A 143,749-nucleotide genomic window follows, 5' to 3' on the forward strand; every position below is an offset into this window, starting at 1 on the left:
ACTGACGGGTGACTCGGCTGGCACGATCATCGAACAAATGTAGCTGATCCAGTGTGCATAGGGGAACTGTCTCACGACCCCCAACCCGTCAGTGATCACATCCTCGATCTCAGCCAGTATAAAGTCAACAATATCGAATGGCTCGTGAGTGAGGATGTGAAGAAGTAACAGCTGCTGCAAACCAGTAAACCCCTCTAGGTAGCCACTCCTCGGTAGCAAGGTCCTCCGGAGGGCCATGTGAATTGCGTACGCCTCCGGGGTCAGCAAGCTGGGCACTCTGGCATACGACGCTGGAAACGGCTGGCGGAAGCACTGAGAGATCGCCTCGTGAGAAGGTGCAATCCCGCCAATCATAGCTCTGTGCGGTGGATCTGCATCTCCGTAAACCATCTCGTGCAGGGAGACGTCAACTAAGTCAACTCCGAGAATCCCTGCTATAGTCGCCCTGGACAGACCAAAGACCTGGCCTCCAAACACGAAGTGTACTGCTCTGCGCTCGGGAGCGATCCAGGCTGTGGCGTAGAACACTCTGACCATGTATCTGTTCTGCTCTATTTGGAGTAACCTGGGCAGGCCCCTGAAGTGAGCGAAGTGCTCTCTGACGTCTGCTCCCCCTGCGTCTGTCCTCAGTGACACCCAGTCAAGCACTCTGTGCGGGAAGATCTTGTGGCCCCGCCTCTGGTAGGTCTCGTAGAAACTGGCCTGAAGAAGCGTCCAGAACCTACGGTCGACCCTGCTGTCACGGGTAACGGGGAACCAGTCCTCCTCCTGGACACTCCACCTGAGCCTCTTGACCTTCGCCGCATTGGCCTTGGTCAAGTTCTGGAGCAGCACACCTGGCTCCAGACGCACAACAGTGTCCATACGGAACACTGCGCGCTCGGCCTCTAGGGCCCCGGCTCTACGAGCTGCTGCTGCTGCTACTGCTGCGGACCTGCGAGGCTCCTGTAGCTGGTGACCTCCTCGCATCCTCGGTCCAGTGCGACGCTCGGTCGCTGGCGAAGTCTCTGCTGCTGGGGACGTCTGCCGAGTGCGGCCAGACCGTCGTAGAGTCGGTGACTCATGTGTGCTCTGCCCCTGAGACTGCTCAGACTGCTCTACCTCTGAATCTGAATCTACAGCTGTATCTGTCTGATTTGACTCTGCTGCTGCCTCAGTCGTGGCTCTGGTAGCCCTGGCACCTCTAATTCGGCCCATACCTCGGCCTCTGCCCCTGCCCCTGGCTGGCGGATCCCTGATCGCGAACGGGCGAGCACGGCCTGACGCCTGCTCCTCGGCGGCCTTGGCCACCATCTCGGCCCTCTCGGCCTCTCTCTCTGCACGAGTCCGCTTGCGAGCGGGCTTCTCAACCACAACCTCCTTCCCCTTCCTCTTCTCACGACCCATCTCGACAACAGGGAGCAACAAGGACGCGGCGCTGCGAGCTAGGGCGAGCGCGATGGTTCGGGCAAAACACCGAGCACTTGGCGTGCGAGGCGTGGATGCGCGAGTAGGGTTTTGCGTGTGGCGAACTTGCGCTGTGTGGGCGATGTGGCTTGGTTTGCTTGGCTTGGGTGCGGAGAGGTGGAGCTGCGCGCTGGTGGCGGCAATGGCGGTGCGCAGGCGGCGGCGACGCGGTGGCGGTTGTGCGCGCTGAGGCGGCGCAGAAGGCGCGCGGGCGGCACAAAGGCGGCGGCGCGGGCGTGTGAGGACGGCGTACTGCGGTGGCGAGGGCCTGTAGTGGCGGCGTACGGCGGCAGCGAGGTGGAACGGCGGCGGCGCGAGCGAGTCGGGTGCGGGAGCGGAGCGGCGGCGGCGAGAAGAATAAACTGAGAAAACAAACAGAGGCCGCGGGCAAGGGATATATGACAGGTGGGCCCCGCATTTTTCCTTAACGCCGGTTAAACTGATGCCTAGGTCTTGAGCGCCGGTCGATTGCATCGGTGCAGTTCACCCGTGACTCCAGCAAAATATCATCTGAGCACCGGTTGATCCATCGTAATTCTTTTTGAACTCGCCGGTTGATTGCTGCTAACACCGGTTGATTGACAGGTCAAAACTGTGTTACGTTCACCGGTTGATCCGATGATGTCACTTTTGTATACGCCGGTTGAATGCCTGAAACTGACTGAGCTGAGACACAACTTAGTAACGCCGGTTAAACCGATGAGTTAAAACCTTTTAAGCGTCGGTTTAACCGGTGAACCCAGAAACCTTCTCTCAGCTCACACTTCTATGCTAAGTCCAATAAACTTATAAAATTCAACTAAACTCAAGTTAATGGACTTGCATAGGCGACTTTACCCCTCAAAATACTTAGGATAGCACACTAGCTTAAATAGTTTTCTTTCTGAATACAAGGAAAAGCCGCAAAGCGAGACAAAGCGCCAAATAAAATGTATGAGCTATGTCATAGGAATATTGAAGATAGAAAGCTTCAAACTCATCATAACATTGCTCACTAGGCAATAACGCACCTAACACTTTGCTCTTTTCACTTTTCATGAATTAAGATCTTGTATATGAAACAAGTCTTATTTTCATCAAGTGATTCTCCTTTGTGACCCTTACGCATGCAATGATAATGCAAACTACAACCACATGCGAAAGTAAAGTAAACATGAAGTGCACATCTATATGACAAGAAATGCATAACAAGAAATTAAGGTCTACTTGTCAAGTTTGAACCCACGGGAAGCTTCCTCATGATGAGCCTTTCTACAAGCCTAGAGGAAAACAAGTGGACCACCACCTCTAGCTAAACCCTTGCTCATCACTATCTTACCATGGTTAGACAAGTGTCCTATATGTATGTATTTTTCTATATGACATGGCAACTTACATGACGTTTGCCGCACCTAAAACATTTAGCTCATTCCTTAGCCTTACAAAAGTACTCTCGTCTAAAGGTTTTGTGAATATATCCACCAATTGCTCCTCGGATCTCACACCTTGAAGAGATATGTCTCCTTTGGCTTCGTGATCACGCAAGAAGTGATGGCGAATATCAATGTGCTTTGTGCGAGAGTGTTGAACTGGATTCTTGGCAATTTTTACGGCACTTTCATTGTCACAAAGGAGTGGTATCCTATCTAGTTTCACACCAAAGTCCAAAAGGGTTTGCTTCATATATAGGATTTGGGCACAACATGCACCGGCCGCTATATATTCCGCTTCCGCGGTGGACAAAGCCACGGAATTTTGCTTCTTACTCGACCAAGAAACTAGAGAACGCCCAAGCAAGTGGCAACCCCCGGAGGTACTCTTGCGATCCACACGGCTTCCGGCAAAATCCGAATCCGAGTATCCCAAGAGATCTAAGCTAGCGCCTTTGGGGTACCACAAGCCTATGCTAGGGGTGTGCTTGAGATACCGAAGAATCCTATTCACAGCCGAGAGGTGTGACTCCTTTGGGTTAGCTTGAAAGCGGGCACACAAGCACACACTAAACATTATATCGGGCATAGATGCGGTAAGGTAAAGCAAAGACCCTATCATAGAACGATAGAGGGATTGATCAACCGATTTACCGTCCACATCCAAGTCGAGATGCCCATTGGTTGCCATGAGTGTCTTGATCGGCTTGCATTCATCCATCTTGAACTTCTTCAAGATATCCTTAGTATATTTTTCTTGATGAATGAATGTCCCTTCCTTCAATTGCTTGACTTGAAAACCAAGGAAGAATGTCAAATCGCCAATCATGGACATCTCGAATTCCCTAGACATCATGGTAGCAAACTCATGGCTTAGTAAATCATTAGTTGAGCCAAAGATAATATCGTCAACATAAATTTGACAAATGAAAAGATCCCCGTTGACGTCTTTTGTGAACAACGTGGTGTCCACCCTCCCGATCTTGAAGCCTTGCATGATTAGGAAGTCACGAAGCCTCTCATACCAAGCCCTTGGAGCTTGTTTGAGTCCATAGAGTGCCTTGTGCAACCTATAAACATGATTAGGATTCCTCGGATCTTCAAACCCGGGAGGTTGCTCAACATAAACAAGTTCGTTAATTACGCCATTTAAGAATGCACTTTTCACATCCATTTGATATAACTTAATATTATGATATGAAGAGTAAGCAAGAAGGATGCGGATAGCTTCAAGTCTTGCGACCGGAGCAAAAGTTTCACCAAAATTCAAACCTTCAACTTGAGAAAACCATTTTGCCACAAGTCTTGCTTTGTTGCGTATCACCACCCCATGTTCATCTTGCTTGTTTCGAAAGACCCACTTGGTGCCGATTATGTTCTTGTCTTTCGGGGGAGCTTCGAGGACCCAAACTTCATTGCGGGTGAAGTTGTTCAATTCTTCTTGCATGGCCATCACCCAATCCGAGTCCTCAAGCGCTTCCTCTATGCTAGTGGGTTCAATACAAGAAACAAACGAGTAATATTCGCAAAATGAAGCATGCTTGGAGCGAGTTCTTACTCCCTTGGAAGGACTACCAATGATTTGACCAATTGGATGATCCTTGGAGATGCGACCATGCTTCACTAGCGGTGCTTGCGTGGATGCTAGTTGGGGTGGATCATGGGTGACTTGTGCTTGTGGTGGAACACTTTGCTCTTCTTGTTCTTGGACTTGGGGTGTTGGCGTTGGCACATCTTCTTGAGGTTGTGTATCATCTTTGTCTTGATCTTCATCCACTTGGGGTGCCATGGAGGTGCTTGATGTAGATGAGGAAGGTCCTCCCCCTTATCATTGCCTTCATGCACCTCTTCCGGTTTGATATCCCCAATGGACATTTTCTTCAAAGCTTCGTCAATCTCCTCATTACCTACATTTTCATAGCCAACAACCTCCTCTTGGGAGCCATTAGATTCATCTAACTCCACATCACATGTTTCTTCAACTAACCCGGAGGTTTGGTTGAATACTCTATATGCTTTGGAGTTTGATGCATAACCAAGAAAGAAACCCACATTACATCTACTTTCAGACTTACCGAGCCTTTTCTTCTTATAGATGAAGCATTTGCAACCAAAGACTCGAAAGTAGGATATATTTGGTTTCTTCCCGGTGATGAGCTCATATGGAGTTTTCTTGAGGAGTCGGTGGGGATACACTCGGTTGGATGCATGACACGCCGTATTGATTGCTTCCGCCTAAAACTTCTCGGACGTGCCATAATCATCCAACATTGCTCTTGCTAGAGTGATGAGTGTCTTGTTCTTTCTTTCCACCACTCCATTTTGTTGAGGCGTGTAGGTGGCGGAGAACTCATGCTTGATGCCCTCTTCATCGCACCATTCTTCAATCTTCATATTCTTGAATTCGGTGCCGTTGTCACTCCGGATTTTCACTATTGGGGAGTTGTACTCCCTTTGAGCTCTTCTTGCAAATGTCTTGAAGATTTCCGGAGTTTCACCCTTATCGCCTAGAAACATGACCCAAGTGAAACGTGAAAAATCATCAACGATTACTAGGCAATAGAGGTTACCACCAATGCTCTTGTATGTAGTTTGACCAAAGAGATCCATGTGAAGTAGCTAGAGCGGCTTGGAGGTAGACAACATCATTTTGATGGGATAATGTGTTGCAACTTGCTTCCCGGTTTGACATGCTTTGCATAATTTGTTCTTGTCAAAGGTAACGTCCTTCAAGCCAGTGATCATCCCTCTCTTGTGGGCTTTCTTGAGGTTGCTCATGCCGATATGAGCAATTTTTCTATGCCAAAGCCACCCAAGAGACGACTTGGTGAAGAGACATGTCATGGTGCTTGTTTGCTTTGAAGAGAAATCCACCAAGTAAATGTTACCATGCCTAAACCCCGTGAATACCAAAGACTTGTCTTTTTCATGAGTTACTACAACACCATTCTTGTCAAAGGCACACGTTAGTCCAAGATCACACAATTGAGCAATAGAAATGAGATTAAAACTAAGTGCTTCTACAAATAAAACATTAGAAATAGATAAATCTTTAGAAATTGCTATTCTATCCAAACCTAAAACTTTTCCCCTTGAATTATCACCATAGGTGACATGTTCATGATCTCCGGGGTCTTCAAGAGTGGTGAACATGCTATCATTGCCGGTCATGTGTTGAGAGCAACCGCTATCAAGTACCCAATGTTTTCCACCGGCTTTGTAGTTCACCTACACACATGAGAATTCATTTTTGAGTTTTTGGAACCCAAACAAGCTTTGGGCCTTGCACATGTGTGACAAGAGCTTTTGGGACCCAAAGTTGCTTGGGGAGCTTCTTCTTTGACTCCTTAGCAATTTTGCCAATGAACTTGGCATTCACCTTGCCCTTCACTTTACTCAAGAGAAAATGGTTATTTTGAAACATTGATGAGTAATTCTTGGGTAAATTAGGAAGAGGACGTGATGGTAAAGTGCACTCCCTAGTGTGGTGCCTGGTGACTTGGCAATGTTGGCAATATGAACCAACTTCCTTGATGAAGCTAATCTTGATCTCCGGAGAAGGAGTAGTAGCTATGTTTGGCTCCGAAAATGAACCAAGACCTCTCTTGCCATAGTCACGGGCATTGTTGAAGAGAATTTCCTTTTGGATGTATTCTCCTCTTGAGAGCTTCTCCACACTACTCTTGAGACTTGCCACTTGATCCATCAATTCTTTTTCCCTAGAAGGTGCAAGCTTGGGCAAAGCATTAGTAGCATTATCATTGATGAGTAGGTCATCACATGAAGTAGAAGCATTGACCTTCTCAATAGTTTTATGAGCAAAGTTCTCAAGACTTGGGTCAATTGCTTCATAGGCAAATTCAAGTTCTTGATACTTGTGAGCCAACTCCCTATGATTTTGTTTAAGCTTTTTGTGGCTCTCTTCAACTTGCTTAGCGAGTACAAGTGACTCATTGTGCTCTTTGAGCAAGTCATTGTACTTGCCAAGCAAGTCGGAGTGGGCAAGCTCTAACTTGGCATGAGTGCTCTCAAGAATCTTGACTTTGCCCTTTTCCCTCTTGATGACGGATGTATACTCATTAATGAGGTTAGTGAATTCATAAGGGTCAAGCTCTTCATCACTATCATCTTCACTATCCACCTCACATACCTTGGTGTTACCATTTGCCATGAGGCACATAGGAGGCGGAGGTAGTGGTGGTTCTTCATTTGTGAGGGCGATGGTGACGATATCTTCTTCCTCATCACTTGACTCTTCACTTGATGAGACATCGGTCACCCACTCTTGTTTTTCCACCAAGAAACTTCTCTTGGTGTGCCCTTTCTTCTTTGGGAAGAGCTTGGTCTTCTTGTCATGGCTCTTCTTCTTCCCAAGTCTCTTGTTTTTGTTCTTCCTTTCTTCTTCTTCATCATCGCTTGAATCATGGCGATGTTTGCTCTTGTTATCCTTGTTTCTTTTGTCCGGCTTGGGGCAATTTGGACGGATGTGACCTTTTTCTCCACAATTGTAGCAAATTTTGTTCTTGACATCCATTGGCCGGAACATTCCCTTTTTAGAGTCAAAGTTGAAACCCTTCTTATTGATTTTGTCATTCAAGCGTGTGAACTTTCTCATCATGAGAGCAAGTTCTCCATCATCTTCAACATCGGATGAGCTTTCATGATGATCATCTTCTTCATTGCTTGAGCTTGAATCTTGCTTGATCATCTTGAGCTTGCGGGATTTGTTTGCCTTGGTCTTTAGAGCAATTGATTTGCTTGAAGTTGGCTCTTCGGACATACCAAGGATACTCATTTCATGAGCGCGAATTTCGCCCACAAGTTCTCCCACTTCCATTGTGTCAAGATTCTCCTTTTGAAGTATAGCATTGATGATGTTATACTTGGGCTTTGGGAGGAGCATGAGAATCTTGCGATTGATGGAGGCACTGTCAATTTTGGATATTTCAAGTGCATTAATGTCCTTGACAATGACATTTAAGCGAGAATACATATCATTGCAATTTTCATGAGCTAACATTTTAAAGGAATCATACTTAGCTCTAAACAAGTGATATTTTTGCTCACGAACTTTAGTGGAGCCTTCATGAATTTCAATGAGCTCCTTCCAACGGGCGACAGGGGTCTGTCGCCCACCCCAGGGGCGACAGGGTCACTCCCCCCTATATAAGCCCTGGCCGTCATTCCCTTTGTCATTTGAGCCTAAAAATTCAGGAAAAAAGAGAGGGGTGAGGAGAAGAAAAGCGGCGAAGCTCTGCCGAATTGCGTACTTGTGATCTACCGGTAACTTCCGTATGAATCCATTGATATTGTATAACAATTTAATTTAATTAGCGGATCAGCTGAATTAGATTTGGTGCTTTAGAACACTCGTTTAGTATTACAATTTCAGTACTATTAGAGACTTGTTTTTAAATTAATTATGAATTAGAATAGAATTATGAAAGTACCTTATTGATATTGCAGCATAAGGCAATGGCTGCCTCCAATTGTGGAGTATTTTCATGGACCGAAGAAAAATCTAGTATAATACTTGATATCATGACCCATCTTGTTATCAGTAAGAAGTTGGATCCGTTAGCGGATGGTACGATAGAGATGGTGTTGTCCAAAGTAGTAGAGTTTAAAGATTTCACATTATTTCGAGGTATTACGATGCAAGATGTAAAGGGACACCTGCTAGAACGTCGGAAGATATACATGAGAGTATGTGAATTAGCGAATCATCCTAATATCATTGGATTCTTACAAAGTTCTTGTAAGATATGGATGCGGCCAGAGGTGTATGAGATGCACATTAAGGTAACTCTCATTCAGTTGTAATCCCGTCCGTCATTTCGAATCCATATTTATGAAACAGTAACATTGTTTTTTAATTATATGCTAGGATTACCTCGAGGACACGGAGTTGATTAACAAAACGATACCAAATTTCCGTAAATTGATATGTATCTTCGGTGGACTTATGCCGCAAACTAGACGAAGGAGGTGGATAAGATCTTCGGGTGATAGTACTTGGCCTGCGCAAGAACAGATGCCCGGAGGTTCGTCGAGTCATGCTTCAGCACCTCAATCACCAACTTGTGTTAACTGGGATGACGACATGGATGACTTCATGCCCCCCAAACCATGGCCTCCAACACATGATGTTCTTCCCCCTTTACATGAACCTAGAATCAGAAAAAGACAAAGAGAAAGGCAAGAGGTTCGTCAAGTCATGTTGCACCACCTGCAGCACAAACTTGTGTTAACTGGGATGACGACATGGATGACTTCATGCCCCCAAACCATGTGAAAGGATCAATGGACCAAGACGGTGGGTGAATTGGGCCTTTTTCAAATTCTAAAACACAATTAAGCAACCTTAACCTATGCAATGCTAGTAAGGCACCAATTAACCAACCGGATAACTAAGCTACCTACACAAGCTATGAGAGATAAAACGAGAAGTAAAACCTAGCAAGGTAGAGCTAAGTTATGATCTCTAAGTCAAGCACATGAATAAATTGCATGAAAGAAAATGCTTGAATAAAGAGAGTGGACAAGAGACGACTGGATTTTTTCCCGTGGTATCGATGTGTTGGCACACACCCCTAATCCACTTTGTGACATTCACAAAGAGTCTTGTCACCTCCCAAGTCACCGAGACGAGGGCGCTCACTAAGAGTCTCCGTTCACCATCCCGGCGTGGTGGAGATCAAGCCACGTACAATCTTCTTCTCCGGGCTCCCACAATCCTTGGCAAGCTCCGCGAGAAACACCTCGATCACCAAGATCGCCTAGGTGATGCCAATCACCAAGAGTAACAAGCTAAGGCCTTCACTTGAGTAAGAACCGATCACCAAGAACGGATGCACACAACCTTCTCTCTACTCAAGTCCTTAATCTTGCTTCTTGATTGATTGAATGAACAAGTATGTGAAAGATGAAGCTCAAGGTGGCTCTTGACTATAGTATGGTTTGGATGTTGCCTGGTGTCAAGAGTGGCAAAATGACCCATTGGAGGGGTATATATAGGCAGCTCACACGGATAGAGCCGTTGGAGAAAAAGCTGCCAGAAAACTGCGTAGCGCCGGTTAATCCGACGTACCTCCAATAGTCATCGTCGGTTTAACCGATGAATGTAAACTGCCCCTTCTGAAAACTAGCCGTTACAACTTGGGCAGATTAACCGACGTATCATCGGTTTAACCGGTGAGTGTAGTTGTCCACTGATCAACTGAAAAACCAAGTCTCTGGACAACTGCACTGACGTTAACTCAAAACCATCGTCGGTTTAACCGGTGAGTACAACTTTAGAAATCCATGGAAAAACCATCTCACTGGTCAATTGCACCGACGTCTCATTTCAAACAGCGTCGGTTTAACCGGTGTATAGAACTTGAATTACCCTGGAAAAACCAACTCTGGACTAATGCACCGACGTTAAATTCAAACACGTCGGTTTAACCGGTGTATTGACTTGTCCAGACTCTGCCGACTTCGTTTAACCGACGTATAGAAAAATGTGAGCGTCGGTTAAACCGGTGTTAATGACTTTTTCTGATTTTGCCTTTTCTGATTTGAGTCTTGAATGAAATCCAAATATTCTTGACATATAAGTTGAGAACCACTTATTTGAACTTCTAGGAACCCGAGTGACTATAGTGTGCATCCATTTTTGATTGACCATGTCCATGCTCAAGTTACTTGGCCTTAACCCCTCTTAATAGTGCGATCACTACAAAACTATAAATCCTATACTAACCTAAGTGTCCTTCTCAACCTTATGACACTTAGGACTAGAAAGATCCTTAGTCTTGTCATAAATATGAGTTGAATACCGAGATCGCCTTTTTGGATAATGAAATTGAGGGCCTTCTTTTGACATATGACCAAATGAGCGATAATGATCTATTAAGCTGCACAAACCCATTAGTCACAATAATGGTTGTCATTAATCACCGAAACATACCTTGAGGGCCTAGATGCTTACAATCTCCCCCTTTTTGGTGATTGATGACAACACAAACATAAATAACGAGAGAGCGAGAAAGATAAAACAAGAATAAACTCAACCAAACTTGAAAAAAGACCAAAGAGCTCAACGGCTCAAACGAAATCCATAGATATGTCTCAAACCACAGCATACTCAAGCGACAAATGTACATATCCATGAACTAACACCAAATGTGATACAAAGCATCAAGGTCCTGATAACTACGAGCTCTCTCTAACTCTACCCTCCCCCTGACTCTCTCCCCCTTTGGCATCAAAGTACCAAAAAGGCGAGCTACTGATCCGGCTGTCGTGGCACGGCAAGGAAGCGGTCCGGGTCGTCATCGTCGTCGTCGTCAGACGGTGAACCCTCGGTGACAGACGGGAGCTGCCGGTCAGTACTGCCTGCTGGATCTGAACTGACTGGGGGTGTAGCTGTGGTAGAGGCTCTCGTGCTAGCACTGCCTGGAAGAGGGTCCGTAGACGTGGTAACCGGCTCAGCAGAAGAAGTGTCAACATCTGACGTAGTGAGTGCTGAAGCTGCCGGCTGTGTCGACTGCTGAAGTAAGGACCCTTCTCCTCCTCCCCCTGAAAGTAGTGTCTGAGGAACGACGGGGAGAGCGACTGTCGATGGTGAGTCCTGGAAGAGTGTGGTCGCTGGCAGTGGCGAGAAAAGCGGACGACCAGCAGACCCAAGAAGTGCTGACATCGAGAACGTGGTCTCCGGTGTCGTCGAGAGAGCAGGAGCTGCAGTAGTAACCGGAGGAGGAGCTGGTGTGACCGCAAGCTGAGATGCTGCAACACCCTGAAGTCCTGGCTGCTGCGAGGCGAGTCCGGTGTGAGAGTAAAGCTGTGAGATCATCCCGAACATCGCCATCATGCCCTGCTGCATCTGCTGGAACTGAGCGTCTGTCCTCTAAGAGACTCTGTCAATAAGCCCGACAAAACGCTCCTCGGTCGCAGCCCGCTCTCGGGCGGCCTCCCTCTGTATAGCAGTAAGCTGAGCCTCATGGGCTCTCCTGGCCTCCTCCTGTGCAAGTCGGTCCTCTCTCTGCTGAGTCACGAGCTGCTGTTGAAGTGCGGTGAGCTCGGACGGCTGAGACACCTGGGACTCAGAGACTGTAGTAGCAGCGGCTGATTCTGGGGCTGGCTCTCTGGACCCCCCTGCCTCGTGGTCGTGACTAGCTGGGGCCGCTGCAGGGAAGTACTCGACGTCCTCGGAGGAGTCTGACTCAAGCTCAGACCAGTGTATCTCATCATCTCCTCCGGGAAGCTGGGCCTCGGCAGCTAGTAGTGCCTCATCCTCCTGTGCCACTCGGGCATGTGCCTCTGGGGACAACTGTGCCATGGCAGCTCTCTCGGCCTGTCTGCCTCTCCTCCGGTCCTGTGGTGCCGTGGGACGGTAAACTGGGAACCGGGGAGCCTTGTCCTGACGGTAGACTGCACTGACGGGTGACTCGGCTGGCACGATCATCGAACAAATGTAGCTGATCCAGTGTGCATAGGGGAACTGTCTCACGACCCCCATCCCGTCAGTGATCACATCCTCGATCTCAGCCAGTATAAAGTCAACAATATCGAATGGCTCGTGAGTGAGGATGTGAAGAAGTAACAGCTGCTGCAAACTAGTAAACCCCTCTGGGTAGCCACTCCTCGGTAGCAAGGTCCTCCGGAGGGCCATGTGAACATTTCCAGTTCGACTTCCATTTTCCCTTGAATGCATGTACTCGTCATGGACATCCATCATTCACACACTTCACCTCATATTCTTTACTGCCAGACTTTACGACTCTGAATTCTCGTTTCAATGATATTGCCCATAGTCTCACAGCATCTTTTATGGCTTCAATGTTTGGATATGTTGCACCTTGCACTACCTCATTCCATCTGTACTCTCACTCTGATTTCGTACGTCTTCTGCGACATGACTGGCAAAACCAAGCTCCTTCCACTCTTTTGGCAATGAGTACTGCTCGTCATCAGATGAGCCCTCAAATTCTTCCATCTCTATTGCGGTTTGGTCTTCTGTCTCCATCTCGTCCACAATGCTATGTATCCTCTCTCCCTCATCAGCAAGGCCATGTGGTCCCATGTTTTGGTTCTCTGTCTCTTCTGACTCATCTTGCTCAACATAATTGGTCTCTCTTCGAATACTCGGAGTTCCTTGATCTGCACAATGTTGGATTTCATTTTGTGTCTTCTCCCGGATTTGAATAAGAATGGCCAGAGGCCACCCACGCTCTAGAGCTGCTTGCATGTACTTCTGCCAGTCATCAGTGCTGTGTATCATCATCAATTCCCATAAATCACTTTCTACCTCCCAATTAACAAGAGACTGGACGGTGATCACATGTGTCAACGGATCAACACGGAACCCACGCTGCAGCCACTTACATATGGAACCAAAACTCCTTTCCAGAGATTTATCTATGGCGCTAGATGTGCACTTAAAGGCAGAAAGATCTACTCCATTTGGCCCATACAAAATATTGTAGTCACCATACAATACTTGAAACTGCATCTTGCTCGACATATCTGTATATCACATAATACTTATCGAGTTATACTCTTTACTTCACTACCTTATTCAATAATCCGTAAAAACTAAGTATGAAATTCAACTACAACGTATAAGTATTCATAACTATGTGATGACACTCAAATTCTATACTGCATATGCAAAATTCTATTCTAAATCATAATTAATTTATAAACACATCTCTAATAGTACTGCAATTGTAATAATAAATGCGTAGTACTAATTTTCTAAACTAATTTACTACTACGTAACTACAAACTAAAGTATCATTAAACTCCTACTTAAATGGTTCTACTATAGCACTAATTAAATTAAATTACTCACCCCTACTTAAATTACTTCAACTTAAATGTGTAGTACTTAAATGAAAAAATATATAAACTAAATGTACTAACCTGCAGATCACAAGTGCTGAATCCAGCAGGGCTTCGCCGCTTCCCTTCTCCTCACCCTCTCTTTTTTTCTGGATTTTTGGTGGAATTTTCGGGCTCAAATGATGAGGGAAGAGGGTTGGATGCTTATATAAGGGGGTTACCCCGGTCGCCCGAGGGGGGGCGACAGCCCCCCTGCCGCGCCCGTGGGCGGGACCCAGTGGTTGCCCGAGGGGGGGCGACAGGCCCCCTGTCGCCCGTTGGGGGGGCGACAGGCCCCCCTTTTTTTTACCAGGGACCTCGTTGCAAATTTGAAGAAAAAAATTACACTTAGGGTCTGTCGCCCTATGGGGGCGACCGGGGGTATTTTTGAAATATTTCAAAACGGATATATATGTTTGAAATTTTGATTTTTTAAAAATATAAAAAAGAAAAAAGCGCGACCGTAAGCTTGAGCCGAGATGTTCTTTTCGAAAGAACAATTGGGCCGACATGCAACACCCGTGTCATTTCAGAGGGACGCATATGCACAGCAGGTCAGCAGGATACTCGCTCCGGTCCCTCTCTTTCCTTTTCCCGTTTCAGGAAAAGGGCTGAGCCGGTGACCTCACTTGCGATCTGTCACGAGGGAAATGATGCGTTTTATATTCTCCAAAGTTCCACTTTCACGTACAGTACTAGCTAGTGGTTTCTCACTGTTACCACAATACTAGCGTGGCACCGGGGTTACTTACCCAGCCCATCCACAAGCGACGGAGAAAGCGAGCGCGCTTTCGGTGCGACCCGTCGTCGCGCAGATCTGCTTTCCAACAAGTTCCCACCAGCACCCCTTGTCCTCACCTCGGTAACTTACCCTGGTTCATTCGACCGTTCCATCTCATCCCGTCCTAACCGGGTTCTGCATACGTATCAGAAAGAGTGTCGAGCTAGTAGGTTTGTCTGAAGGGACGTTCATTACACCTCGCTCTACCCTGTCCAGCTCAGCCAGGACGCGAAGATTCTTCGGGAAAAGCGTTGCCACCGGCGGATGGAAAGGTTGGACAGGGGAACGTGAAAAGAGAAAGGGATAGGTGGGCTACGATCGCCGGCCGTGTCGTGCTGTACCGACCGGTGGTGCTGCGTGTGGCGATGGTCGTGCGGTTGAACGACCTGGTGGTCGGTCAACACTCTCAAGCGGTTCTTAAATGTTCAGAGAACGGTTTGCAGGTTTAAGGCTTTAAGCTGAACAAGTGGACAGCACAGCCTGAAACGACCGAGCAGGTCAACACTCCTGCAGCGCACATGCGCTTAGTTGGAACCGCAGTTGACAGAGCAAGTATGTGAGAGTGAGATTGCAGAGAAGAAATTTTAGGCTAGTGGGTAGTTGCCTGCCCCCCAATTGTCGTAATGCCACCCAAAGTTTCTGAAACTTTCTACGGCAGAATCGGCCAAAAAAGCAGTGGCGTGAGTGGTGGCTGCCTCAAGTTGTAGTTCCGTGACGGGCGCAGCCAACCAAAACCAAAGCAGGAACAGTGGTCGCGGTAGCACGACCTCGTCATGGAACGTCACCCGGAGGCCGCCGCTCCGAGGGGCGTTACCCGGTCTGCCCAGTGCCCAACCACACGTTGCTCAAAAAAAAAAAAGTGCCCACCCACACGTGGCGCCGCGACGACGAAGTTACAGGGCTGCCTACACGCGCGCGGATGGGTGGTCGACTAGTCGAGCGATGTCTGCGGGCGGCGGCGACCGACCGAGATCCACGACCGTCACGGCGGCACGGGCAGCGAGCGAACGAGCGAGGTCAAGGAGGAACCGCCCGCGGCGAACCAGCCAAGCAGCTGGCAGACGAAGCGATCCAACCACGCACGCCGCGGCGCTCGTGGCCAGGTCAAGCATGGCAGCGACGCCACATCTGCGCTCGTACGTACACGGCTCCGGCACACTTCCGCGTAGCGTAGATTGCCGACGAGGCGACGAACTCAACTCGGGTCCCTCTCAGAAAAAAAAAACTCGGGTCGGGCCTCAGGCGAACTAGCGGCGCAATGTGCCAATGTACAGTCCTATCGGCTTCGTACATCGCAATGTGCCAATGTACAGGCGAAACTAGAACATGAAATTATTCGTACGTATTCCATTACTAATGGATATGTACGTGCCTACGTGCCCCTGTGGCACGTGTTTAAAGTCAAATAATTTAAAAATAATTGGATTACATCGAATTACTATTAAAAAATATCATTTGTTGTGTGATAGAATAACACAACAAAAAGAAACAGAGGAGTTTCATGACTTAGCTTACCAAAGGTCCATCAACCTCCTCCATCTTCTCTTTGCCATATAGACGCTCCACCAAAGTGAGAGCAAACTCAATTGCTGTTTCTGGACCCCGGCTGGTCACGGAATTCCGATTCACCACCACCCTTAAGTTCATAGGCATCACATCTGCGGTGAACTTCTCCACGAATGATGGATAACAGTTTGGGCACATATAATTACACATCTAATTTCACCAAAAAAATTATACCCTAGGGATTGGTGCTAAAAAGCTTGTCGATATGTGCTCTAAAAATTCATCGCCTGACGCATGCAAGCAAATTAAAAAACAAATATTGTTAAATAAAGTCCCTAGACGATCGATGTTGCTTGATGTCCTACGCCATGGAGAAAAAAAAACTTGATACAACATGCAACTTGGGGGTCAGGATCTGATGAGAAATAAAGAACAAATATGGATGTCAGCGATCTCGACGGCAGTTAGCAAAACAAAAAACAAACATTGCTAGACAAATTCCTGAACGCCATGGAGAAAACATGCACCATGGCCAAGGTGCAACGGGGGGTTGGCATCCTCATCGCTGATTTAATGAATCCAAGAGCAAAGATGAAGGTCGGCACTTGCCTGGGACAGTCGGCCATCGCGACAACAGCATCTTGCAGTGGGCACTCGTGAAGGCGGCCCGGGGATAGTGTGACGACTACCTGCGAGCCAATCTCGGTCGAGCGTGGGAGCGGCGCACCTGATGGAGCACAAAAGCCCTCGATCAACCAGCACACAACACAAATGGAAGGTTTGGCACTCAATCAAACAACACACAATACAAAAGGAAGATATACAAAAGAGGGTTAATCAGCTCGCAACAATAAGGAAATAAAAGGAGAGATTTTAGGATGTCTTACCAAAATTATGGTTGCCTCATCTCTATATAATGGAAAGTAACAAGTGGGTACAAAGGTGAGTAGGTAAAAATATTTGGTGTAAAAAGTATTAGAATTTTAATGGAAATATTTTTCTTCTATTAATTTCGTGGGTCCACACCCTCTTTCGTCAAACCTTTGGGCTGACAAGTGGAACCTCAGTGAAGGGTACGGTGGGACTAATCTTAGTGAGAAAAGGTTTCAATTGTTTCAATTTTTATAGTAAGATATAGACTTAATAAAAAAGTAAAATCCCACGAAATGTCTCAAGTTCTCAACGCTCGGCCAGTTGGCAGCTCCACGTCAGCTGCCGAAACTTGTTAGAACCTGCGTGTCGCCGCGGTATTGGCCAGACGCCGGATACCATGCGCCGCTGCTGGACCGAGATTTCACGCTTCACAGAATCTCTCTTCTCTGGACCACTGTTCAGGAACGTGCAGTGCAGGCACAAGATATACAGCAAGGCAAACAAGAACGCGTAGGGCCGCACCAGTGGAGAAGAGGGGGATTCAGATTCTCTGCCTTAACGAAGGAAAGGCACGCGTGCCTTTACACCTGCGGTCCGCCCGATGCCCTCCATTCACCTAGCGTAATCAGGCTCCCGCATTTTGTGTGGTCCGGCTCCCATTATCAGCCCAAGTAAGGCCCAATCTGAGAAAAGTGAAAGCTGCCTCCTTGTGCTATCTGGCCGCCGGCCGCCGACGCTGCCTATTTGCAATTTTCAGTATAGAAACACCAAATATAACTAAACAATGTTTTCTTTTAAGTGCACAAATGGTCAACAATTCATCCAAGAATAACCATTTATCCATTCTCCAAATATACATCTAGCAATACAGTTGGCATGGCTTCTAGAGCTCAAAATACACTAGCTTGAAATGTTCCACCAAAAGCTGCTACTACTGCAATGAATTTCTACAGTTAGCCATATATTTTGCATGCCTCCAGGAGCTCCACCTATTATCCTGAAATAACAAAATATCATCATAAAAGAACAAAATATCCTTGCACATGACATGAGCTACTAAATGATGCTGTAACCCCTAAAGAAGATCTTGAATAGGCATATCATCAATTTCGCTAGGACCCTGCAAAACACAAATAAAAAATTAAAACAAGTCAATAATTGAAAATAGTTTAGAGAAATGAGAGAGCAATATGGAAAACTACCGTAAGCAAATCTCTAAAGCTAGTGAAGGCATTGCAATCCACATGAGAATTGTCAGGTGGTACTTGACTTTCTACATTACAACCACCCTCTTCATGCTGCATAAAGCATAAACCTTGCTGTTTAGAAAGTAGCAGTAAATAAAAACACTATATTGAAAGGGTTTTCAGCAGCATACAGTAGTTTTATTTGGCGCTTTCTTTTTATACTTCCGTGTCTTGTCAAGCCAGCTTCTATGTCTCTTCGAACTTCTTGGTTGAACCTCTTTTTTCTTTAGGCGTGCAGCACTAAGCAAAGCCTCATCTTGGTGAACATCAGGTTGGGGTGCTGATTCACTCAATATATTTGTAGAGGTGCAGATTTTGTCCTTTAGCTGCTTACCAAAAAGTTCAAGTGCATGGTCCATCAACAAGGAATATTCTGTAGACCTTGCAGCTTCATATGCCAAATTCAAAGATTTTTGAGACAAAAACCTATAGCGGATCATAGCGTCCAGTTTTGGATTTTCAATGATCCTTCTTCCTTTGCTGTCATGTATGTTTCCCTCCCTTGCTTCCCTTGTCCAATGCTTCAGAACATAATGGGCTGGTAATAACTTAATATTCATCAAGTCAAGAACTTTCAAAGCATGGGAACACAATACCCTGGTCCTTGTAAATTGGTAACAACTACATGATGATGCTTGCTCTAAAGGATCGCCTACCACTATGCGCTCTTGTTCAGAACTTAAGTCACCATTAGCCCTCACTATTGCTACTGCATATGTGTCATTTCCACTCAAAGGTCTAGCACATGCAGCCATGCTTCTTTCATATTCGGTCTGGAATGCTTCAAATATGGGGTGTGTGTATATTTTGCTGGCTTGCACTAACATAGGTGTATTCATTCTTATTCTAGGTAGCTTTTTTCTAGTTTCAAATTCTTCGTCTAGCTCTTTGTTTCTTTTTGTTTGCACAGCCCTTTCAAAATGCTTCAAGAATCGAATGATGTCTAGATCTGATTTCAAATGTCTTTTAGGTCACTATTGAAACTCTCACTTAATTGTGTGCTTCTCATCCCCAATGTCAAAACATCCCTCATGTAACATTCAGCCCATTGTTCTTCGAACTTGTAGATGTTTTGCAGCCATGATGCCTTCTTCTTGTCCACCTTATTTATCATGATGTCAAATGCTTCATCAAAGGCTATTTTGTCCTCAATGTCATACATGCAAGCACTAAACTCTGTGAGAATGTGAGGCTTTTTCTTGTCCTTGTCATCATCCTTTTTACTGTCGCTTAAGTGCTTGGCAGCATTTTGCATTATGTGAAAGGTGCACAGTTCATGCCAAGATTCTATAAATACCTCCCGAACAGCCTTTCCCATTGCAGAGTCTTGATCTGTAAATATAGTTCTAGGATGTTTGCCATTGTGTGCAGCTAGAAAAGCCTTAAAAAGCCATGTGAAAGAATCACATGTTTCATCAAACATAAGAGCAGCTCCAAAAATAACTTTCTCTCTAAATTGATTGAACCCAACAAAGACACCAAAAGGCCTATATTCTTTGTTTGTGCCAAAAGTAGTGTCAAAGGTGACAACATCCCCAAAGTGAGCATAATCAATTATCATTTTAGCATTAGCCCAAAATATATTGCTTATATGTTCTTCACAATCCAACTGAAGCGCATAGTGAAAAGATGGGTTCTCAGATATCTTGTCTTGAAAATACTTCAACATGCTTCCTGTTTGACCATATGCCAACTCCCTTTGGCGTCTACCTTGTAAGTAATTTTTTTGATCACGACAAGTGTAGCTAAAATTCATTGCTCCTCCAACCATCCGACTAGCCAACTCATGTGCTGCTTTTGGCCTAATTCCTGAATCATCCGCGGCCTCAATTTCAAAAGCTTGCACTTCTGAAATCCTTCTCTGTGATAGCAGCAGATGAAAGGTTTGTGGCATGTGAAAACATGATTGTGTGCAAGCACTAGATCTAACACTTCATATGTTCCTTCCACTCGATCTAATGTAAGACCGATTCGAACTGGACAACCTGTCCTTGTTTCAGCTCGAGGATTCTTTGTGTTATGATCTCTCTTGTCTCGTGCTCGATAGCCCTCTTTTGCACACACAAATCGACATGAAGTTATCTTCCCATCATATTTGCTTTCATTTGCGTACCTTTTTCTGACCTCAAAACCTGCATGACCTCCATAATCTACCCAAAATGTCCAAGCATCATCTAAATTTCTAAATTTCTGACCAATTTGAGGTACCCAAATAGGATTAACATTCTCCCTGTGTGGAATAAAATGCATCCGTATTGCTTACAAATCAGGATGTAAACAACAATCAAAGAAAAATAATACGAAAAACCTAGCTTACTTGTTGGGTTCTTCAACTGAATCTTCATTGGTCGTCGGCTGCAGCACAGCCTCCAGCAAGCTTGAACCTTGTGCCTCCCCATCTTGGCCAGGTGTTGTGGTTGTAGATTGATGTCCTGAAAGCACAGCCATCGCAGAGGTCGGCCCTTCGTTGTCCAGCACAGCACACGAGCAAGATCCGCGCAGCACAGGCTGGCCGTCCTTTGCAAGCAAAGGAGGCGCAACGCGCCCCCGTAGAAGCTGAGACAGCGAGCAGCACGTCAACACCGTCGTGGACGGCCGAGACAAGGGCCAGGACGGAGAGAAACTACGATTCGGAGAAACTGGGAAGCCGCGCGGCGAGGTCCGCCCGCGCGTCCGCGCGCGCTAATTTTTCCCAACGCCGGCGGGTTCCGCGCCAAAGCGTGCGGTGGCGGCCGGATTGCGGCACGAGGAAGCGCTGCCTTTTTCCCCTCTCCGATTGGGTCTTACTGGGCTGAGAAAACTAGGCTGACTTGATACACCGTAAAAAGATTGAATTCTCATCAGCCATTGGATGGAGAATGGAGGGTATCCACAAGGGGTAAAGGCATGCGTACCTTTGCTTCAGTAAGGCAGACAATCTGAATCGGATGTGGACGCCCGACAGGAACAGCCTGTTTTTTTTTAATAACAGAGGAACAGCCTGTTCTCCCACCAGCTCGACCCCGTCCAGGCAAAGACATAAGCCCCGGCCTGCCCTCTCACACAAGTTGCTCAACAAACGAGCAAATCATTTGCATACGCAAAAAGAAAACAAAAACACCCACTCCAAAGCTCAGGATGGGTAACCCAATTTCAACCTGCCAAACGGCCTTTGGATTTGACACTGTGCAGATCTTACCAACCTGGAACAACCTTCGAAAGGAACCCCGACCCTTTTTGTTTGGAAATCCACCAGCCTGCCTTTTGTGTTGGACCAAAGTTTGAATTTCAAGGTGTCAGAATCAATTCCATCATGACAAGAGAATGCAGGTACACATGAGCAAACAACTCAGCTCGACCGTCAGTAATCAGAAGTGAGAGCCACTGTCAGTAATCTGGTAAGTAAAGATGATGTACAGCACGAAGTGAAAGAGGAAAAAAAAAGAAACTGAAATATCGCTCGGTATAAAATCTACAATAGCTTGAGTTCATATATCAATCATGGAAGCAATGAATAAAAACTCAGGTGGTATAAATAAGCACACACACTGCTGAGCTCCTCCGCAAAACAAGAACGCAGCAATGCTGCAGTCAGGGCCTTCCAAGGTTTGAATTACACGGTACAGAATCTCATATGAACTCAACCAGCAGCCAAGCGATCACTCAACTAAGTCAGCCAATCGTATCAAATACAACCCCGCCAAGGCAGGGGTGTTCCTCCAGGGGGACATCGGCCGGCGACATCCATGCTCGTCAGGTCATGATGCAGACCATAGTAGCTGCCTAGCCACTCTCTCTCATGCACTGGCCTGGAAGAAGATATCTGTACCGATCAGTTTGCTCCAGCAAATAGGCGGGGAGATGAACAGCAGAGTATGTACTTGGAATAGGCCCCATCTTGGCAATGATCTCTTGGAATGTGTATTCTTCAGGAAGCATGTCGAAAAGATCGGACCCTTCGCAAATCACATGCTGAATCCTCTTTGGGTTCAGGAAGTACTTGAATCTGATCCGATCCACATGGCTGTAGGCTTTCATCTTGAAGATGAAATCGTTTATGTAGCGAAAGCAAAAGCTGCAGTGCCACCCTGAATCAGCCAGAAGGTCATCTGTTTGCCGGAAATGCGCATACCTCGTCTTTCCAGCTCTGTATCTGTGTACTGAAGCCCTCCAGCTCTTGTCATCAAGTAAGAACTGGAATGAGTAGAGGTAGTTCCTGAGCTGGAGATGAAGAATCTCAGGAATGTCATCACACCATCTCAAGAGGTTGATCGTATGCCCACTTGGGATCTCATCAACATCAGACATGATCAACATGTCATCATCTGTGATGCCTGCAATCTTAATAAGCTGGTCGAGAGCAACCCTTTGATATGACTCCTCAACAAACGGGTTTTCTCCCTTCACAAACCTTCCTCCTATCATACCGTAGGTCAACCGTGACTCAGCAAACTCAAACCGTTGGCGGTTTTCCTTGAAGTGAAGATCCTTCTTTATGCCAGTGAAGGTTGAATTGGACTCAAGCAGCACAAATTCATCTACATACGGACTCAGCTCATGCCAACGGATGTCAAGAATGTCCAGTTCGTTGCTGAAGAGCACAGCATCAAAGACACGGCGAGGAGTCTCCCTGACTTTCCATCCATGCAACTTGCAGAGGTTATCCATAGAGACATTCTCATGATAGTAGTGAGGAAGTATTTTGAAGGGCTTTGGGGGCTTTTCCCAGATCGGGCGGAGGAAGTAAGTGACCTTCTGTCCATGCACGTATATGAGGAAGATCAGAATAGGAACACCAATCAGTATGATCAAGAGAGCCCTCAAATCAAATCCCCGCAGTGCGCACTTCAGCCTTGACATGCTCAGAACTGACTTCGAACCATACTGCAGACAAAATTCAAGAAGCATATAAGAAATCTGACAGGCAGCAATGAATATCAGGATAAGGCATAAATTGAATTAAATCAAAAACTAAAAGGCAATCTACAGCGTGACTAATGAACTGTATTCTGTAACAGTGCTGATCAATCAAAACTCCAGAGTCAGGACACACATGACTTTTTTCTGCATCAATTCAACTAGCAGAGCAGAAAAAGGGGAGGAAACCTCAAAATGCATTGCAGCCAGAAGCATTGGGCAACAAATAAAAAATTACGGCTCTAGAAAAAAGCAAGGATAATTTAATTCACTAAGCATGAGAATGGTAAATAAAGAAGGCTATACAAGCTCATGAGCATTTGAATTATTCGAACACAAAAGCTGTCACGGAAGGAAAAAAAATTGATACCCTACTGACATAGCACCATGAAGACAACCGTTGAACATAGGGAACATCACAGCCATCACAAATTCCTAGGTTGAGAGCACGGGCTTCTAAAATATCCGCTGTGAATGTGCAGCGGCCAAAATAATGCATGTGCCGTAGATTAAAGAAGCAACCGGTGGACAGGTGGAATATGCGCATTTTCTGTGTTAAAAACAATATCTTTATCAGTGATGGGCTGGTGCAGATCCACCAACAGGAAAGCAATCAACCAGTTTTGATTTATTTAGTAAAGAAAACAGCCTGTAAATTTACTTTTGCGGCATGAACCCTCGCCATCTGCACGGGAACCAATCGGGAATTGCTCAAAAAAGTTGGAAACTTTATGGCGAAAGAAAAGATAGATTCCAGGCGGATTGAGCCAGGTCGAGAGATTCTAGCTCAGCCAGAAGCATCCAGGCGCCCGGATTTCTACCGAACCACCTAATCCCCCAGCAAGCATCCGCGGCAGACGAAAGATGCTGCGGAAGCAATTCGGCGAGCACCCGCGATCCCCCGGGCCGGCAAACCTCGCCTGCGCCCAATCCAGAACCCGAACTCTACCGAGATTTGTAAAACAGCAGGCAGGATCAACACGAGCGGTTGGAAGCGATCAAAGCTTGAGGCAATCAGGGTTTGGGGACGAGGAAAACGCGTTCAAACAGCACGACCACGACCGGGGCAACCCCCCAGCGGACCGGGCGGTCCGCCTGGGAGCCCGCGCGCGCGGGAGGGAAAGCGACAGATCTGGCCGGAGCGGGGGCTCACCTCGGTGTCGCAGACGCCCTCGCAGATGTCCGTCTTCTTGCGGTTGCAGTAGCCGGCCTCCATCGTGCCGAGGACGGCGAGTAGGACGGCGGAGAAATCCGCAGGCGCCCCCGAAGCGCGGGGAGGGGCCACGCGCCGCACGAACCGCGCGCGCCGGTCGCGGAGCGGGGGTCAACACGGCGCCGCGTGCCCCCAATGGCGCGCACGATCGGCTCCTCCGCCCTCGCCCAGGACGCCGCCGCCGCCGCCGCCGCCGGGAGCAGAGCCCTCGCCTCGCCGCTGGCCTGCCGCCGCCGCGCGTGGCTGTGTGCGCTCTACCTTTTCGCGTCCTGGCCCCTCGAGGGTTCCGCGTGCTACGCCGTCTCGGTCCGGGTCTCCTCGACTCCTCCTCTCCTCCTGGCGCCGCGCGTTCGGGGATTTCGTGGGGGCGCCGGGGGGCGGAAGCGGAAAAGGTCCGGGCGCGTTCGGAGAAGTGTTTGCGATGCGAGACGGGGAGGGGTTCCGGGAACCGCTTAATAATAGCCGTTTGGGCTGGCCTGCGCGTGGTGGGGTGGCGTGGCGTGGCTGGCCGAGGCGGAGAGCTGGTCTTTGTTTGTCGTCGTGCTGGGGGCATCCCACCATCTGCTTATTTCTAATGCGCCGATGAGGCCTAAGCACAAGACCCTGTCCAGCCTGATTCTTTAATCAGATGAAGAAAAGAAGGAAGATTTTTGTGAATTCTAAATGTATCTACTTGGGGGTTTCAAAAACTTTTAAAACCTCTTCTATCTTTTGTTTATCCTTTGGCTTGGCTGTTTCGGTTAGGAGAGGTTGGTATGAATGCGATTCGAGGTCGGGGCATGTCTAGGGGCTGGCCGTTTGGGCATCAGGCCAGGCTCCAGCTCACGCTGGGCAGCCTTTGCTGTGCTGTGCAGGTTGGATTATGAGTTTTTTTTTGTTTCGAGGAAACAGTCGGACTACGAGGTTGTGTTTAGTTTCAAAAAAGTTTGCACAGTATTTGTCACATCGAATTTTCAGACACATGCATGGAATATTAAATATAGTTGAAAAAAATAATTAATTATATAGTCTAATCGATTCCTACGAGACGAATCTAATGATACTAATTAATCTATGGTTAGACATTAATTATCAAATAACAATGAAATGTGCTACAGCAGTCAAACCCAAACTTTTTCATCAACTAAACACCCCTTGAGTTGAGATGATGGTGAGGATCCCTCTGACATGTAATGACAAGGAGGGGCATCTCTCTCGCCGCGCCAAGATGCTTATGCTGCAGCCTGCTGCTGATGTGCTTGGGCCGTGCTGTTTTTTTTTCCCTTCTTCGCCTTCTTCTTTTCCTTTTCTTGCTTGCTTCTCTTTTGATAAGAGGTCGTGTGATCAAATGATGACGGATCATGTGAAGTACAGCGTGGTCTTTTTCTCCGCGTCTGATGTCTTTGTCCGGTGACTTTTGATTCAAATAGTTCTTTATATACTAGTGGAATATGATCAAAATATTTGAGTAGCAATGTGAATTTGTCCGCACAATACAAAAGTTCTCTATTGCAGCCAAGAACTAAAAAAATAATTACCGAATGGTTTTAGCTAAAATCAAGAAAAGCCTCAAGGAACAAGTCTTGGAAAAACTCAGTCAATAGAACAATTAGCCCGCCCTCTCTTTTCAGTGGAGTCTTAGCTTTGCGTTTCCGAAAGACGAACATGTCAACACTGCTTTCCCGTTCGAGCGCAAGAACAGCAAGGGATGGACGCCAAATACACCTCAAAAGCCAGCCAACTAGCCAATTACTAGCTTGCTCGTACCGTCTACCGTGGGCAGGCCTGTATTATTATGCTATGCCGACTCTTTTGAACTATAATGTACAAAAGAAAAACAAACAAACAAACTTTATCTCCAAAAACAAGACCGTAATACGAAAGGGACGTTCTGATATAGCAAAACTAAATTGTCGGAACACTCTGCCGTAACCGCGAGTCCTCTAGGCTGCAGTGTTCTTTCCTTCTTACTAAAGAGAAAAAAAAATATTTATTCATAGGCCCTGTTTGGATACACTAACACTGTTAGATATTAGTGTTAGTTTCTAACACAGAACTAACACTAACACTTGAGGTGTTTGGATGCTAGTGTTAGTTTGACAATAAAATCAATTTTCCAATCATTTGACTCATTTAACACTCTTTGCAGACGCACCACCCCGACGCCGCTCCGCTGCCCCGCCGAGCCTCCGCCCCGCCGCGCAGAGCACCCCCGCCACCCGCCGTGGCCGCTCCACCCTGCGCGCCGCCCTCGTGCACATCGCCATGGGGAGCCCTCACGCCGCGCCTCGCCGCCAAGCAGGGAGGTCGCCGTGCGCGTGGAGTTCGCGTGCTCGCGGAGCTTGCGGCCCGGCCTACGTCGGGGCCGGGGCAGCACCGCCGCCCTCACGCGCCCCGGGAGGAGGAAGGGGGCCGCCTCGCCGGCCTTACGCGCGCTGCTCCGCCGGCGGCTCGCACGTGCAGCTCGGGAGGAGGGGGCCAGGGCTTTGCCACTCGCAGATCCGCTCGAGGCCGGGCGAGCTCTGCGCCGACGAGCTCAAGGCCGACCGACACGGCGGAGGGAGGAGCCGAGCGGCGGCGGCGAGCCATGGGCAGCCGCGAGTGCCCCCGCCCGACCCCACCTGCGCGGCGGCCGCGAGCTCCTAGGGCCCGCCTCGGCCACCAAGGGAGGGAGCATGGAGGCCCGCCGCGCGCCGCTCATCACCCCGACCGCAGCCACGCGAGGGAGGAGATCTGGCGCAGCGAGTAGAGCCTCCACGGCGAGAAGGGAGGAGCGCCGCCACGAGGTTCCGGCTCCGGCGCGGCGAGGAGTGCCGCCACGTCGAGGAGGGAGGAGCGCTGCCGCGAGGATCCGGCTCCGGCGCGAGGAGGGCCGCCATGGCGAGGAGGGAGATGGCGGAGAGGGCAGGGGACCGGCGGCTCGGGTGGGGGGGGGGTTGGAGATGGGAGAGAGAAGAGGGAGGAAAGAGAGAGCGGGACTTCCCCTTTTCCTGTGGACCCATCAAAACTAACACAAAAAACACCTCTTAGAGGTGCTAGTTTTTTGGGGGGTGTTAGTTGCATCTAACACAAACTAACACACCTGTTTGGGTATTTAGGTGTTAGTTTGCTCTGATCTAACACTAACTAACACTAACATAGGGTATCCAATCAGGGCCATAATTGATTTTTAATACGTTTTCCTTTTTCCCGCTCGCAACTGGAACTTCAGAATCATTCGTGTAAGCTACTACCTTCTGTTGTGCAACAGTGCTCCAGTGCTACCAGACTACCGGATCATATGTAACATCCAAAATGAACATACCGTACAGGTACAACAATTCACGTTGAGATATAATAATGTGGTTGCAGCTCTCACTTTCTTCTTTGGAATTTGTGGGTAGAAGTGAAGTCATGCTTGCATTGTACTATTTGTATGTGCATTGAAGTATTGATATGAAGTTTTTAATAAATCTCTATGTGAAGTTATATATTGTCTCTTTAAGATACTTCTTTTATATCAAATTACTAGTCCAATGTTTAATTACATTATGATTTAAATGGCTAGGTTAAACAGCCTATTCGGCTGGGTTTAATTGGTTGGGCTGGGCTCGACGTGGCGGATTGGCTGCGCGGGCTCGGCGGGTGCCAGAGCGCCAGAGCCTCATCTGCTGCTGAAAGAAATGTCTTGCGCTGAACGACTGGGCCCAACTAGACCAGCCAACTGAATTTCTAGAAAATAGTTTGCTTGCTGAAGTTTTTTCATAAATCTCACGTTGATTTTCCCTTCACAGGCGCTTGAGTTTGGAAGTTGCATGCTCAGGATGGGAGTAGTGGCACGTGTGTACATCACTTATGAGATCATACATTTTTTTTGGGGACACATGTGCTGTAATAAAAATTTTGTTGATGATTCTTTAGTTGAATCGATCATTTTTATATTTTTAATCTAGTAAGCTGTAAATTTTTTATATTGTTAATCTGTACCTTTGGAGAATATTTGTACTACAATGTGGTAATTCTCCAGAGGATTGTCCTGTTCTATTCGAGGGTGTTACCGTATCTGCAGGCCGTAGCGAATCAATTACACAACCAACACCTTACTTGAGATTTGTGGGTAGAAGTGAAGTCATGCTTGCATTGCATTATTGATATGAAGTTTTTTTTATATATATCTACTTGAAGTTATATATTGTCTCTATAAGATACTTCTTTTATATTAAATTATTAATCCAATGTTTAATTAAATTGTTATTTAAATGATTTGGTTGAAACAGTTTGATTGCTGAGGTTTTTCCATAAACCTCACATGTTGATTTTCCCCTCACATGTGTTTGAGCTTGGAAGTTGCATGTTCGGGATGGGAGTAATGGCACATGTGTACATTACTTATGAGATCATACATTTTTTTGGGACACATGTGCTGTAATAAAAATTTTGTTGACCTTTAGTTGAATCGATCATTTTTGTCTTTTTATATTGGAGCATGATTTAGCTGGTGAGGGACCGAAAGGGCGACCAGAGGGGGTGAATGGGAGCCGATTCAAAATTCTTGCAAACTGAAACTTCGGCTTAGTCCCAACGTGCACATCCAACTCTAGAGTCCTAGGCACAGTGTAGAGTAGCTATGGAGGAGCTATACCAACACAAGAAAGCCCTAGGAACACACACGAACCAACGTGAAAGCAAACAGCGAAAAGAAGCAGCTGAAAATACGCAAGGTATACTCACCGGTTAAACCGACGTACACAAAGGCACCTCGTCGGTTTAACCGACGCGCAGAGCCTGCAGCAGTGAAAAGCCCACACCGGTTGAACCGACGCAACGGTTTAAACTGCGTCGGTTTAACCGGTGATAGAGAACCGGATGATCCGACAAAATCGATCACGAGCGCCGGTGTGGTTGTCCAGAGGGACACCAAAACTCGATGCTGAGCACCGGTTAAACGATGCTAGCAAAACCGAAACACCGGTGTAGTTGTCCAGAGAGTTTGCAAAGCCAAAAACACAAAGCACCGGTTAAACCGACGTCTAGAAAAGTCTATACGCCGGTTAAACGAGAAGAACAGTAGCAAAACGACACTCGCCGGTTGGACCGATGCACTTGGGAGAGAAAGCACCGGTGCAACCAGACGACAAGCAGAAAACCCTAATGCATGAATAAACCACTCACCGGTTGAACCGACGCCAATGAGAACAAGCGTCGGTTTAACCGGTGCTCGGAAGAACTCTATCCAGAAACGTTTTTCAGCCCGCGTTCTTCCAAGAACTCGATGATCGAGTGGGCAAATCAAGTCCAAATCTCACCAAATTTTGCAGGCATGATCACAAGGGACTTGTGAACACGTCCACGGAAGGAATCGACAAATTACTCCATGGTTTGGGAGAAATCGACAAAATCCTAAGCAAGATTGGGGTTTTCTCAAGAACGCCAAAACTTCAATTCGAAGAAGCTCATGAATCCGAGGGTTTTAGGGCTAGGCAAGATGGATTAGGAACACCCCCAAGGAGTCACAAAATCGTCAAGAAGCAACCCGTCATCTTGAGTACGAGAATCGACAAAGAAAAATCGAAATCATTCAAAGCAAAGCACAAAACATACGAGATTGAATTGAATTTAAAACCCCGGAGGGCACAAGGAGGATTGGGCCTCCTTTCCCACACAATCTCAGTACAAAGTCTTCAAGAATCCATCCCTAAAATCCTAAGCCTAGAGAGGAAGGAGGGAGGAGGAAGAGAGGCGCCAGGGAGGAGGGTGGTGTGCTGTTCAGGTGCTGGAAAAGAGAGAGAGGAAGGGGGTGAGGGGGGTTTTTTTAACCCCAACAACTCTCACCCAAAAAGACTACACTACCCCTAGACTCAATTAAACACTAGAAAGCCCGTAGGGGCAAAACCGGAAAAAGATACAAGGACTCATCCGACGGTCGAGGTTCTTTCTTCAAGTCGAAGTCTTCTCCGCGATGCCGCCGTGTGGATGAAGATCCGGTTCGCGGTTTTGGGGGGTCCACAAAACCCGGGTAGGTGGCCGGTTTTGAGAAAACCGTCGAAACTCCACGCGCGGGAAGATTCCCGCCTCCACGCCGTGGCCCTAGACGCCGTTCCCGCCTCGGCCTTCTGACGGCCCTAGACGCCACCCGACGCCCGTCACCTCCTCGCCCGCAGCGAGGCCCTAGACGCCGTCGACGCCCGTGCCTCCACGACTTGGCGTCTTCAACCGCCGTCCGCCTCCTTGGTTTTGTGGCGCAAACCAAGAAATCCGCCTTCCGTCGCCGCTTGCGTCCTCGATACAGGAGTGGACGCCACAGCTGCCGCCCGGCCCGAGCTCCTCCACGTCAACTCTCCGTCGACACTCGACGCCCGTGTACCTGCAATCCAAAGACCAAGCGCACGATCACACCGCATGGTTGACAATTCACTCATCACAGCCAGGAGTGAGTACTGCTCATTCCTCAGTTGGTTTGAGATATATTAGCCAAGTAAGCTGTAAAATATTTTATATTGTTAATCTGTATCTTAGTTATTTTCGTATACTCTATTATATAGTTATGCTGTAGTGTGGTAATTCTTTAGATGGTTGTTCTGTTTTCTTTGAGTGTGTTACAATATCTGCAGGCCGTAGCAAATCAATTACACAACCAACACCTTATCTCCATGATCATAAACAATATGGATAGAGTGTGGTTATTGAGCTGTGCATTAATGAGCTTGGCGCCACCCTTATCATTTATCATACCCGCAGTACCTGTAGTGTGTATCTAGCACAACGGTCTCCATAATGCACGATCTCCCTGCGCCTTTCGATCCACAACAACATTAAAAAGGGTCCACAAAAGCCGTGCACAAAAACTGCAAAAAAACCGAACTTTTCCGCAACATGCTAGGAAAGTAGGAAGAGCCCAAATGGCGCAAGCTCGGCCGGCCGGGGGCGAGGATCCGGCGGCAACGGCCAGGCCTCCCGGCGTAGGCCGGCATCGGCACGCGTCTGTCTCCGGCCGGGCCGAACCAGCGCGCCGGTTGTTGTCGGCCTGTCGGGGACAGGATTTCAAGCGAGTGGCCGGAGCAGCACGTTGTGCCGCGCCGGGCGTTTCGGGAGGGGAACAGGGACGGGCGCTTTTGCCCCTGATCCATTTGGTTTTGCCTCGGTGCCGAAGCGGCTGCAGCGTGCCACTGCACTATCCGCAGGCTCAAATCGTGGCTGACATGCTTCAGCTCCAAAGTGCTTCCGTTTAGGCTAGTACTAAGAGTATGGTTAATAGTAAATCTAAGTGTTTGGCTATAAATCAAGTGATAAGAGCTAAGTCATATAATAGTTGTCTCATATTTGTCTCTAAGAACTTTTTTTATTATTATGTGATGTCATATTTTACTTTCACTTTCATACTCTTCCTCACATACATTTTTATTTGGACCCACAAATGCCTATACTTCCGTGCCAAATTTAGTGCTAGAACAAGAGCCAAATCCTCTTCTCTCTTCCACATCAGCAAAAATGTTGACTAATTTGGTTTTAAGCCAATTGTTGTACCTGCTCTGGCACCCCAAGCTAAGCTTTTGACTCGCACGAGTTGGTCGGTTTGGCTGTCTAACGCGACCGGCGATTGCTGTCCCAGGCCCACATGGCAGCGACCGTTGGAACGCCGGTGAATGAGTGAGGTTGCCCGTTGGAACGCCGGTGAATGAGCGAAGTTGCCCGTTGGAAACAGTCAGGCAAGGACGCGGCCGTGGTGGCCTGGTGGGGCCATCCACCAGCCCAACGCGTCTTCCCAATCGCTCGGATTAAGCTAAGCGTTAAGCGTAACACACCTCTGTCAGTTTTGAAACCCGCGAAAGGGAGCGGCGCCCTTCTGTGCGAGGACACGTCCCCGGTTCGGATTTTCCGCGACGGGGGGGGGGGGGGGGGGGGGACCGCATCACATCTGCCGCCATTTTCTTCGGGGTGAAGGAACGCTCGGGCGGCAGCGTACCAATCACTGCCGCGCGCCGCTGGGTGCCGTGGCGATCACTCCGTGGGCTGACTAGCCTGACCACCCAGGCTTCGTTTGGTTTCACTTGCGCTACAAAAGAATCTAACATATATGGAGTATTAAATAAAGTTTATTTGAAAAAAAAAATTTATAGATGGGTGTAATTTTTCGCGACGAATCTAATAATAATAATTAATTGATGATTGACTACAGTAATACTGCAGTAACCAACCTCTAATCGTGCGGTCAAAGTCCTCATTAAATCGTCTCGCGAAGTAGCGGAGGAATTGTGAAGTTAATTTTATAAACTGTCTTTATTTAGTATCACTAATTATTGGTCAAAATTTATACTATTTGTGCTACTGCACAAACCAAACAGAACCCAAAGCGACATGTTCGAACACCATGACAGTCTGACAGAGGTTCGCTGGGCCCACGCGTCATTGCGTAACCGTGGCCGGCGCAAGGCGACGGCCGAATGCCGTATGGCACGCACGCAGGAATATACCGTTGCTAGCCCAACACCTGTCTGCACAGCGGCTGAGGCAGACGCCCAGCGTCGGATGTAGGATGCTCTTTCTTTTTTGTGGTAGTGTAGGATGCTCTGAGATGGGCCTAATGGAACGGCGATTTGAAATTTTTGAAGTGGGAGATGGTGGCCGCCGCCGCCGCCGCCGCCGAGAGCTGAGGCAAGCAGAGCGGCGGCAGCAGCTGCCTCTCTCGCCGTCTCGCGTCACATGGGCCACATGGAGGCAGCGCGGCGCCCGCGGCTGGGTCCGGCGGAGGGCTCCCACGGTCCCACCCCACCCACACGCGGGAACCCGAGGCACATGGCAACCGTCACTCCAACCGAATGCCTGCCCCTTGTTTAGGGGCCCCTTGTTATGTTTTTAAAATTCCAAAATTTTATAAAATTTTGTATCACATTAAATTTTTAAACGCATTCATGAAATATTAAATGTAGCTAAATAAAATAAGTAATTATATAATTTGTCTATAATTTGCGCGACGAATCTTTTGAGTCTAGTTAATTCATGACGAAATAATAATTACTAAATACAAATAAAATGCTACAGTATTTTACATCCAAAAGCATCTAAATAAAAATAAGGCTCTGATCGCATTTTCCCATTCCGGTAGGAATATCCCGATGCCACGCCCTGACGCCGGGCCGCCGTACGTCTCTCCGGTTTCGGGTAGCACACTGGGGAGGAGAAACAAGCAGCTGCTGTCTGCTGAAGTGCTGATCGAGTCGAGCTGGAAGACCAGCTGACCTGGGCGCTGCAAAATGGAACCAAAAGGTGAGGAGACCCGCAGCTTGATCTCATCCCCTCGACGGTGGCTCGACCAACGACTTCATCCGCGGCGACCTGCGTTGTCCGGCCGGCCGCGTGTTGGAGGCGCGGCGGGTCAGCGACCGGGTCGAGGGCGGGCGGGCGCAGAGAAGTTGGGTCGTCGAAGAGCGCCGCATGGACGTGGACGGGTGTATCCTTGCGCTGCGCTCCGCTGCTAGACTTGGTCAGTCGTGGCTTGGTTTACGGTTTTACTCGCCCAGTTGTGGCGGCAACTTGGCGACTGACACCAACTGATGCGGTATTGCGGTTGCTGGCTGGGAACTGTCGTGATAAACCACCGGCCGGTGTCGATGCGTTTGCATTGGGAACATTGTTAAAGCGGTGTGGTATACTTTTTGAGGGAAGAGGAATTAATTTTTTAGGGTCTTCTCATAAAACAATTTTTTTGGAGGGGATATACAAGTATACTGAAAGGGAGATAAAAAGGATTCGGGTCCACAGTATCAAGAGGCAAGAAGACGCCCTCCAAAGTTTATTAGCAAGGATTGTAAAAAAAAGTTTATGAGCAAGATGCAGGAAGAAAAATCCCAATCAGGTAGCAGGATCTCTGCATGACTTCGTGAAAGAGGGCCAGCCTATTGCTCTACGCGGTGCAGTACTCCAGTTGCTGACCGCAATGTATAGTTGGAGTACCGGAGATGGATCGCCCGCCACAATTTTGCTCTGCCTCCATGGCATTCCAAAAGCGGGGCCATCTACTACCTGGAAAGCACCGCACACGCCTCAACAAAAAGCACAAGGGGCAACTTGGCCGCATCAAACAGAACCATTCAAAGTGGCATATCCGAAACTATTCTTTCGGGCCGGCCTTTGATGTCCTTCATTTCATACCTTTTTCATTTCTGGTATGCTCTAGCAGTAGCACTTACTACGTCGATTTGAGGAGGACCATGGACTACACACACCTGTGACATTTGGCACGCACGCAGCTGCTGCACATGTCAGAAGCACTCTAGCTAGCTAGCGCGGGTCAAATTTGCAAGGATTGGATGCTGGTGAGGTTAGGACTCATGAAGGTGCAGTCCCAAGACTAACCTAGAGCAGAGGCATCGTATCATATGTCTACTTTAGGATCTGTATTCTATACCTAGATCAACGGAGCAGTTTAAAGAGAAGGCATTGGTGTTAGCTGTTAAGTTGTACCTCCCAAGGATGGTTTAAGACGATAAGGTTTAGCCTCACTCTTCAGTTCTCGAGTATCCTTGCTTTTTCGAAAATTTTGCAGAACTTGCCATGTATATATGAGAACGAAAGAAGAGGTCCAAACCGCTACATGTGTATACATCCTTTGGTAGATGGTAACCAGTAGATATCCTTCAAATTTTGGCAATCTTTCCGTTGGCAACAACGTGCTGTTATTCTCTGGTATCCCCTCAAAAGTCAAAACACACAGGAGCCATGTGCAGGAACTGACTAGGCATACATTCTTGTCATAAAAAAAATCCCAGATACTCCGGCGAAGAGGCAGCAACCAGCAATCCTGGGAACGGTACGTGGCCGTCTCCAGGTAACCGGATGCAAAAACATTCCCTGATTCTGCAAGAACATAGGGCCGTGTTAGTTTCTTTAGGCCAAAATTTTTGGACATAAAATCTTACTAATTTGAAGTATTAAATTAAGTCTATTTACTAAATTTTTTGCACAGATGAGTTGTAAATCGCGAGACGAAACTAATGATGATAATTAATCCATGGTTAGCGAATAGTTACTGTAGCATCACTGTTGCAAATCATTGATTAAGTAGGCTCATTAGATTCGTCTCGCAATTTACAACTCATCCGTATAAAATTTTTTGTAAATAGACTTCATTTAGCACCCCATGCATGTGTCCAAACATTCGATGTGATATTTTTTGGTGTAAAAACTAATGATTTAGTTTTCGCCACTATTATTGTTTTCTGATCTGTGTTGCCGCCGTAAGGATGCATGTACTGCACAATTTTGTTTCTGTTTTTGGGTCATTCCCTGACCAATCGACCGGAGTCCAACGAGTTTGAAAAGTCGATAGACCTTTCAGCTAGGAGAGTATCTCCCTCCACCCATCCAGGTTTGGCACTTGCCACAGCCATAGTTGAACAGTAACTTGTCTAGAGCTCCTCGGTCAAATTACAAACAGAGAAAGGGAAAGGAACTTGTCAAATTTGAGTTTTGATTGTAAATGTCACTGATGTGTGCTGCAATGGTCAGACAGCCAAAACTATTTCAACTCGATCAGTCAGGTTCAGCACTTACATATGTCTAGTTTTTTCTTTTCTTTTTGCGATGATTAATACCCCCTCCCCTCCAAATTGTATGTCGTTTAGATGAATCTAGATATATACCTTTACAAAACATCTATAATCCAAAAAAATTAACTTATTAAGTTTCTGTTTGGCGATGATACAATAATCTACTGCAGTTGTTGTATACCTATGGTTTGCAAATTAGCAGACCTACATCACTTATATCAGTTGATTTAGCTCGTAGAATCTTTCAAAGACCTAAAAGGGGGGTGTTTTTCGGCTCCTGATTGAGCCACATCTACAGTAAATGAACACCGTCCGAATTCCATCCTACGGTCCCTCCGCCTTCCCCGTTGATCACCGACCTTTCTCTCTCCCTCCCTCTCTCGCTCTCCCTCTCCCCCGGCAGATCGAGCGGCGGCCTCCCCTCCGCGGCGCCTCACCTCCGCGGCGCTACTCCTTCCCTGGCGGCCTTGCGCGGCGGCGGCGCCCCTCCGAGGCGGAGGAGGAGCGGTTCTCGCGGGGTCGGTGCGGGCGTTGCGTGGACGCGAGGCGGAGGAGGACCGGGTCTCGCGGTGGAGCGGAAGGCCCGCACGCGCCTCCTCCTCCCGGCGGCCATGGGCACCGCGGCCCTCCCCTTCTCCCTCGAATCCCCGCGCGGTGGCCATGGAGGCGGCGGAGCGCTGCTCCGGGTGCGTAGACCGGCGCGGGCGGCGCGGTGCGGAGGAGCGAGCGCGGCCTTGAGCTCCGCCCCTCCGTGCTCCCTCTCCCTCTCCTCTCTGCTCCCCAGGCGGTGCGCGGCAGCGGTAGCGGCGCGAGCCAGCAGCCGCAGCGCTCGGCAGCAGCCCTCCGGCGCCGCATGGGGGAGGGGTCGCGCGCTGCCGGCGGCCGGGTAGGGCTCCATCCAGAAGAGCGCCAGCGAGCATAGGTGGAGGGGCTGCAGTCGCCTCCGGCCGGCCCCCGGTTGACGGCCGCAACCCCCGCCCCTGCTCACCACCTCCAGCCACGGTCGGGCTGGCTCCCGTCGAGTAGAGCGCCCCACACCGCCGGCCCCCACACCGCCGGCACTCCTTCTCCTTGAATCGGGCCGAAGGCTCATCGAGGGCGAGGTCCAGCCTTAGCGCAAGGTCGTCGGGGGCGACCTGCAAGTCTCGCGGCGTCGCCCTGGCTCGGGTGAGCTCCAAACCCGGCCACTGTGGGTGTCTGATGCCATCTCCCAGCTCGTCTCTCAGCTCCTATCTCTCTCTGATATGCATCAAACAGCGGCACCGGCCAGCGGCTCAAGATTCCCTCTGCTTTCTCTGCACTTTCTTTCCCCACGAGCGAAACACAACAGGCAGCCAGCTCTTCATCCACACCAAGCAAACAGAGCATATTCAATCTTCCTTCCTTGAGATCTCTGATTTCCCACCAAAGTACAGTTTTTAGTTTTCACCATAGGCATCTGCCCTATTTGAGTTTTTGGCCTTGTTTACTAAGAAGCAGATATATATAGTTGCATTTTGTAATTCTAGGTATCAATAGTTGACTTTTGATTTTAGTTCCTTCAAATTGCTCTTTTTCTGATGCAGCTACTTCCCCATCTTGAATCTGATGTCTTGCCTCAACTTTGTCATCTACAGTGGAAGATGAAATCTGTAAATTGCGCCAAAAAAAATTATCGACCTTAACTTGTTTTCTATGCAGATTGAGACTGAAAAACTTCTTCCCAGTTAGTTGAGACAGAGATGAACATTCCCTTGGTATGCTTTTCTCAGACTTCTTTGCAACTTCCAGTTTAATTGAGAGGCCTACGCATATTTGCATGTCTGCTTCTGGAGAAAGCAAATAGGTTGTATCAGTTATTCAGTTCATAACCCTTGGCCACCTACGTGGAACGAAGGCATCTACAAAGCAAAGAAACTCAACGCAGTTTGTCACTTGTTTGGCTACCAAGCTAGGGGTGCACTGTCACCTGCGCACCTGTGCTCCTTCAAGGAGCAAGCAAGCAGCAAGCAGAAGTAGATGACCTCCTTGTCAGGTACACAGATGTATTGTGTCTGTGATTTGTACAGGTACAAATTGCTTGGAGCTGGATTTATTCCACTTCAAACTTGCAAAGGGTGAGTGAAATTCAGATGCTACTGAGTAAACAAAATATAATGGCATTTTCTTTTAAGACTTATAGAGTGAAGCGCCCCGACCCAAAGATCAAGGCTAAACCATGTATTAATTACCGAATAAAGTCTCCAGCATAATACATGTTACATCAAGTGGAGTCCAGAGTCATACAGAGCTTTATTCAACATGTACACGAGGGATAAAGCGACAACATAGAGCTACACAGATCAACCATAGGATAACGACTAGCATGACGGCATGGAGGACTAGCTCTTCATCCATCACGGCTCCACTCGATCAGTTTGGGTGCGGATACGATCTACTCGTAGTCTTTCGGCACAAAGTCAGGATCCTCTGGAGAAAATCAACAGGGGTGAGTACAAAAGTACTCAGCAAGCTCCACCTCGCCCTACGGGAGGGGAATGACATGCATAATACACATTAAGCACAATCTAATAGCAATGCAACTAATGGTATGCAACTCTTCCCGACACAACCCATAGTAGGTAGCTCACTAGTTGTCATGACCACACCATAGCCTGTCCATACCGTGGACATGGACCATTCGAATGGATTATACACTCTGCAGAGGTCGTACACTGTACCCACACGCTCGATTGCCCGAACGGACGACCGACATAGCCGACACCCAGCCGTGGTCTCGCCCCAGCCCGGCCGCACAAACCCTCGGGCCCTGACCCCAATGGTCTATACCCGTAAACCATCCCTGCGACCGTCAGACTAACCAGTGGGATTAGACTAAGTCTGGCCCATACCGGAATCTGTGATCGTACTAAAGTAAACTAGATGAGATGTCAAAATAACTCAGTCCTTATGGTTCACCAGGGCAGCAACCATCCTTCAACATGTCAACTCGAGCCTACCACCATGGTAGCACTCACCTGCCAGTCTACCACCACGGTAGCGCCGGGTCCAGCATACTCAGCTGCCCTAGTCTCAGCCAAAACCCTTCATATCCTAGTCTCAACTCTGGATATACATAACTACCCATATGCATGTATGAGCACACTCAATCACTCAAGTACCGGTATATGTAATCGATCCTAAACCAAGGCTACAACTAGACGTCCTCACATGGATGCAACCGCTCACGTAGGGGTCGATGAAACTTGCCTTCGCTTACGTACACGTCGGTGGCGGTGGCTTCCTGCTCGCGGTACAGGTCTTCTGGCTCCGGCTCGCGGTACTGGCCTTCGTACTCCTTGGCAGGCTCCTCCTCGGTCACTCCGTGATCTACGAGTGAAAACGGCACAACCGGCAAACAAACACAAGCAAGCAATAAGCTCAAATAGAGATGAAAATGTGAGGAATAGATAGTATATGATTTGAGGAGAGTTTAGAAAAAAGAGTTATGTGAAAAGGAGTTGATATGAAGGAGATATTGAGTTTATAGTATTGGTCGGTATTTAATTCCGATAATAGAATGATTTGGATTAAGTGCTCACGGCCTGGTGGATGTTTTGGGCCTTTATTAGTGTTGGGAGTTAATGGTCGGGGAGCTACCTGCCATCTCACCTTGGCGCGGAGCAGCTCGAGGAAGAGGGTCAACTGTTGGAGCTTCGTCTCGTGAGTGAGCTGGGCTCGTGAGGAGTGGTTCAGCTAGCGGAACGAAGCGGCTCGGTGTGCTTGGGCTGGTGACGGGGCTCGTCACGGCCTCGCTCCTTTTATAGGCGAGGAGAGCAGCAGCGGCGTCGCGCAGGGACGGGCGACGGCGTGGGCTGCGGCAGCTCGTCGTCAATGCGAACAGTGGCAGCGCTGAAGGCGCGAGCGTCGAGGCGGCAAAGCCGGTGAGGACGCTGCAGTGGCGTGGGCGAGGTGGGGACGCGGAGGTGGGCGGCACGGTGTGGTGCCGACGGCAGTGCGCGGTCCCGTCGTGGGGCCGGCGTGTCGCGCGTGCGCGAGTGTGAGCGAGCGCGGGTGGGGACGGCAGGGAGGGGGCGTCGGCTTCTTTTATAGACGAGGTGAGGCGGTTCGCGCGGCGGAGAAAAATCTCGGCCGGCACTGTGTGCGACGACCCCAATTTATGGCGAGGTGGGTGCCGCCATATTTGCATGACGGGTTATTTAGTATTGTGAGCACTCTTGCCGGCTTCCAGGAAATGGAGTGAGTCATGACGGGTCATTTCAAGGTCAATGGTGTGGGTACTCTGTGGCTTCCAGGGGATGATGAAGTTATGTCGAAGGAGGTAGGCGCTGTCATGATTGTCTAGGAATTATGGCGTGGTACGGTGACTCGAGAGGCTTCTATGGAAAGAGGCGAGATGATTTTTGTATGCTGGTTACTGAAGGGAACGAATGTACTAACGCAAGGCAAGAGTATAAAATAGTTTGCCTAGTAGTTATGTAATACTTCATATGACGTTAGTATTATTTTACGTTATTAGTTTAATTGCAACATAAGTTTTATTTTAGTGATTGTTGGAAATTGAGGTGGCCCTACTAAGTTGAGGATCTACACCAACTCACTTCAGAGTCGGTCAGCTTCTAGTTACTCAGTGTACCGGGTCCTTTTTGACGACAGAGCCGCCTTTTGCTTCCGGGAGGCAGAGCCTACCAACAGATGAAACTGGCTTCCGGGTGGCAGAGCCAACCTTCGATGAAGCCCAAACCCTTTTGTGATCCCGGATGACAGAACCAACCTTCGATGGATCACAACTTATACACTAAGTACTAAGCTTAACCGGAAGACTAACACTTATAAAGACATTTATCTTATTGGAGCAACAAAGTTAACACACCTTGTGGTGGCTAACCTAGCACACTCTACCTATGCTCACTTCTACCATGCCCTTGGATGTGTGTGGGATGGAGTGGAGTAGTATGGCATGGCAAGGGGTGGCACCCTCCTTATATAGACACCCATACCCTCTTGGATGAGTGACACATGTCACACTCTAGGAAATTCCCTACAAATATCTATTTCTAGAAAATTCTAAGTTTTACCATGACAAGAAAATATCCAAGCTTCATGTCTTCTTATGATTCTTGTGGAGCATTCTAGAACCTTGTCATGGTGAACAAATTATGCCATGGTTTATACTTATTTTTATAGAACCTTCTAGATGTTTGCATTGTACTCCCTCCGTTCGGAAATGATCTACATATTTTGACTAGAGAAAGTCATTCGAAGTAAAGTTTGACTTATTAATCACTCTTAGAATATAATGTCAATTACGAATAACTCAATGTCATCTCAAAACCTCTTTGAATACATATGTATTGACATAAATTTTATAAACTAATTATACATATAATTTAACTAATTATTAGTCAAAGTTTATAAAGTTTGACTTTTCCTAGTCAAAATACGTAGATCATTTCCGGACGGAGGGAGTATATTTCAACACTCCCCCCCTTAATTGTGATGAAAACTGGGATGTTACATAGAGTGATCCTTCGAATTGGCATGGGGGATTTAAATCGTGATCTTCTCTATAGCTTGTGATATAAAATGCATCAAGGGGTTATGTAACTATAAAATGCTTGCAATATAAACTCAAATCTTTGCTATAGTTTTTTTTCTTACTACTTTAAACATGCTCTGCAGCACTTCTCTCTATCTTAGGAAAATTCGTTTTTGCTAGCATGTGTTAGGCAGTCAGGCTGTTTATTCCACTGTAGCTGTAGCTACTATATTAGTTGTTACTAATTGAGTTTGCATTTGTGAATGCCCAAAAGTCAAGTGGTTAGAAATCTATCTGCATTCTTTACTTCAATTTATGGCATATAGGCAATGAGACCCATTTTATTCTAAATAGTATTTATGGTTACAAGATTTGGATATTTAATCTAGGATCTATTGCATCATGGCTTTGCTAAAAAAAATGGTTTACAAATGAGATCTATTATTGATCACCCGTAGCACTGCTACCTATAAACAGGTAATATGGAACCAATGAGTTGCCACATAAATTATTTAAAAATGTTCAATCAAAATTGGTTAAATACAAGAAAGCATTACAACAACCACATGTGCAACGCAACAATCTCTCAGCTTACTATCTGCTTGGCATTCGCACAAACACCAACTAATATTGATTACAAAGCTCACTTGACAATTTAACTCTTTTCAATATTTAGATGGACAAGAAATCAGTTCGCGGCCTCGAGCTCCGCCGCGCCGAGCTCAAGTGGATCTGGGCGGTGCCCGCGCTCCTCCCTCCTCGCCGGTGACCAGGAGCACGCCGTCTCACGCCACCACCTCCTCGCCGGTCCGCCGTGCCTCCTTCCCTTCCTCCCTCTCTCTCTCTCCCCATGGAGGCCTGCCTCCCTCTCCCCCGGCAAGCAACCTCGCGCCGCCGTGCTGCCTCTGGCCCCCCGGGGACGGTTGGCCTACGCGCGACTGGCGGTGAGCCCTGCGCCACGTCCGCCGTACCGAGCGTCCGCTGCCCCCAGTCCAAAATTTCGTATAAACATTTTCACCCTTTCTAATGATCATTGGTCCACAGGTCACGGCGCGGCAACGCCGCGCCAGCCTTTCTAGTGGTTCTACTAAATTGTGTATTCCTTGGTTCTTATGTATGAAGTGTCAGTTGGTGTCAACTATTAATTATTGCATCTATCTCAAACTGGATGTTTCATGAATCGTTGCAGATATGTTAGAAGAAGGACGACTTACTTTATCAGGCATTAGGCTTCAGATTATTCATGTACCCTATCCAACCAAGCATGCCCTTGTCTGTATTACATTTCCATGTCTGTGTTGTGTAAAATTGTGTCTCGATCAAATTGTAAACAAACAAAATGTGCTTAAATTCAAGGCCCAAGTTTGTCCTTTCTCACTGCATTCCAACACTTAGAACATTTCACTTCATCTCGAAATCGGCAACTTTCAGCCAATTTTGGCTAGCCAAAAGAAATTCGAATCTTCAAAATTATCATCGAAACTTTCTTCCATAATGAACTGTGTAGCTCATACTACAAGTACTGTGTTTGGCCAAAACTTAATGTTTAGCTAAAAATTTTAAAGCAGAAGCACCGATTTTATATTTTGACTTAGAAATTTTAATGCTTCATTGCTACTCGACCAAAAACAAACACTTGGAAATTTCATCGAAGTGTTTTAAATTTTGATTTGTTTTTGAATTCAATGCACCAATTTGACTTTTTTCTATCTCTGCCACTCTTTTGCACAAAATTCACCTCATTTCTCAATTCAAACTTTTAAATTCTCTATTTGGCCAAATTTGGTCCAATTCAAACTCAAATTTGACACAAATTTAACCCTTGTGAACCATGTGCATTTTTTGCCCAAATCATCACCATTTGGACCATGATCACCATTAGATCTTGCATATGGATATTAACCACCTAGAATATCACATTAATATAGTAGTTTTACTAGATTCTTTATAAAAACATATGTATGTCGCATGTGCACTCTGCTAGTATTTATTAAAAACAAAAAGAGTAATCAAGATCTACCCTCCCAAAAATGACTGCGAAACTAGTCAACGAGGTTTTCTCTTCCTGGAAGAAAACTACGGCGCGTCTTTCAACAAGAAGCACAAGGAACAACTTGGCCACATCAAACAGAACGTACTGCCCTGTTTGGTTTGAGTGCTAGCGTAAGTAGTACAAATTTTGACTAATAATTAGGAGTACTAAATAAAATCAGTTTACAAAACTAACTTCACAACTCATGTGCTACTTCGCGAGACGAATCTAATGAGGCATTTGACCGCACAATTAGAGGATGGTTATTGTAGTATTACTGTAGTCAATCATTAATTAATTATCATTATTAAATTCATCGCGAAAAGTTACGTCTATTTGTGAAAATATTTTGTAAATAAACTTTATTTAGTACTACCTCCGTACCTTAATATTTGACGTTTCAGACAAAATTTTACACTACAAATAAGCTAAAAGTTGATGTCCTAACGTCATTTAAAAAAAATCGGAGGGAGTACTTCATGTATGTAAAAAAATTCGTGTTACGAAATAGCACAGACGAACCAAACGGAGCCACAAAACATGATTTTCGAGACGATCCTTCATGACTAGTAGTACTACAAGGACCATACGCGATACGCCACACGCAACCGTGGCATTTGACACGTCGCATACACTGCCCAGGTCTGCAGCAGACCAGCAGTCCCTACGTGTCAAAATTGGAAGGATTGGGTGGTGCTGATGAGGTCTGGACCTTATCATGGTGTCCCAATCTGTCTACGTGGAACATGTACTGTTCCTAGATCGAGGATGATGCATTGGCATCAGATATTCAGATGGTACCTCTCAAAGGTAGGAAAAGAAAACTCACCTTCCTACGTTAAATGTAGAGGAAAGATGTATCTTGGGCGGCAGAAGTTCTCCAAAATTTGGCAATTTTTGCTGGCTGCCACGTCCTTTTATTCCTCCCGAACCACACGGAGCCATGTGCAGGAACTGACCGGGCAAATATTCCCGTGATCAGAATACTCCTAGGATGCCCTGATACTCCAGAGAAATCCGGCACTTGGTACGTGGCCGTCGCCAGATGATAACATTGCTGAAACTTCCCTGCCTATCGATCAGTAAGCGAGGCAGAAACTCCACAGAGTTTCGGCACTCTTTCCTACTTCCTTCTTCAGAAAACGAACGAAGCACCAAGGGAATCAGCTTTTGCTGTGTGGTGCTCGTGTTTGCAAGGCAAAGTCAGATGACGCCTCAGGCGGTAGGACAAGGATTCCTCCGGGCTCTGGAGGAGCAGATGGACGGCAGCGCAGTGGTCGCCGTCATGTGCTCATCCCGCACTGGTCACCGAGTCACACGTCCACGGGCACGGAGCTTACCCATCTCTCTGTGACCAGGACAAATGCAGGATATCCGTTTCTGTCGATCGATCGCCGTAGAGCCGATGGCAATGGTGACGCGACGGCAATCTTTTCACGCAGATCGTTTCTGAACCTGAAACTACTAGTGAGGATTCACCAACATACTACTACTACAAGCTAAACAGCGAGGATTTAAGCCTCGGCTGACTAGCTAGCAGATCATAGTACCCTTAAGCGTATCCTAGTAATTGTAACTTAGCAGGCATATAAATCACAACAAATACTAAAACAAGAAAACAGAACTATGGCAGATTCGCTTGGAATCTGCCACTACAAGTTTAGTGCTGGTGGGTGGGGATTTGAAGTGTTCGTCGATGTCGCCAGTGTCAGTGGAAATAATAGTCTCTCTTCATCAACCATTCTCACTGCCTTTTTTTTTACAGGAACCATTTTTAGTGCCATTATTGTGTTCCCTCCATCCTCCAATGGATGCAGAAGATTTAGAGGTCCACCCGGCAATGATTGTAAGCTTGGAAGTTGGAACCGTGAACTTTGAGTGCTCCGTCGAGATCCGCGCATATATGATCGAACATCGAAGTGGTTCTTTTTCTTTCTTTTTTTTGTGTGCTTAGACTGGATGCATGTGGATGCTCACTAAACGCACTTTTTTCTGGCGACTGATTGTTCGGTCAAAATCCAAAAGGGCTGCAACATCGTGTAGCACTCCAAGGAGATATGATTCAGATAAGTGGCAGCCCTTGTCATGTTAGATGATCCTGAAAATACAAGTTCAGTGGAACCTTTTTTTGAAATATTCCAGTGGAACTTCCAAAAGGTGAAAAGGGGGTTCACTGAACGGCAACCCATGAATTTATTCAAATTCTAAAGAAATCAGATTGTTTCCTATGAAGTTGTTTGTTTCAACAAGCTCGAAGAGAATCGAACATCTTTCCTGTGAAAGTTCTTGCATTTTAAGCATCCCAAAATCAGTTTTTTTTTCTTCCTTCTACGTCTTTTGTTTTTCATCTCCTCTTCCATGCATCCATTTGCTCTAGTCGAGTCAACTCCTTGGGTAGTCCTACACTCCTACTCCTACACGGACGGCTACAATCTCCATGGCCGCACACATGTCAAGCAAGAGGATAACGAGGCATGGCAGACACCCGATACTGATTCTTCCTAGACACAGCCACACATGTCTCCACCACACCAACGCATCTCTTTCACTTGCTAGCCTCCAAACGTAATGCACCTGCGCGTCGAGCTTGGAAAGATGCTCCTATCTATCGAACCTGGTAGCGGCCGACCCAACCACATTGATTTGTCAGGAATAGTATGCATCTGTTCTGGACTTCATCCAGGTCAATTGTAAACAAGATTCATGGTGAATTGATCGGTGCATGAAACCACAAGGCCAAGGCGTGCTGTGCTCTCTCTTTTTTTTTCTTTCGAGGAATTGATTGTTTGCACATACCAAAGTGGCCGTGCGTCCGCACTGCGGGAGCCCAGGCGGGCAAGAAACCAGATGTTGGCCGCGTGTGGACAATGCTGAGCAGCAGAAGCAAGTGATCTTGCGATTTGGACTGGCCACAGAAGGGGCAGTTAACAGGTTGCATCCGGGGCGATGTGGCGGTGGTGGAAAAGCGCTCTGCTGGGCAGCCGGTGACGATCGATGAAGAAGCCGAGCAAGTGTTTTCGCTTGGACTTGGTTGGTGCCATGGATTTACAAATCCGTATATAGCAGTTTCGTCTTGGGATGGCAGCATCCGCAGCAGTGAAAGGGGTCCGCAGAGCCCCGATTCCCCTTGCATCCGGACCTGCTGCATGTAGTAGCTGAACTTGTTGCAGAGCCTGTTGGAGTATCTTCAACTCATTGGCTGACACGCTTGATAGTCTGAAAGCCCATGGAAGATCAAACAGACAGATCCAGCCACAGATGAAAGTTTGCAGGATTTTCACTCTGACACTCTGACGTGACGTTGATCTTGGCTCATGTGCTCGAGACGTGACGCTGACATGCGGACAAGCCAGAGGCTACCGTTACCCGCCAAACCAACGGCTGAAGCTCAATCGGATCTCGTATTCTCGTCTGCCGCCCAGCCGAACGCCGCACGGACGCGGCCCACGGCGGCAGCGCGGCATGAAGAGCTCGGCGGAGCCGCGCGCGGCGGGCGACGTCGACGTGGAGCTGCTCAAGGCGGTGGCGCAGGCGTGGCACGCGCACTCGGGCAACCCGCGGCCGTCGCGGGCGTCGGAGACCGGCGGCGACGACAGCGACGCGGCCGGCGCCGGCGCGCGCCCCCGCGCGGGCGCGTCGCGGCACCGACCGTCCCGGTTCAAGCTGGAGGCCATGGCCGCGGCGGCAGCTCCGCCCCGCGAGGCGGCGCGGGACTTCGCGCGGTCGTTGTGGGACACGTACGAGCTCGTCAGCGTGGCGTGGAAGCTCGAGTCCGGCCTCGTCATCGCCGACCACGCGGCGGCGGCGCCGACCGTGCCGCGGGGCGGAGACGCGCGGGGAGCAGGGAAGCGGGCCAAGGAGAGCGGGCGCAGCCTGAGGAGCCTGTTCCTGCGCTCCACGTCCAGGAGGTTCGGGGAACCAAACAGCTAAGAATGCACATTTGAGGTCTGTTGCATCGCAGTTGTGAAGTTTGCTCAAAATTCAGAAAGGGCAAGAAAGAAAACAGAACGATCCGTCACAGGGACACATCAGCACCCCAAATTCCCATGTCTTCCATAGTTTTCGGCATCTGAACGAGCTCAGTATGAATTCCAGCGCTGCTGCACTTGTCGATTTGGGTAAATCATTTCGAGGTTCAATTAACATTCACCTGTTTGCAGTTTTGTGCGGTGCAGGGGCTTATGCCACGCCATTGTCTCAAAACCTCATGATGTTGAGCATCTCCAAAAATGCCCAAAATATCTTTCTCTATCTCTAATACTAAATCTCTACTACTAAAAAATTGTTATTTGGCTAGGTTACTTTGGAGGATAATTTTCATCACCCCCGGTATTACAAAACCTAATAATATTGTGCATTTATTCGGGTCATGGCTGCAGGGTTTTATATGGGAAAAGAAAAAAGTTATGTTCACGGGCTTATGTGCGCTTCTCTGGTCAATCTGGTTATCCAGAAATGATATAGTTTTTCATAATACTCAAAAACAAACTGTTCTCCAGATCCTTTTCAGGGCCACTTATTTTACCAGGACATGAGCGATTTTGCAAAAGGTGGAGGACAGAGGCTTGATTGCAGATGCATGTCGCGCCTTGGAAGTGACGGCGATGGACATCTTTGCACGGAACGGGTGGCAGTTTAGTAATAGACTTTGTGGCTTGTAATTTGCTTCTTGTTTAGCTTTCAAAATTTGTAATAAGGGCTGGATATAACTCTTTGATATAGAGGCCGGGATATTGTTCAATATTCCTTTATCTAAAAAAAGGGAGACAAAAATTTGCTTGGTCATCCGCCTCATGTGACCTTCGTCTCATCCCACAGCGGGAGTCGGTGCACCGTACAATGTGCGGTAGGAACGCCGCCCGTGCGATATGTCCATTGTCTCCTCCACCCCCCCACCTGCTGCCGGCAATGCCCCCCGTCCCCTCGCCCCGCACTCGCGCCGTCGCCCTGCACTCGCCTTCGCCTCGCCCCCCTCCCTCTTGCACCGTTTCGGGTGCTCTCGCCTCCCCCCGTCGTCCCACTGCCCGCATCCTAAGGTCGTCCAATGCAGTGCTTATTACAACAATTGCACCCATAACAATTGCATCTCACCTTCCACCTCCGAGAATCATCATTCGAAACCAGCCCTCTCCAACAGGTGCCGCACGGATCGAAGGAAGCCCCACCGCGTGCTACAGCCGCCGCCCTCCCCCTCCTCTCCGTCTCCTGTTTCGCTCGCCGGCTTTGTGCGAACAAGGCTAGCAACGGCAGCACCACGTGCTCAACTCCGCCTCGCGCTCAACCCCGCTTCGTCACCCCGCGCACACCGGCTCAACAACCGCGGGTGGATTGAGCCAGCGGAGTCCATTTGTGCCACCTACCACCAGCAGAATCCATCTGCACCGGAGCGTGCCACCCCCCTCATGAGTTCATGATCGCCCACCCCCAGCAAGTATAATGGGAACTGAGGCCCGATCTTTTGGTAGGTAGATGATAAGTAGAATTGTGGAGATCACGACGTAGATGATCCAAGGGCTCCGACCAAGTAGATCGTCTCCCTTGCAATCACAACACCACTGCTCCAATGGTTATCAACCGAGCACAAAACCCGGCTGACCTCGCCAAGAAGGCTAATCCCTGCAAGCGGTTCAAGAACACGAGCAGAACTAGTAAAGGGAATCTGAAATTGCAAGTTGGGATTTCACATACCAAAGTAGCAGCCTAGTCGGTCCGGTACAGAGGCGAAATCTCACATAGTGTGCAGAATCAATCTAAGCAAAACCCAAGTTTTGGAGCAGTTCATAAGTGATATTTATAAAAAGAAACAACTCTCCTAGAAGGCTATGGTCGCAGGCCACTTCTTGGGGAGGTGGAAGGCCAACTGGCTTAGCATTCATGGAGTCCCTTGAAGTTCTCGCGCGTCTTCTCAGCTTCTGTGCAGCCTTCAGTAAATCAACCATAACTCTTTATTGGGAAGTCCAAATGGTGCTCCGTTTGTTGGGTTGGAAAGTAGACTTGATAATCTTTCCAACCATGTATGATATGGACCCTAAGACGACACATGTTGGTACAGAATTCCATGTGAAGTAGAGGTACTTGTCATGTAGACTCAGTCTTGCGCATGTAGTTGTTGTCGCTTTTGTACAGAGCTTGAAGCTGGTGTATTTGTTGATCCCATGTTCCTAAACAATAAGACATCAAAACAATTTAGTAGCACCCCGTCCTCATGAATATTAGGCTGTAACATAAGAAATGAATGCACCTCAAAATTCAAACGATGTGCACGAGATCTTGTCATTGGACCTCCTAATGAACTTGGTGTAGAATTCGTGACGGGGAGTGTATCCGATGCGGTGATGTCCTCATCAAAGTACTAGCAGCATGTAAGTTTATTCCACTCAATCCGTCTTCTTCTTGATTGATTTGTCGTTTCCCCTCTTGGAACTAGCTATTTAGTCATATAGTCATAAAAAACCATAGTTTTTTACGGTCTAGTTATGTCGTGGTGTGGCAAACCACAGCCGGGTGGCGGAATGCACCCGCCTCAGCCCAGAGGGTGAGTACTCGGGGGTTAGCTAGGATTAGCCCAATCTCAGAGGAAGAACACGATGAACACAGCAGTTTAGAGTGGTTCGGGCCGCCGAAGCGTAATACCCTACGTCCACTGTGTGCTGTATTGCTTGGGTCTGGGTGAGCTTGTGTGTATCCTCAGCTGAGTCTCGAGAGAGTCTCCGAGATCTGAGAGATCTGTGTTCTAGCGGGCGTGCTCTCCCTTTTATATGTCCAAGGGGAGACGTACACTGAGCGGGGCCCCGACATGTGGACCCGGCAATGTATTATAAACTACACTTTGGCCATCAATGCCTCAGATCCGGAGATCTTGTCGTCGGCTTCCGTGCGTAGCTTTTGTCCAGGGATGGTCTTGAGCTGTCCTGTCAGAGTAGAGTCTAGCCTCTGCAGCCGCGCGTCGAGGTCATGATGAAGCACCGAACTACTGACTCAGTCCACTGTAGCAGTGTGCACTGTTGCACCAGTCAGTAGCTGGTCATCATGACTCGTCGCCCATGCACACGACGCTGAGTCTTTAATGCTTGTCTTGGTAACTGACGAGCCGCCTCGGTAACTGGCGATCCACAGTGTGGACTGACAAAAGCTGCCCCGTGCCCAGAGGTAGCAGAGCCTGCCTCAACCACTCGCACTTAATGCGGGTAGGTGAGGGAGCTTCTAGCGAAAGGCTTGCGCCCGCACCCGCGCCCGCGTCTGCGTGACACGTGATGGCTCCGGACCCCTCCCGAGCAGCTAGCTGAGTCGAGAGCTCACGGGGGTCCGGATAGGCACGTGGAGGTCCCGGACCATCTGCGGGAGTCCGGATGGCACGTGGAGGCCCCGGACCCACCTGCGGGGGTCCGGGTCCTCGGCCACAGGTACTGAGCATTTCCACCTCTTGGACACGTGGTGACACCGGACCCGTCCCCGAGCGGGAAGCAGGTCCAGAACCGTTGGTCCGGTGAGATGGAGTCGGACCCCAGGGGTCCGGCTGCTCAGCTCCTTAGGGCGTAGTTACGGATAACTACGCGAGTCTTGGCACAGTATGAGTGGGTACCCCAGTTGTAGGGTACCGACAAGTTACAATAACTGCTTCCTCATTTACGCATGATACAACGAACACCTTGCAAAATGTCAAGGTAACTTATCCTAATTCAGTGTCATCTATAAAATGTTCTATTTCCCAATTTTTTTACAACCTGTTTCAGTCTCATGCTACTAGACTGACCCATTTCAGAGCCAATTGTTTTGGGATTCCACTTATCCAACATAATGGAAAGGAGCCCCACACAAGTATCCATGCCTGGCCTCTGCTCTGATTCTTGTGCCGTGCAATGATAAGAAAGCTCAGCTACTTTCAGGAGTGAGTTCCAGTTTTTACCATTTAGCTCCAATGTGGGGTCTACAATATTCTTAAATTTCTCTTTGTCAAGGAAATAGGTTTTGAAGATCGGTAGAAGTAATATGTCTTTCTGAGCCAAAGAATTATCAATGACCTTTCTTCCCGTAATAATCTCCATAAGAACAATACCATAAGAATCCACATCAACCTTGGTGCTGAGCTCTCGCATATCTGTAAGCATATAAATGGCTTTACATCACTTCTAGTGCATGAAAAGTTTAAAATTCTAGAATGCAGAAACATAAGAAATCAATCTAACTTCTACAAGAAGTTTGTTCTGTTCTAGGCAAGTATTGATTAATTCTAACCACAAAAGAAGAGGCGCTAAACTAATCCAGAAGCTTTGAGAATTCAGGTATGCAAATATCTAGAGTAGTGAGGATTATACATACTTGCATATTCCGGTGGAGATGTCCAAATGTACCAGCAGGCTTTAAAGTGGATGACTTATCTTCAATAGTCCTGACCAAACCAAAATATGAAATCTTAGCTCTCAAGTCTTGGTCTAGCAAGATATTGGAAGGATTTAGGTCTCTATGTACGAACTTTTGCTGGTTCAATCCATATAGATACTCGATCCTGTTGGCAACATCTAGAGATATATTCATCCGTTGTGCCCATGTGAGGGGAGCATGATCACTCGGCTGCAGGTGCTCGCACAATGTACCGGCTGACATGTACTCATAGACCAAGTACCTCTCATTGTTGTGTATGCAATAGCCAATTAGTTCAACCAAATTGCGGTGACTCAATTTCCCAATAACATCTATTTCGAATAAGAACTCCTTCACTTGTTCAGTGCCTATGGTGGCACTATTAAACTTCTTGATAGCAACTAGTTCCCCATTTAGAATACCTTTGAAGACGACCACAAACTCCCTTTTACCTAGGATCATATTGTCATTGAAGTTGTTTGTGGCATAAATTATGACATTTATCAGTATTTTCTCCAAATGTGACACCGAGTGGCTTGAATTCGTACTTTCAAAGGTCATAGAGTGACGAGCAGAATCTACATTAGTGATGACGTGGGTGCTCAGCTAAGTTGGGAGTGCGGGCTCACTGACATTTTTCTTTCTCATTAAGCCACTCTGTGTCACATTTGGAGAAAATACCAATAAATGTCCTGATAGATGCCACAAACAACTTCAATAACAATATGATCCTAGGTAAAGGGGGGTTTGCGGTCGTCTTCAAATGTTATCTAAATGGGGAGCTAGTTGCCGTCAAGAAGTTTAATAGTGCCACCATGGGTACTGAACAGGTGAAGGAGTTCTCATTTGAAATAGATGTTATTGGGAAATTGAGTCACCACAATTTGGTTAAACTACTTGGCTACTGCATACACAACACTAAGAGGTACTTGGTCTATGAGTACATATCAGCTGGTACATTGCGCAAGCACCTACAGCCAAGTGGTCATACTTCCCTCACATGGGCACAACGGATAAAGATATCTCTAGATGTTGCCCATGGGATCAACTATCTACATGGATTGACCCAGCAAAAGTTCATGCACAGAGACCTAAATCCTTCCAATATCTTGCAAGACCAAGACTTGAGAGCTAAGGTTTCAGATTTTGGTTTGGTCAGGACTATTGAAGATAAGTCATCCACTTCAAAGCCTACCGGTATATTTGGATATCTCGCACCGGAATATGTAAGTATGTACAATCCTCACTGCTCTAGATATTTGCATACCTAAATTCTCGAAGCTTCTGGATTAGTTTAGCGCCTCTTCTTGTGCAGTTAGAATTAATCAATACTTCTCTTGAACAGAAAAAACTTTTGTAAAAGTTAGATTGATTTCTTTTGTTTCTGACTTCTACAATTTTTAAAATTTTCATGCACTAGATTCGATATAAAGTCATTTATATGCTTACAAATATAGGAGAACTCAGGACCAAGGTTGATGTGTATTCTTATGGTGTTGTTTTTATGGAGATCATCACGAGAAGAAAGTTCGTTGATAATTCTTTGCCGCAGAATGCTATATTACTTGTACCAACCTTCATAACCAATTTCCTTGATGAAGAGAAATTTAGGAATATTGTAGACCCCACACTGGAGCTGAATGATGTAGACTGGAACTCACTCCTTGAAGTAGCTAAGCTTGCTTATCATTGCACGGAAGAAGAACCAGAGTCGAGGCCAGACATGAATAATTGTGTGGTGGTCCTTTCCAAGATGGTGCATAAGTGGAATCCTAAAGCAATTGGCTCTGACAATGGTGAGTCAAGTAGCATGGGGCTGAAACAGCTTGTAGAAAAATAGAAAATAGAAGATCTCACAGTTGACACTGAATTAGGATAAGTTATCTTGACATTTTGCAAGGTGTTCGTTGTATCATGTGTAAATGAGAAAGCAATTATTGTGACTAGGCCGTTAAAAACTATGCTTTTTTATGATTATATAACTAAATAGCTAGTTCCAAGAGGGGAAACGACAATCAATCAAGAAGAAGACGGATTGAGTGGAATAAACTTACAGGCCGCTAGTACTTGCTGGGGGTGGGCGATCATGAACTCATGAGGGGGGTGGCACGCTCCGGTGCAGATGGATTTTGTTGGTGATAGGCGGCGTGAATGGACTCCGCCGGCTTGATCCACCTGCAGTTGTCAATATTTTCCTTGAGCAAAATAAATTTCTTGTAGAAGTTACATTGGTTCCTTATGTTTTTGCATTCTGTAAATTTCATAATTTTCAAGCATGTGAAGCGATGTGAAGCCATTTATCTAGTTATAGATATGGGAGAACTCAGCATCAAGGTTGATATGTGTTCTTATGTTGTTGTTCTTATGGAGATCATTATGGGAAGAAAGGTCATCCTAATTGATAGATTTTTTTTTTGTGTAACAGGATGCCCATGCATTGTTAGGTAGACTGGAGAGAAAATTTTGATGCTTTACCCTCGGAGTTCTTAGAATACTTCATTTTCTTTGAGAAGTAGAACAAAGTAACAATTCTTTGCCTTAGAATGATATATTTCGTGTACCAATTTTTAGTACCAATGTCCTTGACAAAGAGAAATTTAAGGATATTGTGGACCCCACTACACTAGCGTTAAATGGCGACGACTGATACTGGTACCTAGCTAAAAGTAGCTTACCTTGGTCATCACTGTATGGCACAAGAACCAGGCAGAGGGCAGACATACATATTTGTGTAGGGATCCTTACCAACATTGTGGATCAATGGATGCCTATAGCATTTAATTTGCTGCTTAATCAAGTAGCATGTGATTGAAATAACTTGTAGAAAATTCGAAAAATGATGATCTCAGTACTGTCACTAAATTAGGATAAGTTACCACTACACTAGGCTGGTCTACTCTCACCGCATCTCGGCAGCCCGAGGCCATGGTGTTGGGTTCTACGAGTACAGGGGCAGGAGGCTCCATGCTAAACGGAGGTGTGCAGTGTGCACAGTACAATCAAGAGAGATAAATGGGCGAGGCAACAGCACAAAATGTCATCGTGGACACACGGAAGGGCATGCCGCACCGGTAGCTCAACCACAATTCCACAAATAAGTAACCTCTCTTAGTCTCTTAAGCCCCTAAGAAATCCGAGGACGGGAGTGCATCTACCGTTTTAACCCAATGAGCACCTGACGTGTTGCTACTGTGCGTCGGTTCATGCTTTTCACGGCCTGGGGGCGCTCGTCCCTCACGACGCGTTCTCCTAACCGTCAGTCACTTGGTCAGTCTCCTAACCCAATGAGCTCCTTGCTTCTTACAATCTTTCTTATGTGATCTTGCTCCAAATTGAACTCAGATCGAATGCATTTTTTCAGTCATGGAGTCACATGATTTGAGTTTTTAATTGCCAAATGTGCGTCCTTTAGGTTGAATTGGTGCAGTGTGAGCAAATGGGTAGTTTCCCATCTTTCCTGGCCACTCCCACGCCTGGGTGTTCTCTAATTTTGCCCTTAGTTAACCTGGATGCAATCGTTACTTGATTTGTCTTTCCGAGCCTTAGACTTGGATTCTTCAGAACAGTAGTCTGCACTTTACTGGTGACTATGAGCTAAAGTAATCAGTAGTTTCCACACACACACACACACACACACGCGTATATAGCCCAAACTGTTCGATGAAGTGCAATCAAACATTGTGAATTTATGTAATTGATATTGCCTTTTGTACCCAGTTTTGTAAATGCCAGATAAATTTTACTACTTTATGTGTGTTCAATTTTTTATTTTGAAAAGATAAGTGTGTTCAATTATTTGACTGACATTGACAAGCAGACAATAAAAAATTTACTCATCCTTTTCACTGAAAGAGCAGTAATAATGCTAAAAATGCTTTTTTTTCCTTCTATCTGACGCTCTTGGAATAATCAGTGTGCAAGGGTCACATAGACGTGATAACCGATAAGTGTTCGCACTCCAATGTTTTTATTTACTCTTTTTGTTCAGTAACCATGCTATGTTGCGTGGCTATGTAAAGATGGATCAGCCATTCCTAATTGTGTTATAAAACACGAATGTTTTAATACTATCACATCTTTAGTCATCTGCCCACTTAATGAGTCCTGCACCTTATACAGGCTGAACAATATAGTACTGCTTATCGTCTCCGATCGCACCCTACGTCCCTAGCACGATGCAGGGCAGCGTAAAGCCAGAACGGGCGCGGCAAAGCACGCTACCCTCCTAGTGCATGGAGCAAAAGAGCCTTATTCCATGAGCCCACTGCCCACCAAATGGATGCGCCCTGTCCCTGCTGTGCTCTGTGCAAAGACAGGCACGCCGGGCGGCGCACGCCGCACGCAGTGGTGATCTTGAGGGCGTGCGCGCACTCGAAGCCAGTGGCCTCTTGCCGCCGGCGTGCGCGCAGCCAAAACAGTAGAGCTCTAAACCTCAAGCTATGTTCGTCCAAACTCTACAAAGTTGGTCCGCCACTGTGCGAGTCCAAGCTCGGTTCAACGGCCGGATCACGGTCACAAGTCACGGCAAGGCAGAGGTCGCATCGGCGACATGGCCGGGCAGCAAGGCAGCGGGGGCGGTGGAGAGGTCGTGCTGCTCACCGTGGGGTTCGAGGACGGTTCGTTGGGCGGTGCAAGACGACGTTGCGGCCGTGGCGAGGAGCTCGCGGTTCAGCGGGTCGGCGCGGCCTTCGTCGTCGCCGTGCGCGCGGTTCGTCTTGGATGCTCGTGGTTCGGTCTTGGCCTCGTCGTCCACTCTTCTCGCTTGCGTCGGCGGCAGCAACGAAGGTGGCGTCGAGGTCACACTCCAGCGGCTCGGCAGCGACGGCTTGTCATCTGCTTCCCCTCGTGGACGTCGTCGTCGAACTCGTGCTCGCTTGCTCGGCGTCGAGGTACCCGGCAACGAGGACATAGCGCGGCGCGGCTCGAGGGCGAACGGCTGCGTTGGGCGGCGTCGCAGCAGCCGTGCGGCCGGCGCGGCTCCGGGTCGTCGTCCCTGTTGGGCTTCCTCCTTCGGCTCTCCTTGCTCCTCTCGAATTTATTCTCCTCCCTGATCTCGCTCTCTGGTTCCCTCTCCTTCCTTCTCTCCTGGTGTCGCGGCGCGGATGGGGGAAGAAACTCCATCAAGAGCGGCTCTGGAATGGAATCTTAGGCCCTGTTTAGTTTACACCATGTAAACGCAAAAATACAAAATTTAGTGAAAGAATCTTGCTAATTTGAAATACTAAATGAAATGAAGTCTATTTATAAAATTTTTTACATGGATGAACTGTAAATCGCGAGACGAATCTAATGAGCATACTTAATCCATGATTGCAACAGTGATACTACAGTAACCATCGCTAATTATTAATTAATCATGGATTAATTAGTATCATTAAACTCGTCTCGTGATTTACAACCTATCTGTGCAAAAAGTTGTGTAAATAAATTTTATTTAGTAATTCAAATTAGTAAGATTCTGTCGAAAAAAATTTGCGTTTACACAGTAGGGTGGGTTATTTTTGTACCCGGTGGCTAGGGGTTTAGCGTGGGCACGGCTGGCCGGCTATCCTCGGGGGGGGGGGGGGGGGGGGGGGGGGGGGCCCACACTGCACTCGGCATCCACCCAGCGGGTTAGGTTGAGCGTGGGCACGACGTGACTCTCCGTAGCTGTAAAGCAGGGGCGGGCGAGAAGCTTTGCGCGGCCGGGCATCCGAGGGAGGCGGGCAGCGGCCGCCGGCCGTTGCGCTGCTTCGTTGGAGAGAGAGCTGCGTCCGTGAAAGGAGAGGGGGGCCAGCTGCTAGAGAGAGAGAGAGAGCTGCGTCTTTAGTGAAGAGAGAGAGCTGCGGCTGTGTTTAGTTCCCAAAAAAAATTACGCAGTACCCGTCACATTGAATTTTCAAACACATACATGGAGCATTAAATACAATTAAAAAATAACTAATTACATAGTCTAACTGATTCCTACGAGATGAATCTAATGATGCTAATTAATTCATGATTGGATATTAATTATCAAATAACAACAAAATATACTACAGTAGCTAAATCCAAAATTTTTCACCAACTAAACACCCCCGCGTCGAAACAACGCTGCCTGCACTCTGCAGGCAGGGGGTCAGGTGCTCCAGCATTATTATTTCGATCAAAGGTGCATGAGCGGTGGCTTTCGACCAAAGGCTCAAGCATCCTGGAAAGACGGCAACACAAGAGGGCCTACTCTTCACTAAAGTTACTAGAACATTTTACCATCAGCAAAACTAAGAGCTATAAAACATCGATATACAAAATATTTGAAAGGTAAAAACAGATGCACTGCAATACCTTTATAGAAGTCTGTTTCACAAGCCGAATAAGTTTAGTCCCTTTTGCATGGGCATTGACTGTGTTGCCTCCGCAGCCTGTTAGGTTGTGTCTAATCATATATTACAGCTACCAAATATTCCAGCTGGTAGTTTGGAATATTGATCCAAATAAGCATGCAAAGTACTAAACTATGTAATAGTTCAGAAATCCAAAACGAAGATTACACGGTTTGCAGTCATGAAATTTTTAAAAATACATCTAGCTGAACGGGTCAAGTAGAAAGCAGGTGGTTCCATCTGATAAACAAAAGGAGTATATCCTCTTCTTGTGGTAACCATCCTTGTTTACCTGTTTGTACTGCATGGGCAATATTCATTATGTATATAATAATACTACCATGGTTAGAGTAAGGGATAGAACTCCCGAATACTTTTCTACCAGACAGAAAGCTGATGCAAACAAAATTGGACAAATCTAGTGAAATAACTACAAACATGATGCTACTTCAATCAAACATGGTGTATCCTATTTGTAAGAAGGGATGAAATTCGCGAATACTTGCCTATCAGATGCAAACAAAATTATTGGACAAATCTAGTGAAACATATTCAAACATGATGCTATTGCAATCAAACATGGTTTATCTTATTCGCAAGAAGTGGAAATGGAAAGCCTGGAATACTAAAGCTAAGCTTCTTCTCTTTTCTAAATGCATGGAGTCATGGAGAACATTTGAACCTGCTGTGCTGTGGCTAACAAAGCTAACCCAGTGAATATGAAAATGCGTAGAAGGTTGTACCATGTAGGGAGATTGAATTCACCTTCGCAAGTCTTAGCAAACACACAAGAGGAAGGGCCAACAAAATCAAGCTTCAGCCAGCCGCAAACAGCAAAGATGAATCCTTCTTACTGTAGCCGGAAATGATCTCAAACCCATCAACCTCACTTATTAAATATATACAGAGGCATACAATAAAATCAGGGAAAAAGCAGCAGAAGGGTGTGCCGAGTTGCTAACTGAACTCATCTTTGTAATGCTTTGCACATACACAAGGCAAGACAACAACTAAATCAAGATTCATGGAGCTGCAGCAGACATAGTCTCTCCTCTTTGCAGCAGGAATAAAGAGAAAACTAGCGGGTACCCCCGTGCTTCGCACGTGGCAGGAAGTCCGAAAGATAGCATGAAACAATTGAACCTAAGAACCAAAAGGTTTGCAGAAATATGGAGATCTGAGTCGCTGAGGTAGGTCTCATAGAAGTTGCAATGAATCACAGTTCATGAGAAACTTTGTGCAGGCCTCTAATCAGGACATGCACATAGAAATATAGACCATTAGAGCTGCTGTTTCTTCCCCTATTCACCCAATGAAATAAGCAACCTAATATGAAATGTTTTAAGATCTAAGAAACTGGATATGTGTCGAAAGCTAATTTACAAATATATGATGATGCCAAACATTCCAAGCAACAAAGGTAGATGAAGAAACATTTGGATCTCTCCTCTCAATATTAGTAGGAACGTATACACCAAAGGTCCATGTTTCTGAACAAAGGAGCAATGACGGTGAGCGATGTCTGTGAATATTAAAGAGAAAGTACAACTTGGCTTGATTCATGGAGATGCAGTTTACCTCTAATTCCTAAGAAGGTTGTCAGTCCAACCACAGTGGGGGAGAGCAAGATGATTTAGCCAAGGAAGTGCTTATCGAATCTCAACAGGAGGAAACAACACAAAGGGCACCAATAAAATACATGCATTTGCAACAACACATCCACAATCCAACCATTCGAAAAGAATAGAGAAGAATACAGCTGATGTAATCAACAGATCCACCATATTGATCTCAACTGCAGTGCCTCTCCTGGAACCAAAAACAAAATAAGCCCAAGCGGATATATACCCTAGTGTGTTGCAGGCAAAGAACAGAGACTTGTCAGTAAGATGTCAAACATAGTTTGGGCAGGTATAGGTGGATGAATTTTACTGATCATAGAGAAAGCATCCTACCAATTATAGGAAGAATATTTTAGTGGTCGTAGAAAAAGCAGGTGTTCCATATCTGGATATAGAGACCTGAAGAATTGGGTAAAGCAGTGGCAATGTAACAGCTGGGGCAAGAAGCAGAAATTTTTTTTATGCATGTGTTGCTCCATTTTTTGCATTTGTAGGGAACTATCATTAGCAGGCTGGGCTGCCGCTGTCCACACATCTGATCTATGTGGTACCTTTTTAAAGGTGCATTGTTATAGTAATACAGAATGTAAATGCAAGCATACGAAATCTCTTGGGTACTGCTGTCCTTTTGAAGCAAACCAATAAACTAAACATATGACATACCATTATGGCTTATGAAGCACAGGGACTTATAGCAATAACATACCATGTAACTATATGGTGAAGGAAGGTGATAAAAGGGTAGTGCAAATTATGATTTGTAAGAAGAAAATAAAGAAGTGCTTTTACTGAATGATGGAGTGAAAATGGGTGTGCTGTACCTGGTACTATGTGGTGTTCAGGCATAATGTTTTGCTCCAAGGTTGATAGTCTGCTACATGGAGTGCCACCCAATTGTGGCAATGATCTCAACATGGGCTTCAGTTTTCAATTCTCTTCTGGTCCTATGCTGCCTGCATTGATTAAAATGTCAATGTCGTTACTGAAGCTACATGTCGTTACTAAAGCTACATATTTATTTCCTCATAGTGCCTTTGTTTTTTTAGGACATTGGAACTGAAATGTGTTATATGCCATAACAACCTAACATTATTTGCTCCAAATAAATTGAGGGGAGATAATCCCATTTGACTGATACTTTGATTCATGGCACATCATCTGCCTGGTTGTCTTCCTATCGAATGATTTTATTTAAATACAAAGAATTTGTTTGTACTTCTGCTAATATATTTCAAATAGGGGAATGTCTCTTGCAAAAATAAATAGAGGGGAGATGATCCCATTTGACTGATATTTTGATTCATGGCACTTCAATTGCTTGATTGTCTTCATATCGAATGATTTTATTTAAATATCAAGAATTTGTTTGTACTTCTGCTAATATATTTCAGATAGGGGAATGCCTCTTTGAATGGATACTCACCTCTCTGTTTTTTTCTATGCTACCTGACCTGCGAAGTGCAGTTCGTGGGTGATTGGAACACAGATTCTGCCAAAAAAAAAACACCATGAAAGTGATAGTACTCCATGTCTTATGGAATGGAAGGCAAAGAAGATGTGGACAGCAATCAAGAAAGGAGAGAAGACTCTTGAAGCCTTAACTCTATTTAGCCGTGTGATGAAAAATATTAGTCCTGATCAAAGAATCCATGGTGGAGGTGGAACTGCTAGACCTCCCTCGGCACCGCTAAGCCTAGCTTGCTGCAAAACAAAAGGCCAAATTAGTTCATGGAATACACTGGATAACTTACACGATGCACAGGAAAATATATGAAGATTTGAAGGCCACAGAACAGGAAGCGAGGAGGGAACAGCACCTGGGGCCATACCATTCGTAGGGGGATTGAAAACGCAAAGCACGGGGGTTGGCGGAGGTGAAGAGGAAGACCAACAGCGAAAACGGCAGCCACGAAGGCGGTGGATGCGACCGGCGTGTAGAGGGGAGGTAGCACATGCTGCCGCAGCGGCCACTCACCTGCACGAAGGCGAACGCGGAGGGATGGAGGACCTAGGGGAGCAGCTATGGAATAGAGGAGGAGAAGAAGAGGGTGATGTCTCACCAGATCCGGTCGCTGAGGTGACGCGCCTTGGCAAAGGCCACCTGCCGAGCGGAGCAGTAGCCGGGGAAGAGGAAGACACGACCAGGCAGGGCCGGTCGTTGAGGCCGACGCGCAGGGGGGGCGCTCGTGCTACGGCCACTGGCTTGGCCCGTGCCGGAGCGGTGGCGCCGTCGGGTGGCCTGGCGGCGCCCTTGCAAGGGCTCCCACAGGGCCCACGGGGCTGCTCGTGCTAGCGCGGCCGCACCGCCGGGGCGGCCGGCATCGGCCGTACTGGGGCGGTGGTGCCGCCGTGGTACCCGGTGCCGCCCGTGCTGGGGAGGCCATGGCGCCCGGGACCGCGCATCGCTGGTGCAGGGCGACGCGAAGGGGGCGGCGGGTTTGGGCGGAGCCCCCACTGGAGGTAGGGGAAAGAAAGGGAGGCGGAGGGATCGGCCGGAGTCGTGCACAGAGGGGGAGAGGAAAGAAGCTGGGAAGATATTTCAGTGTACGACTGAGGAGCAGAAGCAGAGGAAGGCAAAAAAAAAAAGTCCGCAAGAAGCCGTCGCGACGGATTCGGAGCGAGAAGTCGCTGCTGACGGAATCCGTTGGAAGCGATATGAGACATCGGATGGCAGATCGGACGGACGATATTAAAGGATGACGTGGCCGGTTGAGGAGCAAGAAGTGGTATACAGAAATAGAGAATATGGTAGATGTAAGTTCTGTTCAGCCACAGCAAAAAAAGCTTGTCAAGTAAAGCAAAGGAGCTTGTTTCAAACATGCCAAACTCTAGGAACACATGTTTCCGACAGCTTAACTTGAAGCAAAATTCCTTTTCATGTGAAACCAAACAATAGCAAGCTATCTTTCATAAAATCAGAGCGTAAACACTCTGCTGCAATTATACAACTGTTGTTTTGTTTAGAGGAAAAATGCTATAGCAGCGTAGATAAATTTAGCGACAAATTTCCTGTTGTGCTCAATCAATAGCTGAGGTACCTGTTGTTTTATTGGCAAATATGTGAACTCTTTCACGATGGATTGAAAAATGAAGTATCAAACCCTGCTTCTTGCTGCTTTCCATTTAAGACCAGTCACTGCCTGAGTGTTTACCAGTTTAATGTAAAGAATTTCTAAGATCAATTTATATCTAAAAGATATAGAAAGTGGCAATAGCATGGTCTAGACAGCAGAATCAGTCGTCCAAATGTTCTATAGGCATTCCGCTATTTGACTATTTCATCGGGAAAACAAATGAATCCACACAACCATAAATCATTTGCGATAGAAACCATAACTTACATGAGATGTATGCATGAGATCAGGCTGCACTCGGCCACATATTTACTACCTTAATTGCCTATGCAGTATCAGACCGTAAATCACCGACATGACCTATCGTTCTCCTCTACCTGTGGAGCATCTTCCAGTTCACCGATTATCAGGAATATGAGCTTTTTTCATCCAGTTCCAGACCTTCTTCAGTTCCTTGTACATATTAACCACTTAAACTTATCAGCAACAATGTTTTATGGAAAAGAGTTCACCACTCAAAAATATTACTAAAAGAATGTATGTAACAGTTAGGTCTATGATTAAAGCTTCAAAACATAATTATTTGTGCAAATGCTGATGTAACAGGCCAGAGATAATGTAGTTGGAACAAACGGGGACCTAGCTTTCTGATTTCCCAATGGTTGATACATGTCATACCACTACATCTTGCACTGGTATTCTAGATTAAGCCATAGGAGTAGGACAAGGAACAATAACACTCGACTATAAGACGGAGATACATTAGCCAGTTAACAAATATAACCAGTAAAAAAAAAGTATGGAGTAGTAAAATGGAACTGAGCTTCAGAACTTACGAACTTATGCAGCCTGTGCATAACTTATCTTCACACTAAATTTGTTGTGCAGGGAAATATGAAATATACACTGAAAGACAAGTTAAGGCGCACAATAAACAACCAAGCGCAGGTACAGCTCCCTGGTGGTCATCAGATTTCACTTACGTCAAAACCTACATGCATTCCTAAAGTGCTAGGTTGCGCATATATATAAGAATCAAATAAGAATTCAATAAGCAAATATAATAACACGTGTGAATCCTTTCTCAACTTTCAATCAATAAAGGCATCATTCTCACCGGCAGGAAAGGTATCTTGGAATGAAAATATGTAGGACTGAGATAAGGCATCATCAAGCCATAATTTTAGATTATATGTTTATACTTTTACCATTCTCACCTACAGGCTACAAGAGATGGCTTGCAACAATGTGAATCTATCAGTCATATAGGACGATGAAGAAGCCAATCACAATATGATATGCCGTGATTAAAATGCACCACTTTCATATTCAGTGCAACAGGTATTGAATGAATAAAAATACCAATTATATTGTATCCAGGATGTATTGATCAACACTATTAGTTTGATATAGTGGAAAGTCATTTGGGTAACAATAAAGGATTGTAAAGATTTTGTCTTGTCAATTGGCTAGCATCTGCAGTTACGAAATGCGAATGAATTGCTGTTCAATGACAAAGATAATGAAGATAAAAGTGAGAGGTCCCTTCATAAATTCGACCTTTGAATGAACAAGGCAGATCATTGTCAAGCAAAAAGCATTTCTCTACCAGCTTAGTTTAAAGGTTCATCCTGAGACTGTACACAACAGTCATCTACCAAGGAACATCCAAAACTATCCAGTAATTATTGGCCTGCTGCATTTTTATAGTTCTGTATAATTGAATCACATCAACAGAACTTGTGTATATCTTTGGAACGATACTTCACTGGTTGATTTCGATCATTAATAAGAACTAAAGGATAAAATACTTTCTTTCAGTCATAGACTATTGTGAGCATCAGTTGTGACTGAGCATAATCAAAGTTTACTCTCCTCAAAAATTGCATAAGCCCTAGTCAAATATTTCTAATTTGTACAGCACAAGCGCGAGTTTGAAGCATTGCATACCTTGCGTTGGGCAATGTACCTGGTGTTGGATCCGCCGCCCGCTGGCGTGGAGTGCATGGACAAGGCAACGTCAAGGCAGGAAGGCGGAGAAGAGTCCAGGTCGTCAAATCGAGGGACGGAAATGAGGGCGCCCGAGGTAGGAGGAGGCAGTCTGGATCCGGTTCGCACCTGTACAGGGAAGAGGCCATCGGCCGCCGCTCGGGGGAGGCCCTCATCTGTCTGTCACTCGCCCAGGCGAGCGTGCTGGTCAGCACCACGGCCGCGGCGTTGGCCGGCTCCGAGGACAGCAGCTTACTTCCCCCACCGGATCTCTGACTCCGCGCAGGAGGGACGGACCTTTCCGCACCTTGTCCCCCTCCGCCGGGGGCCCGCCGTCCCCGCTGGAGGCTGCGCGGGCTTTCGTTGCAGCGAGCAACAGCAAGCATCGTCAGGGGCGGGCCCAAGAATTTGGAGATGGGTATTCAAAATTTCAAGTAGTGCAAAAAAATAAATTTTAACAGCCCAAAGTACATATTAGTAGCACATAATTGAGTATCGATAACCTAGATTGTTCATCATATAAATAATTTATGTACTAAATGATCAATATATCAAAGTGAGAATATCTGAAATAAATAGAGGATAAAATTTTAAAACAACAAATGGCATTGATAAGGATGCTTACAAATTCGTATTGTGCTTGTCCCACTAGTACTCTGTCCTTGGATTACCACTATCTGCAGCTGACTTTCATTAGTAGATGCTTAGTTGCTTACATTGCTGCTAATTTTTCAAAATGCATAAGTAATCACAAATTGCAATGATACATTTCACGAAACATGAATAAATTCTTCAATCCCTTGCTCAGTTGCTCACCTTGGTTCAGTGGCTTCCTTGCTCAGTTACTCACCTTGGCTTGCTCTTGCTCTTTCGCGCCTGGCTCGCACGAGTGCGCTCGCCCCTGCCGCCCGGCGCAGCGGTACAGCGCCCCGACGGCCTGCGCGGCGTGGGCACGGCCGGTGGCTAGCGCTGTGGAGCAAGGCCCCCTGTGCAGCTGTGCACGCGACGCATCGGCGCGGCGGCACGGCGCCCCTGCCTCCTGTGGCCGGCTCGGCATGGGCGCGTTGCAAGTCCGCCGGTGGCCGGCGCGGCGGAGCCGGGCTCCCTGTGCGTGGGGCGCGGCGGCCCGTGCGCGCGTGGCCACGTGGGCCCCGGGCCCCGGGGGCGACTAGCGCGGGCGGCCGGGCGCTGGCCGCTGGGGGCGAGACGGCCGGGAGGCCAAGGCGGCGGGGGAGACGGACGGCCGGGCTAGGGCGGCATACGGCGTGGGGCGAAATCAGCATGATGGAGGTGGAATCGGGTGCTTGCCTGGCTGGGAGCCTAGGAGGGGGAAGCCGATCTGAGGAATTTTGGGTCGTATGGGCGGATGGGCCTAAATCGATCAACGGTGGGGGTGGGAGCCTGGTGGGTTGTTGAGATTGTTTGGGCCAAAAGAGAAATTGGTGTTATTTTTATTTTTTTTGAATCATATGCATAAGATACACTATATATGAAAACTTTTTGTTCAAAAATAATGGGTATTCAGTTGAATACCCTTGAATTCAATGGGGCCCGCCCCTGAGCATTGTGCAGATGTCCGGGAGGCGCGCGGGCGTGGAGGGAGGGGCGGAAGCAGGAAGGAGAGGAAAGGAGAGAGAAGGTGGGGAGGGACTGCAGGTTGATTCTAATAAAAATAGAGGATATTTTTGCAAAAATGCTGAAGAACACGTGGCAACGTGCGGGAGCAAGCGGAGCCGAAAACGCGGACGTGCGGGAGCAAGCGGAGCCGAAAACACGGACGTGCGAGCAGAACCAAATGGGACGAGCAAAGTGGCGGAGCCAAGGTGGGGCTGGCAAGGGCCATGCGTCCCCCCCTAATCATTCTTACACATAATATCTAATTTACTTAATCACTAGTTATTTAAATTACTCAATGATCATTTAGGTTTTATTTTTCTACTAATTAGAACTTCTCATCATTTATATCGAGCTTGATTGATTTAAAAGTCATATTGACTGCCCACTTATGTTCTTATTTCTACAGATAAGCTATTCTCTTCATTCTAATTTATAGGTTGTTTGGCTTTCCTAGATATGTAGTTTTTGCTAGGTACTAGATATAGTGTACATCTAGGTACATAGCAAATCTTATGTATTTATAAGCTAAAATGATCAATAATTTTGAATAAGGGAAAAACATTATGCCAAAACAGCAAAAATACTCAATTCATTTTTTTTGATTGACCATATGTTGACATCGGTGAAATATAGTTATTCATAATATATTAAAATATAGATAGGTATTATCGTTCTAAATATACTTCTACTGTGGAATCATGTCACGAGGCATCGCTTTCTGCATGAGCGTGTATATGGAAGCGCTATATTGCTCCTCACGTCTGGAGCATGCATCTTAATCACTATCTAGTACAGAAAAGTGGGTCATAATTTGTTTTTTATGGATGCCAATGTCATAACTTTATCTATTAGTTTGACTTGATTTGGCCGTTTAAATCCTGGCTCCGCCCAAAGTATGTGACACCTTTTGGACGGAAGGTGCAGCGGAGAAAACCTAAGAATCCCAATTGATCACATTATGAGGACTAGTCGGCACCGTAGTTTGATGCATAAGGTTTATTTTTAGTACAAAATCTGCTTATAATGTCTGCAGTGGCGAGGAGAGATGCTTTGGCTGATTGGGATTCATCTTTTTTTTTAAAATGTAATTCAGGAAATGGAAGTGGAGATGAGGGGTGAGTTCAAGGAGAAATTTGGATTTTTGACAGTGTTAGTTGGGCTTCGCGAGTTCGACACTTTCAACGTTGACTTCGCAAAATTGACACTCTCTTTATGGACGCTTTGATTTCCTTGACATTTTCATTGTTTCAATGATTTCGCCTTCCTTTCACCATTAAAAGCCTAAATGAAGTGACTAATTTGCCACTAGGATATACTGATTAACTTGATTAGGCAAATAAATAGCAGATTGAATCGGGTGCCACAACAGTTCCACGCGCCTTCGATTGCCCAGGCATCGTCACAGCAGCTCGTCGTGCCCCGGCGATCCCGTCTGGCAGCCCGCCATCAGCACGTCGATCCCTCCGGTAGCCCGCCGACTACGTTGTTGATCCTGTCCGGCAGGTGCCTTCTGCAATGCTGCCGTCCACTGCCTCCACCGCCGCCGCCCGGCAACGACATAGCCGTCATCAGAGACATCCTCGGTGCGTACATACCTGAACTGAACACATATGCTTGCATATTTTTGCTATGTCTACATACTTCTTCTCAGTACTAGTCTCGCACTCGCATTTCAAGCTGCTCCTATGGTGTATCGTAGAGTAATGTTCTGACTTATCATTGAACCAGAACTCATACTCACGAGTAGTGGCGACGGGTCAAGATCGATCGAAGCAGGTATGGACGGCGCCTGCCGAACGGATCGACAACACAGTCGGGGGTCCGCCGGAGGGATCGACGTGCTGATGGTGGGCTGCCTGATGGGATCGCCGGCGCAGACCATGATGATGCGTGGAACCGCTGCCGATTCAATCAAGGCAATATATCCTAGAGGCAAATTAGTCACTTCATTAGGTTTTAGATGGGAAAAGGAATGCAAAATCAATAAAACAATAAAAATGTCAAGGAAATCAAGGTGTCCATAAAGAGAGTGTCAATTTTGCGAAGTCAACATTGAAAGTGTCAAACTTGCGAAGCCCAACGAACACAGTGTCAAAAATCCAAATTTCTCTGAGTTCAAGTGGTACAAAATCTGGCAACTCAATGTTCCCGATAAAATTAAAAAAAAAGTTTATGTGGTTTTTTGCTCACAACAGTTTGCCAATGAGAAGAAATCTGACCAGGTGTGGTGTTGATCTGGAATCTATATACCAGATACCCAGTGCGTACAACACTTGTTGAGGATAGCAGGCATCTCTTTTCAAATGCAAATATGCAAAAAAATGTATTGGTGCCTGATGGATATGGAAGACACCAAGAATGAATGGTGAAATGTCAATCGGAGCTAGAAACTTGTAGCAAGATTTGGAAGCTAGAAAAGAATACTCAAATTTTTGGTGAAAGAAAAAGGAATACTCAGTTAAGGGTCATAGTTTTTCTTTGGAGGTGGTGGTCCGCAAGAAATAGAGCATGATGGTGGTAGGATGTTGAGCGCAAAACTCGAAATGAAGCTTATGGTTCAATATGTTACTTCCTAATGGAATCTCTCTTGGACTAAATCCCAGCTAAGCTCGGGCACCTGATAGCCGCCACATCACCCGTTAGTCCATGAGCCCTTGGATCCAGCAAAAAGAGCTATGAACCGTCGGATGCTGTCCTGAATTAACCTTACCTGGATCGCCCCGCACCCCGCACCTCAAAACTCGTGAATATTCTGCAGCGTCGGCCGTTAAGCTTGCCCGGGTCAAAAAGTGTACCGGGGGGGGGGGGGGGGGGGGGGGGGGGCAACACGCGGTGGGCTTGCGAGGCGGCATAGCACGACCACGGCTGCTCCAGCTAGCAGCCGGCCTGGTCGAGCCACCAAGGCCCCTGCTCCTCTCTGTTGCCATCGCCTCCGCGATCTCATCCGTCCTCCACCGTCTGCATAAATCTCAGCACTGGCGACCGCTCCTGAACCTACTACCGCCGGGTGCCGCATAAAGGCCCTCCACAATGTGGAGTGGAGCTAGAAAAAAAAAATTTGGGACCTACATGTGAAAACTGGCGCCACTCTTGATATGTTGTAGTGTGAGCACCGGTACTAGATAAACAAAAGCAACTAAACTAAAAGTTGTCACTGATCAGCCCGTTCGGATGCACTAAAACTTGTTGGCTGGGCTGGTTGGATGAACAGTGTCAGCTGGAATTTACTGTTTTGGCTGAAATTTATTGTTTTGGTAGCGCTCGATTAAGACCATTCAGCTGGTGCTGCCGAACGCCTGGGGGCGGCTGGGCTGATCAGCGCAGCCGAATATGCTCATCCGAACGGGGCAGATGTCAGGAGTATGCACATCTCAACATCTCACACTTGCATTGCATCGTCTCTCTTATCCCTCTTTTTTTTATTCAATGAGGTATCGGTGAATGTTGTTGCACCGCTCCTAATTTTCAGGTGCTAACATCCTGTGTTGTAGTGGTGGGAGTGATGAATAAATATTCTCTCTCAATTCCAAGCATCACTCAGCATACGCTGTGGAAGGCCTAACTCCTGCGTCCCCGGGCGAGACAAGGAGATCCACGGATGAGTGAGCTAGACCTCGGATGCACGACCTCGTACACCCGGCACTGTCCCCTGTAGCCTGAACCTTAACGAGGTGGCCTCACGCCAGCGAGCGGCAGAGGCGTCAGCGGCACAGCTCTGCAACCTGTGTGGGAACGCGGTCGGCGAGAATCTCAGGCGCGCGTCCCGCCCCTGCTGAGGCGCTCAATGGGAACGTCTGCGTCGGCGTGGGCTGCCGGGCGTTCGCAGCGCCGCGCCTGCTCCTGCGCTGCAGCTTGAGCTCGCCACCGTTGCCACTGACGAGAACGCGCGCTCCACATCGATAAGCCCGATGTGATATAAATTCGTGATATGCAGCTTTTCTAATCTTAAAAAATGTTAAAAAATGTCACTGACATCAATTAGAGCAAAACATACGGTCAAAACATAACTTTTGGATAACTTAGTTCTTTCATACCGTACGATCAGATGGGTCTAAAGCATGCACCATATCCATTCAGTAGGTCTGTCACATTTCGAATATTATTCAAGACCCCCTAAACTCTAAAAAAGGCACTGTTAAACATTAAAATGAGTCCAATACGTCAAGGAAAGGGGTATAACCTCATAATCTCAAAAAGAGAGGGGGCTCCAGCCGGAGGGAAAAAGAAGATGAGGATATGGGCAGGGGGCTAGCTAGTTTACGGGCGACGGTGAGTTTTGGTCCGTACAGTCGATTTTTTTACCATTTTTTAGTAATTTTTTGTTGTTTTGTGATAATTTTTTTTTAAAATTTTTTTAGAAATTTTTTTGTTGTTTTGAGTCGAGTTGAGTTTGGTGTGTGTTGAGGCCCCAATCCAACCCGCCGGTGTTGTTACCGTGACTTTTTTTTTCTGATTATGGCCTCTCAGGGACATAATCTTGTATTTTTTTCTGCTATATCAATAGAAACGTACTCGCCGAGTGTTGTTCGTTCAAAAAAAATTGAAAAACTTTTCAAGGGAAAAAATGAGGAAGCGGAAAAAACTGACGAGAAATTTGGAAGAAAAATTTTTCAAGAAACAAACTAAAAAAATTAGCGAGAAAACTTATACACTCAAAACAAAAAAAAAGTTTGAATAAATTTTTTTGCATCCAAAATGAAAAGAAAAGCTCGGGTAAAAACTTTTTGCATCCAAAACAAAGAGAAAATCATATGAAAAAATTTGTGAATTTTTTTTGAAAAAAAAACCCACTTACCTGGACAGTGCGCCGCCGCACCGGGCCTCCCCCGCCACAGGCCCGTGCCGCGGAGCATCTCCGCCGGCGGCGCACCTCCCCACCGCGCCGCTCCTCTGTGGGCACGGAGCCCGCCGCCGCGCCTTCCCGCTGCACCGCTCCCCTCCGTCTGCTCCACCGCTCTGCTCGTGGAGCTCGTCGCCGCGCCGCTCGCCCCTCCCTACCGTCCACTCCACCGCCGCTGCTCGCGAAGTCCACCGCCGCTGCTCGCGAAGTCCACCGCCGCTGCTCGCGAAGTCCACCGCCGCGCCGCTTGGCCGCCGCCGCTCACCTTGGAAAAGTCGGATCCCAGGAGTCGCGAGAATAGCGCAGAGAGAATAAAAGAAAGAGAAGGGGCGTGATGAAGTGGGTGGCGCCACCAGCGTGGGTGGGATTGACCGTAACTTTTTGAAGTCACGGATGATTAGAAATTCAGCATTGGGTATGAGCCGTCCAAAGCGAGCTGGGTCGACAACACTCCGTTCGGCAGCCAGCTCCAGCTCCAGCCCAACAGTATTTTCTTCTCACACCACTCCAGCCACAAGCTCCAGCTCCAAACAGCCCAACAATATTTTTCTTTCACACCATTCCGGCTCCAGCTCCAGCCTACCGAACGCAGTGAAAGAAACATCTAACTATCGGTGCGACTGATCAAAATGACAGGCAGAAAAGCAACATCCGATTGAGAATAGAATCTGCAAGCTGTAGCGCACTGATAAAAAAAAGTTGAAAAATATCACACGAACCTTCGCGCTCCTGCCTCTCTTTTTTTCTCTGCGGGCCCCTACTGTTCCCGACAGCTTTCCGTTGCCTCTCATATCCTCCCTACTGGCGTACAGAGAGCCCAAAGCAGCTTTAGTAACATTGATAAATCTCAGCACCTTGGCGTCCCTCCAGGAAAGCAGATTGTCTGTTGATTTGTGGGAGGAGCGCAGCAATCCGATTGCAGTGCCGGTTAAGGATGGATCTAGATGGCTGAATATCCGAATTATTCGTATTCGTATCCGCTTAAAATGCTAATATGGATATCCGTATCCGTATTTGATTTTAATATGTATGTCATATGGATGTATCCGAATCCGATTTTAAGAATTTTTCTCTATCCGATTTCATATTCGTATTCGAGAAATATCCGATCACATCCGTATCCGCAAAGAAAAAGTGACTAGTGAGACAATCTTAAACTTATCTCTATACCTAATTACTTAATGATGTAAACTATTTAAATTGTTTAGAAAGCTAAATAACTAATAATATATTTATTTAAATTAGTAATGATATAAAAATTAACTTTAACTATTTAATATATTTATTTCTTGATAAAATTAATTTATATGAGTCAAATTAATTAATTATTTAATGATGAAATATTTTTTATATATCTTTATTTTTAAGTATTTAAATATTTATTTATTTTACATTTAAAATTAGTTTTATATATTTAATATAAAAACTATACGTAGATAATTATATTTTTTAATTAGCTATCTTCTAATCCTTTACTCCCTACTTGTATAATGATTTTGATCTACTATAAAATTGTTGACAAAATAAACTGATACTCGTGATAGTTCTATGTTTCAAATCGAGAAGGTATCCGGATTCGAATTCGGATTCGAGCTATCCGTTTTGTATTCGTATCCGGTAAGATCCGCATTCGCATTCGTATCCGAATTAAAATGTGGTAAAAGGTGACATTCGGATCCGATTTCATCCGTATCCGATCCGAATCCATCCTTAGTGCCGGTGGTTCAGCAGCACCGCACTCTAGATCGCAAGTCTAAACAAAAAAGTGAAAAATCGTGGATGTAGACGCCAAACCTAGAGAGCCGATTATCCTAGCACTGTTCCATACTTCCATTCGTACCCTATCAGGATCCACGAAACAAATCCTTATAATTTCTCGTCGCAGAACGCCGAACCATGGCGAGATCATGCAAGAACGAAGCATTAAGCAAACAATTAGGGTGTGTTTGGTTCGCTGCATTTGGCCCAACCAGGCCCACGGGGTGCAGCACTTGGACGTTTGGTTGCCTGCACCGCGTCCAGGGCCTGGCCCCCCTCATGCATTTTTGCCCCCACCGCCTGCATCTGGAGAAACGCCCGTGGACTTCGTTTCTTGGGAGCCAGGCGCGTGAGGTGCAAGCGCGGGCGATGGCGGCCAGAAATTTTGGCTCCGCGCGTGCAGGCGGGAGATGGGGAGGCGCGCGTGGGAATCCTAGGGTAACCGCCCTCCCTTTCCCGCCATCGCTCCTCGTTATATGCTCACCGTCGCCGTCCCTCTCCTCCATTCTTTCGCTCGCGCTCGCCCTCTTCCTCTCCGCCTTCTCTGCTATTTCCTGCTGTCTGGTCGCCGAGATCCTCATCGTAGTAGTAGGTAAATCAAACCTTCCTCCCTCTCGATATGGATCCATGGTGTTCGGTTGCTTATCTTTGTGTTCCCCCTCTCGATTCGGATCCATGGTCTTCGGTTGCTGATTTTGGTGTTCCCCCTCTCACCCGCCTCAGATCTTGTCAGGTAAACTCAAATCCGCCTCAGATCAGGTGATTTCCTCCCTGTCCCTCTCCGTTATATGTTGATTTACTTATGTATTTTATGCCTCCCTGCGCCTATTTCATTTGTTTTTGGTTTTATGTTAGGGTTTGGTACTGATGACAATGTTACTGTGTAGATCCTACTTCACCTTGGCTCGCATCGTGTGATTCAGGCTTTCCTGTGACGGTTGTGTGCTTGGATTACGCGGTAAAAAAAGTTTTACCCAGCTCTTGTTTTTGGCCTATGATGTTTATGATACTGTGATTTGAAGCACATGTTCTTAGCGGATGATGCTTGTTTATTTACTGTCATTTGTATTCTGAAAGTGAGCACAAGTTCTTGGCCTATGATAGTACCTTGTAAATATTAATCTGAGCACATGTTCTTAGTATATGATGTTGATTTTTAATGTGAATGGAAGTAGTTTTGAGTACTTGTGCAGTAGGCGATGATGCAAATCCTTTTATGAGCACCTTATGATAGTTGCAAATTTATTGTTGCACTACTGGTACTTGTTACTGAGTCATGTTTTTGCAATTTGTACTGGTATAGATGAATCCTTTTGAGGAGGGACGCATGCTTGTGATAAAGTAATTGAAGCCACATGGGTACCAAATCCTAGTAATGAACCCTGATGAAGTAATTGATAATGCAGCATGGGGTCTTTGAAGGGATGAAATAGCTGATGCCATGTGGAACAATAGGGGCCACTACCATGTGTAGGTCTTGCTATGTTGGTTGCTCTGTTGAATTTTTATTTCCAGTTTGCTGAGTCTATGTACTTGTGCAATGATGTAATAATTCTGTACCTAAGGCTAAGGACATGTGCAATGATGTTTCAATATTGTAGTACTCTACTCAATTTAGCTGAGGCCAAGAACTTTGTGCAATGATAATTCAATCCTCTGTGCCTTGCTATTTTAATTATCTGAGGTTATGCACATGTGCTATGATGATTCAATATTGTGACTGAGGCTATGAATTTTTTTCTCTGTTCTTTACTCTGTGCTATGATGATAACCATGCATCTTTACTGATAAAGGCAATTAGTTGTGCTATGATAATTTTGTTTTCTTGCTGAGCCTATGCATTTGTTTTCTGTCCTTTACTCTGTGCTATGATGATAACCATGCATCTTAATCCTACTGTTTACTTTACTGCTGACTGAGGCAATGTATGGCTGGCACAATTAGGGAATGGCTCAGGAAGTGAATAGGGTTGACCTGGACGAGGTTCCTGAGGTTGTCACCCAGGTTGGTGGGGCTCAGCAAGTTGAAGAGAGTGCTGAGCAGCGCACTAGGGGTGCTATGCGCTGGACTAGTGCCATGTCTAAGTTTGTGCTAAAGCGTACGTGCCAGCTAATTGAGACTGGGGTTAGAACTGACAAGGGATTCAAAGAAGTCCATTTGAACCAAGTTGCCAAGTACTTGCAGGAGTTTACTGGCAATGAGCTTTCTGGGACTCAAGTCTATAACCATTTGAGGAAGTGGAGACAGAGGTGGGTGAGGGTGTCCAAGCTTAGGGAACTCAGTGGTGCCCTATGGGTTGATGATGTGTGCATGATTAGCTTGGAGGAGGAGCACTACCTGGGACACATCAAGGTCTGTGTGGGCTGCCTGGATCACTCTTTTCTTTCTCTTCTATTTAGAAAAGCACACATCTTTATTTATGTTCCTAACTTATTCTACACAATAAAATTAGGCTCACTCCAAGGATGCCGAATTTCTCAACAAGCACATAGAAAACTACAAGAAGATGGAGACCATTTTTGGGAATGGTTTGGCCACTGGCAAGTATGCCATGGGTTCCAATGTGGCTTTAGGTAGCCCTTCTGACTTTGCTAATGGCTTTGTGAAGACTGAACCATGTGATGAGGATAAGTCAGCAAAAGTTATGGAGGATGCTGCTTCCTCCTCCTTTTGTGCAGTTCCTTCTTTTGTACAGGACAGAGCTAACTGGAGCTTGCAACACTTTGCTCCTATTCTTTTGGTTTGAGATAGGATACCTATCTCAGTGTTCTGAGATAGGATACCTATCTCTTTAGGTAGTTACCTCATGGTTGGGTTATGTGGTTTAGATGTAGGTCTCGCTGCTAGTAGCTGAAGGTGCCAGTTGATGATGCAGTAGCTCAGTGAAGATGTATTTGATCAGTCAGTTACATTGCTTGTGATGTCATGAACACTTGATGCTTACCTTCTATATTCGTGCATGATCTGAGCACAACTCATTTGCCTGTTATGAAGATTTGAATGATGCATGCATGATCTGAGCACAATTCTGTTGTTTTTATTATCTTGACTCACATAAGTTCACTGTCTTCTATTGTTTTCTGTCCTTACTTGGATATGATTTCTTACTTGTACAGAATTTAGTACAACTACATTGCCTTGATGATTACCTTAATCATTTGTGCATGATCTGAGCACAATTCTGTTGTTTTTATTTTCTTTACTCACATGAGTTCACTGTCTTCTATTGTTTTCTGTTCTTACTGTGGCCATTGTATTTTTAATTACAAAATTGATATAATATTACTTTCAAACTAGATATGAGAACTTATATACTGGTTGATGGTAACCTCACCACCCCATGCAAGAGGTAACTCAACCAAATTGTATGCAGGCAACCAAACAACAAGTCCTTACATCTGAATTTGCATCTGCCTATGTATTCAGACAACCAAACATTATCTCCTGCTGGCCTGGTTGGTATGAAGCAGGCAACCAAACACACCCATCTTGCATGCACACAGCTTGGCTACAGGCAGCCTGACTCTTAGATGCAAGCCAGGCCCGCTGGAGAAGACAACCAAACACACCTTAATGGAGAATAGGAGACATGCGTCATCACCTTCACGCCTAGTCCCCCGTGCCGGACAGCCACCCGACCTTCCCGTCGCCGTCCGTCAGCCGCGCGCAGCTCGACGTCCTCCGTGAGCTCGAGCCGGCACAGGGCGCGCGCCACGAACTCATCGAGATGGTCGGAGGTCCAGACCTTGACGCCGCCCAGGTGAGGACCAGCGAGCACGTGCACGCGCCCGCGCGGATAGCCTCTGCGCTCACGGCCGCGACGAAGCCAGAGGCTGCCGCACGGTAGCCTGACCGCCGAGAAGGAAGCCTGCCGACGAGCGGGCGGGTTCTCCGTGGAGGAGCACGGCCACGGCGGGGAGCTGGAGAGGCAACGCGGAGGCGCGGTCGCTGGTGGCCATGGCCATCACGGATTCACGGCGCCGTTCAGACTTTTCAGAAATTTTTTTTCAGGCTCGTCCGATAGGGGAGCCGGAAAAATGAAATCGATCAATGATTTCGATTTCAACTGGATTTATCCTTCTTGCGTGCGTTTGTGTTTCAGTGTTTACATTCACTCTGTTCGGCTGGCTGTGGCTGGTGCTGATTTATTGTGTAAAAAAATACTGCTGGCTGATGGATGAGGGATGACTAGTGCTGATTTATTGTAAGAGAAAAGTAATACTAATTAGCTGATGCGAATAGAGGGATTGTAAATTTGAATTTCCGAGGATTTTGAACTGCCCGGAGGTGACATACGGCTAAGGCTGGCAGGAGTTCATCCGGTGGCAGGCAGGATTGGCTTTCAGAAATGGCAAATTGGCAGGAGTAACGGTAGCACCATCGCTCGTCACATCTCACATCAATATACCAGCAGTGTACTTATCGTTTACGTGCTGACACTGTAATTGTCAGCTTCTGTTTAAAACAGCATGCAAACGTGAGGGTCGTTGAAAGAAACGGAAGAACACGATGTCCAACCCGGAAATCCAAAAGAACCATCGCGCGCTATTAACCTTCCTGGCGCGCGACGCAGCTGTCCGCTCCACCCACGTGACAAGGTAAGGTTGATTTGCTTTTTTTTTCTTTTATATTTTTTCTCACTGTGTTTCATAATGGCAGCAGCTATCATTCTTTTTTTTTAAACACTGCCATATACGTCGCTGATGATAAGGTATTTCTACTGTATATTCTCTCAAGAAATTTTCTTGACAAAGATTTTAGGAAAATTATACTAAAAAATTATATCGAGCATTGTGCTTAAAAGTTAATGCTTTTAAAAGTTATATGATGAACTTGTACGTAAAAAATTGTCTGAGAAGTCTTCCTAATTACATTTTTCATGGAAGTTGTGCTGAAAAATTATCCTCTACAAAAAAATTTAGAAAAAGTTATTTCGATAAGTTATATTTTTACAAGCTTTCGATGAACTTTTGCCCCAAAGTTGTGTGAGAAGTTTTCGTGAAAGTTATGTTCACAGTTATCATAGTAAGAAGGCTGAAAAAAGTTATGCGTAAAATTTATACATGCTGTTAATAAATGTGGTAGGTGGGCGGAGCGGCCGTGGAGGACGGCGGCGGCCTTAGTATCTGGGTTGCTGGGGGGTGGGGCGGCTCCATGGCCGCCGGCTATAGAGAAGGGGGTCGGGGGTGGTGGCGGCCAGGGGGTGGCGGCAGTTCGGCTGGCGGAGGGCGCGGCGGCGCGGGAGTGACGCCGGCTGGGCGGGGCCGGACAACCGGTGGGCGGTACCGGGGGCGAGGGCGAGGAGAAGACGGCGGTGCGCAGCGGCGGCCTCGATTAGGGAGGGCGGCAGCGCAGGCGCCGGGGTCGGCACCAGAGCCCGAGAGGCGGGGGAGAAGGGGGAAAAGGGCGGGGCGGCGCTTCTGCGATGGGATGGAATTCCATGGGAGGAACAGACACCCCCGCCTCTACCCCCGATGCTAACCTTTTCCTCGTCCCCGAAGCCAACCACCGCCCACTGGCTCTTACCCTACCCGGCCGGCGGCGCTCTCACACCGCCTTGTCCGGGCTTTTCTAGTTAGCGCGCGCGTCTGTAGGCATCTAGGCCCTCTAGGTATGTTTCGGTGATTAATGACAACCATTATTGTGACTAATGAGTTTGTGCAGCTTAATGAAATATTATCGCTCATTGGATCATATGTTAAAGAGGCCCCTCAATTTCATTATTAAAAAATGCGATCTCGGTATTCAACTCAAGTATATAACAAGACTAAGGATCTTTCTAGTCCTAAGTGTCGCAAGGTTGAGAAGGACACTTAGATTAGTATAGGTTTTATAGTTTTTGTAGAGGTCGCACTATTAAGAGGGGTTAAGACCAAATAACTTGAGCATGTACATGGTCAATAAAAAATGGATGCACACTATGGTCACTCAGATTCCTAGAAGTTCAAATAAGTGGTTTTCAACTTATATCTCAAGAATATTTGGATTTCATTCAAGACTCAAATCAGAAAAGACAAAATCAGAAAAAGTCTATACACCGGTTTAACCGACGACTCCAATTTTCTATACGTCGGTTAAACACAGTTATCAGAGTCAGGACAAGTACATACACCGGCTAAACCGACGATATTTGAAATTAACGTCGGTGTAGTTGTCCAGAAGGTTGGTTTTTCAGGGTGTTTCAAGGTTATACTCATCGGTTAAACCGACGATATTTGAAATTAACGTCGGTGCAGTTGTCCAGAACGTTGGTTTTTCCAGGGATTTCTAAGGTTATACTCACCGGTTAAACCGACGATGGATTTGAGTTAGCGTCGGTGCAGTTGTCCAGAGAGTTGGTTTTTCAGTTGATCAGTGGACAACTACACTCACCGGTTAAACCGATGATACGTCGGTTAATCTGTCCGAGTTGTAACGGCTAGTTTTCCAAATGGACAGTTTACATTCATCGATTAAACCGACGATGACTTTTGTAGGACCGTCGGATTAACCAGCGTTGCGTACTTTTCTGGCAGCTTTTCTCCAACGGCTCTATCCGCGTGAGGTGCCTATATATACCCCTCCAATGGGTCATTTTAAAGTCTCTTGACACCAGCCAACATTCATACACTCATACTATTATTGAGAGCCACCTTGAGCTTCATCTTCCACACATTTGATCATTCAATCATTCAAGAAGCAAGACTAAGGACTTGAGTAGAGAGAAGCTTGTGTGCATCCGTTCTTGGTGATCGGTTCTTGCTCAAGTGAAGGCCCTAACTTGTTACTCTTGGTGATTGGCAGCACCTAGGCGATCTTGGTGATTGAGGTGTTTCTTTCGGAGCTTGCCAAGTTGATTGTGGGAGCCCGAAGAAGTTATGTACCTGGCTTGAGCTCCACCACGCCGGGATGGTGAACGGAGACTCTTAGTGAGCGCCCTCGTCTCGGTGACTTGGGAGGTGACAAGACTCTTAGTGAGTGTCACAACGTGGATTAGGGGTGTGTGCCAACACATCGACACCACGGGAAAAAATCTGATTGTCTCTTGCACACTCTTTACTTTCAAGCACTTACTTTCATGCAATTATTCATGTGCTTGACCTCAGAGATAATAACTTAGCTCTATCTTGCTTAGTTTCATATCTTGTTATATCCTTTATAGCTTGTGTAGTTTGCTTAGTTAGCCGGTTGGTGAATTGAGCCTTACTAGTATTGCATATGTTAAAGTTGCTTTATTTTGTTTTAGAAATTTGAAAAAGGTCCAATTCACCCCCCCTCTTGGTACATCGATCCTTACAATTGGTATCAGAGCCTCGTTGCTCGTTTGGATCATTAGGCTTCACCGCCTAGAGCTATGTCCAAGATGGGTGGTTCGCCTCCTCACTTCGAGGGCAAGAACATTGCTTATTGGAAAGTTCGCATGGCCGCATATCTTGATGCAATTGTCCCCGAAGTGTGGTTAGCGACTAAGATCGGGTTCATCGGAAATCCCACCCCCGAACAATTAATGTGCAATGCTAAGGCTAGAAATGCAATTTTTGAAGCTATTAGTGAGGAAGTTTTTGCTAGAGTTAATGGCATGGACTTGGCAAGTGATATTTGGAAAGAGCTCATTGAAATTCATGAAGGCTCCACAAAAGTTCGTGAGCAAAAATATCACTTGTTTAGTGCTAAGTATGATTCTTTTAAAATGCTAGCTCATGAAAATTGCAATGATATGTATTCTCGCTTGAAAGTCATTGTCAATGACATTAATGCACTTGAAATATCAAAAATTGACAGTGGCTCCATCAACGGCAAGATACTCATGCCCCTTCCGAAGCCCAAGTACAATATCATTAAGGCTATGCTTCAAAAGGAAAATCTTGATACGATGGAAGTGGGAGACCTTGTGGGCGAAATTCGTGCTTGTGAAATGGGTATTCTTGGTATGTCCGAAGAGCCAACTTCAAGCAAGTCAATCGCTCTCAAAACTAAGGCCAACAAGTCCCGCAAGCTCAAGATGATCAAGCAAGAATCAAGCTCAAGCAATGAAGAAGATGATCATCATGAAAGCTCATCCGATGATGAAGATGATGGAGAACTTGCTCTCATGATGAGAAAGTTCACACACTTGAGTGACAAGATAAAAAAGAAGGGTTACAACTTTGACCCTAAGAGAAGAATGTTCCGGCCATGGGAAGATGTCAAGAACAAAACATGCTACAATTGTGGAGAAAAAGGTCACATCTCTCCCGATTGCCCCAAGCCGGACAAGAGAAAGAATGACAACATGAGCAAACATCGCCATGATTCAAGCGATGATGATGAAGATGAAAAGAAGAACAAGAACAAGAAACTTGGGAAGAAGAAAATCCATGACAAGAAGACCAAGCTCTTCCCAAAGAAGAAAGGTCACACCAAGAGAAGCTTCTTGGTGGAAAAACAAGAATGGATGACCGATGTCTCATCAAGTGAAGAATCAAATGATGAAGGAGACATCGTCAGCATTGCTCTCACCAATGAAGAACCATCGCTTCCTCCACCTCCCATGTGCCTCATGACAAAAGATAACACAAAGGTATGTGAGAGGATAGTGATAGTGATAGTGATGATGAGCTCATGATCCTAATGAATTTGCTAACCTCATCAATGAGTATACATCCGTCATCAAGAGGGAAAAGAGCAAGGTCAAGCTTCTTGAGAGCACTCATGCCAAGCTAGAGCTAGATCACTCCGATTTGCTTGGCAAGTACAATGACTTGTTCAAAAAGCACCATGAGTCACTTGCACTTGCTAAGCAAGTTGAAGAGAGTCACAAAAAACTCAAGCAAGAGCATAGGGAGTTAGCTCATAAATATCAAGAGCTTGAGTTTGCCTATGAAGAAATTGACCCAAGTCTTGAGAACTCTTTCAATGAAAATATTGAAAAGATCAATGTTTCTAATTCATGTGATGACCTACTCAATGATGCACATGCTACTAATGTTGTGCCCGAGCTTGCTCCTTCTAGGAAAAAGGAATTGATGGATCAAGTGGCAAGCCTCAAGAGTAGTGTGGAGAAGCTCTCACGAGGAGAATACATCCACAAGGAAATTCTCTTCAACAATGCTCGGGATTATGGTAAGAGAGGTCTTGGTTCATTTCCGGAGCCAAATCAAGACACTACTCCATCTCCGGAGATCAAGACTAGCTTCATAAAAGAAGTTGGATCATATTGCCAACATTGCCAAGTCACCGGGCACCACACTAGGGAGTGTCCCTTGCTATCACGTCATTTCCCTACTTTACCTAAGAATTACTCATCTATGCATCAAAATAACCATTTTCTTTTGAGTAGGGTAAAGGGCAAGGTGAAGGCCAAATTCATTGGCAAAATCACAAAGGAAGCAAAGAAGAAGCTCCCCAAGCAACTTTGGGTTCCCAAAGCTCTTGTCACACATGTGCAAGGCCCAAAGCTGGCTTGGGCTCGAAAAACTCAAAATTGATTCTCATGTGTGTAGGTGAACTACAAAGCCGGTGGAAAACATTGCGTACTTGATAGCGGTTGCTCTCAACACATGACCGGCAATGATAGCATGTTCACTTCTCTTGAAGACCCCGACGATCATGAACATGTCACCTATGGTGATAACTCAAGGGGAAAAGTTTTAGGTTTAGGTAGAATAGCAATTTCTAAAGATTTATCCATTTCTAATATCTTATTTGTAGAATCACTTAGTTTTAATCTTATTTCAATTGCTCAATTATGTGATCTTGGACTAACGTGTACCTTTGACAAGAATGGTGTTGTAGTAACCCTTGAAGAAGACAAGTCATTGGTATTCACGGGGTTTAGGCATGACAATATTTACTTGGTGGATTTCTCTTCAAAGCAAACAAGCTCCATGACATGCCTCTTCACCAAGTCGTCTCTTGGGTGGCTTTGGCATAGAAGAATTGCTCACATTGTCATGAGCAACCTCAAGAAAGCCCACAAGAGAGGGATGATCACCGGCTTGAAGGATGTCACCTTTGACAAGAACAAACTATGTAAAGCATGTCAAGCCGGAAAGCAAGTTGCAACACATCATCCCATCAAGACGATGTTGTCTACCTCCAAGCCGCTCGAGCTACTACACATAGATCTTTTTGGTCCAACCACATACAAGAGCATTGGTGGTAACCTCTATTGTCTAGTAATCGTTGATGATTTTTCACGTTATACTTGGATCATGTTTCTAGGCGATAAGAGTGAAACTCCGGAAGTCTTCAAGACATTTGCAAGAAGAGCTCAAAGGGAGTACAACTCCCCAATTGTGAAGATCCGGAGTGACAACGGCACCGAGTTCAAGAATATGAAAATTGAAGAATGGTGCGATGAAGAGGGTATCAAACATGAGTTCTCCGCCACCTACACGTCTCAACAAAATGGAGTGGTGGAAAGAAAGAACAAAATACTAATCACTCTAGCAAGAGCAATGTTGGATGATTATGGCACGTCCGAGAAGTTTTGGGCAGAAGCAATCAATATGGCTTGCCATGCATTCAACCGAGTGTATCCCCACCGACTCCTCAAGAAAACACCATATGAACTCATCACCGGGAAGAAACCAAACATATCCTACTTTCGAGTCTTTGGTTGCAAATGCTTCATTTATAAGAAGAAAAGGCTTGGTAAGTTTGAGAGCAGATGTGATGAAGGATTCTTTCTTGGTTACGCATCAAACTCCAAAGCATATAGAGTATTCAATCAAACCTCCGGGTTAGTTGAAGAAATATGTGATGTAGAGTTTGATGAATTTAATGGCTCCCAAGAGGAGGTCGTTGGCTATGACAATGTAGGTGATGAGGAGATTGAAGAAGCTTTGAAGAAGATGTCCATTGGGGATATCAAGCCGGAAGAGGTGCATGAAGGCAATGATCAAGGGGGAGGACCTTCCTCGTCTACACCAAGCACCTCCATGGCACCCCAAGTGGATGAAGATAAAGAAAAGGATGATCCACAATCTCAAGAAAGTGTTCCAACGCCAACACCCCAAGTCCAAGAACAAGAAGAGCAAAATGTTCCACCACAAGCACAAGTCATCCATAATCCACCTCAACAAACATCCATGCATGAACCGCTAGTGAAGCATGATCGTATCTCCAAGGATCATTCAATTGATCAAATCATTGGTAGTCCTTCCAAGGGAGTAAGAACTCGTTCTAAGCATGCTTCATTTTGCGAACATTACTCGTTTGTTTCTTGTATTGAACACACTAGCATAGAAGAAGCGCTTGAGGACTCAGATTGGGTGATGGCCATGCAAGAAGAATTAAACAACTTCACCTGCAATGAAGTTTGGGTCCTCGAAGCTCCTCCGAAAAACAAGAACATCATCGGCACTATGCAAGATGAACATGGGGTGGTGGTACGCAATAAAGCAAGACTTGTGGCAAAAGGGTTTTCTTAAGTCGAATGTTTGGATTTTGGTGAAACTTTTGCTCCGGTCGCAAGATTTAAAGCTATCCGCATCCTTCTTGCTTACTCTTCTCATCATAATATCAAATTATATCAAATGGATGTGAAAAGTGCATTCTTAAATGGCGTTATTAACGAACTTGTTTATGTTGAGCAACCTCCCGGGTTTGATGATCCGAGGAATCCTAACCATGTTTATAGGTTGCACAAGGCACTCTATGGGCTCAAACAAACTCCAAGGGCTTGGTGTGAGAGGCTTCGTGACTTCCTAATCATGCAAGGCTTCAAGATCGGGAGGGTGGACACCACATTTTTTACAAAAGACGTCAACGTGGATCTTTTCATTTGTCAAATCTATGTTGACGATATTATCTTTGGCTCAACTAATGATTTACTAAGCCATGAGTTTGCTACCATGATGTCTAGAGAATTCGAGATGTCCATGATCGGCGAATTGACCTTCTTCCTTGGTTTTCAAGTCAAACAATTGAAGAAAGGGACATTCATCCATCAAGAAAAATATACTAAAGATATCTTGAAGAAGTTCAAGATGGATGAATGCAAACCGATCAAGACACCCATGGCAACCAATGGGCATCTCGACTTGAATGTGGACGGTAAACCGGTTGATCAATTCCTCTATCGTTCTATGATAGGGTCTTTGCTTTATCTTACCGCATCTAGGACCGATATAATGTTTAGTGTGTTCTTGTGTGTCCGCTTTCAAGCAAACCCAAAGGAATCACACCTCTCGGCTGTGAATAGGATCCTTCGGTATCTTAAGCACACCTCAAGCATAGGCTTGTGGTACCCCAAAGGCGCTAGCTTAGATCTCTTGGGATACTTAGATTCGGATTTTGCCGGAAGCCGTGTGGATCGCAAGAGTACCTCCGGGGGTTGCCACTTGCATGGGCGTTCTCTAGTTTCTTGGTCAAGTAAGAAGCAAAATTCCGTGGCTTTGTCCACCACGGAAGCGAAATAAATAGCGGCCGGTGCATGTTGTGCCCAAATCCTATATATGAAGCAAACCCTTTTGGACTTTGGTGTGAAACTAGATAGGATACCTCTCATTTGTGACAATGAAAGTGACGTAAAAATTGCCAAAAATCCGGTTCAACACTCTCGCACAAAGTACATTGATATTCGCCGTCACTTCTTGCGTGATCACGAAGCTAAAGTAGACATATCTCTTCAAGGTGTGAGATCCGAGGAGCAATTGGCGGATATATTCACAAAACCATTAGACGAGAGTACATTTGTTAGGCTAAGGAATGAGCTTAATGTATTAGATGCGGCAAACGTCATGTAAGTTGCCATGTCATATAGAAAAATGCATACATATAGGACACTTGTCTAACCATGGTAAGATAGTGATGTGCATGGGTTTAGCTAGAGGTGGTGGTCCACTTGTTTTCCTCTAGGCTTGTCTAAAGGCTCATCATGAAGAAGCTTCCCATGGGTTCAAACTTGACAAGTAGAACTTAAATTCTTGTTATGCATTTCTTGTCATATAGATGTGCACTTCATGTTTACCCTTCTCTAGCATGTGGTTTTATCTTGCACCATCATTGCATGCGTAAGGGTCACAAAGGAGATCACTTGATGAAAAAGAGACTTGTTTCATATACAAGATCTTAATTCATAAAAAGTGAAAAGAGCAAAGTGTTAGGTGCGTTATTGCCTAGTGAGTCATGTGATGATGAGTTTGAAGCTTTCTATCTTCAATATTTCTATGATATGGCTCATACATTTTATTTGGCGCTTTGTCTCACTTTGCGGCTTTTTCCTTGTGTTTGAAAAGAAAAAATACTAAGCTCTATGCTATCCTAAATATTTTGAGGGGTAAAGTCACCTATGCAAGTCCATTAACTTGAGTTTAGTTGAATTTTATAAGTTTATTGGACTTAGCATAGAAGAGGGAGCTGAGTGAAGGTTTTTCGTGTTCACCGGTTAAACCGACGCTTAATGGAACAACACCATCGGTTTAACCGGCGTTACTATGTTCTGTCTCAGCTCAGTCAAATCCAGGCGTTCAACCGGCGTATGCAAATATCGGTGCATCGGATTAACCAGTGAACGTAATGCAGTTCTGACCTAGCAATCAACCGGTGATAGCAGTGTTCAACCGGCGAGTTCAAAATTCATATCGTCGGTTCAACCGGCGTTCAGATGGGTTTCTACTGGAGTCTCGGGTGAACTGAACCGATGCATTCAACCGGCGCTCTAGACCTAAGCATCGGTTTAACCGGCGTTAAGGAAAAACACAGGGCCCACATGTCATATATGTTTCTTGCCCGCGCCGCCGGCCTCTGTTTCTCTTTCTCTCTTCACGCTGTCGTGCCCTCGCTCGCCCACGCAGCCGCCGCTGCCGCTCGCCCACGTCGCCGCCGCCGCTTGCTCCACACGCCGACTGCACACCGCCGGCCCAAGCCGCCCCCACCGCGCGTCATCCACGCACGCCCACACCGCAGTGCAGCCTGCGCCGCCCGCCTGCACCGCCCGCGTGCGCCACTGACCGTGCGCCTCTCAGTGCTCGCTCAGTGCTCGCCGTGCGCCGTCCACTCGCCCGTGCAGCCCACACACTCAGTGCTCGCAAGGTGTTCGATAGTTTGCCTGAATCGAGATGGGTCGCGAGAAGAGGTAGCGGAAGGAGGTCGTGGTCGAGAAGCCGGTCCGCAAGCGGACTCGTGCAGAGAGGGAGGCCGAGAGGGCCGAGATGGTGGCCAAGGCCGCCGAGGAGCAGGCGTCAGGCCGTGCTCGTCCGTTTAGTATTAGGGAGCAGCCAGCTAGGGGCAGAGGCAGAGGCAGAGGTATGGGCAGGGTCCGAGGTGCCAGGGCCACCAGTTCCACTACACAGCAGACAGAGGGAGATTCGCCTGAGACAGCTACAGATTCAGAGGCAGCACAGTCAGAGCAGTCTCAGGGAGAGAGTACTCAGGGGTCACCGACTCTACGATGGTCTGGCCGCACTCGGCAGACGTCCCCAGGAGCAGAGTCTCCACCAGCGACCGAGTGTCGTACCGGGACCAGGACGCGAGGTGGTCACCAGCCACAGGTGCCTCGCAGGACAGCAACAGCAGCAGCAGCCCGTAGAGCCGAGGCCCTAGAGGCCGAGCGCGCAGTGTTCCGTATGGACATTGTTTTGCGTCTGGAGCTAGGTGTGCTGCTCCAGAACATGACCAAGGCCAATGCGGCGAAGGTCTAAGAGGCTCAGGTGGAGCGTGACAGAGGAGGACTGGTTCCCCGTGACTCGTGATAGCACGGTCGACCGTAGGTTCTGGACACTTCTTCAGGCCAGCTTTTACGAGACCTACCAAAGGCAAGGGCACAGGATCTTCCCACACAGAGTGCTAGACTGGGTTTCACTGAGGACAGCCGCAGGAGGAGCAGACGTTAGAGAGCACTTTGCACACTTCAGAGGTCTGCCCAGGCTACTTGAGATGGAGCAGAATAGATATATTGAGGACTGGGTCAGAGTGTTCTATGGCACAGCCTGGATTGCTCCCGAGCGCAGAGCCGTGCACTTCATGTTTGGAGGCCAGGTCTTTGGTTTGTCCAGGGCGACGATTGCAGGGATCCTTGGAGTTGACTTGGTTGATGCCTCCCTGCACGAGAGAGTATACGGAGATGCAGATCCACCTCCCAGGGCGATGATTGGCGGGATTGCACCTTCTCACGAGGCGATCTCTCAGTGCTTCCATCAGCCATTTCCAGCATCGTATGCCAGAGTTCCCAGCTTGCTGACCCTAGAGGCATACGCAGTTTACATGTTACTCCGGAGGACCTTGTTACCGAGGAGTGGCTACCCAGAGGGGTTCACAGGTCTGCAGCAGTTATTGCTTCTACACATCCTCACTCATGAGCCTTTTGACATTGTTGACTTTATTTTGGCTGAGATCGAGGATGTGATCACTGACGGGATGGGGGTCGTGAGGCAGTTCCCTTATGCACACTGGATCAGTTATATTTGCTCTATGATCGTGCCAGCTGAGTCACCCATCAGCAGTGTCTACCGTCAGGATGAGGCTCCCAGGTTCCCAGTCTACCGTCCCTCTGCACCACAGGACCGGAGGAGGGGCAGACAGGCAGACAGAGCTGCTATGGCATGGCTGTCAGCTGAGGTGCAGGCCCGAGTTGCAGAGGAGGACGAGGCACTACTAGCAGCAGAGGCACAGCTTCCCGGAGGAGATGATGAGATTCACGGGTCTGAGCTTGAGTCAGATTCCTCCGAGGATGACGAGTACTTTCCAGCAGCACCAGCCATTCACGACCATGAGGCAGGAGGGTCCAGAGAGCCACCTCCATCGTCACCAGCAGCTACTACTATCTCAGAGTCCCAAGTGACTCAGCCGTCCGAGCTCACCTCTCTCCTTCAGCAGCTTGTCACTCAGCAGAGAGAGGATCGGATCGCACATGAGGAGGCCAGGAGAGCCCATGAGGCTCAGCTTGCAGCTATCCAGAGGGAGGCTGCCCGAGAGCGTGCTGCAGGCGAGGAGCGTTTTGTCGGGCTCATTGACCGAGTCTCTCAGAGGACAGACGCTCAGTTCCAGCAGATGCAGCAGGGCATGATGGCGATATTCGTGATGATCACACAGCTTTACACTCACACCGGACTCACCCCGCAGAAGCCAGGACTTCAGGGTGTTGGAGCACCTCAGCTTGCAGTCACTCCAGCTCCAGCCCCTACTGCAGCTCCAGCTTCTTCGACGACACCGGAGACCACGTTCTCGATGTCCGCACTTCTTGAGTCTGCCGGTCGTCCGCTCTTCTCGCCACTGCCAGTGACTACGCTCTTTCAGGACTCACCGTCAGCAGTTCAGTCAGTCGCCCTCCCCGTCGTACCACGGACACCACTTTCAGGGGGAGGAGGAGGAGAGGAGTCTATACTTCCGCAGTCGACGCAGCCGGCAGCTTCAGCAGTCACGACTTCAGATGTTGACACTTCTTCTGCTGACCCGGTTACCACTTCTACGGACCCTCTCCCAGGCAGTGCCAGCACGAGAGCCTCCACGACAGCTACACCTCCAGTCAGCTCAGACCCACAGCTCCCGTCCATCATTAAGGGTTCTCCGTCCGACAACGACGACGACGACCTGGACCGCTTCCTCGCAGTGCCGCGACAGCAGGACCCGTAGCTCGCCTTTTTGGTGCTTTGATGCCAAAGGGGGAGAGAGTTAGGGGGAGTTGGAGACAGGGGGAGGGTAGAGCTAGAGAGAGCTCGTAGTTACAGGACTTTGATTGATGTTTTATATCTCATTTGATGTTAGTTCATGGATATGTACATTTGACTCTTGTGTATGCTGTGTTTTGAGATATATCTATGGATTCCGTTTGAGCCGTTGAGCTCCTTAGTTCTTTTTCGAGTTTGCTTGAGTTTCTCTTGTTTACCTTTCTTGCTCTCTCATTATCGCTCTAGGTATCTCTTTCGAGTTTGCTTGAGTTTCTCTTGTTTACCAAAAAAGGGGAGATTGTAAGCATCTAGGCCATCTAGGTATGTTTCGGTGATTAATGACAACCATTATTGTGACTAATGAGTTTGTGTTGCTTAATGAAATATTATCGCTCATTGGATCATATGTTAAAGAGGCCCCTCAATTTCATTATTCAAAAAGGCGATCTCGGTATTCAACTCAAGTATATAACAAGACTAAGGATCTTTCTAGTCCTAAGTGTCGCAAGGTTGAGAAGGACACTTAGGTTAGTATAGGTTTTATAGTTTTTGTAGAGGTCGCACTATTAAGAGGGGTTAAGGCCAAGTAACTTGAGCATGGACATGGTCAATCAAAAATGGATGCACACTATGGTCACTCAGGTTCCTAGAAGTTCAAATAAGTGGTTTTCAACTTATATCTCAAGAATATTTGGATTTCATTCAATACTCAAATCAGAAAAGGCAAAATCAGAAAAAGTCTATACACCGGTTTAACCGACGACTCCAATTTTCTATACGTCGGTTAAACACAGTTATCAGAGTCAGGACAAGTACATACACCGGCTAAACCGACGATATTTGAAATTAACGTCGGTGCAGTTGTCCAGAAGGTTGGTTTTCCAGGGTGTTTCAAGGTTATACTCACCGGTTAAACCGACGATATTTGAAATTAACGTCGGTGCAGTTGTCCAGAACGTTGGTTTTCCAGGGATTTCTAAGGTTATACTCACCGGTTAAACCGACGATGGATTTGAGTTAGCGTCTGTGCAGTTGTCCAGAGAGTTGGTTTTTCAGTTGATCAGTGGACAACTACACTCACCGGTTAAACCGATGATACGTCGGTTAATCTGCCCGAGTTGTAACGGCTAATTTTCCAAATGGGCAGTTTACATTCATCGGTTAAACCAACGATGACTTTTGGTGGACCGTCGGATTAACCGGCGTTACGTACTTTTCTGGCAGCTTTTCTCCAACGGCTCTATCCGCGTGAGGTGCCTATATATACCCCTCCAATGGGTCATTTTAAAGTCTCTTGACACCAGGCAACATTCATACACTCATACTATTATTGAGAGCTACCTTGAGCTTCATCTTCCACACATTTGATCATTCAATCATTCAAGAAGCAAGACTAAGGACTTGAGTAGAGAGAAGCTTGTGTGCATTCATTCTTGGTGATCGGTTCTTGCTCAAGTGAAGGCCCTAGCTTGTTACTCTTGGTGATTGGCAGCACCTAGGCGATCTTGGTGATTGAGGTGTTTCTTCCGGAGCTTGCCAAGTTGATTGTGGGAGCCCGAAGAAGTTATGTACCTGGCTTGAGCTCCACCACGCCGGGATGGTGAACGGAGACTCTTAGTGAGCGCCCTCGTCTCGGTGACTTGGGAGGTGACAAGACTCTTAGTGAGTGTCACAACGTGGATTAGGGGTGTGTGCCAATACATCGACACCACGGGAAAAAATCCGGTTGTGTCTTGCCCACTCTTTACTTTCAAGCACTTACTTTCATACAATTATGAATGTGCTTGACCTTAGAGATCATAACTTAGCTCTAGCTTACTTAGTTTCATATCTTGTTATATCCTTTATAGCTTATGTAGTTTGTTTAGTTAGCCGGTTGGTGAATTGTGTCTTACTAGTATTGCATAGATTAAGGTTGCTTTACTTTGTTTTAGAAATTTGAAAAAGGCCCAATTCACCCCCCTCTTGGTCCATCGATCCTTACAGCGTCAGGATGCCAACTAGCAAACGATTTCTGACAGGTCCAACAGTTTTCATTTATCCTATAAAAGTTAGTTTGAAAAATTATAAGTAAAAATTTAAAAATTATAAGTATCATAAAAGTTATGCTGAAAAATATCATTCAATAGTTATGTTGAAAAAATATCACCTGATATTTGTTTGAAAAAATTGTACACACATATATTAGAATTGACTTTCCAAAAGTAGAAAATTATGAAGAAAAAAATTTACCTTTAAAGGAAAGTCGTCAATTGTCTAAGATCGAGCGCCGGCACGACTCCTAGCGTGCGCTGATTAGCTGCGCCGTGTCCAACCGTGGCTCATGGATGTTGCATTCAGTAATGTGTAGTTAGTTACCAGATGATTCTGCATATCGCACCTAATCGAAAAATTAACTTTTTCCTCTCAAAACAAAAGCTGCGTAGGAGGGGAAATGGGGAATGGAACTGGGCACGAAATGCGTGGTCTGTAATAACAGAATAGACGAGGATGGCTTCCACCTGTTTTTTCAGATGTAAATTCGTGGTCGAGGTTTGGCAGGCCATGAACCTCGAGCATTGCCGGGCAATGCTGGCCGAGAAGCACCGAGAAGCACAATGCGAGGGAGGTGATGAGACACATTCTGTCCCTGAAGGAGGAGGAGCAGATGTTGGTTATCCTCTTTTGGATGTGGTGGCAGGAATCCGAGGAGGGTCTGAATGTTTCGAGCGCGAACGCCCAAGCACTGGAGCGGGCCAACGGACGGTTTTCTGAAGATCAACACTGATGGCTCCTTTAGCCCGGTTACTGGTAGCGGCGGATGGGGTTTCGTGATCCGTGGTTGCTGAATGCCTTCCACGCGGAATTGCTTGCTTGCGTGCATGGCCTAACAGTGTCAGCCAATTGGGGAATGAGCCGTGTTGTGTTGGAAACAGACTCCCAGCTTGTGCAGTCGGCACCAGGGTTAAATTTTTCGGTCGAATTTCGCCGAAATTCGGTGTTTTTTTTCGTTTTCGCTAGTTACCGGGAAGAGAAATTTCGGTATTTTTCGCCATTTTTCGTTTTCAAATTTAAAAATTCAAAAATATTTATAAAAAATTCGAAAAAAATATGATAAAAAACTAGGTGTTCTTCTGAGCAAATAGGACTAGAACACACTCAAATCTAAAATCATTTGCTAGGCTAAAATTACATTTTAGTTGAAAAACAAGGTTATTTGTAGTCTAATGAGGTAGAATTTATAGTGTTTTAGTATCCGATGCAGCTTGGCATTTCTCCAGACCCCTCCTCGCTCTATACAAATTACATTTTAGGAATTCTCTATACAAATTGAATCAAACAAAAAATTCAAACACTGTCACATGAATTGATAACCAATTCAAATCATGTTTGTCCTGGATTTAAAATAACTTTCAATTGGATCAACTAATATCCCTAAAAATTTATAGGAATATCCGCCATAACAAGAATAATAAAAGTCCAGTTGTGGCCTAAGAGAGAAAATGAAAGTTGTCACATGAAATGACAAGACTTTTAATTGGTAGTTTTTGAAATAATTAAATAACTTTCAAACCATTGCTCAAATGAAAAAGTTCCTGAAACAAAAGTTGTAGATCTCGAAAAACTGAACAAAGTTGGTATTCAAAAGTTTTTCATTTGACCTCGGGAACAGTACGAAAATCACAACGGACATCATTTTCCGGTCGAAATCACCGAAATTTCGGTCGAAATCACCGAAATTTCGGTCGGAATTCACCGAAATTTCGTTTTTTGAATTTGAATTCTCTTTCCGTTCGGAATTAGCGAAATTCGGCGAAATTTCGGCCGAAATTTCGTTTCCGGCAAACGGCGGGATTTGAAAAAAAAACGAAAAGGTAAACCCTGGTCGGCACTGGCGAAAAACTCGTTTATTTTGGCGGAGACAGGCGGCATTTCCCCATGGGGGCGCCACCCATGGGCCATGGTGAAGAACAGCAGGGGCGCTCGCGGGCCGCCTCTCCTCTGCGCCTCGACGGGTGCGTGCCGGCCACCGCTCCTCCACCTGGCCCCATCGAGCAGGCGCCGGTCGTGGAGGTGGAGAAGAGAGGAAAGGGCGCCACCCGTGTGGAAGAAGAGCAGGGGCGCTCGCGGGCCGCCGCACCTCCGCCCGGCCCCGTCGAGGAGGCGCGTGCCGGCCGCCGCTCCTCCGCCTCGGCCCGGTCGAGAAGGTTATGGACCGTCCCAAGCCGCTGGGCTGCAGAAACATCCAAAGGCACACACGCCTTCTTCAAAGCGACCGCGTAGAGTCGGGTTTCCGTTTACCCACGATGGAGGAGCCGTCCCCACCGACCAAAGCACACGTTCTATTCGCATAATTCGACTGAAAATAGAATCCGGTGCTGTAGCACACCGATAAAAATGAGGTGAAAAATCTTCGCGTTGCCGCCTTTCTTTTTTGTCTACTGGCTCCTACAGTTTTCAATAGCATTTTATTGACTCTCTCATCATCACCACTGACGTACAGACTGCTCATCGCCACTTTCGGTACTTAGTGAAAAGCTCCAACACATTGAAGAGGTGCTGTCCAGGAAGGCGTCTACCGGCAGGTACTGGTCCAACTGCTAGAGTGTCTGCTTGGCTATAGCATCGACAAACCTCAACACCTTGGTGTTCCTTCAGAAAAGCAGCTTGCTAGGTTGATTTGTGGTAGGAGCGCAAAAATCGGCCGTCTCGTCTCCAGTATTGTTCCTCTCCACTCAACATGAACCCCAAGCTCAAGTTATACAAGAAGGTATATTTTCAATCCTACATCCTTTTATTACTGATATGTGTGACTATAAAGTGGGACGTTGCAACTTTTTGGAGATTGAGGCAACTGCTCTCACAATTCATGTATCTCCAAGATAGATGTGTTTAAGATGATGAAAATTAATAGATAGAAAAATAAAATTACACATTGTCTTGCTATGTATGCAAAGGTTGTGATCAACCACAGCTTGGCTAATATTTCTTGACACATAGAGGATCACCAGCTAGTTGTGCTGCCATTGCAGCACTCTAAAGTATAACATGGGGTCATGTGAACCACATTGATGTACAATGCTTTTAATATAATTTGTTGTTCTTATAAAAAAAACTTGAGTGCTATATAGTATTTGTAATTCAACATTCATATGTGATTCCTGATGTGTGAATTAGAATAGTTGAAACATAAATAATTAATGCCTTGCTAATTTAGTGACATTCTAGTTTTGTTGCAGGCGTCTTGCAGATAGCTGATAATTCTACGGTCAAAGGTTTAACCATGAAAATGAAAGGATTCATTTTTGCTCTCATTGTCACCATCATTTCAGCTCTCATTATCACTACCATGGAGATGAGAAGATCGCATATAGGATGAGGAATTGCTTATGCACACAACAACAACAAAAAAAACAACGTTGCGCCCCATTTGATACTATAATAAATGAGTACTCCCATTTCTACCACACGCTAATATTAAAATAAGATAAATTCCTTTTCTCTATAAAAATAATTCTTTGGGGAAAATAAAGGAGAGAAAATATTAGTGATAAAACTAGAGAACCAGCTGTAAAGAAGGCAAATGCCCAAATCGATATAACAACAACTATCAAGACACTTCCAGGAATAGTAATATGCTAACTAAATTACAGGCTTTGATCTTGAATACCAACAGAAATCATTCTAGAATTTTTACCTCTAGAGAAAACAAAGGGTACAGCAGCAGCTATGCATTACGTGGTTACCCTAGACAGCTAAGATTATGAAGTTTTGTCTAAGTAAGCATAAAAATCCATACTGTCAAGATCTTTAAGTTGCCTGATTATTTCAAAGCAACAGGCTGCTTTTTGAAGATTCAATGAAATAAACAGTAGTACCCCCTATGTACATCTGTCAATAATTTGCAACTGGAGCAGTCAAATTTTCCATGATTTCTGCATCTTCAATGCCTGAACCTTTGTCATTGAACTTTCAAGAGGTAGCTCCAAATTCTAATATGAGAGTGCACAGCAACCCAAAATCACCGTCATCCAACTGTAGGCAACATGCGGAGGGATAAACAACAGATTGAATTTTGTTTAGCAATAACCATCATCAATTGGGATCGGAGATTTATAACATGCATACATGCTTGAGGATAGGTATAGACTGCAGATTGATGTTGCAATAACGGTAAAGTGCTGAAGAAGGGGAGAGACAATAACTGAACTACACTTTAATGACAAAAGTTGTAACTGCTACCTTGACAGGGGTACAAAATTTGAGATATGAAGCTGGGGGAGGTGCCTAGGTGGCTGCCTGAGCAACAGGAGAAGTAATAGGGCATAGATCTTGGTAATTAGCAGAAAGGAAAGGATTAGAATCAACAGCTGGAGATGTAGGTGCAGCCCAGAGCGGTGCAGGGTAGCCATATCCAGATGCATACACCGGAGGCTGAGGTGGATATGCTCCAGTTTGGGCCCAAGGTGCAACGTAATTGCTGTTGTGTTGAGGAATTTTTTTAATTTTTATATTATTTTTTTCCGATTTGTCAAAAATATATGCCGATTTTTTTTTTTGCAAAAATGTCATCCTACCGCTAGTTTATCCGGCAGAACGTTGTTACCGCCGGATGAACTGGCGGAAGGCGCTACCGCCGAGCTACAACCGGCTATAGCCGTGATGTAGCCGCGCTGTAACTGCACTGTAGTGTACAGTAACTTATTGCCGTTTCAAACGGCGATAGGTCGTCCCGCCATTTTTTAAAGCTAAATCGAACTTATAAAAGTTTCCAAACACATTTTTTGCCAGCTCTAATTATTTTTTAGGCTCCATGTGCTCTAATTATTTTGTTTACGCTTAGAGATATTTCAAAAAGATAGTAGAGATAACAGAGCTTATGAAAATACTTTTTGAAAACTACTAAAAATTAGATTTAACTCTAGGAGAGTGTGAAAATATATTTTCATGAGATATTTTAATGAGCTCCAATTACGATTTCGATGTCCGAACATCATAACTGGCGGATTGTCGAATCCTATGGGACGGACGCTCCGTCAGTGTAACTAAAAATTGTCTAGAAACTATATTGGTTCTGGTGACCGATTATGCAGGTAGTTGACTGAATTTATTGCATTTTCAGAGTACTAGTATGATAATTTCTCATTGCCGGATGATATACGGTTTTATTACAAACAAAAAACAATGTCCAGAACATAAGGAGTACACATATAAAGGACGTAGTAAAAAGCAATACAAAGGAAGTCAAAAGAGACGTCCGAAACAAACACGCAACATATTGGTCGGAAAGGAACATAACTTATTCGGATAGCAGGCTTGATCCAAATTAAACGAACCAGTACAACATCCCTCATTCACGGCCAGCATCGTTTTCACGTCCCGCTCGTTCTGCTTTCTCGCGCTCGCACTTGCGTACATCATCATCCACCTTCTTCAACCACGCCATATATTGCTGATCACGATGAGTGATCCACGTGTCAATCCACTCATGGAAATGACAATAATGAGTATGCGTGTTATCGACATCGCTCTTTCATAAACAAGAAATGAAAAAAATTAATTAGAAAAAATAGAAACAAACACTTGACAAACATGTTCAAGAAAAAAATATCTATACTTGTGCTTTTTGGACTTCCTTGATATTCTTATAAGACCAATACCTCTGGCCAAAAGTCTCGTACTCACGAGATATGTTGGGAACACAACGCATCTGGCAATAGCAATAGGGTAGCTCTACACCTTTCGGCCACACCTTGCAATCTGTAATACATCTATTTGGATCGTTAGGAGTGCCTCCTAACGACACCTCCATTTCCCGACACAAAGCTGCCCTAGATGATGAGCCTATAACGGTTTGTTCGGGCTAACCGAAAATATGTGCAAGTTAAATTGCCTGAACTCTAGACGACCACATCATCGGCTTTTATAGACGCCGGAGTGCCTGCATCGTCCTTTGAAACAGCGACGGAGTCACGTCCTCCTGAACATTATTGTGTTGAAGCACGGCGGATTCAATAATTTAGGATGGTGAGTGGCGTTTCACGTCAATAGTTTCACGTCCACATCATTCTATTCAAGCACGCCAGAGTCTATCATTTAGATTCTTTGGACAGTGCACGACAAGGTGAAAAATATCAGTGCGCTCCACATTGCTGCCCTCGCACTTTAAGCACAGACATGACCACTCAATGCTGCACTCGCACGCCAGACAAAGCATGACCATAGTCATAGAATGCAGGACTGCCTCCACTAAATGGTTACGAGATGATAAGACTATTTCTGTGTCGTTTGAAACAGCGCAGGACAGACAGGGCCAGCAATTAGCGTCCTTTCAATGTCACGTTATGTCACTTCACTTCATAGTCGAATCCAATGCACGATTCAATGAGGCCGACCGAACCACGTGAACCTCCACTGGCTTACCATAGTCACAGTTACGAAAAGGAATAGGTGCAGGTACCACGTGAGCCTCCACTGCCTTAACATACCATATTTCTTTTGTATTATAAACTGTGTAGGTGTAATTTGAACTATGAATGTACTGCAATTAGTACGGCAAATTAGGCACGAGCCATAAATTCCTGAATTTCATTAAGATAACAATTACAAAGCAACGGGTCATTGCGTCTGTACTACTACGGCAAATTACGCATGAGACCTTTGCTCTAAACATGGAACTTAAAGAACGAACTGCAGTGGAACGTGCAACATGGTAACCGTGTTTTCATCTAAACCTAACGTGCCTTAGGGAATTTAAATTGCCAGAATTACATGGTCGTGCTTTACTGAGTGTCGGGGATATTTCCCTTTCCTAATAGCTTCGGGCCCTGCTTTCTTTGCACGGCGCACCCTCTCTCGCTTCTTCTCCCTGTCTGCTTCACGTTCCTCCGCCTCCTGACGTTCCACTTCTGCAATCCTCTTTCGGATATCTTCCTGGTATTTCTCGCGCTTCTCCTCCATCTGTTCCTCTTGCAGCATTCGTTGCCACCTTTCCGCAGCCCACCTTGCTTTGCGCTCAACGTGATCCTTTGCCTCCTGAGATTGCTCGGTGTCTAACCACTACACGAAATCACATAGAGGCGGTGGAGTCTTTCCCCAAATCATGTTAGTACTCAGTAACTAGTTGAGAATTGCGAAGCTCTGGTAGTATATTTTAGTACCTTAGCTCGTTCCTTGCTGTGACGCTTGGGTGGATCATACTCATAGTTGTCGCACATGAAGAACCCCATCCCGAAGTCGTTCCCCAAAACTGTGGACTTCATGAGCTTGCACAACGAACCGCAAAGCACATAAGCTCCTGGACTCCTTGGGGGTACAGTTGCTATCAGCTTACTCCATGGAATATATGTGGATCCTGAGGACGACATTTTGTTGAGCTGTGTGGTGCTTCTGGTGTGCAGTTCTATGATTTCATGGTCTGCCTGGTGGGCTTATTTATGGAGCTCCTTGCAAGGTCCATGGGCTGTGTCCATGGACGTCTAGAAAATAATACAGCGAGTTATCATGACACTGGTTGCCATGCGAGTTCCACACTGCAGTGCACACTATACCTGCAGCGTGCTACTCGTCCCAATGGGGCTACAATGTCCTATCCCATGTGTCGTAGCCTTTCACGGACTTAATAGGTGTACTGGCAGTACACTGTCCTATACATATCACTGCACCGGTCTATTCGTGATCAATGCACTGCACAGTTGAAAGCTGTGACCTTTGGCATGGACATGTCCCATCAATCGGAAATGGTAGGGTTGAAACATTGAATGAATAAGTCGTACACTGAAAGATTCCCCGGCATTCCCCGGCATTCAAACAACATTACTCATATAAAAACAATAGAGACACATATATAAATCTACCATGAGCTCTGTGCTATGCCGCATGTCTACCTCTACGATACTTCAAGCGGCATAAACACACCACAGCACCTCTACGAATATAATAAAAGTTACATCTAATAGTGCGGCCACCTAGCATATTGTGTGGCGCCTTCGCCATGGTAACCTCCCATTTTTTCTGGCGGTGGCGGCGGCGGCGGCGGTGGCGAATCCCCCTCCTTCTTGTGACAAGGACAGTTGCAGTATGGATCGTTGCAGATTGTTGCCTGTGCAACGGCAGCATTGTTGTTGTCATCATCTTCTATGCCATTGTCACCGATATTTATTTCTAGATCGAAGATACGATTCTGCAGGTACTCAATATATTCCTAATATGGATGAATAGGAGCTGGATCGACCCACCTAACGAACCTGCACCCGTCCGAATCTGCAGAAGACTGAAACATGTACCTGGGGTAAAGAATAGGAACGAAGTGCGATACATGTAATAAATGAAGATTATTTAGACGTACCCATGCTCGCGGATATTTGAAGAAATGACGGCCTCCATCCTCTCCCTCGGTCATCATCTGCACTACACAGTCCTCACCATGCATACATTTTGGCCAATCCTCTTTGCGGTTATCGTATCCTCTCAGAGGTTTTGTGGTACTGAAGTCACTTTTGCTCTGTATTGGAAACTCATACACTGGTTCTGGATAAATTTCGGGACCAACAGAACCCTCCCACACAATCGGCAGCATGGTTTTAAATAGCGGGCTATGATAAATAGCGGCGTATTTTTTTCCGAGGCTAAGAGGCTATAGCGGAAGTTATAGCGGGCAATGCCAAATAGCGGTTTACTACTAAACCATGAAAAATACAAGTAATAGACATACAAAGATATAGTAATTGGCGAATTTCATAAATATAAATATGTTTCTAGGGCTACGGGAACATTAATTAAGTTGACAATACAAAAAAATCATACAATTAAATTTTCTTTTATCCAAAAGACTAAAATAATAGCACAAAGCTAAGGATAAGGCTATATCGGCGCTAAAGCTTCGCCATTTAGCGCAGCTATAGCCCAATTTAGCGTCCATAGTACCATAGCGGCACAAATACAAATACCGTAGCGGGGATCCTCTAAAAATGCTATAGCGGAGCTATAGCAGGGCTATAGCCCGCTATTTAAAACCATGATCAGCGGTCCCTTTCGTACCCCCTTTCCTCTCCCAGCACCGAAACCCTTTCTACTTGACGACCCGCAGATATTACTACTCAAACGAGGCGGTCCTACGGAAGTGAATATCAAAGCATTCGCCACTGGGGATATATATAAGCGGTCATGACACCGCGGCCTCGGCTTAACGCGTACCCATCATAGTGCTAGTGCACGCAGCAGAGTAGTCCTAGTGCCAGTGCACCGACACATCCCATCGCGCAAAACACTACACTAGCCTACTCGTGCTAATGGCACATCACCGACAGCCCGCATCGCCGAAAGAATTGCACTTGCCTAGTCGTGATAATGGCACGTCACCGACACATCCCATCGCCCAACGCACCGATTATAGGGTTTTCATAATACAAACAGGTCACATGGCATCTATATAGCACGCATATCATAGTCTGCACCGACATACATAACATAGTCTGAAAGAATAAAGTAAATCACAAGCTACAACATGTACACTAGATGCGTCCGTGCTTGCCCCCTCTCCTCCTGCCACGTCGCTCTGCAGCCTGGGCCGCCCTAGTGTGGTGCTGTGAGTACGTAAGTGGCTCCGGCGGGATGATCTCACGAGTGGACCGACGTCCCTGCTCAGGAACAGGCGTCTGCTCCCCTTGAGTGTAGTCCTGCGTCGGTGCAGCAGAGAAGAACGTGTTCACCTTCTCCGTCTGCGCGAGGTCGTCCATGTCCTGAACCTCCTCATCATCGTCTATCCCTCCCACCTGCTGGTACTCTGATTCACAAGCCTCCATCCATCATTGTTCAATTAAGTATGTACTTGTTATCACAAATTAACAACTCGTCTTAGACGTACCTAAATCGTGTATTGGACGACGATGGGAGGAAGATCCGGTGCCGTATGGATCTATCGGCGGAAACGACGACGAGCCGGGCACTGCACGAATAAGGAGTACAAGTTGATGAATAAAGTTTTACATGCTACGGCATTGTAAGGACACGAGGTTAGAGTATGGTTTACCTGCCGAGTACAAATGTGCTGGTCGAGGCACGTACGTGGGCGGAGCTGCAGAAGCCGACGGTGTCGCCATCGTGACGGGTGGCCGTGGTGGTGCACCTGACTGTGCGGTGGGTGCAGACCGTCATGACGATGGACCGGCCCTAGGCACCGGCCCCGAAGTGCGAGGTGGGAGCAAGGTGTCATCCTCACGACAAGTCACGGCTCGCCGAAACTGCCCGCACATGTCGACGATCTTCTGCAGCGTGCTCTGGTGCTGCGCGGGCATCATGTCATGGTAGTGGCCCATGCTCGACGAAGCCTCGGACTTAATCGCTCGTATGACATCGTACCGCATCGAGAAATAGTAACATCATATGCAATCAGTTTTGTAGAATGCAAAATCAATTAGAGAAACATACCGCTATGGCGAAGTTGTGGTCTCGGACTACGGGGTACGTCTCGGTCACCGCTGCGGCCTCGATCGAAGCCTTTGGTGGAACGTGGATGACACGTGTGCGCGTCTTCGGCAGGTACCACTGTAGGTAGTCCGCGAACGCCTCGTCATTGTGTGGCTAATCCTCAAAAATGACATCGTCGAGGGCCGCGGCCCAGGAGTCGACATAAGGACGGCCCTTGTCGGCCCACAGTGAGCTTGATGGCTGCCCTGACGTGTCCACCTACAATGCAAAGATTGAGCGAATCAACGTTACATGGTACCTTGTAAAAATAAGATGAATTATTAACAAAATTATATATTCCATACCTGTGGACGTGGGGCTCCACTGAGTGCAGAATCGGGACCGGGGTCTGCTGGTAGACACTGAACTGCCTCATGACTCGGTTGACGTGGTACTCCTCGATGTGGCTTCCTCGTCATCCAGTACTCATGGTCTCGCAGGCATAAGGAAGAAAGACCGCTCGGTGCCCGGGCGTAAATGTCGGCTATAGTGTATGGAGTCCACCTCACGTTCACGTCCACAAGAGTGTCGAACTGTCCCACGAAGTCAGGGTATGACTTCCTTGTTTGCACGCCGACCCAAGAAGGCTGCATAACGAAAAAAAAATTAACCGCTAAATCGTAGAGTTCTGAAGGCATGTGACAATAAGTAAAACAAATAATATAACGTACCCTCCTGAGGCACCATAATGAACCCATCGTCGGTCTGTCAACGTCATTGTGGTCTAGGGACAGCTGGGCATACGGCTCGAAGTCCATCTCTGGCCTACCGACGGGGAAGCGCTCGTATGATCAGAGCTGTAACAGTAGAGGACACCCAACAAAGATGGGCTCCTCTACTGAGACCTTCATCACGCCCATGTAAAGACCCCTGTAAGTCACAGCCAAAACGGCAGAAGCCCAGCTGAATTGTGGGACCTCGTGAAGTGGAGCATCAGCTATCGACCTCGCCAAAGGAACGAGCTGTTTGGGGCACGAGTCACCCTGGGAGCTGCAGAACATGACCCAGCCGAACAACCACAGTAAGTAGGCCTCCAAGTGCCTGGCTACCGTAGCGTCGTCTGCATCAGCCCTCATGTAGTCCGCTTACAAAATGGTACAAGTCATCAATGCAAATACGTACGAACATAAGTACAGAAGGATTCAACATTTAGGTACTCACACTGAACTGTAGGAGCCACCTCTTTGTCGGTCCGTGGTTCGAAGAGAAGGGCCGGTACGACAATGCTCGGTCGTTGCGCTGAACCGCGGCGAACCGAGCCAAAAGGTCGTCGCGCCACGAGAGTGCCACGTCCTCTGCTCCTACAGCTCGTCCAGCACACGGCAACCCTAGAAGCATCGCCACGTCCTGAAGAGTAGGGGTCATCTCACCGACCGGGAGGAAAAACGTGTGCGTCTCCGGATGCCAATGGTCGAGAAGTGCCGCGAGGAGGGACATGTCAAACTTAAAGCATGGAGCCCTGTCCCTAGGTCGATGTGCAGGGTCTACCATATCTCCCTCCACAAGTCGCGCAATCGGGAGAAGACCTGAAGCGCGTAGCCTGCAGCGCGAAAATGAAACATCAAGTTAGAACAAACGGTTATCGAAACAATGAAAATATGTGACAAATGTAACCCGTACCTAGGAACCCAGCGACGGTGTATCGGCATCGTCGACATGGGCACACGTGCCCGAAATGTCCCCAAGCTTATCCCACGGTTCGCAGACATGTATGACCAGTGGCGCTTGTCGGCGAGAGCATCCAGCAACTCAGGGGTGGCTCCTTCCTCGTGAGCCATACCTTCATAATAGGATTTATTAGATAAAAGTTCAGAACATAAGTAATAATATTAAACACAATAACATTAAATAATACAACAAATACTAAATGAAATACTAAATGTGCGGAATGTAATAACCTAGTAAATGATGCACAACAAATTACATAACATATAACTTCAATTTTCAATTACATCAACAAAGTTGAACATAAGATTGCGCCACACATTACAACAAATATTCGTACGCCAAGACGAAATCAGTTCATCACGTAGTAGTTCTTAACATTACATAAATTAACATAGGATATGATTCGATAGCGAATGATACACATGACAATCGTCATCCATCACACAAGGCCATCGTTGTTCACACGACGACCACGATGACCCGTTGGCTGCGTTGCCGGATTTGGAGCAGCTTGTGATGGGCCCGCTCCATCTGTGCAATCCTTGTACGTATGACCCTTCTCATGGCACTTCGAGTAGAGGCGCACGTCTCGACCAGCCTCCGATCGATCCATGTTATTCCGAATGTGTTTCTTCTTGCGTCGCCCCACCCCTTGAAACATTTCTGGATCTGGGTCTGGAATGTAACTTGCATTGCATCCAGGATCAGTTATGAAGTCTCCCAGGATACGGAACCCATAAATCTCGTGCCTCCAAGTCATCCAAATGGTTTTCTTCATGAAGTAATTTGAGACATACATACGAGGCTGTAGTCCCCCAGCTTCAAAACATGCAGCAATGACATGTGTGCACGGCAGGTGTACCAGCTTTGGCTTATGACATGAGCAAATACAAGCATCGGTATGGAGAACACACTCCTGCACATGCTTCTCATGCCGGCCCCCCATGCGGGCTTTGTCTCTACATCACCTCGTACCGATGTTCCATACTGCCAACTGGAGTGACCCGGTGTAAATGGGCTTTTTAAAAGCCGCCTCCATGTACTCGGTAATCTTGTATCCGTAAACTTTCCGATTATCAGCCATATCCATTTGTGCCACAGCGTATCGGTCTCTAAAGTACTTGCAAGTACGATACAAGAAGAACTCGATGATCCCAACAAGTGGCAGGGATCTGACACCACGCAACACCCAATTGTACACCCTGGCTAGGTTCGTAGACATTATACCATACCTAGCGCCTCCTTCATCAAATAGTAAAGCCCATTTCTCCTTGGGCTCATGCTCAATCCACTCCGAGAATGTCTTAATTGCCCTTCTCCTTTTGCGCCTGACATTCGGACCATCCAAGCCCACGTCTTCAAGTGAGACCTGGTCGTCCTCCTCTGTATTGATAGGTCTCTTCGAAAGCTCCGTTGTTTGCTTCTTTGTCAGCTCATCCAACTTTTTCCATAGCAAGTTGAATTTTCTTTCCTGATTCTAGCTGCATAACCGCTTGAACAACTTCATAAGGGTTTTGTTCTTGAATTGGCTATGAAAGTTTGCCCCCATATGCCTCATGCACCACCTACTCTTTAGGTTCGGCCATAGTGCAGGCCTACGACGCTCAGTACTGCCATTCTGTATGTCATCGATTGCTTGTAAGATACCCTTGTGTCGGTCATGAATCAAACACACGTTTTCTACATCTTTCACAATCATCTGCTTCACCCTCTGCAGAAACCAATACCAACTATCCCCTGATTCTTTCTCCACGAAGGCAATCGCCAAAGGCAACAATTGCCTATTACCATCAGCTGCAACAGCTGTCAGGATTGCACCTTTATACCTTCCTATCAAAAATGTCCCATCTATGCAAATGATAGGCCGGCAGTGCGGAAACGCCTTAATGCAAGCCCCCATGGCCAAGAACGACCGTTGCAGTACCTGCTTTCCAGGCTTCTGGGCACATGGATACGTTTTCAAGTCGTAGTAGCTTCCAGGATTTCTAAGACATATGATCTGCAGCAGTGCTGACATATTATGATACGAAGCTTCATACGTCTCCCACCTCATCTCCAGCGCTTTCTGATTCGCTCTGTAAGCTTTGTTGTAGCTAATTTTATATTTAAACTCCTCCTCAATTGCACAAATAATTGACTTCGGTTCATAACTAGGTTTGTCCACGATCAAAGGGTACATGTAGTTAGCTATGAAACTGGCACTGAGGTTGCGGTGCTGTGGTTCTAATTGCTCAAGCAGGCATGTGTGCTCCACAACTTTTTTGACCTCCCAGAAATCCTGCCACGTTCCCTTAGAAGCGTACACCCTGAAAGAGCATTCGCTTCGCACACAACGCACATCATATGCTCTCAGACTGCTCTTGACCACTTTGAACTGTCTTAGCAAAGATAGGGTGGACCACCATTTTATGGCTTCTTTCATATTGTCACTGTTGGCATACACCGAACCGATGCATACCTCATTTTTTTTTGTACTCCCAAGAGACCGCTTTACCTTCATTTACACATAATTTTGAAAAATCATACCCGAACCAGTTCTGTGGCACATGATAATCATCATCATCATCATCATCATCATAATCCAAGGAGTCATCATCCATTGCATGGTTCTACTGTTCACCGTCCCTCTAAAACTCTTCAACTATCTCGGGAATGTGTTCCCCCTCATCAGCCTCACTAGTTACTTGACGAGGTTCGTGTGAAGCATTTGTACCATCTTCAACAATCTCGAGTTCAGCACCTTCTTCATGAGGTTCATGCATCGTCTCCGGATCTTCCAATACTATATTTTCCTGGCCTCCATGTTCTCCACCCGCTTCAGTACTAAATCTAACCTTCTCGAAAGCTTGAACAAACAATGCAAGTGGTAACCCTCGGCTAGTACTTATATTAACATAGTTCCTTCAGTTTTGCGTCCCTTCAATCGGCAATAGCTCCCAAAACACTGGTTCTCTTCGACTGACCACTGCGTTGATAGATATCTCATGTTCATCTCGATTAAGCCCGAAAGCTTTAAATAGCCAATTGGTTATTGAAATCCAAGTCCTTTCTCTTGCTCTGGGTATTTTTTTTGTGATCGAGCTAAACTCTGTCAAATCTACCCCTTCAGGACTATATCTAACTTCTCCTGACCCATTGAACACTCGAAAATACAAATCATCTGACATGCCTGCCAACATTTGCGACAGTAAATCTTTCTATTATTTTGTGAAGTCAAATTCAGACCACTGTCTAAATATTAACAATATTTTCTACCCACATTTCAATTAAATAAGTAATGTATATGAGCCACTGATATTACTGTGCTAACCATTCAAATCTAAAACCAATTTAATTTTAAAACATGTAGTGCTGTGTAATTAATTTTTAATATGTACCTTAAGTTTTTCCCTAGAATTTCTGTAACGGACTAATAGTCCTATTTGTCCTAGTATTTGTACCTAAAATAATATAACTGACTAATAGTTCTAGCAAACTAATATTCCAAATTCAACTCATTGATATTTAAACTACTAATATCTAAACTAATAATCGTATTTAAACTAATAATATCTAAACTAATAATTCAACTCACTAATATTTAAACTAATAATTGTATTTAAACTACTAATATCTAAACTAATAATCGTATTTAAACTAATAATATCTAAACTAATCATTCAACTCACTAATATTTAAACTAATAATCATATTTAAACTAATAGTCGTATTTAAACTACTAATATCTAAACTAATAATCGTATTTAAACTAATAATCGTATTTAAACTAATAATATCTAAACTAATCATTCAACTCACTAATATTTAAACTAATAATCATATTTAAACTAATAATATCTGAACTAATAATTCAACTCACTAATATTTAAACTAATAATTGTATTTAAAATAATATTATCTAAACTAATAATCGTATTTAAACTATTATTTCTAATTTGACTAATATTTCTATCTGGGAGCTAATTTTCCAAATGAACTTCTACACATTTCGAATGGTAAAATAAAGCAGTGCAGTGGCCCTCCTTGCAGCGCCGGGCAGCCGACCACCGGCGACCGGTGGTGCGCAGCGGCCTGGAGGGGAATGGCGAGCGGCGGCGTGCTGGCAGCGGCTGGCGGGCGGGGGCGGGGACGAGCGACGGCGCGCGGGGGGCGGGCGAGGTGGCTGAGCGCGCGGGGGAAGGGGCTCAGGCCGGAGCAGGGCTTGTTTTTAGCGGGGGGGGGGGGAGGGCCTTACCGCCGGATGGTCCGGCGGTAAGTGACCCGCTATCGCTGTTTGAACCGGCGGGGTGTTTACCGCCGGACCATTCGGCGGTAGGTCTCACCTACCGCCGATTCATTCGGCGGTAAGTCACAGGTCCACGTGGGCCCATTTACCGCTGGCGATACCTTGTCAGGCCGTGGGCCCGCTCACCTACTGCCGATTCATTCGGCGGTAACTTCATTCCGCCAGATGAACCGGCAGCAGGATGACAAATTTGCAAAAAAAATTCAGCATATATTTTTGAAAAATCAAAAAAATATTAAAATTAAAAAATTCTGTGTTGAGCATATACCTGGTTTGTTGTGTGAGGTTGGTAACATTTATCTCACAAAACAGAAGGATAATGTTGCCCATTTATAACTATAGATTGTTGAGGCCCATTTTGATTATGGGTAACCAGCCTATCAACCCTGTGCTCCCCCAACGATTAATTATAAGTAATATAAAAGGAAAACTTATAGCTAATAACTATAACTATCTGTCCCACGCCCTCTTTCATCTATTAAAATTCTAACACATACTATTAAATATATATTTAACATCTAGTTGCAATAGATTTTATTTTACATCACACCTTCATATCCGTTTGATATATTTAATTGTACCATTGTTTGTGACTTGGTATCTCTTATCTCTTCCATCATACAAAAATACATGGTGACACATAATATGGTAATATTTTTATATAAACAATACATTAATAATGATAGAAATATTAATTTTGAATTTTTATATTGGTGCACATTAATTTTTTTTATAATTATATAATTAGGTGGGTAATTTATATGAAGATTAGGGGGTTACTTAGATTTTATTATAATAGCAGGGGTGGGTAATTTAGATACATCTTTAGGTGATTACTTTAGTAAAGATAACAAATCCAATGACTATTATTATTAGAGTTATCGGATTGATGGTCGGATGTTTCTAATTTTTTTTAGAGAATTTCTAGGATTTTTCTTTTTTTTTAGAGTGTCCACCTAGGATCCTAGGTGGGTTCACGTGGAGGCTAAAAAGGAGCCTCCAATTAGTAATTGTAAGATAGTTCCGCGGGTTCTTCACCATGCAACGGAGTTCTATGGGTTCTCCAATCAGTAATAGTAAGATGATAGGTTGTTGAGGCTCATTTTGACTCTGTGTTGGAGAATTTGTTGAGCTTTTAGGAGTGGGTCTGCACAAGGTGAGACTCAAGAGGTTGATCATATTCAGCTCTTTTGCTTCAGTGTGCTGGTCAAGAGGAACCAATGCATTGCTTGCAACCGAATAAGGCGACTCCAAATCCACTTGATCCATGGATACAAGGGCAAGGTCGCTACTTACTACGGATTTGTTTTTCCTACAGATGCATAAAGCATGAAGTGCTAACATACTGTGAAGAAAGCAAGTTGGTATTCTACAGGTTATTCAGAAGTACCTTTGAGCTAGCTAGGCAAACTCATCTTCCTCTTCATCAGCAGTGTCATTATTTTCAGGGGGTGCAGATGGTTTACTGCAGGAGCCTCCCTAGGAGCCTTAATTGTCTCACTCACTGGTGCTTCAACTGCCAAAGGAGCACCCTGAACCACAGCATCGTACTTTGAAAGTACACCGCGGGAACTAGTGAGGAGCTTGAACACATTGAAAGAGGCGCTGTCCACGAAGACGTCAGCCAGTAGGTGGTGTGTCCAGCCGCTACAGTGCTTGCTTGTCTGCAGCATCAACAAACTTCAGTACCTTGGCGTCCCAAGTGTCCCTCCGGCAAAGCAACTTGCCAGGTTGATCTGTAGGAGATGCGCAAGACTCGGCCGCTGTGATACTTCAGGTGTCTAGCTGCTAAATCAGAGTTTAATGTGTGAACTTTGTGTTATTCTTGTTTGATAGTTAAAAATATTCAGTGCAAAAGTAGGGGTATTTTGGTAATTATGAAAAATTACAAGTCCCTTTTTGCAAAAAGTTTTGACTCAGGGAGTAATTTTAACTTTATGAAGGGCTTTCTTGCAAATGTACTAATAATAATTATTTTGGTAGCATTGTTGCATTTTAGCCCAAAAATTTTGAAATTTTGCTATCAAAAGTATTTTTCCTTAATGGAATAAAGATTATTTGAATTTTTGAAAATATCTTCAAATCCTTTGATCTAGTGAAAATTTGCATATCATGAAAGTTGTTCAATTTTTTGAGATCTTCAACTTTCATGTTGGGCACTTTTTCATTTGAGCCCTAGATCAATGGGAAATTTTACTTTACAGATAGCCCCCTGAACTTTTCTGTTTTTGCAACCAAGTCCTCCAGCTCTTCTTCAACCTCCCGACGGCTGGGAACCTTGGCAGGCCGCCGCCGCTAGCTTTGCCCACCGCGGTTCGGCCACCCACCGCTTCTAGCTCGCCACCCGGCCCAGTTTCGTTCCCCCTGGCCCCACCCCTCCCCTCTGCTAGCCCCGCACGAGCTCGCCACGCCGCGCCGCCAAGCCGCCCCTGTTTTTTCCCCTCTCCAACGAGCGCGGGAAGCCGCCCCTTGCGCCTATTCGGCCCTCCACCGCCTCCACGCGCCAAGCGCAGGCGCACCGCCGCCATGTGAACCATCCCTGCTGGCCTTCCTTAATCGCGCCACGCCGCCCCAACCTCCTCTCCGAGTGCCACATTGCAGACCCGCCGCGAAATGCCCTCCGCCGCCGGAATTGCCCTTCCGCCGGCATTATCTCCCTGGACCCCTTTCCCTCTCGCTTATCCTCTCTACTCTGGGCTATAAATAGCCCCGACTGGACCCCTTGATGGTGTCTCACACCGCCGCCTCCCCGTACATCTCTGACGAGCTCTGCCGCCAGTGGACCGCCGCCGTCGGCCCTTCCCTGACCACCCTAAACTCCTAGCGAGCTTCACCTTAACCCCGTGAAGCTAACCCGCCTTTCTTCTCTGCCAATCCCTCACCGGAAACCCCTCGCCGCCATTCACCCGCCGCCGCCTCTCTGCTCGTCGTGGGCAGCACTGTTCCGACCATCCCACGCCCCACCAAGCCCCTCTACAGGTGCGCCTTGGGCTCCTGATCCTCTTGGCCCCTCGGCCCTCGCCGACGGCGAGCTACCACGCCGGAATCCGGCCGGCCCTCCCTTGTTCTCTCTTTCCTCCGGCCAAGGACCCATTTGTAAGGATTTAAAATGTTCCAGGGTCCTTTCTACAAGCGTTCAAATCCTTTTCAATGTGAACTTTTAAAATTCATAGGAAATGATAAAAAAATCAGAAAAATGCAAAACTAATTTTGTTTTGTTTCTTGTGATTAACTCTACATTATGATGCTATAAGTTTGCTATGAAAGCTTGTGTAGCTAGTTTTAAAAATAGGAGTAAGGTAAAGCTCTTTTTATGTATATACTATGTTCTTGAATTGCTTTTCTTGTGAGCTTTGACCCATGTGCTTTATAAAACATGTTTAACTCTATGTAATTTTTTCTAGATCCATTAGTGGACTCTAGCCTGTACTTTTCAATTTTCCTTCTTTGTATTGTTTGTAGCTTTAAAAAAATCCTTCCTATGATTTACTTCAAAAACCTTTCTTCATGTTATTTTATGTACTTGATATAGATAATTTAGATTCTTTGATTGATTGAGTTTACAACTTTATCGTGAAGGAAAGCTATACTCAAGTATAGTACCTTACTATTGCTTCCAACTGTTGCATGTCATATAGAAACCACCCCATTAGTAGACGGAACGTACGAGTTTATCCAGGAACCAGACGGGGATATTTCTGAAGCTCAGGCTAACATTGTAGAATTAACTGAAGCCCCGAACTCTGATTCGAAGGAACCAAATTCTACTGACTCTATAGACACTACTATAGGCAAGACCCGATGCATAATCCTATTATTTCTAAATTATGCAATTCAGTACTATTTACTTGTGCATTTAAGTTATTCGAGTTGAATGAAAACTTAGATGCATAATTCTAGGTGGTGGTGGTTCTCTGTAGTCGGGGAGAGTGGCCCTGATCCATGAACCGGAATGAGAAGCAAAAAGTTGCTTGGGAGTGATTCAACAGTACTCCAAGCGTGTGTGCTAGGTTTATTCTTGCAAGGTTTGAAATTTGATTCGGAATCATCCGCTTCTCACGAAGATTGAGACTGCTTGATCCCTTTACTACATAGAGTAAGAAGTGAAATAATGATGATATCAAATATGGTTGGATGGAATTAATTCTACCATGTTTGTATAGATAGGTGCATACCTAGAATGGTTAATACAACTAGAATTTGAAAACTAAAATTTAAATTAAGGACATACTCTTTGTGGCTTTTCAGCAAAAGTAAACCTAGAACCTTTCTAAGCCAAGCATGTCTAGATATGGGGTTTCTATATACCCTTAATCAGATCAGTCTTGCTGAGTATTAGTATACTCATTCTTGTTGGTGACTCTGTTTTCAGGAATGACTTTGGAAGACCCGAACACTAGTCTGACTTGGTCTAGTGTTATACCTCCTGGCTGGTCTATGGAATGGGAACCACCTTCGACCAGCAATGACCCGGATGAATGATGTCATGTTCGGGCTTATCATGGCATCTCCTTTCGACGTTATGTATAGTTGTGTTTTTAGTTTTCCGCTGCAGAACTTCTAAAGTAAGCATAGCTTACTGTTATCTCTTTCCTTCTAAATAAGTTGTAAAAGCTAGAACTTTAATGTACTAGCTTCAAAACTTTGATGTAAACTACACCTCTTATCTATGTGATTTAAAATATTGTGGAATGTTGTATCTCTGACTTGCCTTCGTGCGGGACATATACTTGTGTTATGATCGGATATTCAGTGGTTACATCGGTATGTTACCCGACAGACCAAGGATTATACCGATTAAGGTGCACTTAAATGTCTAGCATACTTGATCTGGTATAATTAAGAGTGGTTCTGTCATAGCTCGTATCAGAGCAGGCAAGTATTGAAGCGTCCCCTCATAAGAGGTGACTTAAATGTGATACAAATATCAGTCCTAGGAGACTGATAACACATTTATTACATCAGATGGTACATCACCGTACAACTCCACGCGGTAATGGGCAATGAAGTGTCACTATCGCGAGGATAACAACTAAAACCGAAACAAGGACGTTAACTACAAAGAGGTCATCAGAGTCTTACGACATACGAAGCTTCCTACGGGTGACCCTATCCACAGGCAAGGTTGGGTGCAGAACAGAACCCCTACTCAACGTCCTCGGGAATAAAGTCTGGATCTTTCTCTGTAAAAATTAAGCAAGGGTGAGTACAAGCGTACTCAGCAAGTCCAACCACACCCACGGAGGGGGTATAAACAGAATACATGCACAGGATAAATCAAGGATAAGGCTAGGGTTTGGAAGGCTAATTTTTATGCATGGATTTATTTTGAAACCGTGTTTTTCTTAAAACAATTTTTTTATAGCCGGTGGGGTTGATCCTCACAGAATCCAAGATTTTAATAATTGCTACCGGACTCCTCATCTGCCTTAGCACACGGCACAGCTGCCGGACACTTTTTCAAAACAACTCACGCCAACCCATCCATTTCCAGAAGAAGTACTAGTTGTGTGACCAAACCGTAACTCGCCCAGTACCGTGGGCGTGTCTATTCGAATTGGTTTTAACTCTGCAGAGGTGTGCAACTTTACCCACAAGCGGGGTACCATAGCATGATCACCTTAGTATCAGTGCAGATCCCAACAAAGCCATTACCCACCTTAGCTAGACTTGACTAGCCAACACGGGATCCACCAAGGGGTCATTGACCTTACACCGAGATTTAACCGGGGCATAAGTCACACAGAGCTTATCCCTTCTCCTTGATCACCCGTTGCTCTCAGCTCTCCTGATGGCTATCAGACTAACTAGTGGGGTTTATGCTAAGCCATTGCCACATACAACGGTCGAGTGGTTTGCACAATAGTTGAGTTAGACAAGATGACACATCAACTCGGCCCTTAATTGTGACAAGATGGATATCTCCCACCCTTGCTCAACCACACAGGTACGAGCACACCTTTTGGCAATTCACACAGAGATGCCATCCATCTCATCGGAACACATCTTTCATTTATTTTCCAACAAATCCACCTTTTCCCTTCCCACACACTCACACATTTTCCTTTATAAATAATCATATTTGATGTGTAGTAGAACGAGTATAAGGTCCTAAGCAATTCTAGTGGTGATTAATATCCACATAGAACGAATCATATGTAGACATCAATCTAGGTGGTCAAGAAAGGGTTACAACAAGTCAAGGGGTGGTTATCCAACCATGTTTTAGCAGTAAAAGTATATGCAGTTTTGTAAAACAGGCCAATAGGTTGTGTTTATAAAACTGGGAGAAAATATGCATCAAAGGATGAGATTAAACTTGTCGTTCGCAAAGTCTTCCAGGCAAAGATAGTCATAATAGTTAATTTTGGACCCGCAAAGTCTTGTGTGTGATCTACGGCACACACAAACAAGCACACAATAAAGAAAAAGAAATAAGGGTTTTATCATTGAGCTCTAATCAGGGGAAATTAAGATATGGATTTGGGAAGAATATTTTCGGGAGATTTTCTAATGGCGCGGCCAAAATTATATTAGAAATGGCATGGTAAAGTTTCGGGGCAAACGGAGGATTTTTTGCGCATGAAATGATAGGTTAAAGATAAGTTTAGGGGCTAATCCGGGGTCCAGGGGCCTATTTGTAAGTACTTCTGGAAAGAAAAGGACTTAATTGGTTTTTTAGAAAATATCCGGGCTACTCTAAAAATGGGCAGGGGTTTATTTGGAATTAATTCTATGTGGGGGAGGTTTATTTCCTAAATAGGGAAAACATGAAGGGCTTCTTTGGAAAAGAACATAGAGAGAGGAGAAGGACTCATAAATAAAAAGGAAGGAAAGGAGGGACCTAAGCGCAAAAGCGCCCTTTCTTCCTCCCCTCTCCCGTGAAACAGAGGAGGGACGTAGGGTGCCGGCGGTGGCCCTCGCCGGCGGCCCAGGGCGCGTCGGCGGCCGGTGCTAGGGGGAAAAGTGAGAGGGAGGCGCGGGGATTCCATCCCCCTGCTCACCTCGAGCAGAGATGGAGCGAGGAGGCCGGGCCACGGCGGCGGGCGACGGCCGGCTCCGGCGTGTGTGGCGGCGGTGATGTGGGTGTAGGGAGGGAGCGCGTGGTGGTGAGTGAGGTGCCGTGGGTCGATGAGATCTTATCCCTGCCCTTACCTTGGGCGGCGAGGTAGTGAGGCGGCCTGGCCACTGCGGCGGGCGGTGGTCGCCGGAGATGGTGGTGGTGGCGGCGCTGCGGGCGTGGGGAGGGAGCTGGCGGTGGCGGTCGAGGTTCATGGGGGTGGACAGCTGTGGGGAAGGGCGTTTTATAGGTCGAGCGTGGAGGAGGGGAGGGGGGTGCCGATGGCCGGCCGTACAGCGAGCTCTGCAGCTCATTAATGGCGGCGGGGCCGGCGGTGGCGCTTGAGGCGACGTTGGGCGGTGGCGCATAGCATGGTGAGGCGGCGAGAGGACAGGTGGGCCGAGGAGGCGGCACAAGTGGGAGGGGGCGGCGGCCAATGGAGTGGCGGGGCGTCGCCGAGCTCGCTCGGCTGTGCGGCACGCCGAGGCGGCAAGCGGGTACGGTGGCGCAGTGGGACGGGGCGGGGCGAGTAGAGGGCGGCCGCAAGCGGGGGAGGTGCGTCCAGGGGAGGCTCGGCGCTGGGAAAGGGGGCTGGCGTGGGGGCGCTCGGCGTCGAGCAGAGAGCTCGTCATGCAGCGCGCGGAGGAAGGAGAGAGGGAAGGAGAAGGAAGAAAGAAGGAAAAAGAAAAGGAGAAAAAGAAAAAGAAAAAGGGGAGAGGGAAAAGATAAAGGGAGAGAGGCGCCGGCGGGATTCGCGGTGGCGACTGTGGGGTCAGTTGAGCATGCTCGGCGGTCGGGCGATATGCGGCATGACACGCGGAAGGAGGAAAGGGGGCGGCGATTGATTTTGGTGTCAGACGGCGAAAAAGCCGGGAAGAATTTCGAGGAATTGGGGTCTCGGACATAAGAAGAATTTGAAATGATTTTTAACGAGTGATTTAATTGGATGAATTTTTACGGATGTTACAAGTATACACTGGACGGTACAACAAACCTTAGAAAGGTTTTGAATAAAAGATGTGCTCAACTAAGTGTTTACAAAACTGTGTTGGACTCATTAAGGATTGTGCTTAGATCGTAAAGCCCTAGGGTGATGATCTTATGGGTATTATAAGGTGGCTATCAGTATATATATATGTTTGTGCTTCTGCAGGTATACTAACCATAGTTCGATAGGTTAAGAATGGTTAGGATCCGTCGACTAGAGAGAGAGACGTATCTGTGCCACCGAAACAAACCACGTAAGGCCAAAAGTATTTGGTAGTTATTTTCGGTTGTGAGGACGATAGAACATGCATGCATTATTTTAAACTTGAATGTTTGCTGGAACATCTTTTAAGGATTTCTAGAGTGTTTATTTTGATTGATTGGAAATTGGTGAGTGTCTTGTTCTAAAACCTAGATTTAGTTGACCTTAGGAGAGGTAGACCACTTGTGCTTAGATCGAGTTTTGCATCCTTGATCTTTTGTTCAAGGCATGTTCAAGTGATCAACTAGCTTGTTTATAGTTTGATCATTCTTGATTCTTTTGAAACTTACGTTTCAATGAATCATACCTTACCGCTTTTTGTGCCCCTTTTTGGCGACATCTTCCCATTTGAATGTTTGTTTCAGATGGCTGATGTTCCGGGCACTTCTCTGGTTGGCACGGGCCACACCCACACCAACGGACTCCACTGGGAGGGTTTTTCTCGTCTTCTGTGGGAATCTCTCCAGCTCTTTTGTTACACGGAGCCGCTGCAATACGACTGCTTCACATATACAGCGGAAGGAGTTACTCGTTGCACTGTGAAGATGACCATACCACAGCACCCTTTCTGAGCTCACTGGCAGCCCATAGAGATTGAGGCATATGGGTACCGCTTCGCTGATACTATCGAAGCCACCGCTTTAGAGGCTATTACTGTTTTCTGCAAGCAGCATCCTGATGAAGTGGCAGAGGACCCTATCGACCTTTTCCCCGCTGTAGACTACCACGACCCCAAGTGGTCTTTTAGGGTGGAGCACTGTGCACACCTACTTGGGGACTCAGCGGGAGATACGATGCGTATGATGTTCAGATTCATGAACGCCCAGCTTCGCGATCAGGAGTTACAGTGCCACGGTATTATCCACTTGGCTAGCGAGGCACAGGTTACTCATAGCAAGTTGGATAGGCAAATCACTCAGGCGGAAGAGCTTCAGGTAGCAGTTACTGCCCGGGACGAGGTGATAGCTCAATGTGGCGAGACAATAGGCCATCGAGAGGACCAAATTGTCGAGAGTGATGCCGTTATCAGTCAGCGCAACACAGTGATAGAGTTCCTTCAGGAACAAGCTCGGACCTCACTTCGGAGCTTGAGGATCCTTATGCTTATATCGAGTACCTCCAAGAACACCCGATGCCACCTGATGTCCCGAATCAGCCTGCGGGAAATGAAGAAGAAGATCCTGAAGAAATTGAAGGAGTTTCTGATCTTGACTCTGAGCTCGAGGGTCCAGAGCCCAAAGCTCAGAGCAGTGACCCTTTTTCGGCAGCGAGTCTTCAGTCGGCAACCTCGACGATTTCTAGAAGCTTTTGGGGCTTGACTTTTCTTAGAAGTAGAACTAGGTAAACAGAGTGTAATATAAGATAGCCTGGAGGGAAACACCACTTGTTGTAGTATAGTTGTATGGAGTAGGATGTGATGTCTGTAGCATGTACACCACCCTAACAGAAACATAAAGCTTTGAATAAATGGCTTTGTTTTTGTGGAAATATTATAGTTTAAGCTGAACTGGTTGAATAGAATATGAGATGTGCATGTTGTTACAATCAATATCATTCTATTTACGAGTGTTTCTATTTTGCACTATACTATTTGGTAATGGAAGTAAAGATAAACTGTGATCTAATGGATATCTTCCATGACTCAGATGGTGGGCTCAACGCTTGGTACCCCGGAAGGCCATACCCATGGCCAAACTAGTGGGTCCCAGCAACCGCCACCGCCACCTCCTAATCTGGCGGAAGTTATGGCCCTGCAAACCGAACTACTACGTCAACGGGTGCAGGGACAACAAAATCAGCCACGCTCCCAGCAAAGAGGACGTGATGATCATGTTCCTCCGGCATCCGGGTATCAGGATTTCTTTGGTACCCAGCTCCCACTATTCCACCAGACTGACGAGCCCCTGGATGCAAATGCATGGCTTCGGACCATATAATCGAAGTTCGCCTTATTGCCAGTACCATGTTCCAAAGCAAACAAGACCCTCTTCGCTGCTCAGTAGTTACATGGCACTGCCCGCATCTGGTGGGATAATTATCGTGCCATGCTGCCCGCCGATCATGTCATCACATGGGAAGAATTCAGGACCGCCTTCAGGGCACATCATATTCCCAAGGGACTCCTAGAGCAGAAGTTAAATGAGTTCTTGGCACTTACTCAAGGCAATCGTACTGTGCTCAATATGCACAAGTCTTCAATCACCTATGCCAGTACGCCGGTCAACATGCGGATAGTGATGCCAGCAAGCAGGATCGTTTCCGTTGTGGTCTTAACACCAAGCTCAAGGAGCGTCTTAACCTTGTTCGCCCCAACAGTTTTAATGAGCTGGTGAATATGTGTAGGATCAAGAACACCGACTAGAGGGGGGTGAATAGGCGGTTTAAAAACTAAAACCACAAACACTAGAGAAATTTAATTAGTAACAAAGGAGAGTACTATGTCATACTATACTATCTCTAGTTTGGGTTTGCAACCTAGGGTGACAAGGGACAACACAAGCCCTAGTAAAGTAAATTGCTCAAAATAAATGCAAGAATTAAAGTGAGCAAGAGAAGTAACCGAGCTTGAAACAAGAATTTATCCCGTGGTATCGATGACTTGCCGGTCACCCCTAATCCACGTTGAGGTGGATTCCAAGAATCTACCGCTCCTCTATCAAGAACCTCTTGATCTTGAGCCGGCTTGAACCAAGGAACCCCTCCACACCTCGATTCCACTAGAGTTGCTCTTCACCACTCCGGTGAGGTGAGCACAAGACCTCTCACAACCGAAATCGGGGCTCCTCAACAATCTCCTTGGAGGAGCTCCACGAAATCCTCTTCTCCAAGCCGTCTAGGGAGCGGCAACTCCCAAGAGTAACAAGTCGATGACGCTTGCTTGAAGTTTCCCTAGTGCCACAAAGCTCAAACTCTTGATGCAATGCACTAGGATGCTCTCACACTCTCAAATATGCAATCTCTAAGCAATAGTTTGTGAGAGAAGGGTGGCTCAGCTCTAATGTCTCAAGAAAGTGATCCAAATGGCCAAGATAGCCTCCCAATGGCTGGGCATTGGGTATATATAGACATCCCCTCAAAAACTAGCCGTTACACTCTTTTCTGCGAAATCGCGGACTGTCCGCGGTTCAAAAACCGGACTGTCCGCCCTTATAAACCAGTGAGTCAGCATGCAATCATTGTGTGTCATAACTAGCCGTTGGAACCCTGGCGGACCGTCCGTGCCCTAGGGGCGGACCATCCGCAGTTATATGCTCCACACCGCCAGAGACAAACATTGTCTTTGGTACAAATTGAAATTAGCCGGCGGACCGTCCGCGCCCTAGGGGCGGACCGTCCGCCGTTCAACCATTAAGCCCAACCAGAGAAACAACCTCTCTGGTATAAATCTTGAAATGAGCGGCGGACCGTCCGCACCCCAGGGGTGGACCGTCCGCCGTTCAACTCACTTTCCCACCAGAGACATCACAAGTCTCTGGTACAAGTTTGATTAGTGTGGCGGACCGTCCGCCCACCTGGGCCGGACTGTCCGCCAGCCAATTTTAATTTCCACCAGAGCCAAACATGCTCTCTGGTACACGGGTGGACTGTCCGCACTTGTGCAGTCAGCTCTCAAACTTGATCTTTTTCAAACTTTTTCAAAACGTTGTTAGCCCTCATGCATGCATCTAGATATTTTGAGCAAAATGGCAATAAAGACCCGTCAAGCACGAGTACACGACCCATCTTGATAGTACGGCTATCTATCCAACAAATCCGGTTACTTTTCATCCACTAAACATCTTGTGACCGGTAAAATGCAAAAGCCCTATTTGGTACCTTTGCCTTGAGCCCGAGCTAAGCACATCATCTCCAAAAGTCCATACGATCAGAGTCAATTCCTTTTCAACCGTGGATCAACCTATGCTCATTATCTCAAATGAAATCATTAATCCACAACTCATTGTCATTAATTACCAAAACTCGAATTAGGGGCCTAGATGCTTTCAATCTCCCCCTTTTTGGTAATTGATGACAACACTAAATTTTGGAGTGATAAAAGTGTTCAAGTCAACTTTATACACTAGGCATAATGTGGACTTGGAATTGAACTTTGAAAGAACTTACTCATTTTTCTTGAAAATTTCAGAATATGATATGAATAAATTCACCAAGGTTCGATGAGTAGAGAGAACTCCCCCTTGATATGTGCATATAATTTTGAATGAATACCAAGAGCACATATATATGAAATTTGGAAATTTTGACGGAGTTTCCCCTATAAGTGGAAATCGAGGCAATACAACACAAGATATATATATATATATATATATGATATGAACTTGACAAAATTTGCACAACCTCAATAAACCCCAACGATAAACATAAATCGATAAGAGTGACACAACCCAATGTAGTTCATCACATATTACAAGCCAAATTCAATTTCAAGCCACAAATCCATGCAAGACAATAAAATAAGCGTGCAATGCAACATAGTTCGACACAAATAAAGTTCAACACAAATAGAACCAAAGTAGCAAGCGGAAGCAAAAGCGAATGATCTCCAATGAAGTCCATGAGCTCCCCCTTGATCCAAGCATCACTCCAAGCCTCTTCTCCCCCTTTGGCATCAATTGCCAAGAAGATCAATCCATCGGCGGCAGAGGTGGTGGCGGTGGGTAGAACGGCTGGTGCGGATAGAACTCTGGAGGCGGCACTAGAGCCGGGAATACTGAGTAAAAGTGGTTAGAGAACACAGTGAAAGTTGTGCTGAATGTGTCAAATCTCTGCTCTAGCTGCTGCTGCCTCTGCTCAAGCAGCTCAAACTGCTCAGAAGAAGGCATATCTTCAAAGTGTATGTCCAGGGCTGCTATGACAGAGTGAAGACTCTCCTGAACCCCCTGCATCTGAGCCATCATAGGCTGGAACATCTGCAGCTGCATATTTTGGAAGCCAAGGTTCATCTGACTCTGCATCTAGCTAGCAAAATCCGCAATCTGAGAAGACATGCTCTGCTGCATGGATGTAAAGTATGGGTCGAAGTTCCCGGCTGGAGGTGCCCACTGTGGCTGCACTGGAGGGCGGAGGCTGTGGTGGTGGCATGGCATACTGCGCTGCGACTGCTCCCATGTGAGCATCATCATCACTATCATCACCACCATCCTGATCTTGCTCATGTCCTCCCTCATCCATATCATCACCTGGGAAAGGAGTCAGAGGCCTCAAGAGAAAAGCAGTATCATTCTTGAACGGCCTGAAGGGAGTGTGCTTGCACTCACATATCCCTCTAAAACTGGTCTTGGCCTTGATGATTGACATAATGTATGGAGCAAAGTAGAGGTTCATCTCAAGATTAAGTCTCAGATCTACCAGCTGATCCATAATAAGAGCAATGACATTGATTCTGTTGCCATTCATCACATGAGAAATCACATTCCAATAAAGGCCTCTAATCTTGTCCTTGTTGCCACTCCGTGTCATGAATGTGACTCTAGCAATCTTGTTTATGACAGCAGGATGATGCCTAAGACCCCGAATGCCCCCAAAACTCCTAGCAATACCAACATTGGCAGGCTCATAGTACATGGGGTAGTCATTCTCATCAAGTGGATTTTCCAATACAACATTCACACTTTGATCATTTGTAATAAAATCATTGTCCAATTGATTTGCAGCGGCAAACTGAGCAAAGGTAGCATAATAAGTTCTCTTGCCAGTTGTCCACCAAATTTTTTCTTCTACCATGTTTATTTCAAGGGTTGCATAGAACTGACGGATGACTGTTTCATTCTAATCACACCTATGCTGCAGAAAATTTGCTAACCCCATTTGCTCAAATCTATCCACTAGATCAGACATGACTTGTTGTGATCTCATATAGCCTAGGTCAATAGTTTGATGTTTGAACACATTATTCTTAACTAGATGACCAAAATAAGTATATTTTTGTACCTCAGTTTTAAAGTAGAGAATGTTGATGTCCCGAGGCATGTTGAGCTGATTCACTGATCTTGCATTTGCATAACTCTCAGCTGTCCACTGTCTGCTAGAAAGATCTAGCCCCATCAGATCTGTAACATCATCATCAACTCCCTCAGCATCTTCCTCTGAAGATTCATCATCAACATCACCCACTGAAGATGCTGCAGCTAAGTCACTGGGATTTGGAGCGTAGTCCACATCATCAGAATCATCACTATCCCTTTGCCTTTTGGATGACCCGGCCTTCTTGATTTTAGAAGCAGTGGCCTTCTGTATCTTCTGAGGTGGCCTGATATCAAGAATTAATCATAAGACATAATTGTTCAAGTATAAGAATATTGACACAACAAATCATCACAAGATAACAAAATTCAGCAACTCTGTGTACTGGCGGACCGTCCGCAAGAATACTGCGAACTGTCCGTGTCTTTTGTGCTAAATCTTTATAACCGTGGACCGTCTACCAGCCTAGCGCGGACTGTCCGCGATGGATCTGTTCATGCGCAGAAAGCACAAAATTGCCCCAAAACTTGATTCACCCACAATTTGAGTTTTGATTCAAATCAACCAAAAAACTTTTAACCATAGTATCTACTCATCACTAGGAACAAGTTCCCCCAACTGGTTTCACAAATCCATGACTCAAAAATAGATCGGAGCACCCCCAAACCCTAGCCTCTTTCATGATGAAATCCATAAATATAATGAGAGGAATTAATGGAATACTGAGAGGACATGCTGGAGAATCTTGAGAAGAGTCCGGGGATGTGCTCGGACCGTCCGGGAACCACGCCAAAAAGCCTTGACCTTGTCGTCTCCCCCACGTGCTTGAGAGAGAAAGAGAGAGAGAGAGAGAGAGAGAGAGAGAGAGAGAGAGAGAGCTTCTGTTGGTTTGGTCGTGGTTTGGTGGGAGGAGAAAGGGACTTGGACATATAAGTCCACGGGTGGCCGGTCCCGCAGTTCTGCGCAGGCGCAAACCGTCAGCAATCTCATGGCGGACCATCTGCCTTTATAAATTCCGACAACTCTCCACTGAAAACTGCCTCTGTTCAATTTTTCTTAACACCGGCGGAATATCCACGGACCCATAGCGGACCGTCCGCGCCATGCTCAGTAGACACACCATCGGTGTATCCGAAGCTGTCCGGATGCACCAATGACCCGCGGACCCTCCGCGGTCCATACGCGGACCGTCCGCTTCATACTTTTGCGACTGAAACATCTCTGCAGAGCCTCTGGCGAACAAATCCCATGAATGGCAGACCATCCGTCTCTTACACGCGGACCGTCCGCGCTACCAAAATGCAGACTATCCAGAATTTTGCCAATATTCTCAATTCCAACTTCAATTTGAGATCATTGCTCATATAAAAATCTCAAAATCTCAAAACTTACATGAAAACCTTCCAAAGGCTCATATGAGCAAGTAACAACAAGAAATCAAAAATAAATCGAGTAGAATCAAGAAAACTCATAAATGGCTCAAAAATGCCCCAAAAATTCAGAAAATTAAAACCAAGTGTGCATAAAAGAACCACATGCCATATGTACAAGTTTTCAAGCCATATTTGAGAAGTCAATGATATTTAGCTCATTTCTCAACTTGCAAAACCGAGATTCATCCAAAGGCTTGGTGAATATATCCGCTAATTGATCATCCGTGCCAATTCCATCAATCTTGATATCACCCTTGTTCACATGATCTCTAAGAAAATGATGACGGATATAAATATGCTTGGTTCTTGAATGTTGCACCGGATTAGTTATAATTTTTTACGGCGCTTTCATTATCACACAATAAGAGAATCTCATCAAACTTCACAATAAAATCAAGAAGAGTTTGCTTCATCCATAATAGTTGTGCACAATAACTTCTGGTCGAAATATATTCTGCTTCGGCGGTTGAAAGAGCCACGGAATTTTGCTTCTTTGAAGACCAAGAAACAAGAGACCTTCCAAGAAATTGACAACCACCGAAAGTGCTTTTCCTATCAACTTTGCACCCCGCATAATCCGAATCCAAAAATCCAACCAAGTCAAAATGAGCACCCTTGGGATACCATAATCCAATATTAGGAGTTTATTTCAAGTATCTCAAGATCCTTTTGACGGCGGTCAAATGACATTATCTAGGTGCGGCTTGAAATCGTGCACACATGCAAACACTAAACATGATGTCGGGCCTAGATGCGGTCAATTAAAGCAAACTGCCAATCATAGAACGATAAAGTTTTTGATCAATCGGGTTACCTCCCTCATCTAGGTCAAGATGCCCATTGGTGGCCATAGGAGTCTTGATTTGTTTTGCATCTTCCATACCAGAATTCTTCAAAATATCCTTTACATATTTAGATTGACACACAAAAGTGCCTTCCTTAAGCTGCTTGATTTGAAGTCCAAGAAAGAAACTCAATTCACCAATCATGGACATCTCAAATTCCCTAGACATCATTTCACTAAATTCCTCACAAAAACTTGGGTTAGTTGAACCAAAGATAATGTCATCAACATAAATTTGGCAAACAAACAAATCCTTACCAATGGCTTTAGTGAACAAGGTAGTGTCAACCTTACCAATTTTGAAGCCCATAGAAATAAGAAAATCCCTCAATCTTTCATACCAAGCCCGTGGAGCTTGCTTAAAACCATAGAGAGCTTTAGAGAGCTTGATTCTGGGTGAAATTATTCAATTCTTCATGCATATCATTCACCCAATCTGGATCTCTAAAAACTTCATCTACACGGTTAGGTTCAAGAAAAGATACAAAATAATAATATCACCCATAATTTGATCCACGGGGTGATCCTTTGCAAGAGCATGATGAATCCTTTGAGGAACAATGGGCTCTTGAGTTGATGTAGAGGGTGAACTAGATGAACACACTTGATCTTGTACTTGAGAATCATCATTGCTTGAATCTTGTACAAATGGTTGTGCTTGATCATTTGAGATAGAAGTTGAAGGATTAACTCTAATAGAGATAGAAGGACCATCTTCATCCTCATCTTCTTCTCTTGGTCTAGCATCACCAATTGACATATTTTTCATAGTATTTCTCAAGCCATCCCTTCTCACATCATCAAGATTTTCTTGTTCATTATGAGACACATTGGTTTCATCAAACTCCACATCATAAGCTTCTTCAACAATGCCATGAGTTTTGTTGTAAACCCGATAAGCCTTGCTACAAGATGAATACCCAAGAAGAAAACCTTCAGTACATTTGCTTTGGAACTTTGATAACCGAGTTCCCTTCTTGAGAATATAGCACTTGCAACCAAACACTCTAAAATATGAGATATTTGGTTTCCTTCCGATGAGCAATTCATATGGGGTCTTGTTATGAAATCTATGGCAATATAATCTATTTGAAGCATGACAAGCCGTGTTGATTGCTTCGGCCCAAAAGCTATCCAAAACATTGTACTCGGAGAGCATTGATCTTGCCATATCAATCAAAGTTCTATTTTTCCTCTCAACAAGACCATTTTGTTCAGGAGTGTACTTGGTTGAGAATTTATACTTGATTCCTTTCTCATCACACCATTCCTCAATTCTTATGTTTCTAAATTCACTTCCATTGTCACTCCTCACTTTCTTCACCTTGAGATCAAATTCATTCTCGGCCCTTGTTATGAATTTCTTGAATGTGTCATATGTATCGGCCTTGTCATGAAGAAAGAAAACACATGTGAATCTTGAATAATCATCCACTACCACAAGACAATAGCAATTCCCTCTAATACTTCTATATGTAGTGGGACCAAATAAATCCATATGCAACAATTCCAAAGGTCTCTCGGTTGACATGACACTCTTTGTGGGATGAGCATTTGCAACTTGCTTTCCGGCTTGACATGCACTACATAGCTTATCTTTTTTCAAATTTCACATTCTTCAAGCCAATAACTAAATCATGCTTCAAGAGTCGGTTGAGTTGTTTCATGCCAACATGACTAAGTCTTCTATGCCATAACCAATCCAAAGATGATTGAGAGAACAAGCAAGAGACAAGTTTGCCTCTTCAGTAGCAAAATCCACAATATATATATCCTCATGTCTAAATCCTGTAAAGATGTGATCTTTTCCATCCAAGCAAGTCACTACAACATCATCTTTAGTGAAACTACACTTATAGCCAAAATCACAAAGTTGAGTGACCGCTAAGAGATTCAACTTGAGAGAATCAACCAACAATACTTTTGAAAGAGAATGATCACTTGAGATAGGAATTGTACCAACTCCTTTGACCTTGCCTCGACTATTGTCACCAAAGATGATGTCACTATAGCCAGCCACATTATCATCTAGAGAGGAAAACATCATTGGATATCCGGTCATGTGTTGAGTGCATCCACTATCAAGCACACCCAATGTCTTCCTCCGGACTTGTAATTCACCTACAAAAGAGAAGTAACTCTTTTAGGTACCCAAAGAGTTAAATACGCCAGCGGCCCTCGAACTTGTCCTGAGGTGCCACTTAAGTCCACAAACTTGCAAAATCGAAATCTAGCACCCTGAACTTGTTAAGTTGTGCCACTTAGGTCCACAGCCCTTAATATGACGCCATGTGGTATGAATATATGCAGAAAACCCCTCTAAAATTACTATCTTCTACCTTCAGCCCCCTCCCTCCCGTTCTCTCTCTTTCTCTCTCCCCATGCCTCCCCTGCTTCGCCTCGGAGCTCGCCACCGCCGCCCTGCCTCCTCGCCTTCCACTAGAGCTCACAGACGCCGCTGCCCCCCGAAGCTCGCGGACGTCGTTGCCCCTGGAGCTCGTAGACTTCGCACTCACTACCGCCCCTGCAGTTCGCGGCCGTCCCCCTAGCTCGCCGGTAGAACTCGCGAGCCATGTGCGGCGGCGATGGAGCTCGCAGGCCTTGCCCGCGCAGCCACGGAGGAGGTCGTCAAACTCCCCCACTATCTCGCCACTACCTCCGTGCCAACGCAGCCCCTCCTCAGCACGCACGACGGCGGCGGCGTTGCTTGCGGCTCCCGCGCAGGCGGTGGCGGCGGAGGTCGCGACCCCCACACGCGTCGCGGCAGCATGTCTCGCGGCTCCCGCACAGGCGGCGCATCGGAGCTCGCGGCCCCCACACGCGCCGCGGCGGCGTGGCTCGCGGCTCCTGCACAGGCGGCGGCGTCAGAGCTCGCGGCCCCCACACGCGCTGCGGCAGCGTGGCTCGCGGCTCCAGCGCAAGCGGCGGCGGTGGAGCTTACGGCCCCCACACGCACCGCGGCGGTGTGGCTCGCGGCTCTCGCCTTTGGGGAGGGCCGAGCTCGAGGATGGGGAGGGGAGGGGGTGGCAGGAGGGGGTCGTGCCCCTGCTTGCCGCGAGCTAGGGAGGAACGGCGTCGGCGGTGGGCATCGGCCCGCAATCCTCATCCTCGTCGATGCTGTTGCTGGGCCCGCCATGGACACCGCCGCCATGGGAGAGCAGAGGCCTCCGCTAGCGCCGCCGCCATGGGAGGGGGTGGAGGAGGGAGGACCAGGGGGCGACGGATCCACTCGGGTCTCCTACCCCAGCACCACAGTCCTCCCCCGCCGCAGAGCTTGGCCGCCGGCACCATGGAGCCGCCATGGCCGCTGCCGCCATGGACACGTGGAGGAAGGGGCCTGACCGGAGGAGCCGGCGTGGCCGGAGGAGGAGCCCTAGTGCCCTCGCCCTCTCCCCGTGCACTACAGCTCCTGGCCGGTGGAGGGAAGGAGGAGGGGCGCGCTGGGACGGAGGAGGACAGCCGCGCGCGAGAGGAGAGGCGCGCCGGCGGAGGGAGGAGCGGCGCGCAGGTCGGTGGCTCACCGGAGGTGGGCGTACGGCATGGAGGCTGGTGGCTTGCGGCCGCCGGAGGTGCGCTCACGGCGTGGAGGCCGGCGGCTCGTAGAGGCAAGCGCACGCTGTGTGCGGCAGCCCTGCCTTCTATCCCTCAAGGATGTGAAGATAGAAGACGATAAAACTCAAGGGCCTTTTTGCATATATTCATGCCCCTTGAAGGGGTATGGACCTAAGTGGCACAACTTAACAAGTTCACAGAGCCAGATTTCGATTTTGCGAGTTTGTGGACCTAAGTGGCACCTGGGGACAAGTTCGAGGGGCGCTGATGTATTTAACTCGTACCCAAATTTTCTTGGGTCCTTGGATGTTAGTGACCAAAGTTTTAGGCACCCAAATGGCATTCTTTTTAGCACTATATATAGGTAGCCCAACAAATTTTGCACTAACACAACCCTTAGAATCCTTCATGAGAATATAGCTAGAATCAAATGATACGGCTTTGTTGTTGGTGCAATTTTTATTATGGCCCATCTTTTTACACTTTTCACAATATGGCCGTCCATCTTTCTTGACAAACACAGTCTTAGTTTCATAAAAGGCCTTTTTGCCTTTTTTGGGATATATCCAAGACCTTGCCTATTCAAGGTGAACTTTTGGGTTGACCAACAATGGTTGAATTTGGCTCTACTATCATAGCACTTGCTTAAATTATTGGTCAAACAAATCACCACTTTCTTTAATTTTTCATTCTCCAAGACAAGTGATTCATCACAAGAAGATTATCACTTGTGCTACATGAGGGGTTAGTAGAGCTAGATATATGACAAGATTTGCAAGTTCCACTACTAGCCTCCATGCTCAACTTAGCCTTGTCCTTGTGATCAAGCAAGGTGTTGTGAGCTTCCTTAAGCTTCTCATGAGTTTCTTTAAGATTCTCATGAGAGGTCTTTAGCTTCTCATAGGAAGCTTGGAGTGAACCATACATCAACTCTAAGTCCTTCAACTTTTTCTTTTCCTTGATCACAAGATCACCGGCGTCGGTGAGCATGTCTACAAGATCATCATATGAAAATTCTTCAAGTTTATCATCTTGTAATACCTTTGCACCACCTTTTGCCATAAGACAATGTGGTGTGGAGAAGAGTGATGGAGACTCCTTGATGGCGATCCCGGCAACTCCCTTGGATGGCTTGTCATCATCATCATCATCATCGGAGCTTGCATCGGAATCCCACTCAACAAAATAGGCTTCCCCGTTTTTCTTCTCCTTGATGAACTTCTTCTTCTTCTCATCATCATTTTTCTTGTCCTTCTTGTTCTTGTCATTTTTCTTGTTTGGACAATTGATGATGATATGACCCACTTCACCACATTGGAAGCAAGTCTTGTCAACAAAAGGATTTTTCCTTGATGATTGCCCTCTCTAGCCAAAGTTCTTCTTGCTCATCATTCTATTGAACCTTTTAGCAAAAAGAGCCATCTCCTCATCCGATTCTTCTTCTTGGCACCCACTTTCTTCTTCATTTTTGCTATCTTGAGCTTTGAAAGCCACACTTTTCTTTTTCTCATCAATTTCTCCCCTATGAGCTTCATCTTGAGATTTTTTTAAACATGTCATGGGTGAGAACTTCTCCCAATATTTGTGTGGAAGTAGCGGTCTTCACATTTGACCTCACAAGCAAGGTCACAATGGTGTCATATCTTTCCGGAACAACTCTAAGAAATTTGTGATTAAAATTCGCATCCAGCACCTCAAATCCAAGCCCCTTGAGCTCATTCACAATATCATTTAGCCGGTTGAACATCTCGGCTACACTCTCATCCTTCTTCATTTCAAATTCACTAAATTTGCCCTTGAGCACATATAGCTTTGCCTCCTTTACACTTGATGTGCCCTCATGAATTTCCATGAGCTTCTTCCATATATTATTTTCATTTGTGAGGCTCTTGACTCTATTGAATTCACTCATATCAAGAGCACTAAATAGCACATTTACCCCTTGATCATTTAGTATCTCATTTTCCACATCTAGGGGAGTCAAAATCTTTGTATCTAGAATGACATATCCATCACTTACGACTCTCCATAACTTTCTACTCATGTTCTTGAGATGAGTCGACATTCTAGTCTTCCAATAATTATAATTATTTCCATCAAAGAACGGTGGCTTCCCAATATGAATCCCATTATCACTAGACATTGTTCTACTCCAAGATGGTTAAATCCGTAATTAACGGAATACTTAGCTCTGGTACCACTTGTAGGGTCAAGAACACCGACTAGAGGGGGTGAATAAGCGGTTTAAAAACTAAAACCACAAACACTAGAGAAATTCAATTAGTAACAAAGGAAAGCCCTATGTCATACTACACTATCTCTAGTTTGGGTTTGCAACCTAGGGTGACAAGGCACAACACAAGCTCTAGTAAAGTAAATTGCTCAAAATAAATATAAGAATTAAAGTGAGCAAGAGAAGTAATCGAGCTTGACACAAGAATTTATCCCGTGGTATCGATGACTTGCCAGTCACCCCTAATCCACGTTGAGGTGGATTCCAAGAATCAACTGCTCCTCTATCAAGAACCTGTTGATCTTGAGCCGGGTTGAATCAAGGAACCGCTCCACACCTCGATTCTACTAGAGTAGCTCTTCACCAATACGGTGAGGTGAGCACAAAACCTCTCACAACCGAAATCGGGGCTCCTCAACAATCTCCTTGGAGGAGCTCCACGAAATCCTCTTCTCCAAGCCATCTAGGGAGCGGCAACCCCCAAGAGTAACAAGTCGATGACGCTTGCTTGAAGTTTCCCTAGTGCCACAAAGCTCAAACTCTTGATGCAATGCACTACGATGCTCTCACACTCTCAAATATGCAATCTCTAAGTAATAGTGTGTGAGAGAAGGGTGGCTCAGCTCTAATGTCTCAAGAAAGTGATCCAAATGGCCAAGAGAGCCTCCCAATGGCCGGCCATTGGGTATATATAGACATCCCCTCAAAAACTAGCCGTTACACTCTTTTCTGTGAAATCGCGGACCGTCCGCGGTTCAAAAACCGGACTATCCGCCCTTATAAACCAGTGAGTCAGAGTGCAATCATTGTGTCAGAACTAGCCGTTGGAGCCCTGGCGGACCATCTGCGGCCTAGGGGCGAACCGTCCGCGGTTATATGTTCCACACCACTAGAGACAAACATTGTCTTTGGTACAAATTGAAATTAGCCGGCGGGCCGTCCGTGCCCTAGGGACAGACCATCCGTCGTTCAACCATTAAGCCTAACCAGAGAAACTACCTCTCTGGTACAAATCTTGAAATGAGTGGCGGACCGTCCGTACTCCAGGGGCGGACCGTCCGCCGTTCAACTCACTTTCCCACCAGAGACGCCACAAGTCTCTGGTACAAGTTTGATTAGTGTGGACTGTCCGCCAGCCAATTTTAATTTCCACCAGAGCCAAAGATGCTCTCGGGTACAGGGGCGGACTGTCCGCACTTGTACAGTCAACTCTCAAACTTGATCTTTTTCAAATTTTTTCAAAACATCGTTAGCCCTCATGCATGTATCTAGACATTTTGAGCAAAATGGCACTAAAGACCCGTCAAGCACGAGTACACGACCCCTCTTGATAGTACGGCTATCAATCCAATAAATCCGGTCACTTTTCATCCACTAAACACTTTGTGACTGGTAAAATGCAAAAGCCCTATTTGATACCTTTGCCTTGAGCCCGAGCTTTGCACATCATCTCCAAAACTTCATACGATCACAATCAATTCCTTTTCAACCGTGGATCAACCTATGCTCATTACCTCAAATGAAATCGTTAATCCACAACCCGTTGTCATTAATTACCAAAACTCGAATTAGGGGCCTAGATGCTTTCAATATGGCCATCACTCAGGACGATTGCATTACAGCGCATCGTGCTGAGAAGAAGAAGAATGCACCGACTAGACCCTCTGGTGCGCAGCCACCGAGGTATCGTTTGGTGCAGAATACAGTTCCCAGGAACCCACAGAGAAATCCTCCATTAGGCAGATGGGTTTTCAGGCCACCCCAGCAACAAGGAGCAGCTAGACCTCCTATGCCTCAACAGCAACAGCCTGGGCCAAGGCCAAATTTTCAACAGCCCAATCGTGTGAATGGCAACAACCGTTGCTTTACTTGTGGAAGTCCTGTGCATTTTACCAGGAATTGCCCCCAAAATCAGAAGCCTGCCCAAGGTCAGAATTCTAATCAGAACAATCAAGGCAAGGGTAAAAAGCAAGTCGTGCAAGTAAAACAAGGGAAGATCAATTTTACTACTCTTGCTGAACTTCCGGAGGGCGCACCAATTATGACGGGTACCTTTTCTATCAATCATAAGCCTGCAGTTATACTATTTGATTCTAGTGCAACCCATAGTTTTATTAGTACTAAATGTGGGGCAAGACTAGGACTAGATCCTAATCATACCAAGGCACCATATATGATTACCACACCTGGTGGTAAAATAGCATCCAATCGAATCCTTAGACATGTGCCAATTCAGTTGGGTAGCAAGTTGATTAAAACTGACTTGGTTTCTTTAAGTCTAGAAGGTATGGATGTTATCCTGGGTATGGACTGGATGACCCAACATAAAGTCCTGTTAGATATCTCTTCCCGAGCAGTTGAGATTGACTCACCAAACCAAGGAGCCACTACCCTTTATCTTCCATTCTAAGAGTACGTCACTTCTTGTACCTTTGCCATGGAAGGTATCAAACTTGGGGACATTCCGGTAGTATGCAAATATGCGGATGTTTTTCTGGATGACTTGCCCGGATTACCTCCTGATAGAGATATCGAGTTTGTGATTGAGCTACAACCAGGCATAGCTCCTACCTCTAAACGACCCTACCGAATGCCACCAAAGGAGTTACAGAATTGAAGATCCAGCTTCAAGACCTTCTGGATAAAGGATTCATTCGACCAAGTGCTTCACCTTGGGGTTGCCCAGTCCTATTCATGAAGAAAAAGGATAACAGTTTAAGGCTATGCGTGGACTATAGACCTCTAAATGTGGTAACAATTAAGAATAAGTAACCCCTTCCACGCATTGACATCCTATTTGATCAGTTAGCTGGTGCTAAAGTTTTCTCCAAATTTGATCTCCGTTCTGGTTACCATTAGATCAAAATTAAGCCATGTGACATTCCGAAGATGGCCTTTTCTACCAGATATGGACTTTATGAGTATCTGGTTATTTCTTTTGGCCTTACCAATGCACCGGCTTATTTCATGTATCTCATGAATTCAGTGTTCATGCCAGAACTAGACAAGTTTGTCGTTGTTTTTATTGACAACATTCTGATATATTCCAAGAATAAAGAGGAGCATGCTAACCACTTGCGAGTTGTTCTTCAAAGATTAAGGGATCATCGCTTATATGCTAAATTCTCGAAGTGTGAATTCTGGTTGGAAAGTGTGAAATTTCTGGGACATACTATCTCCAGTGAAGGCATATCCATTGATCCAAGTAAGGTTCAAGAGGTAATGGACTGAAAGCCTCCTACTTCAGTCCATCAGATCAGAAGTTTTCTTGGCTTAGCCGGATATTATCGCCGCTTCATCCCGGACTTCTCTAGAATAGCTAAACTTATGAAGGAGTTATTAAAGAAAGGAGATAAGTTTGTTTGGGATGACAAGTGTGAAAATCATTCCAAACTCTTCGAGCACAATTAACCACTGCCCCAGTATTAGCTCAACTAGATAATACTAAGCCATTTGATGTTTATTGTGATGCTTCGGGCACCGGACTTGGATGCGTACTTATGCAAGAAAACCGGGTAATTGCATATGCATCATGAGCACTTCGAGATCATGAGAAAAACTATCCTACTCATGATCTTGAGCTAGCAGCAGTTATTCATGCTCTCAAGATATGGAGGCATCATCTTCTGGGAACGCATTGTAATGTTTACACTGACCATAAGAGTCTCAAGTATATCTTCACACAAGCTGATCTAAACATCAGGCAAAGACGATGGCTAGAGCTCATCAAGGACTATGATATTGAGGTACAATACCATCCTAGCAAAGCAAATGTGGTTGCAGACGCACTCAGTCGCAAATCACATTGCCATTGTGCAGAGGCAGAATTATTCAGTGAAATTCTATGCAATGAAATGAGGAAATTAAACCTAGAAATAGTTCCACAAGGGAGTTTGAATCGCATAGCAATGGAGTCTACACTTCAAGATAGTATCATCTTGGCACAACTACATGATGAAGGTATCAAAATTATAAAGCAAAAGTTAGCTCAGGGTGAAGAAAAGTAAAAGTGTTTTCATATGGACCATAAGGGAGTTTTATGGTTCGACAATCGCATTGTGGTTCCTAAAGACCATCAACTTCGAAGACAAATTCTTGATGAAGCACACCTCTCAAAGTTTTCCATTCATCCTGGTAGTACAAAGATGTACCAAGATCTTAAACAGAATTATTGGTGGACCAGAATGAAGAGGGAGATAGCTAAATATGTTTCTGAGTGTGATGTTTGCCAGAGGATTAAAGCCAGCCATCTCAAGGTAGCGGGCACACTTCAACCCCTACCAATTCCAACTTGGAAATGGGAGGATATTAGTATGGACTTCATCGTTGGCTTACCCAACACATCCCAGAAGCACGACTCAATATGGGTGATCATTGATAGATTGACCAAGACTACCCATTTTCTCCCAGTACATACTTCTTACTCCGCTAAAAAGTATGCAGAAATCTATGTTGATCAAATAATTTATCTCCATGGTGTACCCAAAACAATCATATTTGATCGTGGGTCACAGTTTGTTGCACGTTTCTGGGAGCAACTACAGGCTTCACTTGGAACTAAGTTGATTCGTAGCTCTGCCTATCATCCTCAAACTGATGGACAAACCAAAAGGGTAAACCAAATACTTGAGGATATGCTCAGAGCATGTGTCATCCAGCATGACAAGAACTGGGATAAATGTCTGGCCCTAGCAGAATTCTCATACAATAACAGTTATCAGTCTAGTTTGAAGATGGCACCATTTAAAGTGTTATATGGTCGTAGGTGTCGAACTCCTTTGAGTTGGTCGCAGACCGGAGAACGCAAAATTTTTGGACCTGACTTAGTAACTGAGGCAGAGAATAAGGTGAAAGTTATTCAAGCAAATCTCAAAGCAGCTCAATCTAGACAGAAGAGCTATGCAGATAAGAGGAGAAAGCCGTTGCAATTTGAAGTTGGGGATCACGTATATCTATGAGTATCTCCAACAAAAGGTGTTCAAAGATTAGGATTAAAGGGAAAACTAGCAACTCGCTATATTGGACCCTTTGAGATCCTTGAAAAATGTGGACCAGTAGCTTACCGAATTTGACTTCCTTCTCGGTTAGTAGCTGTCCATGATGTCTTCCACGTCTCTCAACTCAGGAAGTGTGTGAAAATCCCTGAAGAAGTTATCGAGCAATAAGACCTGGAAGTAGAGCCAGATCTATCATACGTAGAATACCCAATGAAAATTCTTGACAGAAAGAAAAGAAGTACCAGAACTGAAAAAGTTAAAATGTACACGATCCAATGGGAACATCATACCGAGGAAAAACTACTTGGGAAACTGAGCATTATCTCCAACGAAATTTTCCCGATTTACTTAGAATGAATCCAGGTACCTAACGTTCCAGTCCAATTCTAGTATGGAATCTCGGGACGAGATTCTTTTAAGGCGGGTAGGCTGCGACACTTCAAGTGTCTAGCTGCTAAATCAGAGTTTAATGTGTGAACTTTGTGTTATCCTTGTTTGATAGTTAAAAATATTCAGTGCAAAAGCAGGGGTATTTTGGTAATTATGAAAAAATACAAGACCCTTTTTTAAAAAAAGTTTTGACTCAGGGAGTAATTTTAACTTTATGAAGGGCTTTCTTGCAAATGTACTAATAATTATTGTTTTGGTAGCATTGTTGCATTTTAGCCCAAAAATGTTGAAATTTTTCTATCAAAAGTATTTTTCCTTAATGGAACAAAGATTATTTGAATTTTTGAAAATATCTTCAAATCCTTTGATCTAGTGAAAATTTGCATAACATAAACGTTGAAGATCTCGAAAAATTGAACAACTTTCATATTGGGCACTTTTTCATTTGAGCCCTAAATCAACGGAAAATTTTACTTTATAGATAGCCCCCTGAACTTTTCTATTTTTGCAACCAAGTCCTCCAGCTCTTCTTCAACCTCCCGACGGCTAGAAACCTTGGCAGGCCGCCGCTGCTAGCTTTGACCACCGCAGTTCGGCCGCCCACCGCTTCTAGCTCGCCACCCGGCCCACTTCTGTTCCCCCTGGCCCCACCCCTCCCATATGTTAGCCCCGCGCGAGCTCGCCACGCCGCGCCGCCAAGCCGCCCCTACTTTTTCCCCTCTCCAACGAGCGCGCCACCGCGAGAAGCCGCCCCTTGCCCCTGTTCAGCCCTCCACTACCTCCACGCGCCAAGCGCAGGTGCGCCGCCGCCATGCGAACCGCCCCTGCTGGCCTTCCTTAATCGCGCCACGCCACCCCAACCTCCTCTCCGAGCGCCACATTGCAGACCCGCCGCGGAATGCCCTCCGCCGCCGGAATTGCCCTTCCGCCGTCCTTATCTCCCTGGACCCCTTTCCCTCTCGCTTATTGTAACACCCCTGTGTTAATCGTGCTCGCTAATCACGTGTTTAATCGCTAATCATGGCTTAAGCGCGTCATTAGTGTTAATCGAGTTCGCGCGGTAAATATCGTTTTAGCCATGTTCGACCCCGTTTTCTCTCTGATCCGAGCTTCAAATCAATTTTCGCCCAAAAGCAAAATTGTAGATCTTCTCTTCCTATACAACTTTTATTTTGGTCAAATTTCATATTCCCATATAAAAATTTGAGTTTTGGGCGCTCCAGAAGTGAATCTGTTTTGCCCAAAACCTGGAACTTCCGGGTTTCCAGTTAAACTCCAGTTTCAGTTTTGTGTGCTGATCTCCCAAAATTCATAGAAATTCGTAGAAAATTTCTAAAAAGGCAAAACCAGTTCCTATAGCTCCGTAATTTTATGCTCTATCTGATAGAACTTTGAGATGGGTAGTTCACACCCTTTTGCTAGGTGGTTTTGCTTAGGCTTGTTCAATCTCCACTGAGGTTTAGAACACTTATTATCTACCTCAGAATTGAGCTTGAATTGAGCAAGGACAACTCCAGTCTTCTTTGATGGAGACACTTCAGGCTAAAAGGAATTAGCAACCGAGACCCCATCTCAGCACTACACCATTCCTTGGACCGTAGTTTTGAGAGTGCTGTTTATCGGTCATGCCTATGCTTTTATTTGTGTGTAGTACATTGCATCATTTCATGAGTCTCATGCATGGCATATTTTATTTGTATAGACGCCGAAACCGAAGTCGCCTACGAGTTGATTGCCGAGCCGGTCCAGGAGCCTTCCGCAGGAGAACCGCAGCTAGGAGAAGTTGTTGATCAAGCTCCCGAAGAAGTCACTAACCCTACTGACCTGCAAGGCAAGCCCCGGAGCATAACCCCTACTTTCAGTATCCAATGTTATTATTTAAGTATTGTGCATTAAGTTTTCTAGGAGTTGAATGAAACCCTAGTATGCATGTCTCTCCCTAGGTACCTATAAGTCTCTACTAGTGTACAGGTCGTTAGTACTGCAATGCTTAATTAGGATTCGGTAGAAGTCGAGTGATTCCTGTCACTCGCGAGATATAGGTCCATGTTACTTATGAAAGGGTTGCTAGAGAATGAATCTTTGGGAAAGAAAGGAAAAATGGAGACCGGGCGGAGATAAATTTGGTTATGGATATGGAAGGTATGGAAAGTGAGTCTCCGCCTGTGTCAATTGCGGACCGTACCATTGTGGCACTACTGATCGAGGATTGAATAGTACTAACCACATGCCGGAAGTAGGAGGTAGTCGAAACCAGTAAGCTGTGTACCACTTTACAACAATACTTTGAATCCCTACCTGCTACGCTGGGCGTGGGAGTTGGCGGGTGTTGGATGGATGCCAACTTCGGGTTCTCTGGGAGTTCGCCGTGAGGGGCCCAACACTTGGGTTTTAGCAGGCGCGATTCAGATGTCGTGGTAACGATGGAAATAGTTGATGTGTGTGGCCCGATGGGGTTTACATGTGTCGTGTTGGTTAGGTCTACCTTGCAAGGTCAAATCAAATCGATTCACCGTGACTCGCGGATATGAGAACCTGGATCTCTCTGTCACATCGTAGTAAATGATGGAATTGGAAATGGAAAGTTGAGAATATGAGGTATGGTTGTGGTACTCTGAAAAGATAATGTGATCAACCATGCGTGCTCTAGGTGTTCAGGCAAATCTAGTCGGTATTGGTATAATAAACTTGAGCTAAAATACTAAAAGTAAGGATCCACTATTAGTTGCTTTTTCAGCAAAACAACTCCAAAGCCAAACAGCTTTGCATGTCTAGGAGTCGGCTAAGTATATACCATAGTCGGGTAAGACTTGCTGAGTATTAGTATACTCAGGGTTGTTGTTGTAACCCCTTTGAGCAGGTTGTGTCTCCGCTAACTTCGAGGAGGTATGTGCATCCTGGTTTGGACAACCGTTTTCTCCTGGGTGGACTGTCGAGTGGGCCCCGTCTTCTCCGTGAAGATCGGGCGGGTTGGCATCACATCGGTGGGCAGGATGTGGAGCTCACCTTGTATCGTCGTCGTGGTTATCGTATTGTATTTCGAACTCGGTTTTAAACTTCCGCTGTGTTTTGAACTCTGTCGTTTGTACTTAAAGCTTTTATGTAAAACTTGTGTTGTAAATTAAATTGAGGTTTTATGTATGCTTGTATCACCTGTGCTCGTCTTCGTATGGGTCTACTAGTGCAATTGTGATCCTGTAGTACAGTAGTTTAATCGGGATTTACCCGACAGCCTGTCAGATTACACAATTTTAAGTGCACAGTAACTGGATTAAGTATTAAGCTGATGGTTAGTGCACTTAAGCTGGTTTAATTTGGGCGGTGCTGTTACAGCTGGCATCAGAGCTAAATTGCACTGGGGGTGATTACTTGCGTGCTTAATTAAGTTAAGCAACTCTTGTTTTGCAAAAACTTTCGGGTTTTTCGAAAAGTTGACGCTAGATGCGCTAAGGAATATGATAGATAGTTTGTATGCCCTAATTATGTGTTATAAGTTAGGTGGCATCTAAGTATCTATTTTATTTCAGCACTTCCAGCATTTACTTTCCGTTAAACCTTAGTTTTGTGCACAACTACTATTCTGTAACGATGCACCTACGCTGAGGTAAGCAAGGTAAGCATTCTGGTAGTCCTTAGAATAGCCCACGTGTTTCATACGTGCGCGGGTCCCATATGATGAGTATACGAGGAGGTGATAAGGCTCAATTCAAATGAGCCTGTCGCTATCTGCCGCCTGATATGGAGTGCGGATTTCCTACCGTGTGATTGTGATCACGGCCATCTCGTAAGGCAATGTTACGAGATGTAAACCTATCATGCGGTTGGCCATGACCGTGACCCTTGGGACACGTCTACCCTTGGATGTCCCGTAAGGCGAGTGTACGGGAAGTGAATACGTTATTATGACGTATGCAGCGCTGCCCATTCAGCGTCAAATGTTTGGGTGCCATCTCTATAGTGGATGGTAATGTATGTGTGAATATGTGGAAAACTGCATATGTGTTACCTGTGTGGCGTAGGACACATGAGGGCCGTTCGTGAGTGCTGGCAAGAAGGGTCCAGAAGCGGTTATTTATACTCTGTGTTCTTTTGCAGGAAACTAACCATGTCAAGTGCATTATGAAATCCTTGATCGTAGGAACGACTAGTATATATATAGGGAGAGTACGTATTTGTGCCACTAGTCGTCTTCATATACCATAATTGGTAATTGTTTGGGTGAGGAACGATAGAACGTGCATTCATCTTGCATATTCGAGTTGGTTGGTTGCTTCATAGTTAATAGTTGTGCAACCTTAGGACTACAACTTTATGGCTAACCGAGTTACCAACCTGCTGTTCAAATCCGAATAGATGCGGTATCCAATTGAAGCAAGCCATTTTGTTCTCTTGGTGAACCATATCGCGAAGGGAACGATTCATGCTGTGTGTTCATATTAATTATGCACATTCTTTATTTGCTTGGATTAGTCCCGATAGCGGAATGGCTGACCAAGAGATGGTGCTCTTGCAGATGGGCAATAATAACGCTGCTAACCGTGGAAATGGGGGTCAAGGAGCACAGCCACCGCCACCTCCCTCCTTGGCTCAGGCTATTGCGGCCCTTATCACCGACCGCAATGAGCAGACCGAATTGCTGAGGCGACTAGTGCAAAGCAATGCTGACAGAGGCCGACAAGCACCACCAGCAGAAACTGACTACGTCGGTTTTCTAGCCACCCAACCACCTCTGTTCCACAAGGAAGATGATCCCCTTGAAGCCGATGCCTGGATTCGTACCATTGAGGACAAGTTCAGTATCCTCAACTGCACAGAAGTAGACAAGGCCGCCTTTGCAGTGCAACAACTGAGAGGCCCAGCGAAGATATGGTGGGTTAATCACCAGGCTCTACTTCCCACTGGTACGCGTCTCACCTGGAATGAGTTCGTGGCAGCTTTTAAATCCCACCATATCCCTACTAGCTTGATGAGAAGAAAGATGGCAGAATTCCTAGCAATGAAGCAGGGAAGTCAAACTGTTCTTCAATACGCCCAAACTTTCAATCAGTTAGCTCAATATGGTGGTTATCATGTGGATACTGATGAAAAGAAGCAAGATTGCTTCAGGAGGGGACTCAATACAAAGTTTCAGGATAAGCTAGCTCTCACTACGTGTGACAATTTTACTGAACTAGTTAATAAGGCCATTATTCAGGAAGATGCCACTCTAGCACACAAGGCTGACAAGAAAAGAAAAGCACCTGTGGGGTCCTCTAGCAATGCACCCCAGAGGTACAAGCTAGTTCAGACAGGGATTCAGTAGGCTCCAAACCGCTCTCCGCAGCAAGATCATTGGATCGTTAGGCCACCACAGCAACAGCAGCAGTGGGCACCACGTCTTCTACCACCGCAGCAGGGACAGAGGCCTCTAGTGCCACAAGTTACACGCCCCAATAACTACCCCTGTTACAACTGTGGTAATCTGGAGCACTTCGCACGTGACTGCCCTATGCCACCTAGGCAGAATAACTACAGGACTCCCGCATTGGGTCAAGGTTCCAGTCAGCAAGATTAGAAGAAAAAGATCGTACCTGCAAAAACCGGACGTGTGAACTACACCACACTGGAGGATGTTCCTGAGGGTACTCAAGTAATGGCTAGTATGTTTTCCATTGATCACTGCCCTACTACTGTGTTATTTGATTCTGGAGCATCCCATACCTTTATCAGTGAAGCATGTGTTGCTCGACATCAATTACGAGTAACAAACTTAGAAAGACCCTACATTATTCAGACACCGGGCACACGGTTAACTACCGGAAGGGTAGTTCGGAATGTGACTCTTAACTTGGGTGGAAAAAATTTCCTGATCATTCCCATTGTCCTTCCAAGTCAAGGGATAGATGTCATACTTGGAATGAGTTGGATGAAAAAGCACGGTGCTATCATTAATACCACTTCTCGCATCATTCGGTTAAACTCTTCTACATGTGGTCCGATGGATGTTCATCTTTCTCGTTACGAGATCCCAGAAAGTACAGTCTATCATGTGGAAGGGAAACATTTAGAAGGAATTCATGTGGTTTGTGAATACTCTGATGTGTTTCCGGAGGAATTGCCAGGTATGCCTCCAGATCGAGATGTTGAGTTCGTTATTGAATTACAACCTGGTACCGCACCAATATCTCGAAGGCCCTACAGAATGACTCAGAGTGAGTTAGCTGAATTAAAGCTTCAGTTACAAGATTTACTCGATAAAGGTTTCATTCGACCGAGTACGTCACCTTGGGGATGCCCAGCTCTATTTGTCAAGAAGAAAGACCAAGGGTTGAGGTTATGTGTGGATTATCGACCCCTGAATGCGGTCACCATCAAGAACAAATACACACTCCCTCGTATTGACCTTCTCTTTGATCAGTTAGCCAGAGCTAAAGTATTCTCAAAAATAGATCTCCGATCTGGCTATCATCAAATCAAAATTAGACCGGCAGATATACCAAAAACAGCCTTCTCCACTCGATATGGTCTTTACAAGTATTTGGTGATGTCTTTCGGATTAACCAATGCTCCCGCTTACTTCATGTACCTCATGAATTCGGTATTCATGCCGGAGTTAGATAAGTTCGTCGTGGTATTCATTGATGATATTTTAATCTACTCAAGAATGAGGAAGAACACGCTCAACACCTTCATATTGTACTTCAGCGTCTCGGAGAGCATCAGCTATATGTCAAATTCAGCAAGTGTGATTTTTGGCTGAAAGAAGTTCCATTTCTAGGTCATGTCATATCCGCTGAAGGTATTTCTGTTGATCCCAGCAAAGTACAAGATGTACTGGATTGGGAAGCTCCAACTTCAGTTCCTCAAATCTGCAGTTTCCTGGGTTTAGCTGGTTATTATCGTCGGTTCATTCCGGAATTCTCCAGAATAGCTAAACCTATGACTGAGCTTCTGAAAAAGGGTGTCAAGTTCAATTGGAGTAATCAATATGAGGAAGCCTTCCAGAAATTGAAAACACTTCTCACTTCGGCTCCAATCTTGGCCCAACCTGATACTGCAAAGCCATTTGATGTCTACTGTGATGCCTCAGGCACAGGACTTGGCTGTGTTTTGATGCAGGAAAATCGGGTGATTGCTTATGCTTCTAGATCACTCAAGCGTCATGAAGAAAATTATCCTACACATGATCTTGAATTAGCAGCTGTAGTCCACGCTCTGAAGATCTGACGACATTATCTTATCGATACACTCTGCAATATCTATACAGATCACAAGAGCCTCAAATATCTTTTCACTCAAGCTGATCTGAACATGCGTCAAAGACGATGGCTCGAGTTGATTAAAGATTATGAACTCGAAGTACATTATCATCCGGGCAAGGCAAATGTAGTTGCGGATGCACTAAGTCGCAAGGCTCACTGTCATTGTCTTTCGGCTATACCATTAAGTGAGTCTCTCTGCTTTGAAATGGAAAAGTTGAACTTGAGCATTGTACCACATGGCACATTGGCCCATCTAGAACTAACTCCTACTCTTCATGATCTGATCATCGAAGCACAAAAGAAAGATAAAGGAGTAAAGGAAATTCAGAGAAGAATTTCAGAAGGAGATCTGAAAGTAAATTGTTTCCACCAAGATAGGGATAATGTACTATGGTTTAAGAGCCGATTAGTGGTGCCTAAAGATTTTGAGCTCAGAAAATAGATTCTTGATGAAGCTCATACCTCACGACTATCCATCCATCCTGGTAGCAATAAAATGTATCAAGATCTGAAACAACGATTTTAGTGGACTCGGATGAACAGAGAAATTGCCAAGTATGTGTCTGAATGTAAAATCTATCGAAGAGTTAAAGCTAGTCATCTCAGACCGGCAGGAACTCTACAGCCTTTAAGTATACCTGAATGGAAATAGGAAGATATCAGCATGGATTTCATAGTCGGTTTACCTCGAACTCAAAAGGGTTATGATTCGATCTGGGTCATTGTAGACCGCCTTACCAAATCAGCACATTTTCTTCCAGTTAAAACTATCTATCGAGCAAAGAAGTATGCTGAGTTGTACATGGATCGCATATTGTGTTTACATGGTGTACCAAATACCATCATATCAGATCGAGGGACCCTGTTCGTTGCTCGCTTTTGGGAGCAACTACATGCTTGTTTGGGGACCCATCTTATT

At 46.0% G+C, this 143,749-nt stretch overlaps 5 protein-coding genes and 5 long non-coding RNA genes across 15 annotated transcripts; 3 read left to right on the plus strand and 7 right to left on the minus strand.

The window, feature by feature from the left end:
• Positions 1-17,658: 17,658 nt before the first annotated feature.
• On the minus strand, positions 17,659-18,974 carry LOC120654131 (protein FAR1-RELATED SEQUENCE 5-like). The gene is made up of 3 exons (XM_039931692.1): positions 18,263-18,974; positions 18,087-18,182; positions 17,659-18,004 (listed from the first exon to the last, which is right to left on the minus strand). The coding sequence occupies exons 1-3, from the start codon at positions 18,968-18,970 to the stop codon at positions 17,960-17,962; spliced, it is 849 nt and encodes a 282-aa protein (XP_039787626.1). The 5' UTR covers positions 18,971-18,974; the 3' UTR covers positions 17,659-17,959.
• Positions 18,975-19,086: 112 nt separating this feature from the next.
• Positions 19,087-21,319, minus strand: LOC120653606 (protein FAR1-RELATED SEQUENCE 5-like). Its single transcript, XM_039931314.1, has 2 exons — positions 20,449-21,319; positions 19,087-20,361 (listed from the first exon to the last, which is right to left on the minus strand). Exon 2 carries the CDS (start codon positions 20,023-20,025, stop codon positions 19,087-19,089), a length of 939 nt encoding a protein of 312 aa, XP_039787248.1. The 5' UTR covers positions 20,026-20,361; positions 20,449-21,319.
• A 130-nt stretch (positions 21,320-21,449) lies between these two features.
• Positions 21,450-24,667, minus strand: LOC120656295 (beta-1,4-mannosyl-glycoprotein 4-beta-N-acetylglucosaminyltransferase-like). The gene is made up of 2 exons (XM_039934347.1): positions 24,181-24,667; positions 21,450-22,994 (listed from the first exon to the last, which is right to left on the minus strand). Exons 1-2 carry the CDS (start codon positions 24,241-24,243, stop codon positions 21,894-21,896), a joined length of 1,164 nt encoding a protein of 387 aa, XP_039790281.1. The 5' UTR covers positions 24,244-24,667; the 3' UTR covers positions 21,450-21,893.
• A 22,054-nt stretch (positions 24,668-46,721) lies between these two features.
• Positions 46,722-48,079, plus strand: LOC120656296. Its single transcript, XM_039934348.1, has 2 exons — positions 46,722-47,412; positions 47,794-48,079. The coding sequence occupies exon 1, from the start codon at positions 46,757-46,759 to the stop codon at positions 47,222-47,224; it is 468 nt and encodes a 155-aa protein (XP_039790282.1). The 5' UTR covers positions 46,722-46,756; the 3' UTR covers positions 47,225-47,412; positions 47,794-48,079.
• An 861-nt stretch (positions 48,080-48,940) lies between these two features.
• On the minus strand, positions 48,941-59,069 carry LOC120656298. 3 transcript variants are annotated; one of them, XR_005667864.1, is made up of 5 exons: positions 58,762-59,069; positions 57,959-58,297; positions 56,255-56,807; positions 53,710-53,830; positions 48,941-49,646 (listed from the first exon to the last, which is right to left on the minus strand). It is a non-coding gene; the product is annotated as an uncharacterized LOC120656298 (long non-coding RNA). The 3 variants fall into 3 exon arrangements; XR_005667866.1 differs by having other exon boundaries at positions 58,740-59,069; XR_005667863.1 differs by having other exon boundaries at positions 57,959-59,069.
• A 256-nt stretch (positions 59,070-59,325) lies between these two features.
• LOC120656297 lies at positions 59,326-62,127 on the minus strand. 4 transcript variants are annotated; one of them, XR_005667860.1, is made up of 6 exons: positions 61,679-62,124; positions 61,448-61,593; positions 61,042-61,319; positions 60,440-60,571; positions 59,575-59,805; positions 59,326-59,486 (listed from the first exon to the last, which is right to left on the minus strand). It is a non-coding gene; the product is annotated as an uncharacterized LOC120656297 (long non-coding RNA). The 4 variants fall into 4 exon arrangements; XR_005667862.1 differs by adding an exon at positions 59,952-60,017 and having other exon boundaries at positions 59,424-59,805; positions 61,679-62,127; XR_005667861.1 differs by having other exon boundaries at positions 59,431-59,805; positions 61,436-61,593.
• Positions 62,128-62,840: 713 nt separating this feature from the next.
• On the minus strand, positions 62,841-65,737 carry LOC120656299. The gene is made up of 2 exons (XR_005667867.1): positions 65,307-65,737; positions 62,841-65,038 (listed from the first exon to the last, which is right to left on the minus strand). It is a non-coding gene; the product is annotated as an uncharacterized LOC120656299 (long non-coding RNA).
• A 1,745-nt stretch (positions 65,738-67,482) lies between these two features.
• On the minus strand, positions 67,483-71,566 carry LOC120656300. The gene is made up of 2 exons (XR_005667868.1): positions 71,094-71,566; positions 67,483-68,224 (listed from the first exon to the last, which is right to left on the minus strand). It is a non-coding gene; the product is annotated as an uncharacterized LOC120656300 (long non-coding RNA).
• Positions 71,567-73,083: 1,517 nt separating this feature from the next.
• LOC120654132 lies at positions 73,084-75,908 on the plus strand. The gene is made up of 2 exons (XM_039931693.1): positions 73,084-75,248; positions 75,349-75,908. The coding sequence occupies exons 1-2, from the start codon at positions 74,844-74,846 to the stop codon at positions 75,640-75,642; spliced, it is 699 nt and encodes a 232-aa protein (XP_039787627.1). The 5' UTR covers positions 73,084-74,843; the 3' UTR covers positions 75,643-75,908.
• Positions 75,909-93,861: 17,953 nt separating this feature from the next.
• LOC120654133 lies at positions 93,862-94,386 on the plus strand. Its single transcript, XR_005666997.1, has 2 exons — positions 93,862-94,032; positions 94,106-94,386. It is a non-coding gene; the product is annotated as an uncharacterized LOC120654133 (long non-coding RNA).
• The last annotated feature ends 49,363 nt before the right edge of the window (positions 94,387-143,749 follow it).

This window comes from Panicum virgatum, chromosome 1N (assembly GCF_016808335.1).
Source record: "Panicum virgatum strain AP13 chromosome 1N, P.virgatum_v5, whole genome shotgun sequence".
Lineage (NCBI taxonomy): Eukaryota > Viridiplantae > Streptophyta > Magnoliopsida > Poales > Poaceae > Panicum > Panicum virgatum.

Excerpts from the sequence above, each read along its gene's own strand:
- LOC120654131 (XM_039931692.1), bottom strand. The coding sequence starts at position 18,970 with ATGAATACACCTATGTTAGTGCAAGCCAGCAAAATATACACACACCCC. Across the intron at positions 18,183-18,262 it reads AAGCGCCAAATAAAACTACT|CATGAAGAGGGTGGTTGTAA; the intron begins GTATGCTGCTGA and ends TGCTTTATGCAG. Across the intron at positions 18,005-18,086 it reads GCTTTAGAGATTTGCTTACG|GGTCCTAGCGAAATTGATGA; the intron begins GTAGTTTTCCAT and ends TGTGTTTTGCAG.
- LOC120653606 (XM_039931314.1), bottom strand. The coding sequence starts at position 20,025 with ATGCCACAAACCTTTCATCTGCTGCTATCACAGAGAAGGATTTCAGAA.
- LOC120656295 (XM_039934347.1), bottom strand. The coding sequence starts at position 24,243 with ATGGAGGCCGGCTACTGCAACCGCAAGAAGACGGACATCTGCGAGGGC. Across the intron at positions 22,995-24,180 it reads AGGGCGTCTGCGACACCGAG|TATGGTTCGAAGTCAGTTCT; the intron begins GTGAGCCCCCGC and ends TTTTGTCTGCAG.
- LOC120656296 (XM_039934348.1), top strand. The coding sequence starts at position 46,757 with ATGAAGAGCTCGGCGGAGCCGCGCGCGGCGGGCGACGTCGACGTGGAG.
- LOC120654132 (XM_039931693.1), top strand. The coding sequence starts at position 74,844 with ATGGCTCAGGAAGTGAATAGGGTTGACCTGGACGAGGTTCCTGAGGTT. Across the intron at positions 75,249-75,348 it reads ACTACCTGGGACACATCAAG|GCTCACTCCAAGGATGCCGA; the intron begins GTCTGTGTGGGC and ends CAATAAAATTAG.